Source organism: Cinclus cinclus, chromosome Z (genome assembly GCF_963662255.1).
Source record: "Cinclus cinclus chromosome Z, bCinCin1.1, whole genome shotgun sequence".
NCBI lineage: Eukaryota > Metazoa > Chordata > Aves > Passeriformes > Cinclidae > Cinclus > Cinclus cinclus.
Window position 1 is genome coordinate 60,279,641 of NC_085084.1, and position 144,179 is coordinate 60,423,819.

General features: G+C 39.7%; 5 protein-coding genes across 6 annotated transcripts in view; 2 read left to right on the forward strand and 3 right to left on the reverse strand.

The window, feature by feature from the left end:
* ENC1 (ectodermal-neural cortex 1) overlaps nucleotides 1-1,472 on the reverse strand; it is a 1,770-nt gene extending 298 nt beyond the window's left edge. Inside the window, exon 1 of the mRNA XM_062513391.1 lies at nucleotides 1-1,472. This exon is cut by the window's left edge and continues 298 nt beyond it. Within this exon, the coding sequence (XP_062369375.1) occupies nucleotides 1-1,472 (1,472 nt within the window).
* A 32,478-nt stretch (nucleotides 1,473-33,950) lies between these two features.
* On the forward strand, nucleotides 33,951-50,851 carry HEXB (hexosaminidase subunit beta). Its single transcript, XM_062512919.1, has 14 exons — nucleotides 33,951-34,243; nucleotides 34,337-34,494; nucleotides 37,826-37,891; nucleotides 38,662-38,708; nucleotides 38,902-39,012; nucleotides 41,576-41,677; nucleotides 43,234-43,363; nucleotides 44,035-44,215; nucleotides 45,225-45,311; nucleotides 45,888-45,960; nucleotides 46,594-46,768; nucleotides 47,561-47,651; nucleotides 47,866-47,970; nucleotides 50,721-50,851. Exons 1-14 carry the CDS (start codon nucleotides 33,951-33,953, stop codon nucleotides 50,782-50,784), a joined length of 1,683 nt encoding a protein of 560 aa, XP_062368903.1. The 3' UTR covers nucleotides 50,785-50,851.
* Nucleotides 50,852-50,879: 28 nt separating this feature from the next.
* Nucleotides 50,880-69,115, reverse strand: GFM2 (GTP dependent ribosome recycling factor mitochondrial 2). The gene is made up of 22 exons (XM_062512837.1): nucleotides 68,875-69,115; nucleotides 68,578-68,663; nucleotides 68,190-68,279; nucleotides 67,576-67,660; nucleotides 66,536-66,581; nucleotides 65,478-65,575; nucleotides 64,291-64,416; nucleotides 63,806-63,894; nucleotides 61,404-61,492; nucleotides 61,099-61,159; nucleotides 60,817-61,002; nucleotides 58,969-59,049; nucleotides 58,134-58,282; nucleotides 57,488-57,628; nucleotides 57,312-57,411; nucleotides 56,597-56,786; nucleotides 55,358-55,434; nucleotides 54,705-54,843; nucleotides 54,401-54,586; nucleotides 52,808-52,923; nucleotides 52,389-52,571; nucleotides 50,880-51,930 (listed from the first exon to the last, which is right to left on the reverse strand). The coding sequence occupies exons 3-22, from the start codon at nucleotides 68,262-68,264 to the stop codon at nucleotides 51,802-51,804; spliced, it is 2,346 nt and encodes a 781-aa protein (XP_062368821.1). The 5' UTR covers nucleotides 68,265-68,279; nucleotides 68,578-68,663; nucleotides 68,875-69,115; the 3' UTR covers nucleotides 50,880-51,801.
* A 306-nt stretch (nucleotides 69,116-69,421) lies between these two features.
* Nucleotides 69,422-75,041, forward strand: NSA2 (NSA2 ribosome biogenesis factor). Of its 2 annotated transcripts, XM_062512838.1 has the most exons (6): nucleotides 69,422-69,453; nucleotides 69,661-69,848; nucleotides 71,463-71,613; nucleotides 71,961-72,140; nucleotides 73,197-73,389; nucleotides 74,767-75,041. In XM_062512838.1, the coding sequence occupies exons 1-6, from the start codon at nucleotides 69,451-69,453 to the stop codon at nucleotides 74,832-74,834; spliced, it is 783 nt and encodes a 260-aa protein (XP_062368822.1). In that variant the 5' UTR covers nucleotides 69,422-69,450; the 3' UTR covers nucleotides 74,835-75,041. The 2 variants fall into 2 exon arrangements, with proteins under 2 accessions (XP_062368822.1, XP_062368823.1); XM_062512839.1 differs by lacking the exon at nucleotides 73,197-73,389.
* Nucleotides 75,042-84,266: 9,225 nt separating this feature from the next.
* On the reverse strand, nucleotides 84,267-103,806 carry FAM169A (family with sequence similarity 169 member A). Its single transcript, XM_062513615.1, has 12 exons — nucleotides 103,672-103,806; nucleotides 102,128-102,227; nucleotides 100,954-101,039; nucleotides 99,448-99,619; nucleotides 97,821-98,000; nucleotides 96,295-96,423; nucleotides 92,248-92,357; nucleotides 89,919-89,973; nucleotides 89,424-89,562; nucleotides 86,629-86,794; nucleotides 85,532-85,738; nucleotides 84,267-84,800 (listed from the first exon to the last, which is right to left on the reverse strand). The coding sequence occupies exons 1-12, from the start codon at nucleotides 103,804-103,806 to the stop codon at nucleotides 84,267-84,269; spliced, it is 2,013 nt and encodes a 670-aa protein (XP_062369599.1).
* Between the last annotated feature and the right edge of the window lie 40,373 nt (nucleotides 103,807-144,179).

The window sequence follows — 144,179 nt, forward strand, 5'->3', positions numbered from 1 at the left end:
CCCAGAACAGCTGCAGCCGTGTAGCGCCAGGGCTGGGGGCAGGTGGCTGGTACTGTCCATCTGTTTTCACACTGATCGTAGCACTGGACTTTGGGCAGCTTGTCATGGCTAACACTGGTACCACCAAAAGCAAACAGCTTCAGCTTTGCACTGACTACAGCTGCATTGCTTACTCCCTCTCGCAGTGGGGCAACCATGGTCCATTTGTTGGTCACAGGGTCATACTGTTCTACTTGCTTTAAGGATACTGAAGGGGAAGCTGGAAGGCACCCAGTTGCTGCAGTGTGCCCTCCTACTACATACAAACAGTGCTTGAGTTCAGCAGAGCCATGGCCAAACCTAGCAACCAGCATGGGAGCGGCCTTTGACCACTCCTCGTGAAGGGTGTCATACACCCACACGTCTTTGGAGACTCCATTTTCTGATCCTCGCCCCCCAGTGATATACACTTTGCAGCCTATGGCACAAGCACTGAACTCTTTCCGTGGGCTTGGAATGTCAGCCTTAGGAATTATCTCCTTTGCCTTCTGATCCACCAAATACAGCTTGTCACACATAAAGGTTTGGCCACCCAAAAGAAAAAGTGAATGGCCAGTTTTTCGGGGTCTGGCACACAAGCTGGTGACCACTCCATCATTCTGTAAGATCTTCAACTTGCATCTTATTGATTCTTCTACAATCTCCTTGCTTTTCCTTTGCTTGGTGATAAGCTCTTCCATGGCCACATTCTCCATAAGGTATATGGCTGGCAGGAGGGCCAATCTCACAGTCTGCAGGAGCTCTGGCAGGTAACAGTGGCGCTTACTCAGATCATAGTTAACCCAGTTGATAGCTGACTCATACACCAGCCTTTCATCTTCAGTTTCTAATTCTTCGCTGGAAAGGAGTTGCACTACCATGTCTTTTGGCAGTTGGAGGAAGTCTTCACTTTTACTGATACTCTGGAAGTTGCTAAGGCACATCCTCCAAGAGAGTTCATACAGCTTGGTACACTGATGAGCATCCGACAGCAGCAGCATACCAAGACAGTTGGTGGGATGAAGGTTTTTCTCCAGAAATTCTGCACAAGCATCCCGAATGTCCTGAAACTCCAGCATGTCACCAGCCTCCAGCAGTGACTCTGCATTTTCTTCATTGATGATAACTCTGGAGGAATATGCATAGTCCAGAAGAAGCTCCAGGACTTCTGGGTGAATAGAATTGTGAAAATTGACTTCACTGTCCTGGCTCTCTTTCAATCCTCCACTGAACATTGCTTCGAAGTAGCGGCTGCAAGCAGCTAGAACTGCTCTGTGGCAGGGGAAAGACCTGTTTCCAGCATGGAGAAGTACATCTGTAAAGAGACGCTGCTGACGCAGGAGGTTTAGGTGAGTAAGGACGCTATCAGCATAGGATGACTTGTGGAACAAGTATATGTTTATGGAGCCAGTACTGGCCCTAGACTTGCGATTTTCATGCATGCTGACCGACATTTTCTTTCACACCTATAAGCAAAGAAAACATTTAATATAAATAAAAGTCAATCATTATTAGTTTTACATATCAAAAACTATGTCTATTATTTACCATAGGATGGGGGAGAAAAAGCCTTAATTTACAGCTGAGTGGACAGAGAATTACATCTACCTTTGGCATGCGTTTATTTTTTTGTAAGCTGAGATTCATAAATGACATAGTCTAAATTTGTTGCCCAAGAGCAGGTTTCTCTTGGGAAACCTGATCTCCAACTTTCATAGCCATACAGTAAGCAAGTAAGTTAGAGAAAGAAAATTAATCAGGACTGATTTTCTCACCCTTCCCCAACCTAGACCAGCTGATTCATTACATACAAACACATGCACACGCTTGAAACATTCTCCTGTACTGAATCATAGCAGGAAGAGCTACCAGACAGAATACCTAAGGAATGCCAAAAGCTGCATAGGGAACAAAAACCTACTAATCCCATTAGGAAGTTTCCCTTTGGTATAGTGATTCCATATGCAACAGCACAAAATGAGAAAAAAAATGTTTAAAATAAAACCCTGGTATCAACCATACATTTAGACTTGTGTAACGATAAAAAAAATATTATTAGTGCATTCTACAGAGTCCATCTTTATTCCACAGAATTCAGTGTCTGCTTGCTATAGTGATATAGCATATACATAGGCAGGGTCAGCCAAAAAAACACGTTTTGACTACCATCAAAAGTCACTGAGACACTGCCTCTGAAGCCACCTGGAGAGTCAGGTCCAGAGAACTTAAGCCATTAGTTCATTCTGAAGTTTTGAGGAGGCATAAAACAGAAGACATCTCCTATCCGGCCCTATTCGTAACTAACAAAACACTACTCAGATCCTGTTTAGAGGTGAATGTTAGTGTTACCTGCCATGATATGCAAGTCTGTGTAACTAGAGTACAGGGTAAGGGAGAAATATTGTCAGTGATATAAAGCCAATGGCCAAAAAGCCACAGCACAAATAGCAGGAGATGAAACATGCAGAACTCAGTGGAAGCTGTGGCTGGTACTGTAATAATCTCACTTCTCTCTCTTCAAACTGCAGAGAAAACTCAGCAAAAACCAAGAAAAACTTGACTAATTACTATGCTATTTGCATGTCCAGAGTACCTTTTACTGCACCTTCAAATAAAGAACTGGCCAAAAGAACTACCTGGAAAGCATGCAATGTCCTAAGTCAGAGCATGACCTGGGGCCACTTGTGAGGGTTTTTAATGTGGATATACTTTGCTCTCACACAGACATTTTCATATACTTGAGCATCTTTAAGCAGGAAAGAACTGCAGAATTTCATTCCCACACTTCATGCTTCAATACAAGAACTTTACAAGCCTCAAAAACAGCATTTTTAATACATGTATTTTTCTATATTCGTATGACCAGAAACATTGACAAAATCAAAACCACATGTTTAATCTGGACAGCAGACTCCATTTCAGAGCAAGCAATCTGTGTATATGGAACATGCAACACCTGCAGTCGAACTGCAGCAGAGCCAGTACTATCCTCCTCACTATCTTTGCTAATGTAATTGATTCATCATATTGAACAACAGCAAGACTGATACACCTTTCTCTTTAATTACAGAAAAAAAGCCGTTAAACCCAACTTAAAGTAAGGAAAAGAAAGACAACTAACTGTAAAACTACCATAGCCCATTTATTTTAATATGAAATATTAACTGGGATTGAAAAGAGCAGGTAACACTGCCCAATATACAGTGCACAATCCAAATGCTTCCAAAGCAGAGGAGTCCTACATCAGAGCTACAAGGCTGAGTATCTGTCTCATTCTACCATGCAAAAGCTTAGAAAGGGATCACACCAATGCTCCCCAGACCAACCTGTTAAACACACTAGGTACAAAACAACTTAATGCAGCTGGTATGTCTTCAAAACACAAACTCTTTTACAAGGAAAATTAAATTACTTTTAAAGAAGTTGCATTGCCTGGCAAAAAGAATACCCAGATGGCATTTGAGGATCTTGAGCACTAATCTCAGTCTAAGATAACCCACTTAACCTACAGCCAAAAATAAGATACTGACCATTTACAGGTCAAAATCTCCCGGAACTGAAGGATTATAGAAAGGTTTTGGCCTGAAATACTAGTATACATGCAGCTTGAGGACACAAACAGGAAGCTGAACACTTTATTGACAATTTTTTCAAACTTTTCCAGACACTTCGCTGTTTTAAATGCTGTTATGATGCAAGCCACAGCATTCCCTGGACCTCTACAGGTAGGTTTTTCTCTCATTGAGGACTTACTCTTTCAAGGTTCCTCACCAAGGGAGCAGGTGGTGAGCTAAACACCCCATTGATCAGAGAAAACCAGTCTCTGAATATTAACACCACCCCCCACCTCCCATTCCAGTTAACTGAATGTGTGTGCAGACAACATGGTCTAGGCATGTCAGGATCTCTATGAAAACACAAGTTCTTTTCTTTGCCCCCACGTATTGGAGGAATTCAGAGTATACTGAAAACTTTCTTTCATCATGCACACAGGGTTCAGAAATAGGGCAGGTAAAGTTCACATCAGAGGCTGAAGATGCAGGCATTTAGATCTTTTACCAGGCTGTGTACTCTCATGAGCAACGCTTATTCAGCACCATTCAGAATGAGCCCATAACCACAACAAAATAGAAGCAAACATTAAAAAACCACCTTGCAGTTATGCACACAGTGGAGACTAGTGAACTACAGACCACATGCAGAGGAAGGAACAGATCACTATCTGTTACCCAAAGCCCACCCACAGCCATAGTAGCAAACATGTACTGCAAAAAAAAAAAATAAATTAAAATTTGTATAAAAACCTCTCTCAAACAGCTTCTGAATAAGGCACTAAGCAGTTCACCCTACTATAATAGAAACTTAAGTCTCCTGGTGAGTAGATTTCACATATGCTGGTCTTGAACTGTTCCTGTAAGATTGTCTTTATCATCGCAATGTCATCTATTGAGAGGAATTCAAAATATGCCAATTCACATTTAAGATAAGCTAACATATTTCCCCAAACAGAACAAAGATACATATCTATACACATCTTTTTCCTCCAGTGTGGTTCTAAGTTTGCACATGGACTAGCTGAACAAACACCCCTTAGAAGCAAGTACCATCATTCACTAACAGTCAGTGTTTCTGTAAACAGCCTTAGTCTCTGGCACCTAGGTCAATCCAGAATCCTGTAAGAATATTAAAATACAAAAATGACATCTCCAACTTCTATTTGGTGTTGGAAATTATGCAAGCCTCAAATACTTCAGGAGAGGTTATTTAAAGTCAGTGATCAAGTGCTCATCTTGAATAATATTAGCCAATTCCCTTCAGGCATTTTTTTCCTTCGAAATAGTAATTGTATGTGAAAGACAAGAAGTGGTCAGTAAATTACAGATACAGATTTTATCTAGGAATAGAGGTTGAACCAAGACTTTGATTTATAATTACACTTCAACAGGCTACTTGTCACAGCAGCCCAGTAGTAAATACTACTGTAAGACTAAATAACAGGCTCCTTGTCCTGCTTAACAGTTCTACAGCATGCAGGTGTCAGCCTAAATCAAATGAAAAATTAAGTCTTTTCAAATTACTGACACATCCCTGATGCACGCTCATTTTAATACGACTGTGTAATTACACAGTGGTCGTTGTGTTTTTCTTTAGAATCAGTAAAACAGATGAAAGAGAGGAAATCTAATCATCCCATCGACGCAACTAACACCGCTTTCAATTGCTAAATCTACACGGATGCTATCAGTGTGGCAGAGGCAAACCGTGACGCTGCCTGAAGTCTTCAAACTCTGGCTGCCTAGGACCTGCAGCGAGACAGAAAGCAGAACACGCTGCTCCTGCTAGGAATGCACTACAACTCACCACATCCAAACAAAGAAACGCAACTCTAAATTCCCCTCAGTTCGCCCCATCAAAACGCCTAAATTACTCCGTCTCTGAGAAGAAACTTGCCGAGCTTCTTCCCAGACTGATATAAAAACCAGTGCGAGAAGCTAAAATGCATTTGGTTTCCTTTACAGAGCAATAACCACGTGCTAAAGCCTGCGCCGCAGCCAGCCCAGGGAGCAGCGAGGCAGGCGCTCTCGCTCATTCCCTGTCCTGCCTCAGCCCACTGAGGGATGCTCCGGACCGCCGGGCTCCCGACCAGGAAGCTGAAGCCCACTGGGGAGGCTAGCAGCCTCCGCAACAGGAGCCGACACTTTCCAAGCGCAGCCGAGCAGAGATAGCAAACCACCGCAAATGCCCACCCTACCAGTGCCCCGCTGGTACCTGGCGCTCCGGACAGGGCGGAGGAAGGCCGGGCTTCGCCCGTACCGGGGACCAGCAAGGCAGCCCGGCTCCAGCCGGAGAAGCGCTGCCGGCAGCGTGGCGGCCGCTCTGCCCCCCAGCTCTGCCCTCCCGCCTCCCCTCCGTGCCGGGTGCTCACCGGGTCGGCGGCACCAACTTAGAGCAGCGGCTCCCGGGCGAGTCCTGGGCGATGCAGCTCCGCGCATGGGAGAGGAGCCGGGCTCTGGCGGGTCGGCGGTGCTGCGGCGAGCGAGCAGCAGCGCCGGGCGGAGCTGGTGCCGCTGGCGGGAGGCGGGTCGCGGAAGGAGGGCGGGAGGTAGGGAAGAGGGACGGAAGAAAGGGAAGGAGTAGGTGCTGCTACTGCTGGCACTCCGGCCGCAGCTCTGCCCCGGCGGCGGAGCGGAGAAGCGGTATATGGCTTGTGGGGGGGGGGCAAGGGGGGCAGGCTTTATGCAAAGCCTGTGAGTGACAGGCGGGGAGGGACAGCGGGGCGCGGGCGGCGCGCTCGCTCGCACTCTCTGTCTCGGCGGGCGGCGGGGAAGGTGCCGCGGGGATTTCGTGTCGCCCCGGACGGGGGCTGCAGAGTGGCCTCTCCTTCCTGCTCCGCCCCGCACCCGGCTAGGGCGGCGTGGGGGCCCCGCGGAGCCGGGCGGAGCAGCCACTGGCGGTACGAGCTCCTACACCGCGACCCGGGGGAGCAAGGGGTGCGCCCCGCTGCGCAGACACCGGAGTGGCTGCGCGGGATGGGGAGAGCCGAGCGAAGGGAAGGCCCGCTCCTCTTGGCGGCTCCCGTTGGGTGGCTAAGACCGAGCAAGGCAGATGGCGGGCAAGTCCTCCTCGGCGCCCTGGGAGCGGCCGGGAGGGCGCGGAGGAGCCCGGGCATGGAGGGCTGTGAGCGGCGGGCGCTGCTCCCGCCGGGGGCCCGGCGGCCACTGCGCTCTCGGGAGCCCTTCACGGAGCTGCCGCTTCACTGCTGCCCTCCCGCAGCACAAAGGGAAGCCTGGCTTTAATTGTTTCCCGATTAACAAAGTATGTGAAAAACGCCTTTTGCAAAGTATGTGGAAAAGGCCGATTTCAACAACAAACATCTAGACGTAACAACGGTGTTTGCATAATGGTAGTGTGTGGCTCTGTTCAAGAACATGAGGTACCGTACTAAACACTGCACGTATTGCTAGCTTACTATTTGCGAGTATCACTTGGAGCAATGGTATTAGTCTAAAGAGGCTTTAAGGAAGATAAGAACAATTACTCGTACCAACAGGAAGTTTCTTTTAAAATGTAATAGTTAGGAGAATTTGCTCATTCTTCATAATGAAATGTCGCCCAAACTTCTCCTTTTGAAAAAAAAAAAAATGCCCTGCAAGCAATGTGCTAACATGCAGAGGGTTATTTATATTTGTGTTGCTGGACTCCAGAATGCGCAGATTAGTGCACATTTAACATACAGCAGGACACATCTGTAATTCTAGACAGCCTGTGGGCATATGCAAGCCTGGAGAGCACATCTGAACAGGGAGCAGATTAAAGAGTAATTTGTTTCATAGATTATTTCTTTTTACAGTATTGTTTTATTACAGCATGAAGTATTGCAGGTTGCATGGTCTAAAAATGTTGCACATCTGTATGTAATAAAAAATGTTTCAAAGTTGTTTAGGTGTGAGAAGCTGTTGTAAATGGTAAACCTTGCACAAGGGGTATCACAGACACCAGTGTTCACTTGAGTCATGTACCTGTAGAGGATTTTGGATTAAATTTTGAATGTTCAGCCTTTGTTGCATATTGTATTGTCCATGTTATGGGGCCAGGTTTTTCCTTTCATCGTAACATAACCATAAAATGCCTTGATCCTATTTTCCCCCAACTAAACCTGCAGAGATTCCACCCAAATCCTGTCCATTATAGTAAATCTTCCACAGTCTGGTGTCGAAGTCAGATTAGCTCATTCTGTGCAACTAAAAACACAGTAGTATTACTTCCTACGGTGTTAGGACAAACTTTGAATGGGCATAGTTATCACTATGGGTGATAAAGCAAAATTATAGAATAATATTACCTATTTATTGCTTAGCAACATCTGAATCATAGCTGTAAGAAAAGTCAGTGAAAATGAGATCCACAGAGATGACAACATACGTGATTTATGTGGATGCCCATAGCATGCAGATTTGGGCAGTACACTGCTTGAAAAAATGGGGCAATAATCCTATAAGCAAATGACCGATGAAGTACTGATCTTCCTTTTTTTTTTTCATGAAATGAGGGACCCATTAAGATAATCAGGGCAGAATGATTGAATGAAGCTTTAAGTCATCTGTTGGGGAAACAAGTACACAGCCAGACAGATCCTTCTGTGTGTGTAAAGCAGTTGTAACTGATGAGACCAGAAAGAGAATGAGAAGAAAAAGGAACTCCATAGTCCATGCTTACAAACCACAGTGGCTGTTCTTTTGGATGTGTTCAAATGAGCTCTTACTTATGCCTAAGTGACAAAACACCCAAACACTTTCGGCACAGGAGTTAGAAGTAGATAGGGTTGTCTGAATACAGTTTATAGGACATTTAGAATAAGAGTACTTGTTTTGCTAGCATGGAAAAAACACTCAAGAAATTAACTTGGTCCAAGCAAATCTTTAGTCTGGTTTGTGTTGGTCTGAGAAATAAGTCAGATCACAGTTAAGCTCTGTTCTGGTTAAGCCAGTTTTGTAGATGGGCCAATCTGTATTTTGACATTGCTGAAAACAAAGCTGGTCTACCCTATTCCAGGACATAGTTTAACATGCCTGCTGAACTAGTTGAGACATGTTTCTCCTAGTATTAGTATGGCAGGATAGATTGGATCTTTGCAGTGTGGCTAAATATCATGATTTTATCACAAATCACAAGATAATTGGTCCTTTTCTCAAAGCCTCAGATTATAGAGTCATGTGAAATTGATAATCTCTTAGGGTTGGTTTTGTTGTTTGTTTGTTTGTTTGCTTGTTTGCTTGTAATAAGAAGTCAGAAAGAATGAGTAAATTAATATAAACCCCAAAATATTTTCACTTTAATCTCACAATTAAGTGCTGCATTTGACTCTGAAAACAATGAGGTAGGAAAATCGTCATTCAACTAAAATCCAGCTTGCTTGCTATGCAGAGAACACTACTATTTTAACTAAATTATTTCACCTTGCTCTTTATTTAAATTGGTTTGGCTTCAGTGTCGAGACAAGTTCTTGGAACATTGAATGGGTAGCAAATTTTATCATATGGGTTTATTGACACTTAAATATTTTGCAGGCATAACTATGTAGCTAGAAGATCTCCCAGATTACCCTAGTAGCAGCAGCAAGAGTTCTAACACTGGCAGAGTTGTACTGGTAAAACAATCCATTTACAGAGCAGATTATTTCACTCAGGAGATGGAAATATGTATTTTGTTTTATTTTGTTAGTATCAGCTGCATCTAAACTAGCAGGGTTTGTCAGTACAGCTATTTTGGCAAGCCTTTTAAATGCAAACAGGCAGTGTGTGCCTGCAGCACAGTCTGAGATCTCATTTTTAATGCTATTAAACAGCTGTGTCTTGGGCTTTTGCCTTGTTAGAGTCTTTTTAACCACATTATTTTGTTCAACTGCTAAATAAACAGCATGGGGTTAAATGTATTAGTGTAATTTATCTTCTTTCCTTTCTAATTTACTCTTTGAATGAATTAATTAGAATTATTTAATTAACAATGTACAATAGCAGTACCAGTGCCAGAGCTGTCCCAGGGGGATGAGGCCTGGAACACCCCTCAGTGACCCACACCTGCTTTTCTTATCATTTGCGTTTGATGTGCTTCTCCAGGCTGGCCTGCAAACAGAGATTTGCACAGAATACAATAAAGCACAATGCATTATAGGGCTTGTTCAGCCCCAGAGACATATAAAAAGTGTTTGGGGAGGTTGACATTCAGTACTTCTTGGCAGCAATTACACCAGTCTGTCCACCAGTTCTGGGGGTGAGAAATCCCTCTTTGCCTAGCTCTGCCTTTCTCATCTGTGTGTGTGTTTGTTTTCAGAAGGATTACATTCAATCAGGCTGGCCCTTAGATGTCATTCCTTCATGTCATGACAGCTCAGACCAAAAAGAAGAGAAAACACCTGCTGCTGTCTAAACCACCGGCATGAAGGGGCAAATATTGTATGTGACACATAACCGTTCCTCTCCAAAATATCAGTGTGATAAATTGTTGTGAAGTGTGAGTCCCTTGTCACTTTTAACAGTTGCCCATTTGCAGTCAATGACTTACGCTGTCATATTATAGGAAAGAGACAGGAAAAGTCAGGCCTTGTTTCCATTACATGAAGACATTTTATACAAAAGATTTTCAGAAGGATCAATTTGGGCATAAATAATGTAATAAATACGAATAATGTCTGGAGTCAGAAAGATTTCCTTTTGAAATTTCTTGATTCTTAGGAGAAACCCTTGTAAAGCATGACTACTGCATGTAGTCCAGAATCCATGCTTCCAGCAGTATGTATTTACAAAGATAAGTAGTATGGAGAAAAAAAAAATGTTTCAAGACTGTGAGGAGAAGCCACTCACTTCTCTTTTGTATGTAGTTCCTCTGCCCATCTTTTCCATTTTGTCTTGCTCTCTAATTACTCCTCAAAGTCTCTGCCATAAAAACATTTTTACCTATTCCATATTGTCTGTGTTCCTTCTTAACAAGAAAAGTGATTCCTGTTAATAGAAGGCAATGATGATGATGACCCATTTTTGAGCAGGATTGATTAGTAAGGGGTCTCAGTTATTACTGATGCACAAGCCTGTCCCAAAGATACGTAGATCAGCACAGGACTGGGAATACCACTGCAAAAGGTGAAGGGTTGCTGCCAGTTCTGCCATCACTCATGATGACATTTGGCAAAAGTTGTATGTTCATTGTCAGGAGGTTTCAGTTCCCCGTGCATATATTCTCATATACCGGCTATTCCCATCTCTTAAGCAACTCTATACTGGGTCATTTTCTTGCTTCTCTACAGGAGCTGTCTCCAGTAGTTCGACTTCCAGGCCATGCAGCGGTTTCCTTTTTCTTCTCTCTTGCTAAGTAGCAGTGGCCCCCAGTGGTGACAGCTATGCTGGCTCCTTATTTCAGGATTTAACACTGAAAAGCCTCCATGCTGTAACAACCTTGGCATAAGAACTTAGGAGTTTCCCACATCTTTCACTTCTGCAGGACCAACGGGCCAGTTTCTACTGACCAATCCTTTCCCCCCACACCGGACTGGCCAACACTGATGAGGATTTGAGGATAGGAGTCTGTATTATATTATTATTCTCTAAGATGTTTAGTATTTAAGAAGGAGCTATGTGACTTAAATGGTACAGCATGCCATCTAGGGAGACCCCTAAATGACAGAGACATTTTTTTTGTCTTTGTCTTTTATGTTAGTATTAAAAGCAGGAAGACAAAAAATTATTCATTTAAACAATTGCTTTGGCATTTTAAGGACAGGAATGCAATTCTAAATAGCTATTTTTAAATTGCTGACTAGCATTACAAGCATTACACATTGAAATGCAAGGTATTGAAGGACTTAATTGAATGTTTTTAAGGACAAAGACTTCTGACAAGGATTTTAGATGGAAATACATGTACTCTTTTGAAGGTGCAACTCATATGTCTCAAGATACAAAAAACTCCAAAACATTTTACCTCGGGGACTTGTTTCACTGCTCCAGTCATTAGATTATATTTTACCCTCAAGTCAGAATGGAATGAGTTTTTCACTTCTTCAGGCCTGCTGAGGACAAGCCATACATAGACAGATTCCAGAGAAAAAGAAGGCAATGCATAGGGGCTGAAATGCCCTCACTCTGTCTCGTACTTAGCTGAGAGGACTTGCTAGATTTATTCAGATGAATAAGAGTAAACGTGAAAAAAACTTTTTCTCTCCTGTTTCTTTTTTTTCCTGTGCTCCTTCTGTTTTTCAGCAACCAGGAGACTTTGAGTTAATATGTCCTTATGGATATATGTATAGGTAGATCAGGATCTTGGGTATAAGTCTCACCTGTCAATAGCCTATGTCTCAATCCTATTACTATCCACTGTACCAAACTAAAATTAGAGCAAACAAAGCTCCTGTAGTCATGTTTTCCATTTTCATATACCTAGATTGAAGTTTTCAGGCCATGAGGTTACGGGAAGTGGTCCATGGAACCAATGAAAACTGTAAAGTGTATATTGTTTCCAATTTTAAGAGTTTGGTGATAATAATACAGAAGAAATTAGGAAGCTTAACATGATTTGTTGGAGAACCACTGCTTTAGGGAGAAGGAGAATAGAGAATTCTCTGATTTTAGTGGATTTAGGACAGATCTGGACAAGTATTTTAAAGCCAATTTGTTTGTGTAAGTATGACTTTATTAATTTTCTTTCTCAGCAATTCACCACAAACATCTGGAACAGCATTATTAGTAGTTTTGAGGCCACATTAATTCTGGATGTTCTTAAATAGCATTTTTACAGATACTTCAGAACACTTAAGAAAGGAACACTTTAGAAGGCTCTTGGCAGAACATGAGAAGGTTAAAACAGACTCACTCACCTAGTTTTAACCTGTGAAATTTGATGATTGTGAGGACTAAGTAATCTGATTCCAAACTTTTTAACAAAATGAAATGTGTCCTATGGAGTTGGTATTTCTGTGGTTTAGATCAAACTTTTGAACATATTGCCTACAGCAGAGGTTGTTTCTCAGGCATTAAATGCACATGTAGCCTCAGTATCCTCAACAGGCTGTGTCTGTTTAATGAGAAGGACTTAAAAGGACACACACTTGTTTTAAAAGACTTGTATATATGCTTTGACACTACTGTTCTTATGTACAAAGGAAACCAGTTAATTTGATTCTGCCACCAAGCCCATGTATTATACAAAGGTTTAAAATCCTTCATGGTGGTGATTTGAATGATTTTACCTTTCTAATGACCAAGCCTTTGTAGAAGATTAATTCATTGTTGGTACAGTGTGATGAATTTAGGTCTGCAGCAAAACCTTTTCCTGAAAATAAAAGTGAGCTTTTGAGTGAAGAAGTGTCACATTATAACAGGCAAAGCCTTGCAAGTTGCACGTTTAACGGGATGAGGAAACTAGATTTCTTAGGTGAACTGTATTCCAAAAAAGGCCTATTACTTGTCTTTACCAAATGTTAATTTGGATTATTTAGTTATGGCCAAGTCAGAGGGCTTAAACTTGGAAGAAAGCGTAGCATGGGCAAAGCTTCAAAAGTCTCTTAACACAGTCAGTGTTGCATTTTCTTTAGTTATTGATTTGTGTCTTCAAAGCTGTGCCTTATTTTAGGTTAACGGAATTTAATTAGACATCTGATTGCTGCTGAAAGTAGTAAAAAGGAAGCTGTTGATGCTTTATTTGAGCTAAACATTTTCTGGCTTTTTTCCCAATCTCCAGGACATGTCTGAACATGTTTTAACTTTTCTACCTGAAGAACTACTTGGCACATCTACATATGTATATTTTGGCTTTAAGAGAAGACAGTAGTTTGGAAATACAAAAGACAGCTTCTGTCTTCTGTAACAAGTCTTGTGTGTTAAGATGTAAAAGAGGTAATACATTAAATTAGAAAGAACTTGAAGTGCATAGTTGGATGATAGCTGACTGATCACCTGTGCTTTCTTAAAGAAAACTATTAAAGGTTTCAGTTAACAAGCAATTTCCTTTTCGAATCTGCTTTCATCTATATGTGAACTTAGAATTTTGCTCAAATAGAATAACAAAGCCTAGGGACTCACCACATCCAAATAATTGGAAGAAATCTTGGATTTTCCTCAAAGGCCTAATGAAGATTAAGCTGTAGAAGCAATCTTATCCTGTGATGGCTAAAAGAATAGAAGATTTCTACTCATACATTCTCGAGACATCTCTGAAATTCACTGCTCATTGTGATAAACTGCACTTAAGTATTCTGGGTAGAAAAATATGTGGAAGCTTTGTCATTTCACAATAAACAGATGGGAGTAAAGGCTGACAGCCTTGAAACAGTGGTGTGCACACAGCAGTGGTCAAATACATGTAAATGGATTTAGTAGTTCAAAAGTAATTTCAAAGTTAACCAAAATATCTAGTGCTTGGTAGTTTGTGTCACATGCCGGTACATTTATGGTACATGTGCACACACACACACATAGAGCCTATTGTATGCACAAGCTCAGCCAGAACTTGTGTTTGTACATGCATAGTTTTCTTATTTAGAGATTAAAAAAAAAAAAAGAAATTTATGGATTACCAATTATATGAAAATTCACCAGATTTGAAACTCTGACATCAAAATTATCTCAAACAAATTTTACATGATCATTGCTCAAATGAAGATTGGAAATAACTTAAAATCTCAATAAGTATTAATAGAACTACCAGATTTTATAGCAAATGAATGCTGCATTCATATGAAAACAGAATTCTAAGTCTTAGCTAGATTATCACCTGAGCTCCTATAACTAAAGTAGTCCAGAAAAACCCTCTATTTCTCTTCTGCTCAAGTATTTTTAAAGAAGCTTTCCATTTGCTGTGGGTCTTTGAGATTCCATTCTGTTATATGGGGAAAAATCTTAGAGGTATAAAATGTCTGACAAAAATCTCAAATGGTTTCATTAAATGCCATTGATCACCCCAGATCATAGGCAGATCAAAAGAAAAAAAAAATATTTAAAACAAACCAAAAAACCCTCCAACAACTTAGAATTCTCCTTTATGATTGACACAGATATCATTTAGTTTCTATAAAATTAATAAATATAATTATTTTATGTTGCTTCTCTGAGCAATGTAGTAAAGATGTATTTCTGCAAAAAAGTTGTGTTGTCTGAGAGCAAAATAGTTTTAAATGTTCTAGACTTCCTTTATCTCATTTCCCACCAAATGGCATTAATGTGTGAACTTGCAGAACATATAGTAAGTAATGTGATTTATGTGATAATGTGGTTTAGCTTTTTCATGCTAATGCACCTCAATAAACAGACTGTGGAAATGAAAATACATTTAAAACAGGATTCCCAGCCCATCCAAATACGAAGCATAAAATTATCCGTGATCTTTAGAATAAATTTAAACAAGGAATAATCTTCAGACATCCCATCAAATTATTCCTTTTACTATAGTCTAATCCTTTTTAATTTCAACTTATCCCAATATATTCCTGTCTAAGAAATTAGCTCAAAAAAAAGCAAAAAAACCCACCAAAAAACAACAAAAATCCAGTCCATTGTTTAAGGAGCCCAAAGAAGAAGATACTTAATAATTTATTCCTTCAGCCAGGCGTAAGAAGAGGAAATCTTTTTAAACCTTCATTCTTCTTCCACTGTTAGTTACAGCACATAATACTGTGGAATTAACATCATCTTCAACTGTGTACTTGTTAGGTATAATGACTTAGACCCCACTTTCTAAACTGCAATAGTTGGTATTATCTGGGCTGAGTTCAGCAGCCATCTCTCCCCACTCTCCCTCTGGTGAGGTGGCCTGCCCAAGTCAGCACCTCTGCAGGCAGGGCAAGACATGAACATCCTCTTTGCCTGACTAGGAAACAACCATATGGCACCAGGCAAGGCAAGAGACTGCCCAAAGCTCATGAGAAAGGATGTTAAATTCACTGTTCAGTCAATCCATTATCATGAACAAATTCAGACATCTGAAAAAGGAATGAGTACATCCTGGCTTTGTTGAAGATAGACGGATGATTGGAGACATGGTCATGTCTCCCTAATTACAGAGTTAGGCAGTAATGCTTAGTGAAACAGACATGCATTTATATTACCTAGGCTCAGAAATATAAAACAATCTCCACCCTTCCGTCTTTAAATACATTCCTTTCCTTTTCTTTTTACTACTTATGGTACAATTACTTATTCTTTATAGATAAACACATCCCTAAGGAACTCATTACAATGGCATTTTTCCTATCTTTTTTGCATATGTTCTTCTTTGCACAGTTCCTGTTTTGCTCCATCTTTGCACAGTGCAATCATGTGTCTTAGCTGTTAAACTTACATTTCTCTTCAACTGCCCTCCTAGCTTAGCAGTATTTGTCCATAAAGGTAAAAGGAGCTGCAGAGAGAGAAGCTTGCCAATTGCACAGCCAAAATTATACTCAGTCACACCCTGAAAATGGACAGATTCTGGAAGGATTGCAGATTCCACCCCGATAGGTTTTGGTACCACACACTCTATCTGATCCATTTATTTCAGTAAGTCCCACAACCATGAAAAGATAAATCTGACCTGTTAATGCCTGCAGGCACAGTTATCCACTCTACCTTGATCTGAACCAACAGATTAACCCAAAGTTTCTGAAGCACATTTTTTCAACATTATTTATTTAAGACTAAAACCCAGCTCCTGTGAAGTCAGAGGGAATTTGCCAGTGAAGGTCAACGCCTCTGCTATTTTATTCTTTGGCTTGCTAAGCAGGAAGTGCCAATCATACCATATTACACAGTCATTTTACTAGGCATCCAATCATGCTTTCATGAAGTAGAGACAGGTTACCTTTGCCTTACAGGTTGCCTTTGCCTTTGCTGGCTAAAGAATTTGGGAACCTTCAGCAAGCCACCACATTGTCTATGTGTTTGTTTTCTTTGAAGACACAACTCTAAACTTCAAACCGTTCTACATTACAATAGAAATAAACCCCAAAACATTGTACTATCATGTATATATAGTATCAAACTCCTATCTTCAGGCCTATTTCCTGGCATTTTTCCCCTCTTTCAGGACCTAAGTGTTTTCCTATTTTTTTCTGAATAGCAAAGCCTATTTGTAAAACAGACACTGGAAGATTCAAAGTTATATAGTTTTGCAGAATTAGAAAAAAGAGTCAAAAAAATGTAATATATGGATCTAAAGCTCATTTTTCATCAGAAAATCAACTTGAGCTTTATAAAAATATGTAATTCAGACTTCAGATTCTTTGTCTAGAGGTGCTTATTTTTGTCTGAGGCATGTTTTTGTGTGATTATTCTTTAAAACATTAAGTTTACATATAACGAAACAAAATATTATATGCCTAATAATATTAGGCAGTCTTCTTAAAATATTGTCAGCATAGCCAATATTAGCATAGCGACTCTTGGCAGAACTTAAAGCTGCAGACAGATACGTCTTAAACTGTCTTCCCCTCTTTGTTTGCCTTTCTCCAGTTCCAGCTACAGCCAAGACAAAAAGTCACCTCCAAGCTTCTTTTAACATTCAGTGGTCCTTGGGGAGGGCAAGTAGAAATATGGCAGTACACATGCACTACTTAAGGAACACAAGATGGGAGTAACACAAGACTCGTCCACCCAGGGGGTTGCTTTAAAGCCATTTTGCACTGTCGGCATCAGTCTCAGCAGCTCTAAGCACCATGTGCCATTTGACTGCACATTCCCTCTATTTACACTGTTGACTTGAACAAAGCTGGCTTTCTAAGCACCCTTCAGCTGACCAAACAAAGTGCTGAAATTAATAATAAAAGACATTTTAGATTAGTACAGTCTAGTTTTGATACCACTTATTCACAGCAGTCCTGTGAGGAACATTTACACAAAGCATCCAGGTCATACAAATACTAAGGACCAAAAGAAGCAGGAGTTAAATAACATGATCTGTCCACTTCTGACAAATTAAACTGCAAACACAATACGCAAGCCTTAGAGCTCATTAAACAAAAGAGATTACTTGCAGATTGCCAGAAAAAAAGCAACATCTGTTACTGGGGTCTATATAAAGAAAATATTACTGTTTAACTGCAATCAAAACCATTCTGCAGCTCTTAAAATCCACAGTTCCATTTAAATGTATTGTTTGGGGGTTTTTTTTTGAAACTCAGTATTTTGTAAGCTTTTCTTTATCGCTTAAAAAAATGCTTTTCTCCAAAATATTTCCCAATAAATCTTTAAATTCTTTTCAACAGGTCTAAGCATACTGACCAGTACTGCTTACAAAAGCCTTTAGTTATATTTTGGTAGCTCTTTGGATTGTGAATCGGTGTTTAGATATATTTTCTTTGAGACTTTCAGGCTCTACACTGCACTTTTAAAATGTAAAGATAAGGGATTTGGGGAGGTGTTCATATCAATAATTTATATATTAAAGGATCAATTATTCATTTTATTAATACACAGAAAGTTTTAAATATATCAAATCTAAAGTCTTTCTTCTAAACAAAGCACTTTAAACATAAACTCCATAAATTCCATCAAATTTACTTTGCACTTACCCTTTAGAGCTTAATTAAAGTTAATTTTCAGAGCTAAGATTCCTATGATGACTAAAGTATATCGGATTATTTTCTCTATTATGGCAAAATCATAAACTGTTGACTCGAAAGGGTCTTCAAGGTCTCTAGTCTAATCTCTTGCTCAAAAGAGAGTTATTTTTGCAGTTAAATCAGGTTGCCTACAGCCCTTTTGAAAACCTCCAGACAAATTATGAAAAAATCTTCCAGAAAGGAGAATATGAACTTCCCTTGACCCACTGGTGGTGTTGCTTATACCACCCAAGATACCATTTACCATCATTGCTGAGGTCATACTGCTGATCAGGTTCAACCTGCCGTTCACCAAGAGGCCCAGTCCTTTTCTACAAAGCTGATCTGACAGCCAGTGTTCAGCTTGTACCAGTGCATGGGGGTTTTCTGCCTCAGGTGCAGGTCTTTACACTTGTTGAACTTGTTTCTGCTTGTTCCATGGTTGCAAGGTTCCATGAGTTTGTGTATCTTATTTAAGTACATTCTAACTTGACCCTCCTCTGGGCTATTACAACTGTATACAGTAGAACACAATAGAAAAGCTAGTTCTCTTGAAAGGGTAATCCAATCCAATGACAATCCAGTCCAACTGCCTGAGGACAACCAGAACTAAAAACATGTTCTTAAGGGCATAGTTCAGATGCGTCTCAAATGTTGTCACAGGCTCAGGGCATTGACCACCTCTCCACGAAGCCAAATTCAGTATTTGTTTGCCCTCTCAGTAAAGAAATGCTTCCTAATGTCCCATTTGACCCTCCCCTGGCACAGCTTCGTACCATTCCCATGCATTCTATGGGAGAAGGGAGAAGAGATGGACATCTCTCACTCCCCATGCTCCGGAAGCTGCACAGAGCAAAGAGGTCAGCTCTCAGTGTTCCTTTCCCCAAACTAGAGAAGCCCACAGTCCTTAGTGACTTCTCCCAGAACACATCTCCCAGAACTCTCAGCAGCTTTGCTGCCCTCCACGGGACACATTCAAGAACTGTCACATCCTTCTTTTCTGATTCTATGATTTTTAAATCACAGGGCCCAGAACTGCATTCAGCACTCCTGAAGAGGCTGCACCAATGCTGAATAGAACAATAATCACCTCTCTTGCACTGGCAGTGCATTATTTGATGCATCCTGGGATGCTGTTTGCCTGCCAGACTGTCAGGGCTCACTGCTAACTCACACTGAGCTGTTTGCAGCCCACATCCCTCTGCAGAGCTGCTCTCCCACCACTTCTTTTCTAATTTGTACTTGTGTCTAGCCTTATCCTGTCCCAGGTACAGAACCCAGCACTTGTTCTTGAATTTCATGCCCTTGATAATTGCCTAATACTCTATTTAGATGCCTCTGCACAGCCTCTTATCACTTTAGAGAGTCAAAAGCACCTCCCAGTTCAGTATCATCAACAGAATAATAGTGCATTCATCTCTTGCATCCAGATCACTGATAAAAAGATCAAACAGAACTGGCAGAACCTGGAAAGCTTAGCAAGAGATTCTGCTAGTAATGACTGAAATAAGTAGAGCATTAGGTATGTCAGCATCTTTCATGCCGTTCATTAGTAGATCGCCTCCCAGATTCACCACCAGGTCTCTGATTTCCCTGGTTTTCTTTTTGCTACCAATGTACCTGCAGAAGCCCTTCTTGTTGCACTTCACATGCCTTGTATGTTTCAATACAAGCAAAACATTGGTATTGCTACTTTCATCCTTGCATCCCTGTCAGGGCTTGGTCTGCCCCATTCCAGGATGGTGTCAGCGAAGTGGCTAAATAAGTAATAAAGGAACAGGAACAATTAAAGGGCTAGAAACTGAAAGGTTTAATATAAGGAGAAATAAAAAGGGGGTACAAGGACACAACATAAAACATAAATCAAAATGCCTGCTCACAGCTAACTCTAAGAAATAAAGTCCTTGCTCCCTAGAAGTCCGATGTTTGCAGGTCTATGTAGCTCCTCTAGAAGACCCTGAAATGGGGTTGATTACACACTTATGTAGACTATGATGGAATGTTCTAGAAAGGTTCCAGCCAATCACAGACTGTTGTGTCGTCTCTATTTGCATGGCCATGTCCAGTGATCCCCATAATCCTTTTCATCTCCTTTACTTCTCACCATAGCTGGACTGGGTGTTATCTGTCTTGTCTTCTCAGTGTCCAGGGTCCAATGCTGTTATCTGTTGTGTGGCTGGTTCACAGTCTGTTCCAGAGTAACATGCTACATACACCTGCCCATATGGGGTTTCTATTCTTGGTATTGTATTCTATCTCCTGCTTTTCATACGCTCCTTTCTTGTGTTTGAGCTCAGTCAGGTGGTCTCTGACCACAGTTTCCTGTGCTGCCTGTTGTATGTATTGAATATTGAAGTGATATCAATGGCCAATAAAGACTGAGTCAAAGCACATTCTGTCTACAGGGATGGAGGAATTAAAAAAATAATGTTCATATTTGGACTTTGGGAGCATTCTAATATTTTGGCTTAGAATTATTTTTTTCTGATGAAACCACTTCATGTCCCTCATATCTGAATTATACATTAAGGCTGAGAAGTGCTATCCCTCTCTGTGAGGGCTACAGACTGAATAAATCCATATGTGACAGTTTATTTGTTACTGTAATGAAAGGTTGATAGAAAGATTGGAACTTCAACGTAAGACCTTTTTCTCTACAACATGGTTTTCTTTTGCCTTCATCAATCTTGTTACTGAATGAAGCACATATATCCACTCTGTTCATCACAGACTCAAAAGTGGAAAATGAGATACAAATCCAGTGAGAATTCTAAAAAGCAGGAACTTAACATTGAACCTGAATTCAAAATGCCTAACTGGAGGGAGGATACATATGAAAAAGTAATCCAAACACAGAAATCTGTGTCTCCTGAAGCCTAAAATTATAGGGATTTAGAATAAATATAAAAAAAAGAGCTGAAAAAGTTGAGAGGAAATTATTAAAGAATTAATAAGAATTTCAGTAGAGCCAGAGCTGAATCAAGGAAGAAGCCTGGCAGTGCTGTAGGGATTGGGAAAGGTCAGTGACACACAACCAAACTGTAAGGAGGGTAAAAGCTTTAGAAATTAGGTAATACTCGAGGATAGCTTCAATATTTCTGGTCTTCACTACTACAAAAGATAATAATTAGGCAAATTATTGCAATAGTCCTTTATAAAGTTTAAAAAACTAAAACATGTTTCATAGCTGCCAAACCAGTATCCCTGCAGACTTTGGCTCCCTTTCAATATACGTTAATGGAAGGAGGGATGCACTAGTGGGGTTCTGACACTGACACCTGTCAAGGCTGGCCTTAATGCACTTGCTTTTAAACAACGTGTAACACATTTGGAAAGACACATATAGAGGATTTATGTGTTTGAGGAGATTTTGTGGAGTTAAAAGGAAAAAAAAAACAAACTAAAAAAACTGAAAGAGATTGACATTGACAGCTCTTGTACAGATAATAAACATATAAAAAGACATGGAACAAAGGATTATAGTAAATGCAGAATGCCATGTAAACAAAGCTCAATGTGCTCAACAGAAATGGCAGTAGTAAATGAAAGAAAGTTCCAAGTACAGTTTTTGAAAAAACAGTGATGTTTCAGAGTGAAAATAGTGAAAACCTTGGACAAAGAAAAGATGTAGAGGAGAGAACAGCTCAGTTACCTGCTTTTCAGAGTTCTTTGGAAATTAACAATGGCAAAAGCAAGGTGGGTATGATTCAGTGGAATCCCTTTTCCACTTGATAGAAGTTCAGTTCACCTTACTTGAAAATGTCATGCAAGACTGTAAAAATGGAGACTTTGCAGCTGGCTTTTATGCAAAGCTGTTTTCCTAATAAGAAAATGTGAAAGGCTGAAAAACAGTAATTTCATAGACCTGTAAATCTAACAGAACACAGTCCTAGAGAAGAAATAAACAGCTCTTAGATCAAAGGCTTCATAGATCACCTTCACTGGAGGAATAAGGAGAAATTTATTAGTCGCTTTTTTTTGGTTGGTTGGTTGGTTGGTTGGTTGGTTGTTTTTTTTTTTTTTTTTGGAAGCCAGCTCACAATAAGTATACAGTTTAATGTCAAATTATATCTACAGTTTTCTGACAGATTCATTTGCTTTTTGAGCAAACAAACACTGACAGTTTCTAATCAATAGGAGACAATTCCCTTTGAGAGTTATTAAAATATACCTTACATTTAAATGCAATAAAAAGCATGACTGAACATGCCTCTGTTCCTCATAACACATAAATACCACATCTGGCCCATAAAAAACATGCATTATACAAAGGTTGTATGAATGCCAGGTACTTATTATTGCATGGAACTGTTTTATCCATCTAGCCTAATTTCCAGATGTTTTATTACTTGTAGACAAGAGTATTGTCAAAACTGTTGTTGGAAGTCCATTTATTTCAAGAGGGCAAGGGACAGGAATAGCAAGTTAAGCTACAGGAAATATTTGTGATGCAGTTAATGGCAAATCATGTGACTGAATCATCAGTGCGCTCGTGTTTAGAGAGATGCACTTAAAAATTCAATTTCAGACTAAGATTTCACTTGCCTACACTTTAAATATGCATTTATTCTTCCAGCAGTAAATGGCACATAATTGTAGGTAATATTTACAAAAAACAGAGCAAGCAGCTAATGAAAATTAAATGGAAACCATTAGTACAAAAATTTCTGGTAACTGTAACCATACCCGAAAACACATCAAGCAGTTAGCTAAAAACTTTGAAGACATTGAAAACTAATATCCTTTAATTCCTCCAATTTGGAATTAGGCTGTGGGATTCTTCTTGGGTTTTGGCGATTCTTTTTGTTCATTTGTTGTTTGATTTTTTTTAATCTCTAAGGAACAGAAATATATTTTCAAATATATTTGAAATTAGAGTGACAGTTCTCAAAGAACCATATAGCTTCTGAAAAGCTTGTTTGGGTGCCTCAGAAAAGCCAGGTTTCTAGTGCAATAGTAAAAGTATGAGGTAGAGGAAGAGATGCAAAGGCATATAGGTGAGCACATAAAAGAAAGGAAAAGCAGCAGACACTATGTCATAAAAACAGTGTTTTACCAAGATGTCTGAAGGGACAGGACACAGAAGACTTCGAGCACAGCAAAGTAGAAATGAAGAATTGTAAAAATGCCATTAAAAAAGAGGTACTAACATAGGGGTTGGGCAGTAACCACTAGTTTTCCTTGTAATGAAAGTACATTTTTTTAAATGTAGGGTTTGGTTTAATGAAATACAATATATACAGAGATGTTAAAGTTACCAAGTAAAAACACATTTTTAGAATAATTGATGTATCAGTGTGACACCTCTGATTTTATCCTTGAAAATAAACAAGCAAACAAAGAAGCAACAATCTTAGAATGACTATAGCAAATACACTTCACAATCCTATTCAAAATGGCATCATAACCCCAGGGTCTTTTCTGTCCTGTAGTATTTCTTATACTGGCACTGAAAACATAAAAGTTTCTCTGCTCGATTCATTGTAAGTCCTGTTTCAAATTACATACTACTTCTCACACCATGCCTTTTTTTTTTCGGTAAGTCCCAAGTAGCAGACAGCCATTTAAAAAAAAAAAAAAAACCCAGACATTTCAGGTGAAGGGAGGCAGACCTAATAGGGTCTCAGAGAAACCTGGAGGCTACAGTCTAGTGTTGACTTCATAGTTAATGATTAGCTTGTTTACCTCTCTCCAAATTTCTAAACACCAATATTTAAAACAGGGTTACACTATACCCACTAAAAATGCTTAAAAAACCCAAGTTTTCTGAAATATGTAATGACTGGGAAAGTATAATTAATTTCAGTCCTATTAATACCCTGACCCTGTAACTTGCATTTACCTGAAACCCAACAAAGACTACAAAAATGTCCCAAGGTTTTAGACAGGGCTTAAAATATAGGAAAACATTTGTCATTCTGTCCATGAAAAATATGATGGTTGATCCACCGTCACTGATAATTCCTCAGAAGCTGAGCTAAGATGTTGATCAATAATTTACCTTACTTCTCAAAGTAAGACCTGTCCTGCTGCAGCCATAATTTCTCTTCTCTAAAGACAGCTCCAATGAGTGTCTGATTGGTTGGCAGTTCAGCAAGTCCCCTATACCAGTGAGAAAACTTGGGGCTTAGTGTACTGCAAACTACAGGACAAGGACATTTAGAGTTACAGATTTAGTAGCACATTAGCAGATTATCCTTGGTAAACATAAAGCTGGCTATTCACTTGCCTCACTGTAAATAGTCAGCTGAATGGCTTTTCAGTGTGGTTTCAGACCAAAGCCAGAAGATTTCTTACATCCCATGTATAAAGGTTTGTGTATAATGATTGAGATAGCTGTGACAAGCCTAAGGAGGTAATTAATATTTCTCACTGTCTGTATTAGCCTAATTGCCATTGCATTCCTCTTAGAAACTCTTTTTTTCTTTTATTCTAAACAGAAAGCAATCTGGATCAAGAGCATACCTGATTCCTCTTATACAATGGATTGCTCAAGAAGGACAGAGTACACAGAAATATTCTGTGCACAAACACCAGCAAGAAGAGAGAAAAAATGCACTTGTGCAATGCTGGAAGGAAAATAACCTCTACAGTCCCTGCAATGTTTCTGAGTTAGAAACATAAATGAAGTATTCCTCTTTGGATCCCTCAAAGAAAGCCTGTTTAGATAAATCTTGAGACTCTGCATAACTCCTGCTATTGAAAATAAAAACCACTCAGACTATCTGCACTGCTAAATATCCTGACACCTCTAGGGATCAAATCTGTCACTTAGAATATGTCTATAGTGTATCCAACAGAATTAAATTAAAATTGACTCATTACAGCAGTATAAACATATAACAAAAAAAAAATCAAAACAAGCAGCTTGTTACACATACCACAAGATGTACAAATGTATGCTCAAATTATTGTTTTCTCCAAAGCTAAGAACACAAAGATAATAAATACTATTAGTAGTGTATTATATGGCAGGTAGAGCTGGCCTCATCCTCACCCTTTACAGTAATGCATTCACCTGTGTTCTACTATCAGTTTTTATTGAAAGCATCTGCAAGCTCTCACTGCAACACCCTAGTGTCCAAGAGAAAGACAAGTGTTGTTAAAAACAAAACAGTATCCTCAAAGTTTTCCTCCCTGGAGATTTCTTAATGTATTGTTACCTATATTATTGTCTGAAACATAGGGTATTCCTTTCACAGTTCTCATGAAGTCCAAGGAAAAAAAGGATATAGATTTATCTTTGATTTTCTGGTCTAGAAAGTGCATCTACCTTGTATGTACTCTGGGTACTGTTTGCATACATGTTGTAATCCTAACACATGTTCTTGTTTCATTTTATAAGGACCAGTGGAAGAGTTTGTATGCACTGGCTTCTTTACTGCTCCATAAAGCATGACTCTTCTGTAACCAAAGTTCATGTTAAAAATTTAATGAGCCTAAGGAGGATAATTTATATCTCCTTCCTCCATATTCCCTCATCCATGCTATCCTGCATCAAGAAGACCGAACTTGACACTAAAAAAAAAAAAAAAAAAAAAAAAGGAGTATTTTTTTCTTAACAGACTGCATGCAGCTTGCTGCTTTTGGGGATCATAATGCTGTATGAAAATTATAAAAAAATGAGTAACCAGCTGCCAGCAGTGAACAATGCATCAAATTTAGGTTGGCAATATACTAGAACACAGCAAATCTATCTGACTTTTTGGACCTAAAGATCTCAAATGACAGAATCATAGAATGGTTTGGGCTGGAAGGGACGTCAAAGATCATCTAGTTCCACCCCCTCTGCAACAGGCAGGGACACCAACCACTAGACCAGGTTGCCCAGAGCTCAATCCAACCTGGCCTTGAACACTTCCAAGGATGAGGCATCAACAACTTATCCAGGCAACCTAGTGTCTCAGCATCTTTATAACAAAGGAATTATTTCTAATGTCTAATCTAAACCTAGCCTCTGTCATCTTACAGCTATTCCCTCTTATCCTATGCCCTTGTAAAAAGTCCCTCTCCGCCTCTCTTGAAAGGCCCCTTTATGTACTGGGTGGCATTCTAAGGTCTCCCAAGAGCCTTCTCTTTTCCAGGCTGAACAATCCCAGTTCTCTCAGTTTGTCTTCATAGAGGAGGTGTTCCTGCCTTGTGATCATCTCCATGACTCTCATCTGGACTAACTCCAACAAGCCCATGCCTTTTTTATGCTGGAGGCCCCAGCGCTCCAGGTGGGGTCTCAACAGAGCAGAGCAGAGGAGCAGAATCCCCATCCTGTTTGGATGCAGCCCAGCACATATTTGGCTTTCTGGGCTGTGAATGGCCGTGGCTGGCTCATGTCCAGCCTCTCAGCCACCAGCACCCCCAAGTCTTCTGACTCAAATCTATTATCAATCATTCTCTAATCACCCCGCCTCCTCACTGCCCCCTGGATTTGTGCTTGGGATTACAAGATGTATAACCTTGCAATGTTGAACTTAATGAGATTTACATGGACACAGCTGTCAAGACTAACAAGGTCCCTCTGGATGGCATCCCTGCCCTGCAATACAACAACTGCACCACACAACTTGGTATTGTTGGCAGCCTTGCTGAGATTGCACTAAATCCCACTGTCCATATCACCAGCAAATACTTTAAACAGGGACAGTTACAATACTAACCCCTGAGGAATTCCACACATCACTGGGTCTCCACTTGGATATTGAACCACAGGCTGCAACTTTTTGAGTGTGATCATCCAGCCAATTCTTTATCCACCAAGTGATTCACCCATTCAATCTACGTCTCCCCAGTTTAGAGACAAAGATGTCATGCAGGACAGAGTCCTTCACAACAGAAAGAGCAACACAAGCACCCCATTTTTGCAGGACCTTTTACTAACCCTTTTCTTGCTAGGTCTTACTGGCCTTGAGCCAGTTCTTCAGTAAGAACTTGATGTATGCGACTTTATAGAAAAACTGGAGCACTGAGTTTTGTTCTTTTTTTTGTTCTTTTGTTCATGTTCATATGGCACTGTTTTTTGTTCTTCTCTTTTGCTCCCCTACAAAATTTACTTCTCTTCCAGGACAACATAACTGAAGTCATAGCTTTGTTCCATGTCCAGATCAGCTTCAGTAAATCCTTCCTACCTCAGCACACAACAGTGAAGCTGTAGGATCCCTCTGTTCAGCTGCAGCAGATAGAGGCATGGCGTAGCCAGGTGACATAGAGCAGATGAACCTGGCTTAGCATATCCAAGGTGAAAAGAAGACAGTATCATTAGGTTACTGTTCCTAGAACTTTTATATCATAGAAATTTCCCACATTAATCACTGTATATTCTTCATTTAAGAATAGTGTGTAACATAGATCTACTGCAGCTTGCACTAAGCCAAAGCAACATGGCTGAAGGAATACTAGCAGGAAAGGACTTCTGCACAAAATGGATTAACAGCAACACCAGATGAGGTCAGCTTCAGTCTCACCTGGCCAAGCTCAAACACCCTATGGATGAAGCACCACAGCCTGTCCAGAGAGCTTGTTTTAGTACTGCACTGAAAAAGTTACCAACCAGCCTCTTCTGAAGTGCAGAGCACTGAAGTTAATGAGCTTTCTGTTAGCCCAATCCTTAAGTTTCTCAGAGTCTCTTTGAAGTCATGCAGGCATATCATCCTCTCTGACTAAATTGCACTGTCCATAAATTGGATATTTCATCACAACAGACCAATGGGTCTCCACTTGAAAACATTATGTGTGTTTATTTAGTGGGGACTTAGTTTTCAGAGCAAAATTAGGAGAAAGATGAAAACTTTTCTAAGGCCACAACAATTAAATTCATCCTAAGTTTAACATTTTCAGTGACAGCAAGGAAGGAGGCAGAAACAAAACAAGATCTGCTCAGGTCCTGAGAAATAATAATTTTATTTTTTGCCTCTCTAAACGTAGCTGATTTAGCTTTATTTTTTGCCACTGGAAAGTTCTAGTGTCCCTAAAGAGGACACAGACTTACCCCTGTACGTTGGGGTTCCTATTATCCTGTAATCTGTAATCACTAAACTTGAATGTTAACTACACAGAATACAAATAGTCATTAAGTAGGCATCTTATTTGCATGGATTTCTTCAGTGACAAAATGCAGTAATACTTATTTTGCTGAATAAGCACAGCATGGAGAAACTCAGCAAAAACTTATGCGCATGGAATCCTGGGATGGTTTGTAATCAACTAAAATGTACAGACGAGACTAATTGTTGTTGCCATCACGCCTGTAATTACACTTTCAGGGTGAAGTCCCACGGAATGAGACACTGATGCAGTGAGAGCATAGCACCATCTGCTGGTGAAGAGGTGGCTTCAGAAGGGAGGAAAAGAAATCTCCAACATGTAAAACTTGCAAGGGCTCTGCACCTCAGACATTGTGTGGACACTCCTAGTGTTTTGTTACTAAAAAAAAAAAGAAAAAAAGCAAAGGGAGTGTATATTAGAGGGGAGCATGGAGTAGACGATTCAGCTACCTTCCAAGTGCCTCAGCCAATGTGGAAAGGAAGATGGTGGCCAAGGACTCAGGATAAAAAGGGGGTTGTGTCCCCCAACAATTTGAGAGATCCCAGGGGAATGCCCCATGGCCTCTCCCTTCATATAAAGTTACATAAAGTGAATAAAGTTACTGGACTAGTCTGTTTCCTTTCTGGACATAAGCTTCTGGTGTTGTGATTTTTTCCACATACTTCTAATCCAGGCCAGCTCTACTATGTCCTGCTTGACAAACTGTGTCTGCAGTGATGACCACAGCACTCTGAGAAACCAGCAGTTAATGAACAGGCACAAATCATTACTCAAAAAATGGTAAAAACGTTTTACAATACTGTAAAAAAGGCTTTACTTAGCCTCTTTTTCTCCTTCTGATATCTCATTGCAATTGCTGCAGATCAAAGAACCAGTGCTGATGAAAATCCAGAGAAATATATTTGCAAGCAGCTTATCTCTGTTGGAATAGGAGGCTCCACGAGTCTGAAGCCCCCAGGTCCAGAAGCAGAGGCAGAGGCACTGCTCTAAGCCTCACTTTCATAAAATTCCCAGACAGCTGCAAGACAAAAAAGACAAATCAACAAAAGACCATGAGGAGTTTTATAGCCACACAGTAGCCTAGAACCTTTCTACATTTGGCACATGTTACCACTTTCTCCCAATATGTGTTTCACACCTTCTAGGGGTTTAGGCACTGAAGCCACAGACATCACCCAGTACTAGAATAATTCAGATTTCTTTCAATCCAAGCAACATAACTAATACTAAAAGTAGTCAGACAGTAGCACACAATGAGGCTGGCAGCCTAAACCACAATTCCTTTTACAAAAGAATGTGTGTGTTTTATAAATGCTGTGTCCACAGTTTGCTTTCTAGCCGGTTCACCTACTGACACTAATCATGCATCTGGCATGTGCATCCATTCACAAACTGTCCTTGCTATTGTTTGAAACATTTTCAGCCTGTGAGTTTCCTTGAAGTTACATCATTTAAACATCCTGTTTTCATTAGTTCTTATCCCTAATTATGTATGTCAACATCAATACCAACATTCTCAGAGAGTAGCTCACAGACAGCTCATGTATTATCTTCCATTTGGAAATTCTCTTCAGCCAACAAACATACTTAAAGTCAGTTCTAAACCCCATCATTTGAGTACTCAATGGTCACACACAGGATTTCTAGACTGTCAGGGTATCCAGCCTTGTAGATGTAATCACTGCCTGGATACCCCTGATATATAAAAGGCATCCATAGAAAGATATCTAAAAGTGGCCAGGATGAAAAAGAACACATATTTGGAAAAATGTGGACATACAATAAACATACAGAAGATTGTGTGCAAGCTAGGTTAGGAAATTACAGTGCAGCAACTCCCTGCAAGAAGCTTATTACATTCCAAACTGCAGCCCCCAATAGAAGTTTATTTCATTTCCAAACTGCAGAATCTTCACAATCTTTCCCTATACAAAATTACCGTCAGCAGCTACATGTAGTGTGAAATTATCATCCTACTTTATTCAGTCACAACACCCCCTTGTAGGCAAGACCTTCATCTGAGGTACCCCATGCCATGTACCAAGCAAGTAATCAGCTGCATGGAAAGATTCAGTCCCATCTGAAAAGGATATATGCTATTTATATGTTCTACTATTCAGATAGTGGAACAGCAGAACTTATTATGATCATGGTAAAAAACATTCACTTGTGATCTGTCAGTTTCAGGTAACTTAAGAATTTAGCTTAACTTGGCAATGCAGCAAATAAAATATCACCTGGTTTCCAAATAATGGGGAAATACTTTTTCATACTTTTCACTAACAGTGATGAATTTATTTCAAAATTTAATGGATGAACCTTTAACATGCTCCAAAAATGTATTTGTGAGACACTGATGTGCAATTCCCAGTCTGGTCTCAATTCACACCCTAGTCTACTAGGTAGTAACATTCTTATATTTTGACCAGACTACAGTGGCCACAAAATATAATTTAGTGATAGTATGTCACTGTTTACTCTATGCTGCTTTGTTGTTTCTCAAATAAGAAGTCAACAGCAGAGACTATATGGAACATTTCTTGGCACACCAGGAAACACTGCTGAGATCTCCTATCGCTGCTGTAGCCACAGAACAACTGCAAGAACTGAGAGCTACATAAAGGGAAGACCTTCATACCGTAAAAGTTACTGGTGCGTAGCCCCGTTCCACCATTTTGGTTAGCAAGGTGAACTTTTGAGATTCCTAATGTTCAAAACTGATAACGATGATGATGATTATTATTATTCCTATTTGACACAGAAACGTGTGTGGCAAAATCTGTACAATTCTGTTGTAGGAGTCAAGGTCAGCTACATTTACCATGTTTTTTTAATGTAGCAATTTTGTTCCTGTTTTCAGAAAGGATTAATCTGCAATTAAATTACACATAACATTTATCTGGTAGAACCAGGGGATTCAAGTTCCTGATCTGAATAACTCATGATTGCATTTTTCAATTTTTCCACCAAAATGCAAAATAGTACTTTAGTACTCATTCAATGGGTACGTATAACCTATAAAACCATATAAGTCTTTACAAGCCTAGATAGGAGTACATTCCTATTCTAACAGTTTACAATCTAGGCAAAATGTCAACAATAAGGAAAGATCAAAATCCATTCCTCTCAGAAGCACAACATCAAACTTACATTACAGACTGAGGATAAAGTATGATGGACTTAATTTAAGATTTTCAGTTTAATGGAGGTCTTTTTTTCTTTTTTTTTTCTTTTTATTTTTTTTTAAGAGCATTAAGCACACTGATGTCTTCTTTGATTGTGCACAATGCTGGAAACAGTTACAGTCCTAGCTCTGCAGTTTCATCATTCTGCTATGTTCGGTGGAAATCCCACTGAAATCACCCGGCCCCTGAAGAGGAAAACTACAGCCTGCAGTACAATACTCTTCAATTCTATGTATCTTGCTTATCCTCTGCTTTGAGCTTAGAACCAGTTCTAAGATGCAACATAAAACTGGGTTGCATCATAATACTTCAAACCTAAGTGTCTAAAAATGCCAATGCAGGCTTAAATTGTTTGCAGAAACCAAAGACACTACAGCACTGTTTACTTAGAAAATGAGGATAACATGTTTATGTCTGAATACTCTGCCAATAATTGTTAAATCCCAGAGGCCAAACTGAAGCAAAACTGGCAGATATATAAATATCTCAAAGATACCAAGTTTCTACAGTTTTGTCTAGTACACCAATGGGTAAAAGAAAAAGCTATATTCATGGATTTACATAAGGAAAGACTACCTGATCTCTTTATTGTTCATCAGAAAAATACCCAGAGAAGACAAAAAAATAGCAAATTTCATTTCATTATTATTTTGTGCACAGAGTAAGTATTTTAAAGAATGGTAATAATAAATAATTAGGTGAATATTTATTAGATGACTAACGAATACGTGTATTTCATTAGCATAAAACAGACTTGCTCTATAGAAGATACAGCCACTGAAAACAACTGAAAGAAAAAATTCTCAGTGTGCCTGAGAATTACCTTAGGAGTGGCCAGGCTGGTTAACACTTACCAGTAAACAGAAGATTTTGATGTATCTTACAATCCCCCCTGCAACTGCAGCTACTTATCCTTACCATCTCCTTCCCTGAGAGCTTACTGATCTCTCAGCTATGTCAAAGAAACATATGAAATAATCCATAATTTCTGAGTATGTCTAAAAAGATGAACAGAGGTAAGGCAGCAGAACAGTTTAATCAACACAGTTGAGGAGACAATCACCCCAGGCAAAGGAAAGGTAAGTAAGGTATATGTAACAGGCAGCTGGAAACTTCTGCCACAACTTGAAGAGTAGAGTGTTAAAATTGTCCCTGAGAACCCCAGAAAAGACAGCATTGCCATTTCCATGTGTCTCCTGGCATGCAGGGGCAGGAGGGTAGGCTTGCAGATGTCATGTCCTGTTGTGCCTCTTTGATATTACCTAATAAAGAATTCCTTTTACTTATGGCATTACAAGATTAAATAACATTCTGCTATGTATAGCCTGGATCAAACACTTTCCATTAAGCCTCTGCATTCCACTTCCATAGCTGGGCTGAGCAAATGGCAAAACTGGGATGTTTCGTGATGCATCCCCTTTCAGGATGGCTGACCAGCTCCTCAGTTACTCTGCAGCAGCAGAGGGCAGGTGTCAGCTCCCCCCATCATTGTTGTGGGTTTAACTGGTGCATCAGCCAAAGCAACAACAATGACACTTCAGTGTTTGCATTAACCATTCAATTAGAAGTGTCATGAAGCCTGAACTCCTCCCCCCTGTGACATCAGTCTTGAAATGCTTGATTTGCCTTCTTCACAAACACTTCAGAACAACTTTACCAAGCTTGCACTGAGATTGGCCAAAACACTGGGTTTGTTTGGTTAGAGGCTAAAATATTTCACTGCAACTCAGACTCCTACTTATTCGCTGTATAGCTTCTTACATATTCTGTAGGAAGACTGTGAAAACTAGTTTCCGCAGAGAATGAAATAATTTTGTAGTAGTAAGAGATGCAGAGTCTTTCTTTCATGAAAGTGTGGCCTGCATCACACCCTTTCCATACAGAAATTAACTTGGCCCAGCCACGCTCCCTTATTCTTTAGAGCGGTGCCATGTGCTGGATCTCATGGTGTCAGCAGATGGAAAAAGTCATGGAATATGCTGAACTAGAAGGGGCCGATCAGGATCATTGAAGTACAGCTCCTGGCTGGGAACAGGATAGTCCCAAGAATCACGTCATGTGCCTGAAAGCATTGTTCAAATACCTCTTGAAACGTGTCAGACTTGGTGCTTTGACCACTTCCCCGGATAGCCTGTCCCAGTGACCAACCACCCTCTGTGTGAAGAACCTTTTCCTGATAATAACGTGAAGTTCTCCTAACAGCTGTGTACTGTTACCTCAAGTCCTGTCACTAGTCACCCGAGTGAAGAGATCGGGACCTGGCTCTCTGCTTCCCCTCACGAGGATGTTGAAGACCACAGTGAGTTCTCCCCTCAGTGTCCCCCAGGCTGAACCCACCAAGTGACCTCAGCCGTCCCTCATACGGCCTTCCGCCCAGGCCCTTCACCATCCTCGTGGCTCTCCTTTGGACGCTAGTAGTTAACTTGTTTTAATGTGAGAAAACCCCTCAGAGGTGCGTGAAGACCCAGCAGAGCGCCCCTTACCCTGCCGGGCCCATCACCCCGCCGCACCCCCGCCAAAGGCCGCCGGCCCGGCGGAGCCGCGGGCGGGCACTGAGGCTCCCGAGCCCGCCCTGACCGGCCCCGTGGCGCAGGAGGCGGAGTCGGGCTGCCCCGGGTGTAGAACGGGCGGGCTGAGGCAGCTTCCCCACTATGGGCAGAGCCATGGGGCTGGCTGGGCTGCTGCTCGGGCTCGTCGTGGTGCCCGCCGTGCTGGTGAGCACCGGCCTCCGCCACGGCGCCCCGCGGACCGAGGCCGAGGCGGAGCCGTCCAGCTGGGAGCTGGCGGCAGACGCCGTCCCCGAGGACTCGCTGTGGCCGATGCCGCAGTGGGTCCGCACGTACCCTCGCCAGCTGCAGCTAGCGCCCAGCCGCTTCCAGCTGGTGCACGGCGCCGGCTCCTCGGCGGGGCCGGGCTGCGGGCTGCTGCAGGACGCCTTCCGCAGGTGAGCGGCGGCGGGGCCGGGGTGCTGTAGCGGCGGCCCGGGGATGGGAGCAGCCGCCTCAGGACCCCGCCGGCGCCTCTGCTTCCCCGGCAGGTATTACGAGTACATGTTCGGGCATTCCCGGCGGCGGACGCGGGGCCGCAGGCCGCTGGCTGCCCGAGGGGAGCCCGAGCTGTTCCAGCTGCAGGTGGTGATCGAGGCGGGGGACCCTGGCTGTGACAGGCACCCGCACCTCGCCTCCAGCGAGGCCTGTGAGTACCGCTCGGGGCCGCCCGCCGCGCTCCTCCTTCCCCGGCTCGGGCGGCACCGTTACGCGCTTGTTTCCCTATCACATGTCCGGTGTGGAAGTCAGCAGGTTTTTGGGTGGCTTTTTTAAGGAACTAGAAAGCAAGGGCTCTCGGAAGCGCCCAAAAACATTTCACAGCGTTGGCGACCAGAAGATAATTCTTACTCTTGATTCTGTGGTGAATCTCAGCCCACAGTGAATCATGAAGCTCGTCACGTGTCGCCTATGGTTTTTGCAGTGCAGCTATCATACAGCTCGCTTACCTGCTACTGTCCCTTCAAGCAGCTGGCATTAGGAATCAGAAATACCATAGCGTGCAATAGCCAGTTATCTTTGGTGGGATCTGTGCACAGTCAGGAGATGATCCCTTTCAGTACAGGGTATTTATTGAGTGAAGGCTGTCACTGCTTGCCCGGCTCCTAAGAAATGACTGCATTCGAATTGAAGCTACTTACACTGAGATATGTACATGGTATTTCCTGTTTTTCCAGGAAAACCAGAAAGTGCTTGTTGAACTTGTTATTCATCTTGCAGTCCTATAAATCTACTTCCTTTCTATCTATAGATAAAAGAAAGGATTTAAAATCATGTTTATATGGGATTTATTTTTCTATGTTTCTTTAGTTTTGTGACTGAAGTCCAGAGTGGAGGAATACTCTATGTAAACTACTAATGGCCAGAGAATTTCCTTAACAGAAATAAGGCTGAGCAATAATACTACTTTTTGTCTGGGCAGGCTAACACAAAAATCAACATATTCAGTTAATCTAGTCCTGTTTTGAGATAACCTGTTGTTTGGTATCCAGGATACAGATCCTTAGAAAAAAGATCCTTTTAATCTCAAGTCATACATCTGCAGCAGGATTAATTCCACCTGATTTGTGACAGAATGTTCTCATACTAAATTTACACAATCCTTTTTGGGACATACAGCCAAAGAGTTCAGTTTTTATGTGCAAGTTTTTAATACATTTCAATGCAAATGAAATGTAGCAGCAAAAATGCTAATGCTCTTAACATTGTTCTGCCAGTCAGGTTATTGCTGACTGCTTTATTTTTATTTGAACTTTGAACTGGCTTGTGAAACTTCAGATTTTAACCAAGGCTGGTTCTTGTCTTATGTCACGGAATCTGTCAGAGCATGTGATTTTTAGGTTGCATTCTTTAGAATGGGTAGTTTTTTTCCTTCTGTTTTAAGAAATAAGTTTTCTTTTACTAATAACATGTTTGTATAATGTAATAACCTGAGCTTTCCAGACTTCAGCAAATTTTAATTTTCTTTTTTAATGGACTGTCTTTTTTAGGGTACAGATTCTGAAAAATTCTGTTATTGGTGACTTGCCATGATAATAAAGATAGTATGGACCAGTCTATATAGTGACCTGTAGCAAGAGAATTGGATATGTAATCAAAGTACAGGTTATCTGCCTTTCTGCCTGCTGAGTTCTTACCACTTTGTGTAAAATGTTTCAAGTAGCTTATTGTAAAATTTTGCAAGTTCATTTAAAGTATGCTACCTGTTCAGAAAAAAAAACAACAAACAACAAAACCCTGCTATGTTGGAATTAAATCTTTGACAGCTTACTACGTTTTCCCTACAGTTTACCTGTGGAGATTGCAGTAATCTTTTAAATTCTCTTTCTTACCCCAAACTTCCAGTATGTGCTTAGGTTAACGTGGAGGCTTGAGGTACTTTCTTCATGTCACTGAATGTTTTGTTTGTTTTTTTTTTTTTTGGTAGTTTAGATAAATGTTTAACTGTGTCAATTGTAGCCAAAAATTCTTTCATACTGACATAGATGAATTAAGTTATTGTACAGTAATTGAACCCTTTGATTTTTTTCTCTGCTGTTTCAGTTGTGCAATTATTGCTTTAATGTTTGAATAATAAATCTATAGATTTATAGATGTAGTATATTTTTATGCATATATACCTATGCGATTTTTTAAAATACATAAAATATATTTGTTTCTTGTCTAAAATGTATTGAATCACCCTAAATTCAAAACCAAAATTATTTTAGCTTTTTTTCTTTTTCCCACTGGTACTTTGTACTGTACTTCAGTACTCAAACTTAAGGGAGGATTGTTACGGATTCCTTCAGGTACCATTCTTCATTTTATTTACCATACTTCATCTCAGTTCCCTCATACTGGTCAAGAGGGTGACCTGGCACCCTGTTGATGCATCAGGCACAGCATCACCAGCCAGGCAAGGGAGGGGATTGTCCTGCTCTGCTCTGCTCTGAGCTGGGGCAGCCTCACCTCCAGTGCTGGGGACACTTCTGGGTGCCACAGGGTAGGAGAGGTGTAAAGCTACTGTGGAGTGTCCAGAGGAGGGCCACAGACATGGTGCAGGGTCTGGAGGGGAAGCTGTATGAGGAGCAGCTGAGGTCACTTGGTTTGTTCAGCCTGGAGCAGAGGACACTGAGGGGAGACCTCACTGTGGTCTTCAACATCCTCTCGAGGGGAAGCAGAGAGGCAAAGTCTTGACCTCTTCATTCTCATGACCAGTGACAGGACTTGAGGTAACAGCACGAAGCTGAGTCAGGGAAGGTTTAGGCTGGATATCAGGAAGAAGGTTCTTCACCTAGGCTGTGGTTGGGCACTGGGACAGGCTCCCCAGGGAAGTAGTCACAGCACCAGCCTGACAGAGTTCAAGAGGCATTTGAACAATGCTTTCAGGCACTTGGTGTCATTCTTGGGGGTGTCCTGTGCAGGGCCAAGAGTTGGACTCAGTGATCCTGATGCATCCCTTCCAACGCAGCATATTCTGTGATTCTATATTTTTAATAGTACCATTTTTCTTTGTAATAAGACCTTAATAGTAGGCACCTGAAAATATTTATGACAAGTTATATCTCTAAAATATATGTAACCATAAACTATATAAAAGGATGGTAGAAAGAGAAGTAAACTTTTCATTATTAGGTTTGGTTTAGCTGCCCTTATCACATACGTCTTAAATACAAAAATATAATGTGTTAGATTTTAAGTCAATTGGGTTAGATTTTGCTGGAATTTTGGCTCATGTGCAATATTTTGATATTGCCCTTATTAAGCACCTTACTTCTTTTGTCTTCTTTCTGATTAGCTGTTGACTCTCAGCAGTAGTTTGCTTTGTATAGAAAAACAGATGAAAAATAATTGCATTCTCTCACCATTAAAAGCAGGATTGTTTGGAATTTAATGCACCAAGGGAGATATAGCACTTGAAGAATTGTTTTAATGCCTTTTGGCATTATCCTGTCAATTCATTCTTTCTTGAGCAATAAGCATTTTTTTCTTTTCTTTAGACCATTTAACTGTAACTGAGCCTGTGGCTGTACTGAAAGCTTCTGAGGTATGGGGTGCTTTAAGAGGTAAGCTGATGCTTTTCACTTTGAGTTATTTGTTTAGGGCATATACAAACTTCATGGCAGACCAAGAACCAGCTGATCATTGAGCCTTGCCATCATTCAGTCTTCATTGGAAGTTTAGTCAGGCCAGAAGGATACTCAGATATATATCAGTTAGACCCTTGGTCCAGATGCTCGGCATCTCAGATCCAGTGGCACACTGTGAGTACATTCTTGCTGTGCCTGATATAAGCCAGGCCAAACAAAAAGCTTTTTTAACTACAGTGTGAACAGATTATTTTCTGACTGGACCTATAAAGTGGACATGTTGAACACATCACAAAGAATAATAATCCTGACATTTCAGTCTGCTGTTCATACTGGAATGTTTAGTCTATATATTAGTTGCCTATAAATTAACAGATTTTTCATGCTGAGTTAGAAACGTCACCAGTAAAGGAAATTACAGGAATAGATATACATCAAGACCAGAAATTCCCACCTTCCTCTCAGTAACTTTCTTGCTATTTGGGGATCATTCTACTACAGCTGAGTGGTAGCACAAGTATTTAGTATCTGTTCATAATAGAGAATTTGAATGGTTCTCTCCAGAATTTTTTTAATGGTGGTGCTTGAGCAATTAAGGAAACTGTGCTAAAAAGAAAAACTCAGCTACAAAGCATTCTTTCTAGCTATGTGAATGCCTGTAAATAGCTGAGGTGTTGTTTGTAACTAAAATTTCAAGGGCAAGTACTGAATTGTAATTGAGATCCCTTTCTTGGATATTTTTCCAGGTCTGGAAACCTTCAGCCAGTTGGTTCATGAAGATGACTATGGAAGCGTAAGTATGGCTATTAACTAAGTCCACTGTCTGGTAACCGGGTGCTTCTCTAGAAAGAGCAAACCTACCCGTTTCATTCAGCAACATTTCAGTTTGTTACATATTTCCAATAATAACTTTCAGAAAAAGTATTTCCTGTTTGAAATTATGAATATGAAAATAAAATTCTAATTTTTAAATTTTGTTCTCATAGTTTCTCGTCAATGAATCTGAAATCAATGACTTCCCAAGATTTGCTCATAGAGGAGTCTTATTGGATACTTCAAGGCATTATTTACCATTGAAATCTATTCTTACAAACCTGGTAGGTATGCAGTTTTGTATCATTAATAATGAAGGCTTTTTATTGTTGTGTTTTGGCGCCTGAAGTAAGAAGCAACTAGAGCTGGTATGAAAGAAGAACCCATATCCTCTGTCTGACTTTAAAAGGACAGAGTGAACTTTGCTAAGCAAAGGTCTGAACATAGACTGAAATGAACATAGAGAGGAAATAAATTGGCAGACACAATGATTATTGAATCTGTAAAGGGACTAGTGTTTGTGGTATCTCGGATTCTTTGTATTTTCTGCTTAGGCATTGTTTCTTGGAAGCATGTTTTGATACATCTGACTGTCATCAAGCAATACAAGGGATGCTTTGCAAATTCTAGCTTCAGTGCCAGTGATTTCAGGAAAACTCCAGTCTTTTGAAGCAGACTTTCGTAGTCCAGCAGCAGGCTTTTGTGGTCCTTCTTTAAGCTGCTAAGTGCAAGCCAGTAATTAAGTATTACAGAGTAAGGGAGGAAATTTGAAATGTTCACTAGAAGCTACTGAAAAATAAGCCCAGACTAACCAATAAAACCAAACAAAATTTCCTCCAAAAAGCTTAAGCAGGCACATTAAGAATTAATGTCCTCCACACCTGGTGGAAAGATGATGTATTTGTGTAAGCTTAGCAGCTAAAGCTGGGGTTTTTGCTGTTCTGCACTCCCCATTTTTTTTGCTGAAGTCCTTGTAGGAGGGATTATTTAGTTAGTTGAAGTGGAGGAACAGGCAGTTTCCTGTCTTGTCTCTGTCTTGCTTCTCCAAGATGAAATATTTGAAAGTTCCCCTCCATGTTGCAGGACTTTGAAAAACAGGTTTAAGATTGGCAAAGAGTGCAGATAAAAACAGTCTTTAATTTCTGAGGTCATCCTTGAACTATGAACTTGACTATACTCAGAACTTGTCCTTTTGGTATTTACCACTTGTTTTCACATTCAAGATCAGTGCCTGTTCAGCAAGTAATGCTTGTGTAGTGTTATATTTGCCACAGAGGGTGCTTCAAAGTCTCAAATATTTGTTTCACTATTTTTTGTCTTGTTTAAAAGAGATGTCCAAAGAGACTTGCTTTTCTAATTATTTTTGTGTTTCTGTAGCTGCTGCTATTCTGCTTCCTAAATTGCATGTCTACCTCTAATACATTATCAGAGCTGTAGTTCATGTTGTTTGCTGGTTTAAGAACAAGTATGCCTCTTTTCCCACCTCTGTGCCTGCTTGAATCCAGACTAATAAAAAGCATCAGTAATCTCTCATGTGTGGTGATTAGATACTTAGGGCAGCAGTTCAAGTACATTTCTTGTTTGTGTTCAACTGCTGCACTGTATGTCCAGGAAGGGCATTGTCCTTGAGGAAGGAATAGGTGAACTGAAGGTCTAGATACAATTTTCTATGTAGAAGGATGGTATTTGCTAGAAATGCATAAAGACATGGCAGTGTAAACTTCTGCAGTTTCATGAAACAGATGAGATAAATCTGAGGAATGGACAAGATATAAACCTTCCTTTGTATTTGGTGGGAGTTCCTGAAGAGATTTTATCAGATCTTTAAATGCACCGTGGTGGGGGGGGGGGGGGGGGGGAGAGGGGGGAGAAGGGGATAAAAAAATAAGAAAAGGAGGGGTGGGCGACAAAACAATTGTATTGTGGCAAGGGATTGGGAGCAGCTATGTTGTAGTCAATCATGAACCATGTAAACACTTACTTGGTCTGCTCACAGCACACCCTTCTAGTGACTAAAAAGCCAGCATAACTCAAGATATGTGTTTAACTCTCCAACTCATAATTCTAAAATAAATGTGTTAACATTGATTTTGATTGTCTTCAGTATCAAAAAGGGAAGTACTGACATTGTCATGAAAGAAACCATAAGAGAAACACTGTCTGTTTCAGGGAAAATGCATAGTTTATTCTGCAATTTGAAGTGGGTTCTGCAGAAGTCACTAGCAAGAAGGAATGTACTATGTAGTAGGAAAACCTCATGTTGTTCTATTTTTGAGTTCAAGGTATTTAGTTATAAAAGTGTAAGCTTTTCTGTAAGCTGAAATAAGTGATGGTGCACAGAGAATTACTCACAGAACCATCTGTGTCGGAAGGGACCCAGAAGGATCAAGTGCAGCTCTTAAATGAGTGGCCCATATGGGGGTCAAACCTGCAACTTTGGTGTTAGTAGCACCATGCTGTAAGCACCTGAGCTAGTCTCAGGGTACATGTTCTGAAGTGGAAGAAATTCTTAAGTGTTTATAGCAGTTCATACTACACAGGCTGGTAGAAGGGGGGTCAGATTAAGAGTTTGTTGACAGTAGTGATGAAAATAGATTGCAGAGGGATAGAGCAGTAGAGGATTTTGCTTCTAGGTATGTGCTAGGATTTAGTGAAACACTGAATACTTTTTTGGTTTGTTGGTGGAGGGATTTTTATTGGTTTTTTGGGTGGTTTGGTTGAGTGTTTTCTTTATTTTTTAGTTGTTGCTCTGTGCATCCAGGACATGCTGGGATAAGACCACTTTTTTGCATAGATTTTCTATGAGAATAAAGTTTTAACTAGACTCTATTGCATTATCTGTTACAGGATGCCATGGCTTTTAATAAGTTCAATGTTCTCCACTGGCATATAGTAGATGATCAGTCCTTCCCTTACCAGAGCATTTATTTCCCTGAATTAAGTGATAAGGTGAGTGAACATCATTGGAGCAGGGTGGAAGGGCAGAAATCCTGCACATATTTCACGAAAATAAAATGTGTAATTTACCAATGCTTGAGTACATCTGCTATGGCTGATGGTAAAACAGTACCATGGGACCAGTAAAACCAGCATGTCCACATTTAGGATCATGCCTGAGTTTCTTTGTGGACCATTTTTAAGTCTTCTTTTAGATATGTGGTAAATTACTACCTTTACTCTTCTGTGCAAATTTTATGAATGATCCTCAGTCTTTGCAGGCCTTCAAACACTAATGGTATGCAAGTAAGCAGTGAACACTGCTTGAACACTGGATTTCTGTTGATGGTTTTAACTGGTTGACTTCTGCCATTCAAACAAATGTAAGAGATTTTCCTGCCAGCTCTTGGCACCACTGTAATAGTACTTTTGCCCTGTCTGATACCAAGTTAGCTTTACAAAACACACCATGTAAGAGATCCAAAAGTGGAAGGTTATTTCCTGAAACAAATACAGTGGAATGTGTCTCTTTATTCCTAGATGCATAGTAAGCTTTGTTATATTAGTGAAAGCCATCATGAGGTTCTTGCTCAGTCAGGTGCAGTATGTGCCAAATCAAATGTAGTTAAGTAGTTAAGAATAGTTAAGTGGACTAAGCCTAAGTACAAGATTTGTGATTCTGTTTTAAAATGCTTGCTAGTACCTGACCCTCATGAAAATTATGTTGGCCACGCTTGAGCAGATGCTATGAAGAATTTTATAATTCAGAAATTGTAGATATTGTACAGTGCAAATTATTTTGTTTAGTAAACACAAACTCTAGTAGAGTTCTGTCATATATCCCACTGACAGCTAAAGAGAGGGAGATGGTCTTTGTCTCAACAAGCTTCTCTTTGAAAGGTTTCTTGTATACTGTTTCCTTTTTTAAGTACCTCAGCTGTGGAAACCATTTTCAGATAAACAGAAGCTTAAGCTGCTATCAATCATAAGGAGTCATTATAAATTCTTACATAATTTGGCTATTTGGCAAGCATCTGTTTCACCAAACTTTAATAACCTGGGTCATTGTCACATTTGTTGGCTGTGTGAGATCAAATTTAGTGTCACAAAATAAATGTGTCTTGGTGCTAAATTGGTCACTGTATCAAAATTAAGAAGCAGAGATGTCAGAACTTCTTTCTGACTTGGCAGAATTTTTCCATTAGTCTTGTATGTTAGGTAGCGAGAACCCTATGTTTCAGAGCTAATGGGCAAAAATAACTTGCCTCCGTACAGTATCTTTCAAAATCCTGAAGGAAAAGAAACTAGCTTTTCTGCCTTTTTCAGTAATTGTGAGCTAAGGAGGAATGGAAGGTCTTCTTGAGGAGATTTGTCTCAGTGTTGTGAGTTTCTTGTTTTGGTGTGCTTTTCCTTCCTCTCCACAAGTTAAGTGAAAAGTTCTGTCTGTGCAGTTGATAAACCACAGCCAACTTGTAAAACTGCTTGCCAGTCTAAGTTAAACTACTTCTGTCCAAAATTTTGTGATCTGCTGGTATAGTGTGTTGTCTCTAAATGTTAATATTTTACAGGGGGCATACTCCTCTAATCTCATCTATACTCCTACTGATGTTCGTCTGGTGATTGAGTATGCCCGGTTAAGAGGCATCAGAGTTATCCCAGAGTTTGACACACCAGGACATACACAGTCTTGGGGGAAAGGTATGCCCAAGAAACTATTAATTGTTAAGAGATTGTGGTAAGTAGTAGCAGGAAAATTAATTTTTTAAGAAGTAACCAATAAAGTGCTTTGGAAGGCCCTCGATAAGAGGTAAGGAAAAGGCACTAATTGATGTCATGACCTTTACCGGTTACAGGAAATAAAATGAATTAAGAAAGTTGACATGTTCTATGCTAGATGACTGGGTACTGATATGTTCTGCTTTAGAATTCATTCTACCTTGAGCTATGTAACTCACACTGGCTTAGGCATTAAAAAGCAGAGTAATAAAAAGTGAAAAGAAGCCTCTGAAGCACACTCATGATGTTTGGCTTTCTTCAAACTGGCTTCCTTCTGATATTCATTAAAGCTTTTTTTTTTTTTTTTTGTTCAGGTAGTTATCCAAGTACTGTTTTCCAGGTATTGTGACATGTTACATATAGTAGTGTGTGTTAAAATCACAGATCTGAAAGTCAGAGTCCCAGCTGCCAGTTAGAGGGTTCTTCAACCTTTTACAAGTGGTCTTATTTCATCCTGCCTCTATTTGATTATACTTAAAATAGGTGAGCACTTAGGTCATTAATGTTTATAGTATGACTAACTGCTTCTTTGTGCTAGCAAAGTTAGCATTGCAACGTGAAATTGTATATCATCTATTAATTGTTTTTATTAGGTCAAAAAGATCTTCTCACTCCTTGTTACAATGGAGGACAGCCAACTGGGTCCTTTGGACCTGTAAATCCTGTTTGGAATACAACTTATGACTTCATGGCTAAGTTCTTTAAAGAGATCAGCAGTGTATTTCCAGATGAATTCATTCATTTGGGAGGAGATGAAGTGGACTTCAGTTGTTGGTATGGTGACAATTCAAGGAACAAGTATCTAGTGCCTCCTAAACCTGTCCACCTCCATCAGTTATGGAACTCAGTTGCATAAGACCGTTTTCACTGCATAACCAAAAGATCTCCCCTCCTACCTCTGTAACTATTTACAGGGAGATCATTTGTCATCCTCAAAAAATCAACCTATCTGCAGAATTTTGCTCTGACTCGTAGTTTCATAAATATTCAGGTATTCTAAAGAATTTCTTTAGGAAAATTACCCTGGCAGGACATAGAACTAGTATGTTAGAAAAGTACTAAATAAGAAAACTAACATTTAAATGGTTTATGTTAAAGTAGATATTTACATTGAGTTCTGCCCACCAGAAAATCTGGTAACAGTAAGAATTACCAAATAAATTAATGTGTGCTTGTATTAGAAGTGCAGCATGTATTAATCATGTTCCTAATTCTGTTGTGGATGTTGAATATTTTGGTGCTGCAGAGACTAATAATAAAAAATTTGGAGCATTTTAATTAGTATTCAAATTGATCTAGTTAGTATTTCTATGTTCTCTTTAAAGATAAAATCCAAACACTCAGGACATGATTTAATTTTTATAGAGAAGTAAAACCTCTTGGAAATGCTTCAACACAAAAATGTTGGTTTGTTTTCAGTCGTAGAAACAAAATGGTCAAGTTCTCAGACTGCTGATAACCTTGGCACAAAGTGGCTGAGATACCAAGAACCCCAATGCTCTTGAGAGTTTGAGGGCAACCTGCTAGAGACTGCTTCAGAACAGTGGCTCCAGCAAATTTACCAGAGAATTATGTCTATTGGCTCTATTTCAAATCAGGAGGAAACTCTTTCAAAATACCTAAGTCATGTTAGCCTGCTGCTTCTGCTCTGCAATGTGTTCCAGGATGTGGCATGCCTAAGGCAAAATCAGTGTGCTGTGCATAGGTAGAAATGATTGGGAAATCTGGTTTAAAACGTAACAAAAATAATTTTTTTAAACTTGTTTTCTTGTTATTATTTAAGGAAATCTAACCCTGAAGTGAAAGAGTTCATGAAGAAGCAAGGTTTCGGCACTGACTATGCTAAACTGGAGTCTTACTATGTTCAGAAGTATGTTGTTTTTTTAATTCTTACCCAGTTTTTCACAGCCATTGTTTGAGGGTGGTGTTGAAGTACAGCTACAGAAACTGACTTAGTTATCTACATTATTTTGAAAAATTGCCACATATTTGGGACTGGCTTTATTTTATATACCAGGTCTGAAGTTCATAGCTTTCAAACGTGGGGCACAGCACAGATATGTAAGCTAGTTTTACACACACTGTGAACATATTGGGTCTCCTAAACCAGGTATCTGCAGTAGTGTCGGCACACAGGGTAGGGAGGAAGTTTTTGCAGACATTTCTATCTCTCCTTAAATAACATAGATTTAGTCACCCTATTTGAGTTGCTGGTAGTTCTGAACATCAGTTTGTGTTAATATACGTGCACATTGTTCTACATGGTAGAACATGCTCTGCAAGACAGAGCACTGAAGGCCAAAACCAGAATAACCTGCTTTTTCTTGGTCCCCTATGCTTTGGTGGGGAAGGTCTGATGTGCCTTGTGATAGAAAATGCTGCTGCTTTTGAGTGCTTGTACTTATCTCATTGAGTTCACAAACCTGATCTTATTCCTAAATTCTAGCATTTTGGACATTGTTTCCTCCTACAACAAAGGACAAATGGTCTGGCAAGAAGTGTTTGATCACAAAGCGCAGGTAAGATGGGAAAATCAGTAAGGTACTCTTGCATAGCAGCACGATACTGTGTGAGGCTTCCAAAGCAGACTATTAAATAGATCTGGCTTTGTGTCTTAGGAGTTAAAGCAAGACTGCTGACATTATTAAGTTTCTCCATATGTGGGTAATTTCAGTCCTTCGAAATTACCATCTGCTGAATGTGTAATAGGTGAAATAGGAACACCAGCATTGAAGTGCTTTTTAAAGGTGAACACAGCTAATATAATATGGTTTAAAACATCAGAGTAAAGGGTAGATGAGTTTCTATGAGTTTTTTTTTTCCTCATGTAACTGTGTGTCTGGTCTTGTAACACCAAATGCTCAGCTTTTATGAGCTGGTCAGATATGTGGTGCATGTAGGAATCCTCTTAGAGCATTAACAGTCTAAAGTATAACCTAAATTTCACTCTAGTTGAGTGTTTAAAACCAGTGAAGAGCTAATCAGCTTTTGACTTCGGGGGGAGGGATTACAAAAGGTAGTTTCCAAAATATTCCTCTTCAAAACAAAATTGAGGGTTTTGAAATCATGATCCTTTTCCTTGATAATAGCTGGATTGCCACTGATGTTTTTGCATTAAGTTGGTTAGTTTATTTTGTCTTTTCCTCTTTTAGCTGAAGCCAGACACCGTAGTTCAAGTGTGGATGGCAAATAACTACGCTCATGAACTAAGCAGTGTCACTGGAGCTGGGTTCACTGCTGTCCTGTCAGCACCCTGGTACTTAGACTACATTAGTTATGGGCAAGACTGGAAGAAATACTACAGTGTTGAACCACTTAACTTCCCTGGTTTGTTACTATTTTTATATGCATGTTCTGTGCATGAAACTCCTTGGTTTATAGTACAGCGAAAATGGAAAGAATAGGGCTGTTCAGAGTGGCCATTCCATCACTGTGATTATAGTATCATAAAAGGAATTATGGTCAGCTAGAACTCTGGAAAACTCTTAAATTAAAAAAAAAAAAAAAGGAACTTTGCATTTCTCACAGAGAAATTCCTCACAGTTTTACCTTCCTCAAGCATGTGATACTGGTGTTTGCTTAAGATCGAATGTTGGACTAGGTGGGCAGATGCTTTTGGAGCAGAGCTGTGCAAAATGGCTGTTCGCAGACACTGAATTTATGTTACTTCTTGAGCATTAAACTAGTCTAAAAAAAAAGACACGTTCTCTCCCTGTATCTAAAGTTGATTATGCATTCCATGGGGCTTTCATTTTGTGCAAGGGAGTTCTCAGAGCTCATTAAGGAGAATACCTGACTAAGTAATTTTTTCAAAGAATGCTTTGCATGTGATAGAATTAACAGTTTCCATCAGGATTTAAATCTCTGAGGAATGTCAAAAAGCTGAGGAATCTCTTCAGACAGTAAAAGGTAAAATCCTTTCTGACATAGCAGTGAAATGGCTTCTCTGGGCAAATGGCTTGGTGGTTTTCACATTCGTTAACAAGACTACCAAAACCTAAGTTAATGTTTAGGATAGTTATTTTATATGAAAACAACAGAATATCAGTCCTGTCTGATTGTTGATATATGCCCACCTTCTCGACAGAGAGAAATGCTGACTTTCTGCTTTGAATTCAGGATCTGAAAAACAGAAGAAACTTCTAATAGGTGGAGAAGCCTGCCTGTGGGGGGAATTTGTGGATGCAACTAACCTGACGCCAAGATTATGGTATGGACTGTTTTATCATCAGATTTTAAAAAGCCAGCTAAAAGAAGCATTAATTGGTCCCACAGGACTGTATGCTAGTGGTAACAGTGAATCCAAGCAGCTATGTAAATTAATGTTTCTGTGTATTAAAGTATTACACAGACCTGGTACTAAAAAAAATTATCCATTCTTGGTTATAGACCATACCTACTCTAAACTTAGTATACCTTTACAGGCCTCGAGCAAGTGCTGTTGGGGAAAGACTCTGGAGTAGCAGCAATGTGACCAACTTGCAGGATGCCTACAAAAGGCTAACTAATCATCGATGTCGCATGCTCCGGTAAGATTTAGTAGCTACTGTGTGTCTTGGTTCTCAAGTTTTATAACCAACAGAATAAAGATACAGGCATAAACTGCTGCCCTGAAGGTGAAGGGAGAAGAGCTAGCAGTTTAACTTGACTGTAAATGCAATCCCATTTGGTTGTTGTCCATCCACAGAAGAGGAAGCGGGATGCATTAAGACAGTAGGACTGGATAGTTTTGCAACTAAAATTTTCAGAACTCACTTTTTTCAGTGAAATACTAGGATTCATCTGTGTTTCTCTTTCCTGTAAAGGAAAAACAAACACCATGATTGACTTATTTCAGACAAAAATTATGTTAAAGGGTATGTGGGAGGAGTGCAATGACAGAATGAAGAGCAGACATTAAAAAAAAGGTAGTTTTATTTATTTATTGTGAATAATAATTAAAGACCTGCTGCAGGTAATCAGTTGGAGCTGTTAGCATGAGTTGGGTTTGGGCAAGCTATTCTTGCACATATTGCCTTACTTTAGGGGCTGAAAATGGTGGATAAGCAGTCCATGACAAATTTTAATTCATTTATGAACTGGCATTGTTTACAGTAGTTATAACAGGCTCTTCTCCCAGTTCTTTGCTAAAAAGTATCTAGATAAGTTACTGGTTATTTCTTGCTATTGTTATTTTTTTGCAGTTGCAGATATGAGTGATTTCTAGGTTTTAAGTCCAAGTTTGAATTAACTTCTGAAGTATTGAGTCAGAGAGCTGAACAGTTGAACTGCAGCAAACATGAAACATACCGTTTTGTTTTCTACAGAAGTTTACAACAATTCATGGAAAATCTCAACTCTGTGTGACAGTAGTTCAAGGTAGATACAAATAAATTTTTTAAAGAACAGGATACAACAGCAGTTATAGGTAGCACTTGGAACTCAGGCTCTCTGCTCATGTTCATGAAGATGTCTTAGCATGTTTATCTGCTGGAATCACTTTAGAGAATACAGTATATGTTTAGCTTACTGTCACTCTTTTATCAAGAGTGACTGAAGGACTTGTAAGTTTTGACTTGGTTGGGTTATTTCAAGCTGGCTTAAAATAATGATGTAGGAAAATAGCTGTATGTAAGTTGCGCTATCACCCTCAGTCATGAGAAAAATAGAAACATTGAGAGTTGACAAAATATGTTAAAAACAAGATTAAAGATATTTCAAAACTTATGTACTATTACTTAGCAGGGTGGTGCATCTCTTGCTGGGGCTCAGTAAAACACTGCTACAACTGAACAGTTAAGTGTACAGTGGCTGTACCACTAGGATTAGGGTTTTACAGTGAACTATGCTGTTCCTCGACCTGGTTGACTCCACTGCTGCATCTGCATCTTCTTTCTTAACTCTAGTACTTGTATTACTGTGTAGGGAGCTAGTGCACATGACAGCAGCTGCTCTGGTGATGCTGGCATGAGACACTTAAGGTCTACTCCGTGTACTTGTTGCACATATTTAGCAAAAGAAAGCAGTCAAAGGAAAAACTGTTTTGCTGGTTTAGGATGAACAATTCGTTAGAAAGTAACTACCTGAATAAAAAGATACGTTGTCCTGAAATGGTTCTTTTTATACAGGCTTTGAACCAGAAAAACACTAGAGAAACCATTTCCTTTCCACTGATGAAATGAACATTCCGTGGAGCTGCAGTTGTTGCATTTCATGTACATAGGACTTCCTCAAAGACCTGACCTAGTATCAGGCTGCTGTAGTCTTAGCATGTACACAGGGACTGTGTTCCTACTGTTTTTATTCATCGCATGTGCGCAGACTGTGGCAGTTGTACAAGGGGCTTTTCCAAGAGAACAAACAACTCTGTCTTGCTTTGCAGCTGGTTACCAGGGAGCAAGGGGAATGGGTAGGTAGCACACTGTAACAGCTACATCCTGGTAACTGGAAGAACAGTAATTCTGCCTACTGAAGATCGAGGCCACTGCTCCTGACATAGCACCATGAATGCAGTAGGAACTATTCAGATCTAAACTCAGCTTCTTCTAGGATACAGCAGCCCAGATTACAGAGAAATGGTGATGGGAGGAAGGAAACAAGAAGATGGACATATATTCCAGAGATGTAGACACCAAGCCTTGTTATATAAGAGTGTGTCTTGCTTAGGGGCAGCAATCATTCAGCTGATCTATTATTTCAGTTTCTTCCACTGCACCACTTTTAAACATTAGCAGCAGTAGTATCTCTATCCTAAACATTTCAGAAATGGAATGTTGTTTACAACTACCTTAATTCTGAAACAGGTTTTTTATACTATCTTACTGCACTATCATAAGCCAGAGGGGTTGGTTTGTTTTTCATGCCACATGAGAACAGAATAATTTATGACAGTGTAAGCTGAAAGAAACCCTGAGTCCTCCCCCCAGAACAATGAAAATTATGGAATTAGAACTGCATTTGAAGTAAACATTGAGGTTGGGAGAGGGGAGAATGTGTAAACGCCAGTTGATTCATATTTGCCTTTCTTATAACTTCATTAAAAGCAGATTTTGTGGAACATCAAATTTAATTTAAGCTTTTAAACATGTCTGCTAATAGCTTGGTGCCTCTGATTGAAACAGAGGTTCAATCAAAAGTAGAATAGGGCCCTTTTTCACTCCCTAAACAGGCCATCTATTGTTTCTTGGGAATAATTTTGTTTATATAGTTATTAAAATAGATTTCCAGTATCTCTCTTCCTGCCTACACAAGCAGCCAGTTGTTTGATTATAGGCATACTCATTCTGCTTTATTTTAACAGCCGTGGCATAGCAGCCGAACCAGTGTTTGTTGGATACTGCACCCATGAAGCAAGAGGGCTCTAACTGCTGCAAAGACTTCTTGTCAACAGCCTGAAGTGCCTCTGGGGTATGAATATGTGCACGTGGTTTCATATCTGAATCAAGACTTAAAATTTTCACTTTTAAAATAAATTTATTTGACAGCCTTGTTGGAGTAAAAATGATTGGTTTTAACCTTTCAAAAACAGAGATTCTTCACTGTGAAATCATGAAACTTAATACCAGAGAGTTATTAATTCCAGTCTCCTCAAACACTCTTTAGTTTGAAAAAAAATAAAGCTAAGAAGCTATTTAAATTAGGAGCAAACTATCACTTTTATTTCAAAGTATCACTTGTCACTTTTCTAGGTAAGCAGATAATTGCAACCCATAGCAAATCAGAACCATTACAGCTTAATTCACTAGTTCCTAAATGTAAACAAACAAATCATTGCTCAACATACTGCAGGGTGGTAGGTAGGAATTACTGTCCTGGAAAAACTGCCTTTTTGGTTTTGTTTTTTTGCACAGATCTTACTTGATTTGCAGAAGTATCCATTTCACTAACTTGCTAAACTCAGGGAGAAATTACACCCAGTCCTGATCTGTGGTTCATAACTGGTTCCTACCACAAAAATACCTGTAAGTCATACAGTGTAAAGTGCTTATTAACCATATCTTTTATACACCTGAAAATAAGATACAGAGTGCCAAAACTGGAAAGTTATTTCAGTGATAGACAAAAATTTCACAAACTTTATTTACTAGATTATGAAAACAGTCCCTGTGGCACATGAAGGTGGACTGGGTGGTCATTTATGTGAAGATGATTTGCATCTGCAAAGCAACAATTTGTGACTGCATCCCTGCTTTGCAATCACCAGGTTATGCCAGCAGAGCAGAGTCTCTTGAACCTTCCTCCATGGACAGTTACAAGCAGTCTGTTCATACAGCTGCTAACTCATTATTTGCCATCACCAGTTGGTCCTAGATGAACACACTGGTGTACATACGGAATATTTAACAGGAGGATAGGAAAATACTGTTCCTGGAGAGTAAATATCACACTAACCCCATCCTTCTCTGAAGAAGTGCACTTTGCTCTTGAGTGCTTAGGGCTTGGTAACTGGCAAGCTCCAATGTGAACGTTGCTGAGCCCGATGTTAGAGAACGCAAAACTGTTGAGTAGCCCTGGACAAAATGGAGAATGCACATCACTCAAGTTAGGATAAGGGGAAGGTAAGTTAGCATTGAAAGCTTAGACCACAGAGAGAGAGAAAAATAGTGTCAGAAGTATACTGCAGTGTTCTAGCAAGTTAACTTTCCAATCCTACTGTATTAGAATTGCAATACATGCATGAGTCAATAATAATCTTTTTTAAAAACTGTTCTCCATAAAACCTATTTTAGTAGCATTTACTACTTCTATAACTTACAGCTGAATACATGCTGTTTTAGCAATCTGGATTGGGCATAAAAAAGCTACTCAATTTGTAGGCACTTCCTTCGGACCTTAAATAATTAAAATAAAATTTTAAAAATCTATTCTAAATTTACTTATCCCTAATAAAGGAAAAGTAAACTGAATCCAAGTATTTTAAAGCTTATAAAAAAAGATCAGTTTTACCATTGGTAAGGTAATCACATACCAGCATTTCTGCTAGTGGAACAGCAGCGACCACGACTCTGTTATCTTGACGAGACTGAATTTCCTGAATATTACCTCTCCGCTGTGCAAGATCAGCAAGTGCTGCACTGAGATGATCTTCACTTACTGTGATTTCTAGGTTCATCAGGGGCTCCAGTATTTGTATACCAGCTTTTTTCAAAGCCTACAGGGAAAGAAAGGAAGTTACAATGATGTATTCTTATGGGCTTTTTCAAATAAAACTTACATAAGTACTTACATCACTGAAACTGACTCAAATTCTGAATTTGCAAAAGCTATCTATTCCCCACCAAGGACATTACAAGGGCATGCAAAGAGGAACAATGACCAGATATCGATATACATTTGTTTTCCCAGCAGTAGATACTGTGTTTACAGCAGCTTACAGTTTCACTGTACCTTCTGCATGCAACGGGAGACACAGGCTGATACCATTGTGTGTGAGGTATCTGGGTGCACTGTCAGTGATTGCACAGTCACATCTATATCTTGAACTGGGAATCCAAGCAGAGGCCCTGGGCAGGGCCATGGAGAAGAGATAAAAGGAGAAAAAAGGTTTTTTGTTTTTCAAGAAATTATTAAGACACAGGCAAAAGTTTTTCAGAATTAACTTAAATTTTCTCACTTTCCTTTTTGTTCTTTCCTTCCCTGTCCTCCCCCCAGGGGTGTGGCTACTGGTCTTGTTCCCCATTTTGAGGTTTTGTCATTACCTTACTTTGCCAAAAGAGACAGAGGAAGAACAAAAGAAATGCACACTCGTACTTTCTTATTCTCTTTATCAAAATCACAGATAATTTTCAGAACCAGTAGCTCCAGAATATACTCATCCAGACAACCACTACCAAAAAGTTACGTTTAAATACATTGTATTATCTAAAATTAGTCTCTTGAACAAGACAGGATTGAAAAAGTAAGGAAAACTTTTGTTTTTAACCAGAAGCCATAATATCCTCTGTTTTTTCCTTCTGAACACAATATAATCACAGCAATGCCTGATACTAACACATAACCAAAACTCTAGTGGTAATTCAATTCCATAAAGGATAAACTAGCATTCTAGGAGATTACCTCCCTCCAACTCAGGACTCTCAACCAGACCAAACTCTATTAAATAGACTAGATGTGGGGCCTGAACCATCTAAGAAAAAACCCCCACTGTTTATAACAGAGAACATGGCCAGGTACTTTAATTTTTTTTAAAGTACTTAATGGCATCAATTTTAGGCTGGAGACAGCATGGTTCTGAAGTTTCTTCAAGAAGCATAAAGAAAACACATGGTTAAGATATTCCACAGCCAAAGATGGGAGTTGTTTTTGAATTCCACAAAACAACTTTGAAAAATAACTTCATGCTGGTTCTTAAAGTGAAATTCTCCTTTGTTAAACCTATTGATTTTACTGTAAGGCAGTTTTTTGCCCACAAGTTAAGACTTCCTATTTTTAATCAAAAGTCAAGGACACTTTCAGTCCTTCAGAAAACACAGACCTTACAATTAGGTAAAGCTTTTTCCTGAAGCCCCATGGATTTAGCATATTTGAAAATCAAAAAAATGCATTAGTAACAGTAACAGAGTGTAATACATGCTGGCTTATGATACCATTTTTGTTATATCACTATGCTTTACATGATGTCATCAAGTAAATGCCTTATCTCTTATATCATATACATACATATATATTTAAAAAAATATATATATAAATTAAAAAAAAAAAAAAATAATTCCAAGCTTGCTGTTGAGTGACTGAGAAGACATCAATCTTAAAAGCAAAGCAAAGGAATGCTGACTTCCATTCCTGGTATACAGAAAAAGGTGTTTGGCAATTTTTGTAGCTGAAGACATTTTGTAATTTTCCTTTGTACCTTACATATATGTTAGTCATACATATATGTACTATCTTTTAGTTTTCAAGCTACCAAGCAGTTTTTCCTTCTAGAAAATTGCTTCTTACAAAAATATTAGACCAGTAAAGCTAACATAGCATTTCCTTTACCTTGAATGCATGAATTTGTGATTCCATTTTCTATAGCTCCTTGGAGTTCTTTGGGCAGTACTTCACTGACATTCTCAGCATAGCTGATAATGGGTTTTGTTGTTGTTCCTTCTCCTGATCTGGGTCTCACCTCTACCTCTGCAGTTACACAGTGTCGTTTATCACCTACTGTTTTGTCCAATATATCTGCAGGGGGAGGAAAAAATAATACACAAAATTCATCTGAAAGTTACTCATATATTGTTTAAAGTAAATCAAGCTACAAAACCAGAAACAAGATGTTCCTTCCACTCACTCATTTTACCTTTAGCTTGGGCAGCATTTAGGATGGTTTCTCGGTATGCTATTTGAAGCGGTCCCAAATAAGTTTCAATTCCATATTCACGTTTGATTCGGTCATGAATGATTTCTATGTGTAGTTCTCCCATGCCACAGAGGATAGTCTGGTGAGAAGATATAAGAGAGAAGTGGAAAAACATACAAAACTCATGTTTTGATGCAAATTCTTTAAGCAAGGACTTGCATGTTTCAAATTGTCTCTTACAAATGCTTCTAATTCTAATGGCCACAATACTTCAAATTCTAAGGACCCTAGAGAAACACATGGATTAAAGTCATCACATATAAACATAATTTAAGTGAGAGTTGTTACCAGTACTGTGCTTGCCATAAAAAAGATAATCTTACCTAACCTTAAAGACTACATAATTCAAATATTTTTAAATATAGAATTGTCAAAAACATGAGCATGTGTTGATTTCCTCTGCTCTGTAAAGCACAATTGTCCATTGTACAGGTATATGTACAGGACCTTGCATGTGTATCATAGGAACGTTCAGGGATTCCTTTTTATTAAAGAAAATCTCAATATGCACGTATCTCTAATGAAATCACTAAAGTGTGGTCTTGATGTTTTAAAATAATGTTGTAAGATGAGCAACAGAAGATTCATCTTACTTGTCCTGTGTCAGGATCTGGCTTCACTTTTAAACTTGGATCTTCACGCTGAAGGCAGTTCAATGCATTATCCAAGTCTGTATAGAAATATCAAATAATATGCCTGAAGTGAATGCAATAATTTGAAGATCAGAGTAAGTGCCTAAATACCACTTTCCTCAAAACAATCAAAAGGATCCTAGAGGAGCATAGATTTTGGCAAAGCTAGGTCCAATTACAAATAACCAGCAACTTTGGATTTTATCCCACAAATTAACTGTGCTACAGAGTGCTTGAATTTAATTAATGTACATACTATTCTCAGAGTGTTGTTTTGTGCTTCCATGAAGAGAGACTGGAACCTACAAATTATTCACTAAGTCAGTGAATAACTGGTAAGAAAAACATCAATTGTTACATGATTTACTTAAGTATTTCAAGATGAGCTTGACATTAAATGGTCCAAACAAAAATGTACTTAGTTTTTTTATACAGTCTTTTGGGGTTTTTTTCTGATTTTCCCATTATCTTAACAGTTGTGGAAAGAAGCAGAATGATGAACCAAAGAGTCAAGACTGCATTCATCATACCTTACAGTCTTTGGGGGGAAAAAAGCAAAAAAACAAAAGCAAACTAAAACATCCAAACATCACAAAATCAGTAACACCTTATAACCCAGTGGCTCAGCCTGCAGACATGTTGCTGCTTTCTACCTTATGCCATTCTTTCACAGTACACTGGCACTTAGCCCTCCTCCTCTTCACCCCCAAACAAGCTCAGCTTTGTTAGAACAAAGACACAGAATTCTAAAAGTATTTCCAAAAAGTTTCCAAATTTAATTTCCAAAATTACCAAGATATCTGATACAGGTGCAGTTGGGAAAGACAGTAAGATTACTCCAACTAGATAGAGAGAAGTCTTGGTATATTATAGAGTAAAACTTCAAGTGCCAACTGAAAAAAACCACAAAACAAAACACTTCAAGATTATTTGTACTTGGGACACTGTGTACAGCCCACCACAGCAGCAAAACCCACCTCCATCCTTCTATTTCTAAGTGAAGAACTACTACTTTTCTAGACACAAGAACTAGAAAAGTAGTAGTACCACTACTGCTTGACCCAGTAATAGCAAAGGATATGGGCAATCAGAATCTGAAGTATACCATCAGTATAAAAAAAACACCAGAAAGAACCATAGTAGATCACTGGCCATTAAGTTTGTCCAACTCACTCATCCATCTAGGTAGCTGCCTTGTACCTTGTTGTCTGGCCATTGAAGGTGGTTCGATGGTACAGAAGAAGACAGGCTCAGGGATCTCAACACCAGCCAGCAGAAGACTGTCTGTGCCACTCAGAGACCTCTTCTTTTCCCCAGCATCTCTTCCAGCTCGGCGTGCTGCAGCAATGGCTGAAGCCTTGGATGACACAATGGTATCTCCTGTGGCACTCTACAGATCAACACAGAAGTTACGTAAAAAAACCACAAAACCCCAAACTCAAAATGTATGCCAAAGCTGGTTACATTTTAGAAAACCTGCAAATGAGATTCATGCAGTATTCAGACAGTAAGAAGTTATTAAACTGTTAGAAGTAAGCATTAAACACATTTGTTTGATCTTGAAACTGTTGCTTTTGGATAACTGATTTGGAACATCATTCCCCCTCCCCACAGGAAGTCTCTGTGACATTACACTGTATTTTAAGAGTTGCAGTACTAACACAAGCTCAAACCCTAACAAAATACACCTTCAACTTCCAGTACTTTCCAATCAGTGCTGCAGTTTCCAGGTCAATTACTGATATTTGTACACTGTGGTATTTAATTTTCGGAGGAAGTACATCTAAATGTACTGCAAATAAAGCAAGTTTACATATGTCACCATAATCAAGAGCACATCTGAGATAGAGTATCACAGAAGTAGAAAGCACACTAGTGCAACAAGCTCCTTTACAATATCAGTATTTTTCATTACCTGTTTTAACCCAACAGTCAGGGCAATGTTGCCAGGCATTAGTGATGGTATTTCAATTTGCTGATCAGCAAAAGGCAGGAGCAGCCGGCTCATTCTCTCTCTGAAAATTAAATTCTCTGTTACTCAGGACTTTAGCACTCCAATGCTACATTGAACCACACTTCTATCTTACTCACGTGCAACTTTTGTTAATATTATATACAGCTGACTGAGGTTTCAATGAACCTGAGTAAACACGAACAAAAACTAGTGGTCCACGACATTTATCATGAAGAACTTTGAATGCCAGGGCACACAGGTCATCCTTGTACCACTGTCTGCAAAATAAAAAGACCAACAAAAAGCATACTTCTAAGACAAATCCACTCATACTCACATTTACCTAAATTTTTACTCATTTAAGAGGTGGTATGTTTCTTACTGCAATGTTAATGGAGGCAGATTTTCAAAAACTGTAATTTGTACCAGAAAATAATAATCTATAAACAGTTCCAGCTCTAATAGGACATATATGATTCAGACAATACCAAACAGGATTCTAAGATCACATTTATGTAAAATGAGAATGTCCACAGATTAAAAAAAGAACTTAAGAACTTCAAAGTGCAAATTTGACAACTGGAGATAAAAGCATTCAATTCCAGTAGAACTGACCAAAGCAGGTTCAGTACTCAAGTATACTTTTCTGTCCACACATCTACTATTATTTAATACATAAAGAGGGTAATTAAAGAATAGGAATGCTTTGTTAATATATTTAATTTTCTTCTTTTATGTTTTCCTACTGATTTTTCCTGAATCTCCTTTTTCACCTGTACTTACAGAAACTCATATGAACGCTCATTAGGTGCAGGCAAGTACAGAGTAATAGCATCCAGTAATGGCTGCACCCCTTTGTTCTTCAGTGCACTGCCACAGAGGACAGGGACAGCCTTCTGAGCTAGCGTGATTCTGCGGATAGCAGAATGCAACTGCAAAAAAGGAATTATTTTCTGTTAATGAATGATTTACAATTTAGCCTTAAGTTGCACTCCAGCTATCAGATGCTGCTAACCAATCCCCAGAAAGCTAAAAAGTATGTTTGTAAATACAGCATCACTCATCCAAACTCTTTCACTGCTTTCACAAGCTCCAAACCATACACCCAAGCATTTCAATGCTAAAACAGAAGACACTGGTTTTAAGATTTCTAAACTTTTCATACAGATCTGCTGCCATTCTTGTTATAACAGTCCTTTTAATTCAGTATGTTGTAACTCACAGCTTTCAACATGGAGCATCTAAAGATCTAACCATTTAAAAATAGCTGAGATGCTATTTTTGTCACAAACTGAGTCTACCTAAAACTTCCATTCACCTTTCCCTAAACTCTTTTGCAGCAGTAACTTTCAAAACAAAAAAAAAGAAAACCCCATCTTCCTGAATAAATGTACCCAACTTTCAAAATTATGCCTGGCATGCCTAAGAATCACAGTGCATCTTTCCTACTAATTCCTACTAAGTCTGAATATATTCTGTTCTAAATTCACATTATTACATAAGATGGTGTGATTTCTTTTAATTGAAAAATCTGCAAAAACCTAATTGGCATGTGTGAAAAGAATAACCCAAACCCTTGCAATAAGAGGCAGTAAACACTTGTAAATATAAAAGATACCTTGTCAGCTGGTATTAAGTCAAAATTTTCACTATTTTCTCCTAGAACCAGTTCAGCAAATTCATCATCCAGATCTGCAACCTTCAACAAAACAGTTCTTTATTATTTGGCATCCAGCATTTTCACAGAAAATTTACAGATCTTATTTACTTAGGACATAAAACTTCACAGAGCAGGAACAAAGACTTTAAAGACATCACTGATTATAAACGGTTATCAAATAAAATTATGGCGATGAAGGCTTCAAGAAAGGATAGGGAAAAAATAAACACTTAAAAAGCTGCTGTCAAGCAAAACATCAGTGGGAGAGAGAATGCTTGTAATTCTCACTGAAATGGGAAAAAGCCTCCAGCCATACAGTGACAGCCATGAACAGTTTAACTCATGTACTTCAGTCCTGCAAACATGGTGAAGTCTGAAGTAAGCAGCATGTAGTCTTTGCAAGCTAACAAACACTGAGCTGGAAAAAACAGAAAAGCATCAGGGCATTTTGGCCTTCATGTCAAGAGTTTGTTGGTCCAAAAGCATGTCTCTGTTTTCAAGTTGTACCAGTTAGCCTGACATGTAACTTAACTCCTGAAACACCTCATGTGCATCCCTGCACTGGCACAGACTTAGGACATCCAAGCAGAGGAAAGCACTTTGCCCCCTCCTACTGGCTACAACACCAATTGGCCAAATTCTGAAATAAACCCTTGATAAGCAATAAGAAGTCTTACCGAGTTAATAGTTAAAAACATGAGAGATAAAGGAAATAGTTCATTTAACTATGTGAAAGTAAAGTGTGAAAAAGGGCCAGTATTCAAAACGCTACATTTTACAGGGTTTCTGATAAGGAATATTAACAGCCTAGAAAGAATTTTAAAAAATATTTTACAAAAACAAGGTTATCTCAATTATCACACTACTGATCCGCCCCTTCCTCTTTCAGGAAGGGCTCAGAAAACAAAAGGGAAAAAAACCCCAGCTGTTCTTACAAACGTTTCTATGTGACAATATATTTTTTAAGATAAAAGGCCGTGTATTAACACTGCCATTTAAAACCTACTACATTTTAAAACCAGATTGTGTATATGTTCTACTGAACTCAGGGTAATATAAAACAAATCTCTCAAATTTCAAAGGAAATGGAAACCTAGCATCATCTGTTTATGAACTTGCACGTTATTCAAACTTGTGTGGAGGATTGAGCTGCTTCTAACACAGTATTTAGTGCCATTTTGACCAGGCTACAACATCCCATTCAGCTTCTAGCTGTCATTTCAGAAGAGCATGGATACACTTCAGAAGAGCAGGTTTCAAGTCACATCTGTCAGGTTTCATGTGAATGTACCAAATATATTTTGGCATCTAGGACAGTAGACACTGTCTGTTTTTAGCTTCCCCAGCACAAAAGAGACTGAAAAATTGTGGGAACTCCATTGGAAAGCCATTAATGGGGCTGGATAGTGGCTGGAGGCCCAAAGAGATGGGTTTTTCTGGTTTGGAGAGGCTAAAGCAGGATGCAAATACTGTCTCTTAGTGTTTGAAATAGTGGTAATGGGCCTGCTTCAGGGAAAACAGATTCTCCTCAGAGGTACACAAGGAAAGCACCAGCATGGTTGTTTCAGCTTGCAACATGGACATAAAGGAATTATGATCAAGCACTGGAACAGACTGCCTACAGAGAATCATCATCCTTTGACTTGAAAACTCAACAAGCCTGAACAAGTAGACCTAATGCTGAAGTCATCCCTGCTTTAAGCAGGTCACTTAACCAGACACCTCCAGAAGTCCCTTTCAGACTATTTTTCCTACTGCTTTAAGTAATGGTTTTAAATATATTATGCATTTACTTTAGAACTTTACTTGTTCTATTAAGGTATTTCTTGCATCCTGGACTTCTCGGAATAGGTTTGGATCATCAGTCTCCAGCAGCAGCTTTCGCTCAAACTTTCTGCCATCATCCAAATCAGAAGCAGGTTTCCAAATTATTTGCTCCTTAGTCACAACATCAACCAGTCCTCTGAAGGTCTTGGCTTCCCCAATGGGCAACTGCAAATAGAACAGACTTCAGACAACTGCAAAAAAAAATTAAGAAAGGAGTTCTATTAAAAAGGAGGGAAACAACCATTTAGTTTCTAAGCTTACCTGTAATAGTAAAGGTTTTGTCTTCAACTTTTGTTTGATGCTTTCAACAGCATATGTAAAACTACAGAAAAAGAACAGATACTAAGTTAAACAAAATTTGATACTACATATGATGTTAGTAACACAGGCTCACCATTCGCTATTTACTGCAAAAATTACTCCTAGAATTACAAAAAAAAATATGCATTTGCATAACCAAAGAAGTGTTGAGTATTAACATAATTGGGTTGCTCTATGCTTAACAGGAAAATGCTAGACATTCTCTTACAAGCTTGTCACAGTGATTAAAATAACTGCCTAAATACCTTGCCCTGTTTTTGTCCATCTTGTTTAAAAAGCAAATTCGTGGTATCTGGTGCTTGTCTGCTTGTCTCCAGACTGTCAGAGTCTGTGCCTAAAGCAAAAGACAAAATGGAAACATTAGTGTCAACAGCTGAACTATAAGCTCCCCAACTGAAGGTCACTGAAGATCAGAGCTCTGAGTAAGAAGGGAACTGTGCTGTGTATTGTGACAATCCCATATCCCAGCATCACAGATGAACTCCACAAACAGCTTTGTGTTTTCTTGTCTCTCAGCTGTTATCATTCCCTTTCCTTCACTAAGGGCATGCAGGCACAGTGGCAAGGGAATGTGAAGAGAAACTAAGCATTACGGGTGGCACCTGTGGGGGAAACTCCGTAATGTAGTGACTTTATGCTTTATTGCCAAATTACTTAGGCACACACAGGCAAACACTTCTGCAGCTATGCATACAACACTAAAAACTACTGTAGTTTTATAGTAATTTGTGTACTGCTGAGCCATTTATCATAAGTATTTTTATTTGAAAATTAAAGCAGGTATATAGAAAAATTGGTTCAGATTCAGTAATAGCCTCTTCCCACTACATGGAATAATGCAAGAATATGCTATAGAGTTTTAGAAAAAAACAAGCAGATCTAATTGTTTTGTTGTTGAGGGTGGAGGCTATTACTCAGTTCAGGTTCATATTTAATGGCATCTAAATCTTTTCCAGTAGCAAGTCAAATAATGTGACTTACAGTGATTAAGAGTTCGCTCATTCCTCATCCAGGAAAAAGGTATGTCCCTTGCAAGACGGATTCCACAAGTAACTTTTCTACAGAACTGAACTACTGAAACATCACATGCTATAAAAAGTCCAGTTATAGCTTGCCTCCATCTTTTCTGCACTTTGTTAAAGTGTTAAGGCCACTGCGCAGGGAGAAAACCTGCCTGAAAATTACCTATTTTCTACACGAAACCTGAAAATGAGAAATTGACAGATATTTATTTCATTCAATGTGTGGAGCTAGTCAGAAGCATTCACCTCAATCAACATTTGTAAAAGACAATTTGTAAAAGAAAAAACAAACCTCCCAAACTTATAATGGTAATCACACTTATTTGCTGCTTATTACCATGGAAATTCCAGTGCACTGCAGGATTTAAAGTAAAATGCTCAGCTTCCTGAAGCTGAATTTTGGTAAAAGCATTGAGAGAGATAATACAGAGAAAAATCTCTGTGCATTATTTCAGCCTGATTTACTAAGTCATTAAATGCTGTGGGAAAATAACTGGGAGTGACTGGAGGTAAAATCAGAGAAAATTGGGGAAGTGCTTTCACCCTCTAACAGAATTTATAACTGTGGAAATTACAGGGTGAAAAGCAGTTGCTACTCCCCAGATAAGATGTGGTCAGCATGCCCGATTTCTCACACACAATACATGCTGAGGGGGACTTAATAGAGGCTGGAGCAGAGTGGAGACACCATGTCCAGGCTCTGCTGAAATCTGTGCAAGAAAGGGAACTCAGTGGTACCTTGTAGCTGGTAAGTCACATAGCAGCTGTCAACCGAGGGAGAAAAAATAAGATTTCTTGCTGTTGAACCATGAACCGTGGCAAGATCACAGACATATACTTCCATCATACTTCACTTAAAGGTGACCTCAGAAGTAACACTGGTATTACCCACCTACAACCACCCCTCAATGAACACGATGCATGACTACAGTCACTCAAGCTCCATCTAAATACAAAAACAGTATACAACCAAATTTAAAATGGGGAGAAGTCAGAGACTTCTGGGAACTTCAGCGATCAGTCAACAGGCTGAACTTTTCTTGATTCCTACAGCGACATCTATTGGGTAAGAACTGTACTCTATCCATGCTGAATGACTACATCAAGCTAGCTTTGGTTAAGGACAATTTTGAAGACAATTTTGCAGCCAGATCCTATCATCAGAAGTCCTCAAACCTCAACCTGTCCCACTTTTGAATTAAATTAATAAGGAATGTTATTCCATAAACTGTTGAGTCCTTTAAGGGTGCTAACAGTTGCTGGCAGCAGGTAACATACTGTGCTGTGGAGGCCCAGGGTCTCTCTTATGCTGTTGGCATGTGTCCCTGAATCTTTCCTGAAGCACCAACAGACCAATTAAGCACCCCTCAGAAGGGTGTCCTTCTGTTTGCATATGACCCTGAACAAGGTAGTTGAACCACACTCTGATCCAACGGACTGTTCAGTGAAGGGTCCTTGGGTCCCCATAACAGGGCACTGATAGACTGAAATGGGCACAAGGGTCTCATCCTTCCTGGGGAACTGACAGATTAATAAAGCACGAAGAGTCTGAGAAAATCTCTCCCCTTTCCCATGACGAGACTGCACACAGACACACAAAAAAAAAATCAAATGGTTGATTTTACCTCAACACCAGCTGAAGCATCAAATACTGCTACTGCTCCATCCAGGACTCTCAAACAACGCTCAACTTCCACTGTAAAGTCCACATGGCCTAAAAAACAATCTTCCTTTTATACTGTCATAATTCAAACAGGCAACATCAACAGGTCATTACACATTTAAATATTTTTTTTTCTTTCAAGTAATGTCAAAACAACTTTTTCTTTACTTGCAGGGAAATACATCTATGAAATAAACAAGATTATTATAATGCAATCCTAGAACTGAGAACAATTTAATGTGGAAACAGCTGAGCTCACTTTATATAAGCTAGATTTGGAATCAGCTAACAATAATTTTTCAAAGCTGAACAGAGCTTAGTACGGGCATTTTTACCAATGCAATTAAACCAATTAAATTTTGCACCATATTTAAGACAAAGACACTCTGTGACAGTCCACCACACCATCTCTCCCATAATACTATGAGTACAACTAAAGAGCAATACCTGGGGTGTCAATCAGATTGATTCTGTAGTCCTTCCAGTCAAATGTAACAGCAGCAGACTGAATGGTAATACCACGTTCTCGCTCTTGTGCCATAAAATCTGTCACCGTGTCTCCATCATCAACATCTGCAAACAGGAAGCAGGACTGGATAATCAATTCAAAATCTGAAATTGTCTTTGAATACAGATGTCAAGAGAGAGTTGGAAATAGTCCCTTTTACATATATATATATATATATATATATATATATACACACACACACACATATATATATATACACATATATATATATATATATATGTATAAGCTATGAAAATTAGCCTTTTAAAGACATTATAATGCCAGTAATTTACCCAGGCTCCCTTTCCTAGGAATAAATGCCCTCCAAGCCAGAGAAAAGCAATTACAACAACCTTTTTGCTGTCCTTAATCCTAGTAACACCAGGAGCATCTTAAAAACTAAACGAAGTCCAAAATCCTGAACAAACTGTAGCTTTTAAAAACCCGTCTGCACTCACTATGTGGAATATGAAATTCTGAAATTTGGTAATTAAAAGGTAATTAAATCAAAAGTAAAGTATAAACAAACAAACCAACAGGTAAGAGGTTGGGTTTTGCTTACTTTTTAATAACAAGAGAAGCCATTCACATTTTTAAACTAGCAGGAACCCAAGTTCAACTGCTTCACAAGCCTAACATCATCTATCAGTCATATACAGTAGAGAACAGGGCATAAAATTTAAAAAGTCATAAAGAAACACTAACAGAGGCTGCTGTGACCATTTCAATCTTGAAAAATTCTATTAAATTTGGTGTAGCAAGGAATTCTTCCTGTGCCATGGCTTTCAAAAGAAGCGGATACTTTTTGTTCCTCTGGTTTCTTCACAGGTCAAAAGAGAACTCAACAAACTGTTCTATCAGAATGGCCAATGAGCAACCAGTAAAATAAGGAGATTCTCTAATTAAATGTTAAACAAAACATAACGTGCTGAAAGTAAAAGAAAAATACCAACCTATGATATTTGAAAGAAAAAAATAATTTAAAAGCATGAAAATTCAATTAAACTGCAGCACAACTTTGGAACAACTGCCTCCTACCTGAGGTATTCAACCAGCAACTGCACTGCATGTAATTGTACACTATTAAATTTCTTAAACCTACTGAAATACAAAAAGTATTTCTAACCTCCAAGCGTTCTTATATATCCAGAATAATACAGCATTCTCTCTGTTGTTGTAGTTTTGCCTGCATCAATGTGGGCCATAATGCCAATGTTTCGGATTCTGCATAAAGTGAAGACATTATAGTTAGTGCAGTAATTTCTTAATCCAGTGATAGCTCTCATTAGCATAAATAGTTAATATTCCCTGAGAATAGCACAGCAGATTAATAGCATTGTTCCTCAGCTGCATATTTGATACGGTGTACATTCTAACACTGAAGAATGTCAGTATTGATATGATGGATTTTCTTCAAAGCAGTAGCACTGAACAGTGTTGCAAAAGGTTTACAAGCTCCTTCTTGGGGTCATGCTCCCATCTGCCCTCCCAACAAACAGAAGCAGCCCCTCCCCTCTCTTGTCCATCCCAATCCCTGACACCTGGTGTCCCAAACAACCTACTGCATATATACCCTTTATGCCCCAAATACAGAACACCCATGAAGCTGTCCTTGATCTGGTTCAGCCTACTCTTCCTTCCCAAAGTACCTCACCAGTAGCTCCAGAACTGCTTCACTTGCTCTGTGCAGCATAGGCTTGCGATCAGCACCATGTTCACCAGTAATGCTGGCTTGACTTCACCCTCAGGGACACCCTACCCTCAGCAGCCACCCAAGGGAACTTCAGCCCTAAGGCACATTTTGGTCCCTAATTGCCTAGCCCTCATCTAACATGTCAGAGTGCTCCCATGAACACAAAGCACACAGTCCTGCCCACTGCAGCTGCCTAGTTGCCTTGAAGAAGTTCCCTGGAAGACATCCTCCCCCCTTCTTCAGCTCCCAGCAACACCACGGATTTACATCTTCCCTAACAGCCTGCTTTTGGTTATGATGGTGCAAGCAAGAGACAACACGGGACCACTGTGCCACCAGCAAGCACTCTATATTGAAAGGGTAAAGGTAAGCAAGTACTAACTTTATATTCAACATGCGTATCAGACAGGCATGGCAACAACCTACAATTCTTTATCACATCATCTGCTCTGACCTAAGTTACATCCCAACAGCAAACTAGCTTAAAGTACCTGGATATATGAGGATTAATGACAGAATGCAGAGACTTAACATCTCCTGGAAACAGACAAAATGAAACAACTTTTCAGACAGTATCCAATGTAGAAACATATTTAAGAAAATTCCTAAAAAACTTACTTAATTTAAAAGATTCAAAGCCACAAGTCATGACAATCTGTAACCTCTACCACCTCAAATTTTTAAAGACATGTACTTAATTTTAAATAAACCTCTCCCCACCACAAAAAATGAGAAACACTTGAAAAAACAGCTGTAATTTAGAAACAACAGGAAAAAGCCAACACAAGAAAGTATCTTCTTATTCTGCAGAAGCATACCTCAGGTCAAGACAACCGTAATGCTGACATTCATCTGAACTGGTGATTAGATAATAAATTTGAAAAGGTATTTCTCCTTTAAGCCTTACAGCTATACAGTGTAATTCTCTGGGATAAAAGGCAAGCTGACCTGTGTTGAGAAAATATGGGACTAGGAAGTCTTAAATGCTATTTTCTTGCAATATATATTCTTTTTCACACATTTCAGCTGGAAAATAAGGTGTCAAGGTAACTTTTTAATGAAACTAACCCAAATTCAGTTACTCAAGCTTCTGAAGTTTTATTTCAGGAACACTCATAGTACTTTAGTTCATCTTTGATTGGCCACACAGACTTCAACAATATTTAAGCTAACATTCCTTCACCACCTACAGATCATCTATCTGATCAGAAACACATTAAAGTAGCATCTTACAGAAACCCTTAATTAGGGGTTCCAGCACACTTCACAACTGACCTGACTTTTTATAACACATACCTTTGCTTATTATTGTTTTCTAAAGGTTTTACACTGTGAATCTACTGAGAAAAGAGCAGCAACACAAAACCCTTCAGTCCCTGAGCTGTTTAAGTACTATTTATGTTTCATTCACCAAATTATATAAAGAATGATCAAAAGAATACAATAAAGTATACAGAAATAGAAAGTAATTTTTATTCTCACTCAATTTTAAATTAATCCTTACTATAGAGAAAACAACATAAACTTATACCTGGTGGAGAACTGTAGTTTCTCAGACTGCAGTTTTGCTGTGGCACAGTCATGACTCTCATTTTTGTATTTCTGAAACACATGTACTTGAAAGAAAAAAGAATAATATAGAATATTTATTGTTACAACTAGCTGTTTTGTAGTTTCATTTTTGGCAGTTGTAAAAAAATAAACTAAAAAAAAAATCTACAGGAACAGATATTGTTGTCAGGCTGTCAGGTATTTATATAACATCAAAACACTATGTAAAAGCAGATGCTTGAAGATGATGCCCACACTGAGGTTTGAACCAAATTTGATCCAAATATTTGGGATATTCCGTAAAAATCTGTGGCAGCATCAAAATATATTTCAATAGCAAAAATGTTTAAATACATCCAATTATTTGTGTAAGTAATTTAACAATGACAAGTTAAGCAGTCAAAAATTTTACAAATTCAATTTCCAATTCTGAAGTCCCATTCCAACCTGAAAATATGCATTGTCCAGAGGCCAACTGTTAAAGAAAAAATATCCCAAACAAAAACCGGCACCCTAGTTAAAAAAGTTTCCTCAGAAAAACCCAAGTGTTTCCCTTGCTCACAGAGGAAGTATCAAAATTGGGGGAAAGCTTACCTTATTGTACAAACTTGATGTCTTCAACACATTTACTGAAAATCTCCCCATAATTCTCAACATTCTGGCTCCCATCTCTAAAGCTGTTCCCTGGCAAGGTAAGTAAACATTATACAAAACATTTATGATAGGAAACCACCTAACTATATTCCTTTGACACAACTTAATGACAAGATTTCATTCTCTTTGATGGGAAAGCAGATTAAAAATTTCCAGGTTATTGCTCTGCAAGTTAAATCAGTGTCAGATCTATAATAATAATGTCATTAAGCCTTAACAATGCGGCATAAATGCATGTCCATAAACGCTAAAAACATTTCTCATGGAAATAATATATTTCTCAAGGAAACATTAAAGCAGAATAATGAAAATCAGAGTTTACACTCACTTTCAGATAAGCTCCAGAGCGTCTGGTAAGCAAAGTGCAAACAGCTTTTCTAGTCTTGAAGAAGAAAGGATTGCAGGGCAAAGTACCTATTTAGGTCAGAAACAACAGAAAATATTAAGTACTATGACCTTATAAGCATAGCCAAAAGTGTCCGCAACAAAAACCCCAAGTGCAGCGTCAAAAGCACTCCTAGATGACTGCTGGTTATTTGAGGAGACGCCACTGTCCAGCTCCCGTGACTTTATGCTTCGTAGTAGTTTCACAGTGAAGGGTAAGCGGCTCAGCGCACACTCTCACCTCCATTCCCTCATCTCGCGAGCCGCTCGTCTCCTGACGGTGCCGGGGCACTTCGCTGACCGGGGGAGCGGGACGGGCGCGGTGCCTTCACGCTGCCCGTGACGAGTCCCCAAGCCGATCTCCGGTGGCTCTCTGAAAAGCGACACTGCCGTCTTCGCCAGGTTACGAACCTCTGGGGCGTTTCGGTGCCGGCTCCGGGCCAGCTTCTGCCCCCCGGACCTCCTACACGGCCTAGCTCCGGACCGCGCAGGCCCTGCCCCTGTCCGCACAGCCGCCGGAAGGCAACCTGCTTTTTCCTTCCCCCGCTAAAGCCCTGCTTTTCCCCTCTCTCCCGCGTTCCGCTCTCCCGCCACAACCTGACAGATTGAGCAGCAAAAAGCGCCTCTTCGGCCTCGCTCGTCCCGTCTGTCCCCCTCTCTCTGGGCTCGTCAAGCGCTGCGCAAAGCCCTCGGAAGGTGCGGACCGCCGCCTCTCTGCCGGGGGGAACCAAAGCGGCACGGAGGAGCGTTTCCAGCCAGGGCCGTTTCCCAGGAGGCCCGCCCTTTCCGCCGCGGAGGAGGCCGCGGGCGTGCCGACATGGTGGGAGCTGGGGACACGGGACGCGCGGCCGGGGCGGCGGGATGCAAGCGGCTGTGCAGGGGAGGGACGGAGAGGCTGCGGGAGGCCGGGTGGACCCCGCAGTGAGGATGCCGTCGTCGGGCCGCCGCCTCCCCGCGTGTGGCGGAGGCGCCGTCCCCGCCCCGCTGGCGCCCGTGCCCGCTGACCGCGCTGCCTTTGTACCCACAGCCGCAGAACGAGCACATCGAGCTCCACCGCAAACGCTATGGCTACCGGCTGGACTACCACGAGAAGCGGAGGAAGAAGGAGGGCCGAGAGGCGCACGAGCGGTCCCGCAAGGCCAAGAAGATGATCGGGCTGAAGGCGAAGCTGTACCATAAACAGCGGCATGCCGAGAAGATACAGATGAAAAAGACGTGAGTGTCCGCCTCCTGTCTGATACCGTTCCGTCATCCTGCCTCTTGAAGGATGAGACGAGACGTTGATATTGTTAAAAGACCTCACCATTGCTTGGGTCACGGTCTTAAACAGCGATCAGGCTGCAGAAGGGAGAGGGGATTTTGCCGCAGCAAACAAATTTCAGAGTTCCTCTCTTTTAAATGGGTGCTAACAATTCCCCTGATAGAAGTACTCCCTCAGAGAAGTGTTGATGAGCAGTAACCGTGACAAAGCGTAATCATGAAAAAAAAAGTGAATGCCTTTCCTGGGAGCTTTTATATCAGCTGCTGTGTTAGTGCAGCAAGAGGCATCACACATTTTTTAATGGTAAATAGAAAATAAAAAGTAGCATATGCAGTATTTAAGCAGAAGGTCTGTTATCTTCAAGGATAAACAGTAGTGTCAATCATAGACAAATAAAAGCATTTTTCTGTAAATTTTATCTGTTATCCAGAACTTGAAAACAAAGCTGTTAATAATGTCTGAAAACTAGGCAAGAAAATAGTTCTCCATAGTATAAGGCCTATATAGAGCAGGTATTTGTTTATTTGACGCTGGGAGTGAGGGGGATAGCTCCACCACAAACTCACTTATCCATTCTTTGCACAGTACTAGTTTTTATATTTTCTTACTTAATGTGCATATTATACTTTCCCATCCTTCAAACTGCAACATATTTTCTAATTATGTTATTATGTAAGCCCTTGTAGCACGTGCATAGTTTCTGCCCGAGGTAGTCATCAGCCTCCTAATGGCTGTTTTTGATGAAGGCTCATAAATCGTCCTCGGGCTGGGCTTGAACTTTTCATCCCTGCTTCCTGTGGATGCTCTATAAGATTGTCTGCTCAAATTGCCAGTGCTTAGCTTTTTGCAGTTAGCTTGTTCTACTAAATTTGATGATTTCTAAAACGTGCTTCATTTACATATCCTGTTGCAAAGTAACTACTTATTTCTGTATAGCTCCAGCTTTTTGCATAGCTGAATCATTACGGTTTTTTGCCTAGGTATCATTAACAGTCTCATTAATAGCCAATGAACTTCATACCTATCCCCTGCGTTGTATTTGCTGGTTTCAAAGTGTAGATAGCAGTTTTCCGTTGCTACTTTTAAAGATAATGGGTTTATTAACTCATTATTAGTTTGTGGGTCTTTTCTTTTCCCCATTAAATGACCTCAAAATTAACAAAACTTGGCTCCTTTTACAAACACACACTCCTCACATATGTAAGCATTGCCATCAAATATCAGAAGAGGAGTAGAATATTATTTTTTGTCAGCAGAGAGGAAGGCTACCATTTCTCAAAGTGCTTGGCTGTTTGCTTTAGGTCACTCAGAAGTTCCTTAAACAGGTACATGTCTTTCTTGTGTTCCTGTCGTGGTAGGAAGTGACAAGATTAAGTGAAGTCAGTAGTTTACTAACTTGAAAATTATTTAGTGTAGTGTTATTCCTTAAATATAAACAAATAATGTTTCACAAATACGTCATAAAGAAAAATTTAAGCAGGCATAGGCTAAGTTGAAACGGTGTATCTAAAAATAAGTCGTGTTTCTTGTGCTGTTAATATTTGTTTTCTTTTTTTTTTTTTTTGTAGCATTAAAATGCATGAGAAAAGAAATACAAAGCAGAAGAGTGATGAAAAAACACCCAAAGGAGCTGTACCAGCATACCTGCTGGACAGAGAGGGCCAGTCCCGGGCCAAGGTCCTGTCTAACATGATCAAACAAAAAAGAAAAGAAAAAGCTGTAAGTAAATGTATCAGAGTTCAGATACCTGAAATTACATGTAATTATGACCACTTTGTATTGCTGATGCTCAGGTTACCTAACAGTCTTCAAGGAAAAGACTAATTAAAACATGAAACCTTGAGTAACTGAACAGTTTAGGACAATGTGAGCATATGCAGTATCTTGATCTTGGTTTTTGAAACTTTTAAGTGTGAATTAAAGCAAGTGGGCTATGGGTTGCATAACAACTATGGTCTACCCCTGTGCTTTACAGAAACTTGATTTTATGCTTTGGTTTTTCCCCTGTCATTTAACTATGTGACATGTAAGAATATTGAACTTTTTTTATTTTACCCCCCTTCCAGGGGAAGTGGGAGGTTCCTGTGCCAAAGGTCCGTGCACAAGGAGAAACAGAAGTTTTAAAGGTGATTCGTACAGGAAAGAGAAAGAAGAAGGCATGGAAGAGGATGGTTACAAAAGTTTGTTTTGTTGGAGATGGCTTTACTAGGAAGCCTCCTAAGTACGAGCGATTCATTCGACCAATGGTAATGTTTTAGAGCCTTAAAGAACGTTTAAGTAATAATTCTTTTGATTTACTGCTTTGATTTTCTGTGGTAAAGAAGCTTTCTTGTATGATAATACACTTGATCATTACTCATGTAGAACATTCTTGTTAGTTCCCTTGCAAAAATATAAACCTCTAATAGCAAGGGGGTAGGGAGATGCCTCTGCAGTCCCAGTCTATGTGAAATACCTGCTATACTCCTGTAACTCAGATGATGCCAGTAGGTGAAAGCTATGAGCTCTCAAGTTAACATGGGAAAATCTTTATCAAGGGTACTTTGCATAGCTTTTAAGGATGGAGGTGTCTTTTTCAAGGTGCTATGATTCTCTGAACTGCAGAAGCCCACTCTGGGCTTCAGAATTCCATCCTTTTTGGCTTAAGTAAGCTTGAAGCACAGTTGTGGCTGTATGCAGGGGAAAAGCTGTGCCTCCAGCCTGACCTTTAATTACACAGCTGCAGGAGCAGTGCCTGGGTTCTATCAGCCTGGCAGCCCACAGGCAGAAAAGCTGCATTCAGTGAGATAGTGTTGTTTTTATATAAATACCTATTCCTGTTCCCTTACAGGAATTAACAATTGCTGTGCAGGCTGCCTGTTGAATTGTGCCTCACTACTAGTTTGATGGTCTTACACAGCAGCCTAGGAAGGATTTTTTTGACACAGAAAAATTTATGGTGCATAATGGTAAAGTACCCTCTATGAAGTGCAGGTCACAAGATAAAAAGTGGTATACGAGATGAGTATTTAGTATTTTGCCATACTTTCTTCATGGAACAGAAATTGTCCAAGGCAACAAGTGTTATTGTTGGGCTACTACTAAAAACTGACATCCTGAAAACATAAAAAAGAAAACATGGAAAGCTTTATCTTGTCACTGGCAATCTATAATAGGCAGATGGCATTCTGTATTCCAAGTTGATTCATTCTTCCCGGTCTCTCTAAACATAAGGATGGGGACATAATTATCAAAGTGTTTAACTAGATCAGTTGTGAGAGCTTAAAGCAAATATTAACTCAATTTAACACTTTATGCAACAGGGCTTACGTTTCAAGAAGGCACATGTGACACACCCTGAACTTAAAGCTACTTTTTGCCTACCTATCCTTGGTGTGAAAAAGAATCCATCATCTCCTTTGTATACACAACTGGGAGTGATTACTAAGGGTACTGTCATTGAGGTGAACGTGAGTGAGCTTGGCCTTGTCACACAAGGGGGCAAAGTTATCTGGGGTAAGTAAGTTTAACTAGTTACACTGTAGAACTACTTCTTAAAGGTTTTAGTCCTCATTGCATCATCCTCTCATCCTCTAGTCATAACTGATCCATTGTTTAAAGTTAGGTTTGATCTGTAGCAGAAGCAGCTAATAGCAGCTCTAAAAATACAAGCTTTAAGTGTTGCACTTTGCATTCACACTTCCAAAATCAAGTTAGATGAAGTTCAGAATGAGGACTCAGCTTGCTTGCCTGTTTATCATATTCAGCAATGTGAATCATGAACAGTTGAATTACATTTGCAGTGGAATTTCTGTGTAGGAGCCTCATCAATGGATTCTGCACCTGGGGTGGTGCAGCCATGGTTGTGTGTATGGACTGGGTGGGGTGGAAATAGGCTGGAAAGCAGTGCCTTGGAAAGGAACTTGGGGCCCTGGTCAATGGCAAGTTGCACACGAGCCAGCAGTGCCCTGGCAGCCAGGAGGGCCACCTGTGTTCTGGGGGCATCAGGGACAGCATCACCAGCCAGGCAAGGGAGGGGATTGTCCTGCTCTGCTCTGCTCTGAGCTGGGGCAGCCTCACCTCCAGTGCTGGGGACACTTCTGGGTGCCACAGGGTAGGAGAGGTGTAAAGCTACTGTGGAGTGTCCAGAGGAGGGCCACAGACATGGTGCAGGGTCTGGAGGGGAAGCTGTATGAGGAGCAGCTGAGGTCACTTGGTTTGTTCAGCCTGGAGCAGAGGACACTGAGGGGAGACCTCACTGTGGTCTTCAACATCCTCTCGAGGGGAAGCAGAGAGGCAAAGTCTTGACCTCTTCATTCTCATGACCAGTGACAGGACTTGAGGTAACAGCACGAAGCTGAGTCAGGGAAGGTTTAGGCTGGATATCAGGAAGAAGGTTCTTCACCTAGGCTGTGGTTGGGCACTGGGACAGGCTCCCCAGGGAAGTGGTCACAGCACCAGCCTGACAGAGTTCAAGAGGCATTTGAACAATGCTTTCAGGCACTTGGTGTCACTCTTGGGGGTGTCCTGTGCAGGGCCAAGAGTTGGACTCAGTGATCCTGATGCATCCCTTCCAACGCAGCATATTCTGTGGTCTTCATAGGACCAGATTGACTTCATTTAATAGAGAGGTTCACTTGGACAGTAGGAAACATAAGATTTTTTTTTTTAATCCTCTCAGAACTCTAAATGATCCATTTATAAAAAAGAGCTTGAATATAACATTTTAAGAACGTAAGTTCACATCTCAGTATAAGGTAGATTTAGATTTCAGAATGCATTTGATTTCCTGTACTTTAGAGGCTTGTTGATTGAATTTCCAAACATAGAAACATTTGATCCATATGAATTACTTCCAGATTTTGTACACATGTAATTCTCTTTTCTTTCTAGGGAAGTACGCCCAAGTAACTAACAATCCAGAAAATGATGGCTGTATTAATGCAATTCTACTTGTTTAAATTGGATGCCAAGCCTTGGATATGGGCACCTACGCAATAAGTGGACTTTATCCAAAATTTACAGAATCTTTGGAACCTTCAGCTATTCCAAAATAGTGGCCCCACAAACTGATGAGGAACTTCAGCCAGAAACACCGCTCATATTTTTATATTTATGTTTGCTCATCTGAATATTGTCCAAATAAAGAGATTTAATTTTTATGCTTTGCTCATGTGTTATGGATTTGATTTATACCTTCTTGATGTTTTTACAGTAGCAGTTTCCTTGCTTAGGTATGTTGTACCTAATTCAGGTTACATTCCCATAGGGGAAATATCCCATATGGGAAATACAGACACTGTCTCAGTGTCCTGCTTTAATAATTAAAGTTACAGAAGAGCATGCTAACTTGTATTTGACTTCTGGAAAAGCAGAAGAGCTAGGAGGCTGCAGCTGGACTCTTACTGCAGACTGACCTTAGAAATTAAGCACCAAGTTTGATATTTGTCCCTGCAGAATCATGGGCTTGGGAGCACATGGGCAGCAGTAGGGGATGTGTTTTGCAAACAAGAGTTTAAAATTGCTTAAAAATTACTGGCGAGGGCACCAGGAAAAAACAGATTTAATATTAAGCAACAGCACAAGGTTCATTGGCACCATTTTCTCTACTTCTACAAGACAGTTAAGGCACACTAAGGAAAAAGCAACACAAAAAACAAACAAGAAACAAAATTGAGTAAAAACAGAAATTACGTGTGTGTGTGTGTGTGTGTGTGTGTGTGTGTGTGCGCATGCACACGCACGCACTTAGGTGTGTGTGACAGAATGCCAGAAAGGGCAAGGATGAAAAGGAAAACAGCCTAAAAGCCCAATAGCACTCAAACTTGACCATACTTAACTTAAACTTTACTCATAACTTAACAGTTTAGCAGGACTTAACCTAACATTACTTCACAACTTAGCAAATTAAAACACTTGACAACATTTAACTTAGCTTATGTCTTTACATGACAGGCCCAATGTAGTTAGACATCTAAGATACTTAAAACATCTTCGAAAGCAGCATTTCCCCCAGATTTGCTGTAGCATATGCACACATAGGTGCACACACGAAGAATCAGTGCAAGGTACCTGTGAAACATTCCCCTCAAAGGCTGTGAAATGCCTGCTCTGGATGCAGGGTATCCTCATTCAGCAATCCTGTGAATACAGCAAACAAGAGTTAGCTGCCTCTGAGAGGCCCTGCTCGCTGGTTGCAGCCTGCTGCAGCTCAGGAGAGCTCTGGAATTCTTGTTTTTGACCTCTGTTGGCGGGTCGCAAGGGAGTGGGCTTCACTTGTCACAATGTTTCATCCTGGCCACAGTTTGGGTCAGCACTTTCTTTGAAAGATATAACAGGAGTCAGGCAAGAGAAACAAACAAAAAAAAAGGCTGTTCCTTACCAAAGAAGAGCTTGTTATCAGTGGAGAGTTCCTGATAAGCCCAAGAGGGTCTGAGCCCCGGGGCTGTTCAGTCACAACTGAGGCCAAACAAGCACTTGTCAGATCTCAGTGCTGCCTGGAAAAGGAGTGTGGATGATCCACCACAGAGCAGGGTGAAAGATAACCAGAAGGGCAGCTGTTCTCCACCTGCCCCCTTACCTCATGCCTTTCTCCCCTTTGTTTCCACGACTGCGTTATTGGAATGAACGAATGTAGAAGAGTCTAGTACCATAGTTTCAAGCAAGAGAACAGTTTCAGAAGTTTAAATGTATGAATTTAAAAGGGCTTAAAGATGAGAACTTTGAAAATGGTCCACTAGTCCTGATACTACAACTATTTGTGGTGGTTTTAAGAAATATTGAAGAGAAAATAAAGGTTACAAGCCTCAGCTGATCAATGTATATTTCGTTTGCATTCTCGAAATAAAAGACTCAAAGGCTACTTTTAAACTGGAAGCTTTCAGCACTGCTATATATAATTGAATTGGTAATCTTCCAGTCATGGCTTTAGTGGTAAACAGAAGTATTTTATCACTATAAATAACCACACTCAGCACTTTATATTCTTACTCTTAAGTAGTGCTTCACTTACAACCAATGACCTTTTAGCACAAATTACGAGCTAAGCCCTAATAAATTTCCTCCAGTTCATGCAGGCAGCAGTAACCTACAGCAACCTGATAGCATTCAACCATTTCTAGTTTAAACTGGATTTTCTTTAAATAGAATTTCCTATATTCCAGGTATTGTCCAGCTGGGCACCACTGAGTCTTAATGCATCTTTATATCCTGCAGTGATACATGGCTTCTGCCTCCTCCACAGGCTGCTCTGTGATCTCATTAGGTATTTGCCCTGATTAATGATTCCTACACAGTTAAACTCCCCTTGAGCTTACCAGAAATACTCCACAAACAGGAAGTTCTGATGCCTAACTAAGGAGGGGCACAAGAGATAATCAGCCATCCCCAAGAGTCTTCAAACATTACTTCCCTGACCCATATTATTAGCATTATTATTATTATTATTATTATTACTTGTCTTTTGAAGAATTCCAGTAATTAGAGCCAGGATGAAGATCAAATGATGTCTAAAGTCAATCAACTTGCAATCCTATAAACAATGATCCTAAATGAGGTCCTTTTAACCCTCCTGGGCTTAAAGCCCACAGTGGGCTTTTCTGAGTGGAACACTTCCCACAGCTCACCAACTCAAGAGTTTGTGATACTCAGGGGACCAGTGCTAAAAGTTGATGATGGTCCTGGGCTGATGGCTCCTCCCCACACTACTTAAGGCTCAACCTTCACTCCTTCAGAAATGCAAAGGCATTCAGTATGAGTATTTCACTGAACTCAAGGGAAATTTCAGCAGTCATTTTTATCTTTGTATATACACAGACGGAAATTTCAGCAGTCATTTTTATCTTTGTACATACACAGACCCACGTATCTGTGAATTGATTTAAACACCCTGTGGCAAGTATAAGCGCTGCCATCTCAGATCTATAATTAAATTATTGTTGATTCTATTGAATCTTTTCATAAATGTTAAACTAGCCAATGATTGAGTGGTTTACAGACAAACTGATGAAGTCCAGAACTAAGACTGGACTCAGTTATGCTCTGTCAGGAGTTTGGAAAGGTGTGGTGTCCCATCTGTAGAGAGAAGGAAGCATCCAAGGTTTTGTGCTGGTTTTACCTTGAAGACACCTGGCAGGAGGGCACACTAGGAAGTTTTCCTCCAAGAGAACTTCCTCTGTGAATTGATGGGACCAGTTGGAGGCTGGTTTAGTTGTTGACAGCCTGAGAATCCAATTGGAAAAGTCAGCTCACTCTGTGAATCACATTTGAAGCAAGTAAACCCCGGGAAAGCTCTCATTCATTTCCATCCTCTCACAAGGTAACACCGACCTGGCCCAGGTCCCTCTCCTGTGGGGCCAGGCAGGGCTGGGCTCGGGAGGCTGCCGGGCCCCGTTTCCAACCAGGAGCCCCGATAACCAAAAGAAGCCGAGCCCATTGCTGAGATCCTGGCCCTTTTCCCGGTGTGTCCGTGGCTCGGGGGGCCCTGCCCTGCCCTGCCCCGGCTCGGAGCAGCCCTGGGGTGGCCGAGCCCGCCCGGCCGCCCTCACGGGCTGGGGGGAGGCAGCCGGGCCCGGTTCGGGAGAGCCCCCAGGGCTTTGTGTGCTGGGCAGGGCAGAGGGAGAACCCCCGGGCTGCGGCTGGAGCTGGGGGCGGGCAGCGCCGGGGGAAAGCCATGGACACACGGCCTTGGCACCCATTTCTCCTCTGCGTGCACTTTGCAGTTTCCATCCGGCCCCCCCAGCACGGCCTGGGCACCCTGAGATCCTGACACAGCTCCGGCATGGCCTGGCATAGCCCCTGCAACTTCTGGGTGAGATTTTAACTTTTCCAGTGCTCAGATAGGATTGACAGACTTTCCATCCTTCCTTGGGTGAGAGGGAGAAGAACAGAAAGGATACACCAAAGTCAATGAAGGAAAAGCGAAGTTTCTAGATGGAAGGAGAATGAGGAGATGCCATGAAGGTTGGCTGAAAAATCTTTTTGTAAGTTATAGGAGTGGACTGTACTTCACAAAAAAATTCCTTTAAACCATGAATAAAAAAGATGGTGGGGGGCGTGGGGTCGTGGAGTGTTAGGAAGATCCTTTGCCCGGAGGGAAAAAGGGGATCTCTGTTCCTGGGAATGAACAGAGATAAAAGAGCTGAAGAGAACTTTTGCCTTTGAGTAGCTCATCCTTAAAAGTAATACCCTGTGACTTTGACATGGCCTACAGGCAGTTTCAAGAAGACTGTGAAAGTGGGAGGAGTTTCATGATAGCAGATCCCGGGCAGCTGTTATTCATGAAAAAAGTGGAGTCAGTGGAGTCAGGAGAGAACTGATTATTTCCTCTCTTGAAAAAAAAAAATCCTTATAGCTTGAAAAAAGAAACTCCTCTCCTTAAAGTGAACTGAAAAGATTATTTAAGTAAGGAAGTGACTGAAGTGTCTCTGTATGTTGTTAAGGTATGAAAAAGAGGAAAGAGGAAATAGTCTGAAAAATCTATTCTGAATTTATTATTATTTTTCTTTGTGTAATTAATGAAGTTTTTTCTTTCTCCCCTGTTAAGTTTTGAACCTGCTTTGCTTTTACTCCTAATTCTATTTCACAACAAAAGGTAAATAAATATATTTAAAATTGGCAAACCAAAACTATAACACATTCATAGGTGATTGTGGTCAAACAGAATGACAAAAGTCAGATCTTCCAAATTCCATACTTAGCATGGAAATTGGTATGTTAGTCCCTGATCTAGACACACCAGTGGAGTTGGATAAAGGGTAAGGTGAAAAGGAAGAGAGATGAGGGAGGGGAAAAAGGAATAGGTAGGAAAGGAGATGAAAAAGGGGAGGAAAAAGGAAAAGTTGATCCTGCTGATGGGGTATCCAGCTCCTGGGGCACATGTGTACCTGACCTTCATGGAGTCATAGGGATACCTCAACCCCATTCCTGTGCCTGCTCTGTACTGTGTTGTGCTTTATTTCAGAAGGCAGAACAAGGATGTTTGGCTCTGGAGAAGTGCTGCCTTACCTTTGTATGCCCCATCTCAATCCTGCTCGTGCTCAGTGTCTACTTACCAACAAACCTTTTCTGTGCTTCTACAGAAGTAAGGGGGCCCTCTTTGAACCTCATGACTCAGCAGGTCTCCCTCACCCTTCTGCATTCTCCATCTCTGTAAACAATTTTAGATTGATCCTAATTCAGTTTTCCTTTGTAAGCTTCATCTCTCTATTAAGTAATAGAGCAAATCTAGCCCTCTGGCTTTTTAAAGTCATGCTTTTGTGAATTTATATTAAACTTTCTTTTGCTAATACCTTTGACAGTGAATCAATAAGCAAACTAAACCACTTGTGACATACACTCCCCTTCCACCAAGTACATGTACACAAAGTTAAGACCCATCTGAGCTTTCTTTTCTCCAGGAAGAAAAATTGCAGCTCCAGCTCTTCTATCATGGATGCTTCAGACTACATTCATAACTCCTAAGTTTATATCATCTTGCAAAACTGATATAAACAGCAGAATGCATGCCATAACATTCAGAAGAGCCTATTCTGCTGCTTTTTAAAAATAAAATCTGATGCATAAGCTAAAGGAAATTATCCTAATTGATGAAAGGTTTTTTAATTAATAATCTTTGATTTTTTTAAAACCTCTCTTGTAGCAGACAGGTTGTAAAACGATGGTTCCAGTGAATTGAACCACTTTAAAATGTGACTCCTATACAGCAGAAAGTACTCAAATATTAAAAACCAAGCAAAAAATAATCACAAAATAAACGTTTATTACTACTTCAAAACATTTTGAAAGCAGCCAAGACAGTACTGGAAAAAAAAGAGGAAAAATTAACACAGTAACAAGACTAAGGTACAATACTACGCAATATCAATACATCTTTCATAAGATTTATAAACAGGGTATCACTAGTTTAGAAAACATCTAACACATTTGTGGAAATAAATTTAAAGTGTATCCCCATAGTAATATTTTAAAACAGTCACTTAGAAGAAGGAAGCTGAAACTCAGGCCAATTTGCTGCTAATAGTGTCAATGACATTGTAAATGATCAATTTGATTACTGACACAAATGAAATGGTACAAAAAAGCAGCAAGGTCGAACATAATTTGAAATAAGTTAAAGCGCCTTTGAAATAAGATGTATACATTTTCATGTGAAGGACTATGAAACAGGAGATCAGCAAACAAGAATTCTGCATTAAATTAAAACTGACCAAGAGAGAATATGGGTGAAGTGGTACAAGACAGACATTTGAACAAATACTAGATTCAAGTACAAAACCATTTACCATTTAAGTGCAAGGCTGAAGCCACAAATTAATGTTCTTTATACTCTATTCCTAGACTAAATAAAGCTCAAAAATAATACTGCCTGTTTTCACTGTACACACATAGTTCCACAGCATGTTGTAATAACATTTGGTACAAATTTGTATAAAGTTGATGTTTAAGTAATTTGCTGCTGGTGCAATAGGATCTTTAAAATTGTTTAAGAGTTTGATGTTAATAAGACAGGTAATAGTCCCCAAGATAAAACACTCCAGTCAATACAGTTGTCAAGTATGTTCCCTTACATACATGTCACAGAATTAATAAGTTTATTGAACTACTGTTCCTGTGGGACAATCAGTACAGCAATAAAAACCATTACTTAACGTCAGTATTTTGATTTTGCTATTTTGCATTTACTGGAGAAAGATTGATACCAAAGAAGTTGTAGAAATAAAATGTGTCCTTTGGTTCGAAGTACTGCTGCGATCACTGTTAGGACAGTGTCCATTTTTCAAGACTGTACTGGCATTGGAATTGCTAATTGCACCACAACTGCCCACATTCTGTTTGTATAAGTTTGTTCACCAACTATTATCCCAGGCACCCCAGATTTAAAGAGATATCTACTCAAGGGTAGATACTCAAGGGTACTTTTAACATGTGAATTTATGTTCGGTATTTGTAAAGAGATCAGAAATTTTATTTTTCTCAGTAGAAATCAAAACTATCCTAATATCATAATCTCATAATATTTATGTATTTACTCTGCAAATGTCTCAAAAGAAAGATACTAACTGAAATAATTCCAACTTTGCCATGAAAAGTAAAAGCCAGGTGAGTGAAATCTTATGAACAGTTTTCCAATCTCACTGGGAATATAACTGATAAACACACATACCAAAAATCCACCTAGAGGTAATTGAAATTACTTATAAGCAAAAGAATCCTTAACTTTTTCAAAGTGGATATATTTGTATCAATTGGAGGGCTTAGAATATTAATCATCAGTAAAGCTTGCCCTAAAAATGGAAGATGAGTTGTAGTATACTGTATACAACCGCTCTATTTTAGGCCACACATCCTCAAAAATCCCCAGTTCTTAGCAATGCAATAGATGTGTTTTCTAGCCATTTCTTTTTTTAAAACTATTAATCTCAGCAGTAAAAGAGAAGCCATACAGAAAATAACAACAGGTTTGTCTTATAGGCTTTATATAAAAAGCTTTTCGCATTTTAAAAATGCTTAAGGTTCACTTGAATACATTTACACACATGAAAGATCTTGAATATTCATCAGTTATGGGGTTCATAATGAGTATCTGTATGTACATTGATAAGTTACTATAGCTACATGCAACAGTTCAAGAAACCCAGATTTAACTCAGTAATCTCATACCTCCTAAATCTGAAGTTCAGGTAACACACTTTTTTTTACATGCCCTTTTCTTTTCTGTAAGTTCTTTGTAACAGATAAAAAAAAGGAGCATGGTACTTCATCACCTAAAAAAAATAGTATGAATGTATCTTACGTAGTTAAAATATCTTATAAAGAGAGTTAAATTGTATAAGCATAAAAATCCAAAACCCAAATTCTTACATTATCTCCATAAAGGGATAAAAGTTAAGACAGCATTGCAACTATTCAAGTGAACCTTGTAGCTCTGTTTTTGAGACACTGTGAAAAGACTAGTTCACACATCATGCACTTTGGAAAAGGCATACGCAGGATAAGAAGTGGTGTAAATTCCTGTCCTCAGAATCATCATTCTTTTATTTCTGAGTTTGTAGCCCATTACAAAAGGAGCTGCATTTATTGGAAAGAAACACATAGCAAACTAAGGCTAATTTAGGTATATGTGACAAGTTAAATACATGGTTTACCAAGAGAACCTCAGAAAGGAAACAAGCATGAAAAGTCTGGGTTTATTATTCCTATCTGCATACAGCAAAGTGTGGTTGCTGCTTTTAAGAAAAGTCATCAGCTGGGAAGGTATCATCCCAGGAATTACACTCAAGTTAGAAAACAAAAGTAGGAATCAGTAGTATTTGCAAGGTATCACCCACTAACTCCTAAAGGCATAGAAGTTTGGCAAACAAGCATTTGCTGAAATACCCACTAATACACTAATGAATATCACAACCACCTGAAATGTCAGTGCTCACAGGAGTCACACCTGGAAGACACAACATTTTAATAGTTACCCCACATCACCAGCCAAGTATCTGGAAAACACAAAGAACCACTTCCACTCAGACCAAAACAAGATCAAGAGTAGTCATATCTTTTTCCTGCAAAGGCAACAAGTAATCAGCCATCCACTCAACACATGCAAGTAGTTAGGAAAGGCAGTTCAAATGATTCCACATGGAGGCTTCATTCCATATACTCTGGAAAAACTTGGGCTTACCAAAACACCCGCTTAGGAAGCTACAAACAGTTTACTGGCTAGGCATCTCTTAATCTTTGCTCAAGAAATCCATCCATTATCAGGCAGTGCTGTGGCAGACACTGCACTGCTTTCTACTGACTCAGCTGTTTCAAGTGATTCTCATGAAAGACAAGTGCTGCTCACATTGCGTTCATCTACTCAGCTACACCTTCTAGCACATTTTGAGACTTAGAATGGAGAATTTTGCATTCTTTTAATCTCTTAAGCCTGTGGGAAGGGAACAAGAAACAATGGGGGATTTCTCTTTTTCTGATTTTCTCCACAGTAGAGAACACAAAGTTATTTAAAAAAAAATTATCTCAACTGATGTCCAGTGACATGGAAGTCTATAGCAATTTAAGGGACCTTGACAGAGTCAGGATTTCACGCTGCATTTTTCTTCCATGATTACCACCTCAAATACACAAACCATTCTCTTTGATAGCACAACTGTATTTATTCAACATCTATCCCTCATGAAGGGAGGAGACTGACTATTACTTTCTATAAATAAATTCAGTTTCTAGTGGTTAAGTTCAAAAAGCAAACAGACCAAAACTTGAGGAAAGGTGATGAACCCAAGAGGAAATACAACCCAGAATTTTAAACATGTGTCCTGTGCCAGATATGGTACAGTTACATCCAAATGTTTTACACAAAATAACCTTGTTATAAACAGATAAATTATCCCTATTTGATTTTAAGCAGGCTTTCCTTTTTTCTTGGGTGGACCTTTGTAGCCTTTAGCCTTTCTTCGCAAGTTTCTCCGATCAACAATGGGCACTTCAATTTCTGCTTCCTCAGAGCTGCTGTCAGCAGCCCGCTCTGCCACTGTCTGCATGTAGTGATCCATCTGCTCCGTAGCCTCTTCTGAGGGCTCTTCCAACTGGTTCTTCTGTGCTTCCTGTCCAGAAGGCTGCTGAAAAGAAACACCCTCAAGTTCAGCCATTACCAAAGAGCTCTGACTCAAGGCAGCAGGGGCCTCTTGTGAGTTGTGCCCTGCCTCCTCATTTTGATCTTCTAATGAGGAAGGTAAGTTTTCAGAAACAGATTCTTTTGCTGCTTCAGTTACCATAGAGTTGGGCAGGCCATTGCCAGAAGGCTCTTCCTTTGATGCTGAAGCAGTTGTGTTCTCAGTGCTGGCCTTTTCAGATTCTTGCTGTTCTTCACTGCCCTCCTTCTCTACCGATGGAACTTCCGCAGTCAGCATCTCTGAATCATTTTCATTTAAAACCTGTGGGTTGAGGGTGCCAAATCAAAAGGACAATTAGTTACAGGTAAAAGGCACTGAACAACTACTACCCCTAGCTAGCAACCTCAGAGGATAGTTCAGCATTCAGCAGGTTTTTAATTCTATACGCATAATTTGACAAAACAGTCCTCTTTTTTGCAAAAGATTATTTTGTGACCTGCATTTCATATCTGGAGTTGCTCTCTGATTTTCAAATTGTTCAAAAGAGTTGAGTAATTTGAGGTACCAAAAAAGCACTCTGATATTAATCCTAAGAGAAAAAATTATTTTAGACAAATACAATTATTGTTTTGCTAGCATATAATAACTTCTTTTTGCACTATAAACAAAAATCCAGTAAAACCTGTGTTCTGAAAGCAAGTCATTGTAGCAGTATTAATTACCTAATTCTTAATACACCTCATCATGTGTTTTTTTTTTACTCCTACCAACCAGTATTTTAGTGAGAAACAGCAGTTTCATGACTGTCAAAGCAAACTTCTGCAAACATATCTTTCTTTTGGGTATCACATGCATATAGGTCCTACTTCTGCACATTGAAACAGAAATGGTAGTGTATTCTTCTTATGGATTTACATCATCTGACCTAATAATTGCTTCTCCCAATAATTTCATGCAATGTTAGAGGCTACTTTCTGTGACTTAGCAAAATAAAAAAGTCCCTGTAAGTTTTGAAGTAAAAATGATTTCACATTTTATTTCAGCTCTCTCACCTTTTCTGATTCAGCATTTTCTGGAGGTTTTGCTGGAGCATCGAGGGTTAATGGAACAAACAGTGTTACAGGTTCTTTTCCTTGATTCTCAGACAGCAATTTTGATTCACCACTTGGAACTTCATTTACTGTTTCCCCTTCAGCCATAAGTGAGGTCTTACCAGTTTCTTCTGCTACCTCACCATTAAGAGGTTCTAATGGCATTTCCTAAAAAAATAAATCACATTTGTAAGTCAAGATTTTGCCTAGCTATTGTTCCCCAGAACTAATGGGTGTACATGTGATCTAAATTTGCAGCTTGATGTGAGAAGCAGAAAGCTCAGATATCTAGAACTGTGTACTAAGAAGGCAGAACTTAATGAATGCATATTTGTTAAGTTAGCCAGAGTATTAATTGTTGTTGTCACCTGTACTAAATATATGACCATAGTGTACAGTTAGGAGCCAAGACAAGAAGTTTTTAATGCATCTCTCTTTAATGTGTGCGGCAGTCATTCCTTGAATTTAACATCTGTAAGGTGCACTGTCATCCATCAGTAAGAACATAAAACCCTGAGGGCATTGCTAAGTGCAAAGAATATTCAGAAATTTAAATTCAAGCTGTTAACAAGGTGAAGATAAAAGCTGGATTTAAAGTTGATGTTTAAATCCAACAGGCAAGTTTTAAGTGAAGAAGTAAAGAGCCAGTAAGTCACTGAAGCATACCAGCAGCTGACTTCTTAAAAAAACCTTTTTTTTTTTAAATTTTTTATGTTTTTTTTTTTTTTAATTAGCGATACTGGGTCAGATCTTGACCTTATCCCAGTTCTCAGAAATTTCTTATTAGGAGAAATCAATGAAGAAAATTAGGATGGTAGACAAGCTAGAAATTCACCTTACTGAAGATCCTATAAGCTCTATTGTTCAAAATATGTACACTGAAACGTTCCCTGAAACTAATTCTGTACTAGCCTTAACTTCTCAGATACACTTCTAATGAAGCACTAATGAAAAAATTCAAAGAGCCAAGAGTCACATGGAACAAGGTAGTAAGGACCATATTTAACAGAAACTGTATCTGTATTCCAACCTTATCTAGGACTGTCCATCCAGCTCACCTCCATCTCCCTTTGTTTCTCAGAGGGTGATACATGCATTTCCACTTCTAGTACAGGCTGCCCCTCATTTTCAACAATTATTTCCTCATCCTTCTCAACAGTATCCACCTTAGCCACTTCTAATAAGTCTTCAGAGCTTTCAGATGTGTGGGCAAGAAGTTCCGGCCTGTAGCAAGTATTAAGATATATCTTTTAGATAAATACATAATTTTGGTGATCTCAGCAGGGAAATTCTTTCATAAGCAATTATGTAGTGCATGCTTGCTATAGGAAATATGAATTAAGAAAACAAAATGCATCTAAAAATGGCTAATTCCTCATTAGGAAAGAAAAAAACAGTATTAACTAGGAAAATTGCTTAGGCAACTATAAAATTATATCTGTCTCACTTCCATTTTATGGAAAAGAAGTCTGAAATTTCTCTAAGTTTGTTATTTTAAATTCAGAAAGTAGCAATTGTTATAAATGAGTTAATGTTCCAGGGTGGAGCTATGGGTTGTTAATTAATGTGATAAAATTATTAATTGTTATAAGGTTATGAATTGTTAATTCATTGTTATGACATTTTGAATATTCATGAGTAAGTTACGACTGACAGGTTGGTGTCTCTGCAGTGTGGGTGTTGGGTTGGCTGGGGGAAGGGAACTTTCTAGATCATGACTTCGTGGGGGAGGACAACGGTGTGAACTGTGATTGGACAATGCACCAGCCTATAAGAACAAAGGACTCCAAAATGATTGGTCCAGATTACACCCCCGTATGAACCAACCAGTGACCGAGAAAGAAGCCAATCACAGTGAGGGTTGAAAAATGCACCAATCCGTGAAGGGCAAAGATACAAAGACTCCCCAGGTGCTCAGCATCTGGTCCTTCCAGGGAACTTGGTGTCCTGAGAAGCACCCTGTGCAGCACACAGTTGTTTGTCTGTCTGGTTTGCTGAGTGGGGCCTGGGCTTATCCTTAGGTTCTCACCTCCAGTGTTTTTAAATAAAACAAAGCAGACTTCTCAATTTTCTCCTTTCATTACAGTGATGCATTACAGATTTGAAAGTTACAAAGGGTTAAGAAAAGCAGCAACTTCTTTCTTCCCCCCACCCCCACTGTCAAAACAGTTTCAAATTATGGAATTATGAAAGCAACTGTATTTGTATAATCATTGAAAATACAGATAATACAAAGACCATGACTGGAAAACAATTCAAGGTCATAAACACAATGGGTGAAGAAGTTGCCATCAGCTAGAGATTACATTAGCAAACAGCTAAAGATTAAGTGCTGATGCACTGCCTCACTACTGCAGGGTGGTAACAGTAACTCAAATATTCAGTTCTCATTTTTATGATGATAAATTTAGATGAACCAAAACTATTGCAAATAAGCAAAGAAAGTGCATGCAATATATTTAGAGGAGTCTACTTTGTGATCTCATAGTAAAGGCAGTACTGGAGGATTTTATCCTACATGATAATCTTGAGATGATGAGACTCCATAGGAAAGTGAGTAACATAAGACTATTTCATTTGTTGGTGTGCATGGAAGGAGAGTACCAAACTGATGTCTTATTCCGTAATCTCCATTTAGCATTCCGCTTAGCTCTGCTTAAAAAAATTCAGTATTTTTGACATTCAGTATTCAGACATTCAGCATCAGGTTAGTCCTCTCACATACAAACTTGCCAATTATTAGTAGTAACAGCATTTCTTAAGCTGTGGCAGCATGGAACCTGTGCCATTTAACCTGTTTGTACCAGCTTAGGGCAGTACACTGGCAGTGCAGTACAGCAACACTGTATCTGTAATTCCACAGAGCAGTTTAAACACAAAAAATAGGCAGTACCTAGTTGAAGGCCTCAACTGCACAAAGATAACCCCCACAACTAATACTGTTTGAAGAAACCTCATGGAAAAAGCTTGAGTGATTTCCTTAAAAATAATCAAGTTATCCAGTTTGTCAGAAGTGGCTTTGGGGGTCGAAGTGGGTTTCTTTGGAAGAGAATGAGAGGGAGACATACACATGGAGCAGGGTGGGGTGGGCACAGTGTGCCTATGAGGGATGAAAGTGCTATTTATTTACTTAAAACAGATATTCCGAATGGAAAGCCAGTGCAAATTATTACTCCAAGCCCCATCCTGTAAGAACTGTTTGGCACACAAGTCATACTACTCTTCACACCCACATGTGATGATTGTTACACAGGTTAATATCATTTAAACTGGAAATGTTTTTGATTCTTTTCAGGATGTTAGATCAGACATGATGGTTTAAAACACTGTCTGAGCGAAGGGCTCTCCTTTTGCATGTGGGCATGGCTGCCCACAACACTTACTGCTAGCTGATAAGCAGTAACCAGCTCTCCAGCTGGACAGTTAGATATATTTTACTGCAATATATCAACCATAATAAGAAGTTGGAAAGGGATACCTCCTCAAAGACCACACAGAGTATTATGGCTACAAGTCCAATTGTATTATCTCAAGGAACTATGTTGTGAATACAAATATATTTATCATTGTACAGATTAGTTACAACAGGACACTCAGCCTTCCCTATTTTTCTATTATTTGTAGCATCTGCTGAGCTTTCACAGGTAATACATTTTGGTGCAATCACTCTTCAAATGATGTCTCACTTTTCTTTCTTCCTTTCTTGCATTGGGCTTTACTTTTAGTGATTTTAAACCAAACAGGTAAAGTAGGAAGAAAGGAGAAGAAATACCAGTTGCATACTCTGAGACACGAATGTTTGTGACTGCCCAAGCAACAAAATAAGAAATCAGTAGAAATGGGCTCCTGGTACCTGCTTTTGGACACTAGAAGAGCATTTTCCTCATCTCGTTGAGAAGCTTCAAGTACAGGTTCCTGTCTATTTTTATTTTGCCTCTGACGCTTTAAATTGCTGCTTCGTGTCCAGATGGAAACAGAAGTTACATTAGGGTCTTAGGAGAATAACAAAACAAACAAACAAACAAACAAAAAAATCAAATTAACAAATTCAGTCTAAGATCTTTATAAAACCTCCCCACCCAAAAAAGTTCTGAAAGAAATTGAGTGCCACTAAAACAGCATTTTGTTGTGGTACATATTTTTCTGAATAGTATCTTTACCAAGACTTATAACAATTTTATCTGAATTCCTCTAAAAGGTATGTGGGTTGAGTCTCAGCACCTGAGGGGAAAGCATGTTTTTACATCCATTTTTACAGATGAAAGAAGTAAAATGGAAAGCTGTAAAATAGCCTTCTAAACTATTGATCTAGACTAATTGCAATACTGATAATAAATGTTATTTTTACCTTCAGATGTGCTTGCATGGACATCTGTTGATTCTTTACCTTTTTGAGAGTCAGCCTGTGGAGCAAAAGCAAAGCTCATGTTATTCTAAATTTTTTTGAATTGACTAAAATACCTCTTTAATCCTACCTACAGTTGCATATTTCTAAAGCACTACTTCATAGTAATGATCCTATAAAAAAAAAACAGTTGCAACATTTTTAATTTATATCTAAGTCTTTTTTCTCAACAGATTTAGTATTTTTTAAAAGTTTACTTTATGTCATGGATGACTAGTTTTTCTGTGTTTTACTTCTGGTCTCAATGCAGAAGATAAGATTTGAAAGTGACCTGTCACTATAAACAATACTACCAAGATCTTTTCCTAACAGTTCTGTCTATAACAGGTGTCCATATAATTCAATTATAGGAGCCTCTTTCTGTTTGTTTGCCCTTTCTGTATAAACCCAAAGGACTACACTGAAAAGGTTGGCAAAATTTAATTGCAAAGTCTTATTTTTATACTTATATCCTATTCTATAGGTTTATTTTTATCATGGCATCCAACAGAATGTGGCAACCCATGTAAAAAGAAAAACGAAAAAAACAGAACATGAGTCATCAGTAATGCAGCTTACATGCACAGTCAGCACAAGAGGCTGCTTAGATTCCTCTCCCTAGAGCTTTTTTTGTTTCCTGTTTCTCCACACCATCCCAATTCCTTGATTTTTTTCTGCAAGTTAACCGAGGATTCAGTACTCAATACAGTAAAGTGAATATCAGCTATACACATTAAAATAAAATAATATATATAATTGGTTTTTTTAGTTGCTAGTAATAATCTGCAACAGCAACTATCAGAATCCTGGGTCCACTTTTGCAGTCTCACTTCCTGTGGAAGAAGGATGGAAAAAACTGGCCATGTCTATATTCTGCTATTTGAAGTAGTTTCAAGTGAATATTAAATACGTAAGAATTTTTAAACTAAGAACAAATTATTCTAGAAGCAAAATGCAAAATAGGGAACAAAATAGGTGAAAGGTGAAAATTAAAGTTGGGGAATGTTTTTTCATGGTTTGGGGACTGTTGGGTATTTTACTTTCTTAGGTGGTCCAACAATTTTCAAACTACTACAGAACTGCTTATAGATACTTTAGATGCCAATTTTAGAGCTGCCAGCAGTTTTACCAAGCCATGAGGAGCTGGAGCACCTTGGTACCTACTGTTTTTTACCTCTGGAAAAAGGCAAGAAGCAGGACTTGAATTCTTAACTCACAGCAACAAAAATCAAAAGAACTACTATCATTCTGCTATTTTCTCCAAGTGTATCCATACAGCTCTATAAGCAAAACATGCAAGTTTTTAGATCATTTTGCTGATATGATTATTACTGGAATCTTTCTAAAACTCAGACATAAGGCTAGAGACACTGTTACAAATGAAAGACAACTAAGAGTTATTGCTTCCAGTCATTGAGAGATTAAAAACATCACTACTTTTCTGCCAGTTTTGCTTTGGGAATCAGTAATTTTCTCAATTGGTAAAACTTGACTTAAATTCCAAATCTAAAGTTTAAATATTAATATATGAGAGTATTGATTTAGCTATTATTTCCCATTTTTAACTAAAGCACTGACTTCTATGAAAGCATGGTCATGTCAATAATAGAGACAGTCCTTAAAGCGTCCTTAATCCATGCTCCTGGTAATTGGAGCTATAAATGATTGTTAAGCACATTCTATATGGCTTCATAACACAAATGAAATAAAGGAAGAGCTTAATAATATTTAATGACCCAAATATATTCATGACGACATGTCCATGAACAGTTGTAATCTGGTTGCCTATATCAAATACATCCAAAGAAAGCTGCAGTCTTTTTGTGTGGACAGTGCATAACTCTCTGTGCAAGCTTAACATTAGCAATTGTATTGAACTGTGACATGGATATGTACCTCTAAAAACAGCCACTCTAAAGAGTTTAATCTCAGAGACAGTTGAAATACTCTCCCTAATATAATCTCTCTGCTAGTAAATGGCTCAAATTGCAGACCCTGACAGCTGCAGCACATACTCTCTACCTGCATCAGGAAACACCACCTGCCCACAAAAATAAATAAACCCAACAAAAAAGCCAAAACCAAAAACCAAACCAAAACCGAAACAAAGAAAACACCAATCCATCTTAGTCATTAGCATTGCATCACTGAGAAGGATTACATCCACATAGAAAGTAACAAAACCATTTATCTTTTATATACATTATGACAAATTCAGTTGTAATGACAATTTCTCGTAACTTTTTTCAGTAACAACACAATCAACAAAAGAGGTAACAGACTGTCCACCTACACTTAGTTGTGTTGCTACCTCAGTCCTTGGTCCACCTCCTTCAGATACTGCAGACTGATGAAAATTATCCTCTGCTTGCAAACTCTTGTTTTCCTTCTTTGAGGCCTCTGCTGTGAAGATTTTAAAACAGCAACAGAAAAAATTAGTACCTTTATATAGCAACCGTTTGTCCTGCTTTCAGATGGAATAGAGTTACTTTTTTTCTAGTAGCTCATACAGTGCTCTCTCTTGAATTTAGTGTGAGATAACACATTCATGCTTTAGTTGTGCCAAATAGGGGTTTACCTAATTCAAAGACTTTTCACTTTGTTATGCTGAGTGAGCAGGAGCACAAGAAGCTGGGGAGGAGACACAGTCAGGACAACTGACCAAAGTAATATTCCATACCACGTTGTTAAGCCCTGTCTATAAACTGGGAGGGGCTAATTACTGCACCTTGCATTCTGTATCAATTCTCTCTCTTGGGTTTTATTTTTCTGGTTTTGTTGTCTCCCTTCTCATTATGGTTATTGTTATGTTATGCTTCTGTTTAATTTGATTTCAATTATTAAACTGTTCCTGTCTCAATCCAGAGGTTTTACATTTTTTTCAGACTGTCCTCCCACCCGACTAAGGGGGAAACAAGCAGATGTGTGGCACTTAGTTGCTTGTCAAGTGTGAAGGAAAGATCTTCAAGATGACTTGCCATGTCACCCAGGCAAGTGGACCACCATGAAGAGAAAGGTGTCTGAGGGAGCTAGTTGTGCTACAGATGATTTGCTATGACCCAAAGAACATGCAGTCACATACAGATCTAGACAAAGTCCAATGGACATAACCCACATGGTAGATATTTGTATATGTGGCACACCATCATCGTACCAGCTCACTGGTATTAATGACCTGGAGAGATGAAGAAGTACCCACAGTGGATGAAGTGGTTTCCTAACTCTGGGAATACAAAGAAAATCTCTCTTCCTACCTGACTTGCCTCTCAGTTGTGAAAAAGTCCATTAAAAAAGTATGAAAAACATCTCCATGAGTTCCAGCAACAAAAAGAAGACAGGTTCTACTCCCCACCTGTACAGACAAGTATCTCAGCTATTTAGAGAGCATTCTTTTCCTCAAGAAAGAAGATAAAGACTACACACCGTAGTTTTCAAAATCCTGTGGGACCACAGAAAGGATATGAAAATATGAGTTGGAAAATCCACCTCCACCCTAGAGGCATGGGGATGTGAACCACAAGGAAAAACAATCACAAATGTGAATTCTCGGAAAATTGCTGCTCCAGTCTCCAGTAGGCAATTCCCCAGACACAGTGGAATGGCTAATCTTGTTCCCGATTCTATAGTAAAGAATTCTCATCCTTTTTTACAAGAAATGGGTGGAGAAATTTATACCCTGTACTACAGGGCCCTGCCTCCCATCAATGGGAGAAGAGGATCAGTAAAGTTCACGGGAATGTGAGGATCCAGTGGCCTAGAATGTCAAACCCACAAGAGTATAAGGCTCTAACAGACATTAGTGCCCAGTATGCCATAATGCCATCATGCTATAGAGGGGAAGAACCCATTTGTAGTTCTGGAGTGACAGGGTGATCCCACCAGCTGACTATATTGGAGACTGAGACTAGCCTGACTGGGAATGAGTGGTAAAAGAATGCCACTGTGACTGACCCAAAGACTCTGTGTATCTTTGGCATGGACTATTTCAAAAGAGGATATTTCAAGGACCCAAAAGAGTATAATTGGTTTTTCACTACAGCTGCCTTGAAGACAGTGGAAATTAGGCATCTGTCTGCCTGGCATTTTCTCTCAGAGGACCCTTCTGTTGTGTGACAAAGTGACAGACAGTGCCAGTCACTACCACAGTGGTACACCAGCAGAAAAACTGCACCAACTAGATTGTCCAGGAATCTTGAAAGTGATCCAGGACTGGCCTGAAAATATTTTGGAATATCACTAGAGGAAAAGATGACCCATTCTGAAGAGGACTCGCTGTGTAATAAATTACCAGAAAATGAGAAAAAATATGCCTTATTTACTGATTGCTGTGCCACATTGTAGGAAAGGATCAGAGATTGAGTCTCCTACAACAAGTTGCTGAAGGAGGAGGTGAATCAAGTGAGTTTGCAGAGGTGAAGGCCATTCAGCTAGCTTTAGACACTGCTGAATGAGAAAAATGGCTGATATTTTAGTTCTATACTGACTCGTATAGTGCCTAATGCCCTGTGGGGTGGTTGCAGCGATGGAAGAAGAGCAACCTCTTGGAAGAAGGATGGAGGAAGGCAACAAAAAGGTAAGGCCACCTGAGCTGCCACATTGTGATAAGATACTGCTATCTAGGTGGAGAACCTGGCTGTGAAAGTACCTTACATGGAGACTGAGGTACCCAAGGAATGGGCCACAGAGGAACATCGGAACAACCAGAAAGTGCACCAGGCTGCTAAGACTGAAGTGACTCAGGTGGATCAATATAAAGGAAAAATATTGCTAGCTTGGTGCACCCATGACACCTCAGATAATCAAGGATGAGATGCAAATTCTAGATGGACACATGAAGCAGGGGTGGACTCAACCATGGACACAATTGCAGAGATTATCCGTGAATGTGAAACATGCACTGCAATTAAACAGACCAAGTGGCTAAAGCCTCTCTAGTATGGAGAAGGACAACTGAAATAAAAATATTCAGCTGGGGAGACTAGGCATATAGACTCCAGATCACACTCCCTCAAAACTCCAAGGAAAATGTCATGTGTTTATAAAGGTGGAAGCAACCACTAGAGAGGAGAAAACACAGCGTGAACCCCATGACACCACCAGGAACAGTGGGCTTAAGAAGGAAACCTTAAGAAGATGACAGAGTGTTCCAGAAATTCCAGAATGAGACAGTGGGATTAATTTGCTAAACAACATAACAGACAAGTGGGCCAAAGACCATGGCATTGAGTGGGAATATCACACTCTCTGTCATGCATCTAGCTTCCAGAAAAACAAAATTTTAACAGACTGATGGTCCAGCCACCCACTGCTCCAGGATATGTGGGTAACAAACATTGACACACACATTTAATAAAATTCACCAGTTAAGTAAACACTAGGCAATCTGACAGTCAGTCTGACATGTCACAGTCCAAACTTATGCACATGGTAGAAAGGGATAAATTTCCTGTAGTGTACATAAATAGGCAGGGGGAAACAGTCTGGGTTATTCCTGCTTCAGAAAAAGGCAAAAAAAATTGTGGAACTGAATTTGCTCAGGTACCTGGATCCACCTACCAGGTATTGCAGGATGATGGGGAATTCCATTATAGTCCTTATGGAGATATGATTTTGAGTGAGAAAAAACAAATTGTACAATGCTGCTGTATAAAACTCCATACTGCCTCTTTCATAGATGAGTTATATGCCCATCACTGAACTGGCTACCTCACAGCACCTGTTTTCACCCTTCTGAATTTGGGGATCTGAACTTGATTGCCATTCAACTGCACTATTAAGGGTATTACAGTAAAAGTCACACAGAACAATGAAGAATTAACTTTGTGAAACCAAACAAGCGCAGTGGTGACGGAAGCAGAACTGGCTCCAGCAACAATCCAACTTCCACATCACAGAACATCATGTTTAGTATATAAACTGGGGACAGTTGCTAGAAGGGGCTGCTTGGGGGTTGGCTCAGCATCTGTTAGCAGGTAGTGAGCAACTGCACTGTGCACCACTTATCTCTCTTGGGTTTTATTTCTCTGGTTTTGTCTCCCTTTTCATTATATTTATTATATTTTATCTTATTTTAATTATTAAACTGTTCTTATCTCAACCCACATGTTCCACTTTTTTTTCAGATACCTCATCCCACTGGGGGAGGCGAGGGTGAACAAGCAGCTGCATAGTACTTAGCTTCCAGCTAGGGTTAAAACATGACAGCATTCCAAATATGATCTCACAAGTCCCAGGACAAATAGAAATCTTTCTGGTAGCTTCTACACTGTTCACAGAAGTCACTCTTGTATTTATTCAACTTTGTTACAAAGTGTCAGAAAACAACAAAAAGCATCCATACCTGCAATTCTGAGATTTTCCTTTTGCACTATAGACATAATAGACTTTCTCTGGAACCAATCTCCTCCTCCCTCCACTTGCCATAAAAGGTTTTTATCCCCAGGGTACTTCTCAAGGTACTGTTTACAAGCTGAGCAAACACAGGAAAAAACACTATATTATTTTTAAAGTTTATCTGAAATCAAATTATTTGGCAATCTACCATCATACACAAACAACAATAGAAAGAACTGTCTAACAAAATAAACAGTTTTGAAATAAACTCATACAACCGTAATAAACAATACTGCTTTACCCTTCACATCTTTCTTAATTAATACTTTCTTAATATAGGTTTAAACACTTTCCACTATTATATTAAACTGCAAACAAAGATGAATGGTATTTTCTTCTTTTCCTGGTACCCACTTGAGAATTTTGTGACTTCACTAGTCACTATTCCAACTAACTACATGACCCAGCTCAGGACAGAATGGTTCTTAAACAGAGGATGTAGTCAAGTGCTTTTTGTCATCTCACGCTGTAGTAGGCACCTGTGACAAGCACTCTCTGGGAGTGTTAACATGGTACCATTGAATGGTTATTCACTGTTCACTTCCAGAATATTTTCTGTGCTGCTGTCCTTCTGTCTCTTTTCTCTCTATACCTGCCTCAAACGTACAGGTGAAGAGGCATGTATGTTTTGACATTATTCTTTGGTAATTGCTAGAGAAACTACAATTTTTCACCTGTTTCACTGATGCACAGTTTCAGAGCACAAGATCCCCACAGTGTCATTTCTTGACTAAAAAAATGAATTGGCCATTAAATTCTGCTCAAATAATTTTCCTGGTTGAAGCCTAACAAATCAGATCTTACCAGATCCAGTGACAGACTGTGGTGTTTGGAAAAGCAGAGAACTTCTACTGGCTAAGGAGGCCAGATAAAAACATTCATAGAAGGAACCCTGGCAAATGGCCTAAGAAGGAACATGCCTTGAGAAACAGGGCAAAATCAATATTCTTCTTGTCTGAACACAGTCCCAAGAACATGGTTTCCAGAATTCATGTAATTTCCTACATGACATAGTCCTCTTAGGCTGCTAATGTGTTTTCCTTGTGGCTTCTGATATGCAAGTTAAAGCAGAGCCTAGTATGCCATAAGTTCAGAGAAAGCATTAATTAAGTGACCTCCTGAGGTTTAGGTGTGAGCAAGAAAAAGGTGCTAACAAGGCAGATACACATTAGATCCCAAACAGAAACGCCTCAGCCCATTCTACAGGCTTGGCAGGGGAAACAGGACAGTGGTAAACTTCACAGAAACAGAAAGCCAACAGAGTTCAAATAATCTAGTTTTACATAGAGGATTAAAAATTGAATCAGGAAGTATGCCATCTTAAACAAATCAGGATTTTTAGCCTTTACAAAAGTGAAGAAAATTTAACATAGAACCTGAGAATGACGCCACAAACATGGAGTTTGACAATACTAATTTTGGACACGTAAAGAAACCACAAAGAAGATCAGAAGAAAAAATTAAAGAGCTTGCCTGTAAACAGGAAGGATGACAGCGGATATCGTAGGCCAAGAGGCTCCTCAGTAAAAGAATCCACATAGTCTTCCAACATGATTAGACCAGAGTCTTTCCCACGATGTTTCTTTCTAACAAACATTGTGTCTAGCACTGGCAACTTATACTTCTGATGAACAGGATAGCTACAAACACTTCCTGAAATAATCAGAGGGAAAAAATACCCATCAGTATGGATGATGTAACTGACGCAGCATGGATTTTAGCATATTTAAATAAAGACTTTTATAAGTTATAAAAATTACAAACTATATAATAGTACATAAAGTAAGTAAAGTTATAAAAATAATTTCATCTTACACTGAAATTCTCCCATAAACAACTTATTATCCAAAATTAAACAAGCACAGAACAGATGGTCACAACACATAGGTACTTCAGTATCAGAGGATTATCCAAGGGTAGCTATGAACTCAGCAGTGAGAAAGGGATGGCATATAAGGCATTAAGACAGTCCATTAATAGCCAATTCATTCTCAGACCCTTCAGTGAATCTGTGAACTATGCCAAAGAGCTGCCCTCTTCTCTAATGAGGCCAATGCAACACAAAGCTGACTATACAACCCAATTAGTCTTTGCAATCTTGTAGTTTTTAGATCCCATGACATACTTATTTTAGGGCCACGAAAACAATCAGAGGGCTGAAGCACCTCTCCATGAGGAAAGGTGAAGAAACCTGGGGTTGTTCAGCCTGGAAAAGACAAGGTTTTGGGATGACCTAATTGTAGCCTTCCAGCACCTGAAAGGAGCCTAAAAGAGAGCTGGAGAGGGACTTTTTACAAGGTCATGTAGTGACAGGATAAGAGGCAGTGCCCTTAAGCCACAGGAGGGTAGATTTAGATTGGGAATTAGGAAGAAATTCTTTACAGTGAGGGTGGTGACAGGTTGCTTAAAGAAGGTGTGAATGTCCCATCCCTGAAAGGGAATGTTCAAACTGTGAAGCTGTGAATGCCCCATTCCATGTTCATGCCCGGCTGGATGGGGTCCTGGTCTAGCGGAAAGTGTCCTTGCCCATGGTGGAAGTTGAAACTAGATGGTTTTTAATGGTAAATGCCCATTATTTTCATTTTTCAAGCAAGGGAAACTTGAGCAGAGATGTTACATTACTTGGGTATCCTTTGGGATGTTTGAAGAGTTCCACCACTTTTCAGAACATCTGCTTACAGAGTGGTCTTTTCCACACAGGCTACTCATTTGGAGAATAAAGCATACACTCAAACATGGATGAAATTTTGAAAATGTTTTGAAAGAAAACCTTCGGCTTTTGCTAACTCAAGACACACAGTCCAATCCAACTATAAACAACTGTTCTAGAGAAGAAAAACAAAATAGCTTCAAGGAATACAAAATTTCTTACCGTTTTAATTACATTTTGTAAATGTGAAGTAATCTAAAAATTTACATTGCTAAAGGATGTAAGTATTTCAGCTAGATATTTTAAAAGCCACCTGATTGCTTATGACTGTAGGAAAATACCAACTCAATTAGGCCTGCAAGATTTATAAAGCCCACTGATAACTTGTTTGAAGAATATTGTATCTCCTCCCCTTTACCGCCCAAATCCCAAAATCCTCAAATGTTCTACCTGTAGGTTTAACGGAATAGAATCCAATAGCCTCTCCTTTTTTCCACATGATCTTAGCATAGTGGCTGCTACCATGACAGAGAAATGGGATCTCATTTCTTTCCATTTCTTGCGTTCGATAGATAATTCTATTCAGAACATAGAGAACAACTCTCTCTCCAACAGACTTCACCTGAGGAAACACAGAAAAAAACATACCAGAAGATTGGTCAGATTAATTAATACCCATGGCATGACAGACCTTGTTTAACACAGCTGCAGATCTCAAGGGAAGGCTGTAAGTGCTAAAGCAAGGTGACTCTCTGAGGTTTGTTAAAGCAAGAAGGTGCTCAGAAGCCATTGCAGTAGGTTAAGTACAAATCACAACCATAGAGAATATTCCATGTCTTCAGTGTCACCCCCAATCCAACACGTGAAATCTGGGAGAAGGGCAGTGGAGTGACAATGTTATGATCTAACTAAACTATTTTTGTGTTTAAGAAACATTCACGAAACACAACAGCAGTACATCAGCCTCAGAATTCCCAGGCTAGCAGGTAACTGGAGTCTTACAAAGGAGAAGTGATGAGCCTCAGGGTGGCAGGACTTGGCACACTCAATCACTTCTGACAGAGTGGCAGGCAACAGGACATGATGCAGAGAAAAAACTTGTTACAACAGTTTCCGTGGCATGAAATAAGGAATTCAATATCCTTTCCTCTGTCCTACAGGGATCCTTTTATATGTGAAATTTGAGTTCACTGCTATTCTACTTATTGTGAAGGAAGGAAGGAGACGTGATCTCTCCCAGTGCTTAGGCTGTTACCTCCCTTGTAGAAGATTCAGCCTTCCTGATTTTCCTACCATTAAGAAGTACATGGAAAGCCAGGCTGCATGCCAAACTCTCTACAGAAAATGTTAAAAATTGCAGAAATCAAAGACAAATGCCCATGGAACAGATTCCATGGGTACATATAAATTACACCCCTGGAAGAACATGTATCTCCAATTTTGGAAAATTAATTTCTACGCAGGATTAAATCATGGTAACAAAGGTCAACAATGAGCAGTAAAGCAGATACTAGGCAACTTACTCTTCCAAACCTCATGTACTGCCACTGCAAGCCACCAGCTCCAACTTGCTTCTGACAAACATTCCTGACAGTATTTTTGGTATACTGGTCTCCTGATAAGATCAACAGGTACTGCTATGGTACAATGCACTGTTCTACTATTCTATGTTTCAACACAACCAGATCACAATATTCTAAAGAATAAAGAAAAATATGGTAATACAGCTAACATCTAAGTTGCCTACGTATTAAGCCGCTGTACAGAAGTCATTCTTGCTCTAGACACTATCTTCACATTGAGGTTCCTTTCCCCCTTCTACCTATTCCTCTATTCCCTTGCAGCAGCCCTCTCATTTCTAAATGAAATTAATACATGTAATATCTTGCATACTATCTATTTGCCCTTATCTTGAAGTATAGAATTAACTGCTAGGTGAATGTTGGAGCGCTTTACCTGATGAAGCCCCTGTCTAGTAGGGACAGATGTTCTCACAATGTCATCAATTGACCACCACTGGTCAGCAAGATACAGGGCTACAGCTTGAAAGAAACAAGGGAAATAAAAAGTTAGTGATTCTTACCATTACAAAATAAACATATTCATTAAAGTTGCTAAATACTCATGAATAACAATGTAGCAATCACATCAGAAATCTTCTAGATGGCACTATATTAATGTAGCTCCTACTACCCTAGCACAACCAATTGGGCACTGTACACCCCACCCATATGAAATGCACCCTAGTCTAAAATCTTTTCTGATTAACTGAGACTAATAAACACTAGGAGGTTTTTGTTTGTTTTGGTTTAGGGTTCAGGATTTTTTTGTGGTCTAGTGTACACTAACTATTTTTCGGACATAAGCACTATCCTTCTCACATCTGTGTTAGATGTGCTCTAACATCTCCTTCCACTAAAAACTGCCTGTCAAGACTAACTCATACATGTATTTTACTATTAGGTGGATAATGGATATTGATATTGAAACTGTGCAAGTTTTAGGGAGTTAGATGAATGTAAAAAGGTTGATAGCCATGCGAGCAGCAGTTAGGAAGAGTGTGATCCACAGGCATTTGTGGCATATTTTCCAACCATATACATGGCATTAAATGGAAGAAGGAAATGTGGAGAACTGGAAGGAGAGGAAGAAGGAAGGAAGAAAGGGAAGAGAAAACCCACCAAAACTGTCACCTCAGCCAGAGTTATACTGGGATTTTAAGCTAAAGACAAATTTACACATGACACTGATCAATCACTGTTACTAAAGAACATTTAAATTCATGTGCAAATTAATTGATTCTAAGAATGTTCAATAAATACCTATCTGTTGGAGAGGTAAAGCATATATAAAGAGATCAAGAGACACATGCTGTACTATGGTCTAGACAAGCACTCTTTTGAATTCAATGGGTCCAGTGGTGATCTGATTAGTGTGCAAAGTTCTAGCACTTGTGTATATAAATCCACCACAAAAAAAATACAGTATGCAAACAAAAAGAACAACAAATGCACAATGGAAAAATTATGGGCTACAGTAGCATGAAATGACCAAGGGCCTGGTTACATGCATTTTTCACAAAAAAAAATAAATAAAAAGAAATACAGAGATAAAAAACTTCAAATTAAACCTGTGAGTGAGTCCCATGGTGCAAACAGTGCGAGAACTTTGTGTGTGTGCTCTTCACCATAAAGAGGAACGAAGCCCACAGATGTCAAGCTAATAGGCACCTGAAACAAGAATGTAGAATAATTGAGTAGAATCTTGCTCAAACAACAGTAGTAAAATACACAGAGAACATTTATCAAGGTAAACAAGAAGAATATTGAAAATCAAGTCCTTAACAGCTAATTGTAAAAGACAAATATCAGACTTCAGCCCTTTCTTTAGACACATCTTCCTAGAGACAAACTACATCTGAAGAGCTCAGACTCTCATGCTCTGGCAGATTTAGCTACACTAATTTGTACATCTCTCTTCTGCCAACAGTTTGCATTTGTGTGCGCAAGTGAAGAAAGGTGCGCAGGAGCCAGCATTACGTTCACTTCAACAGTCCCAACTGTGTAAGCTTTCAAAGCCAACAGAAGAATGAGGCAGTCAGTCAAGCACTGAAACAAACTGGCAAAACAAAACTGTGTTCATTAACAAGTTATAATGTGCTACAGTGGGAAGGCAAATTCAAAAGGGTTTTGTTCCTTGAAGTTACACATATGTTAGAAACTCTGAAGTTGTCTACTTGATTTTCCTCCTCAGAAAACACAAGAAATCAGTCAAATAAGCTTCTTTTAAGGATTCAAGTACCTTTGTGGAGATGCATTTTGATACTTAAATTCACATGCTTCCATTATTCAATTAACATATAATAAAAGTGAATGGTGTGGTAGAGAGATTTGCTTAACAAATTTAAGATATTATTGCCACAAATGAGGAAGTAATACAAGCAAACATTTAGGCACATAGCACTTGCATAAATGCAGGAAAGTAGTCAAGACTCTGTTTCTGCCAAAGAATTTGCAGCACCAACCTTTAGATCCCAAAGAAAATGCTCTCAGCTCACTTTTCAGTAAAGCTATTAACTGCTGGTTTTACTGGTACTAGTTCTAATACAAGCATTCATCTGGACAGAACCAACACTGACTAACTCATCACACAAGGGATAAGTGTTTAAAATGTCACAGCTATTCTCTAATAGAGCTCAATAACAGCACAGAATATTTCAGGTAAAGAAAAAAGACCCACTTTTGAAATTAGTGAAGCTTATTAATCAAAACTTGAACGCAAACATGAAGAATGCTGAACGACTGAGGAACAAAAAGAGCCAGTTATCTTAAGTAAATCATGAACCCCTTAGTGATGATAGGTTTTTGAGAATGCGTGAGGTTTGATTCGTGAGCTGAAAATTTAGGGCTACAGTCAGATTGGGTTTTTTGGGGTTTTAAAAAATTTCTTAATATATACAGATCCATTGCCTTTTAGCAGCACACAGTAACTGAAACCTAGATTTAAACCCAGTTACAGAGTGAAAAAAGTAGAGTCTAATGCACAAATTCTGAATTTGGAAAATATAAAAGCTTTGATGAAGTAATTCTGAAATTCAATAGGACTGGATATGCTAAATCTTAGATCTACAAGGACATTAAGAACACCAGTACTACTGTATTTGTTGGTTTTTACCTTGCGGTGATCTGGCAGAGAGAAGAATTCAGGGATGTTTGGATTCCCCCACCGAAGCTGAAAGAGGTAGACCTCTGCTGAGTTCTCCAAGTCCTCATGACTGGAACTGTTCAATATATCCACAGGGAATGACATGCTCTTGAGAAATAAAGCAACATTATTAGCATAGGTAGTTTGAGACATACAATGCACATGCAAATAAGACTGCTGAACACCCACACTGCTGTTCACAACAGTCCTCTATATCCATGACAGAAAAGAGAAATGCTCCAGCATCTAGGATTAATTAGGATTGTGGCCAAAAACACCCAGTCTGTAAAAGAATCAAATCTGTGCTCATAAGCAGAAAAGAGAAATTAGAGAATGAGATTAGCCTATAGGTCCCCCTAGACCTCGCTGTGGCAGGTTTCCAGTATACAAGCCCCGTGTTTGCTGCACAAATACATGCTGCTTTGAGGTGGCAGACTTAGCTCTATCTTCCTCCAAGATGATGATTTTTAATGTCACTGCGCTGGTTTTACCCTGGGGGGAGGGCACACTAGGAAGTTTTTCTCCAAGAGAACTTCCTCTGTGAATTGATGGGACCAGTTGGAGGCTGGTTTAGTTGTTGACAGCCTGAGAAACCAATTGGAAAAGTCGGTTCGCTCTGTGAATCACATTTGAAGCAAGTAAACCCCGGGAAAGCTCTCATTCATTTCCATCCTCTCACAAGGTAACACAGACCTGGCCCGGGTCCCTCTCCTGTGGAGCCAGGCAGGGCTGGGCTCGGGAGGCTGCCGGGCCCCGTTTCCAACCAGGAGCCCCGATAACCAAAAGAAGCCGAGCCCATTGCTGAGATCCTGGCCCTTTTCCCGGTGTGTCCGTGGCTCGGGGGGCCCTGCCCTGCCCCGGCTCGGAGCAGCCCTGGGGTGGCCGAGCCCGCCCGGCCGCCCTCACGGGCTGGGGGGAGGCAGCCGGGCCCGGTTCGGGAGAGCCCCCAGGGCTTTGTGTGCTGGGCAGGGCAGAGGGAGAACCCCCGGGCTGCGGCTGGAGCTGGGGGCGGGCAGCGCCGGGGGAAAGCCATGGACACACGGCCTTGGCACCCATTTCTCCTCTGCGTGCACTTTGCAGTTTCCATCCGGCCCCCCCAGCACGGCCTGGGCACCCTGAGATCCTGATACAGCTCCGGCATGGCCTGGTACAGCCCCTGCAACTTCTGGGTGAGATTTTAACTTTTCCAATGCTCAGATAGGATTGACAGACTTTCCATCCTTCCTTGGGTGAGAGGGAGAAGAACAGAAAGGATACACCAAAGTCAATGAAGGAAAAGCGAAGTTTCTAGATGGAAGGAGAATGAGGAGACGCCGTGAAGGTTGGCTGAAAAATCTTCTTGTAAGTTATAGGAGTGGACTGTACTACACTAAAGAATTCCTTTAAACCATGAAAAAAAAAGACGGTGGGGGGCGTGAAGTGTGAGGTGTTCGGAAGATCCTTTGCCCCGAGGGAAAAAGGGGATCTCTGTTCCTGGGAATGAACAGAGATAAAAGAGCTGAAGAGAACTTTTGCCTTTGAGTAGCTCATCCTTAAAAGTAATACCCTGTGACTTTTTAACATGGCCTGCAGCTCAGTTCTGAAAAGAGTAAAGTGGGAGGAAATTCATGATAGCAGATCCTGGGCAGCTGTTAATCATGAAAAAGTGGAGTCAAGAAAGAACTGGCGATTTCCTCTCTTGGTAAAAGATCCTTATAGCTAAACAAAAAGAAACTCCTCTCCCTAAAGTGAACTGAAAGAGATTATTTAAGTAAGGAATTGACTGAAGTGTCCCAGTATGTTGTTAAGCTGTAACAAAGGGGGGAAGAGGAACTGGTCTGAAAATCTGTTCTGAATTTATTATTATTATTATTCTTTGTGTTGTTAATAAAGTTTTTTCTTTATTCCCTTTTTAAGTTTTAGGCCTGCTTTACTTTTAGTTCTAATTCTATTTCACAAAAAAAGGTAAATATATTACAATTGGCAAACCTTGAACTATTACAGTCACCAGTCAAGCTATAACTGGGTGATAAACAAAAAGTAAACCCTCAGATGATAACAAGATGGAGTTAATTTGAGAGTTTGCATTTAAATGCATTTCTGTTCAGTATTTTTCTCAACAACTGGCCAGTTACTGTGCTTAACAGGTGGCTCTTTCCAAAAGCATTTCACCTGCAAAACTTACACAAGCTCATTAAAAACAAGAACCCACAACAGATTAAAGAAAGACACTTTTAAGGAGGTGACAAGACAAGACGAACACTGAAGCCAAACCATAGAGGCAATAACTCCTTAAAAGCTCTTAGATTCAAATTTTCCTTGTCAAAGCAGTGTAAAATCAAAATGAGCAAGAGCTCCTGGACTCCACTGTGTGGTCTTCAAGTAAGGCTCTTCCAGCTCTACAAAACTATACATCAAAATAGACGCCTGAGCTTCTTTCAAGCTCTAACTCAAACTTTCAGAAGCATGAATAAACACAAGTTCATGAGAACCTACTCTGGCACTCTGGAAGAGCACAGGGATCTTACTCTCTCTTGCTCAGCTCCCACAAACCCATCACAAAAGTTTCTGAACACAAAACTTTTCTTACTAGTTTTATGATTCCTAGTTTTCACTATGGAGTCTTATTTTTCAGTTTTATTTTAAATCTTAGTGTGCAATGATTTTTCCCCCTCTTTATCTTCAGTCCTCTCTATTTAATCCACCATTCATTATTCTACTGACACAAGTAAATTAAGTGCAAAACAACATTTTATTCTGACTCAAACAGTAGAAATTAAAAGTCTGCATTTTGAAAGTTTTCAAACAGCAATAATATGCTACTACTAAACTGACTGGAGAGAAGATGCTGCTCCTACCGAAGAGATTTTTTTCGCTGTCAAAATTTAATCTGGACATGACTTCAGATAGATAGATACTTCATTGGTATCTACAACTGCTGCCTTTAATGCTGCTTCTGAAAACACTAATATTTTCTATGAATGTTATTGTTCAGATATACACTTGCCTTCCTCAGAGCCATTTCCTTTCAAATTCAGGTAATTCCTTCCCGTCAGCTGTTACTTGCATTTTCTCCTGCCTTCTCACATTCCTCCTACTATTGCTCACTGACCCTATCAGGTACTTAGCTGCATCTCTTAATTTTCCACCTGTTTCTTTCCCCCTTTCAGGGCTGCCCTTTGACCTTGCTAACATCAATTCCTTTGGCTCCTGTTTGCAGGCAAACTGATTTCCAGAGCCAAAGGTGAGGTGTGTGTGCTTTTGAATGCAGCAGCAATACACAGCAGACAGAGCTGCTGTCAGGGGTGAAATTCACCCACCAACCAGCCTCCTTATCTCTAGCAGATACAGCTTGCCTGCACATAACTACAGTTCTCAAACACACCAGCAATACTACACAGACTATGCTGACATAAGCATGTTGCAAGACTAAGCAAGAAGTATAAGACCACATGATACTACTTCTACAAGAGGATGAGGCTTTGCCACCTGGTTAAATGCAATAGGCAAGGTATATTCAGCTGTAAAGGAACTGAAAAGGAAATGTATGGGTAAACCACAAAATTTAATTTTCTGTATGCTGGCAGAAAGGGTAAACTCTCTCTAGTATTTAAGAAATACCTAAGTGCTTAGATAACTTTGCTATTAACAAAGAAATTGAGCTGAGGTTTCATTATTACATGACAAACAGACAAACAAGCCACAAGCTATAAATTTAAGCCTCTAGGTAATAATTCCTGACATTTTTTCGGAATAAAATAATGAAGGACCAAAGCAGAAAACATGCAGTAAGAAATCCAGTAGAATATCTGAGTTCCAACCACCACACCACTATGAAAATAAAAGCAACAACCATATCTTTGCTTAAAAGCAAAAAGGGCTAATTAATGCATTCATTAAATTACCCTCAAAATCACTTGGACCTCTTTCCTGTTTGCTATTTAGGCTACCTAATTTCTAGTGGCACACTTTGGTGTTATTTGCTCTCAACTCAAAAGTAGTCACTTTTGACTTTTTCTTTCACAGAAAGAAAACATGTTATGCAAAAGAAAACACTACAGAGAAATTTTCCAGATGAACCAAGGAAAACCTACTCAGCACCCCTTTTAAATAACCTTTTTTATTTTTTACCATGTAGCAGATTAGACATGTAAAGTTACAAGCTGTCATACACTTGTGTGATGTATTTTGTCTCTGTGGTGAAGAGGTCAGAAATAGTTCACATTTAAGTTCACTACATCCCTATAACCAGTAATTGTTCACAAAGTTATTTAATGCTTTTATTATAACTTGATAAGTGTTGAAAGAAGAATGTTCCATGTCAGTCTACAGCAGAGCATAAGGAAGTAGTTCACAATACAAAATGCAAGAATCTCCAATTTGAAATGAAAAATAAGATACCAAAGACAAATGAAATTACTTCCAATAGTAATTAATGATGTCTCTCATTAAAACGCAGCTGGTTTGACAGTATTTTAAACAAAGTAAAAATACAGATGGCTCCCTGTCTAGCCCATCTCAAGAAAAACAGAAAAGAGAAGAAAGGCTGAACAAAACAAGCTTTTTTTGACATTAACACAATTTTGCTGCAGAGGTAGTAGGAACAGCACAGGTCTCTGCCATGCAGTCCCTCATGCCCCTTTTTGCTGCTCTAAACCCCCATGCACTGCACAACTGTAAAACTGTCAGGTCAAATCTTTGTCACACATTGCAAAACCATGCTCTGCGCATGGGTAACCATTCCAAATGCTTAGCACACAGTCAGGCTGACTGAGCACATGCAATGTAGCCCTGAGCAACCAAACTCATCATGACCATTTGTACAAAAAAGCATATTAGAAGAGTGTGTTTGGAGGGGAGGAAAGAAATTTAATCTTATTTTTCAAATGAGGCAACTTAAGCATTTAATTTTTCAAGTGAAAGAAAATAAATCTTACACTGTTCAAAAACATTTCACAAAATAATATTAATGGTTTTGTGCAATATAATCAGATGAACAATATTTGCTTTAATGTGGAATAGTACAACTTTCTCTCTTGTCAGCATTATGCAAGCTATCACGCGAGAAATGGGACGTCCTTTTTTAGGAACAGCTGCAGCACCAGAGGGTAACAGGTCAATTCATGGAATGCCAACAAAAACCACATTTAACAGGATGAGTGAACACATGAACACATGAGTGCAACACAGGTACTTCTCTATTCACAAAATCTTTATTACTCTTAGTATTAAGGTTAAGAAAAAACATGGAATAAGTGAGCAACATTGGAAATTGGTTTAATTATAAATTGTATCTACAACTCCTATTTCATCTCAGAGTGCATGAAAGACAGTAAACACAGCTTCCAGCTCACATGTGGATTTGAGCAGGAATCATTCTCTTGCAGTTCCTCAATAATGAATGACACAGAATTGCAGGAAGTTAATAACCCAAAAGCTAAGTTATTTCTTACAGTATGTCAGAGGATTTAAATACAGCTTAAAACTGGCTTTGGGTGCCTTTATCTCAGGGGAAGGGAAGTCTTAAGTGGTTAGGCTGACAGACAAGGATTTAGAGGAATTTCCAGCTGTAGCACAGACTTCATGTTAACACAGACATGTTACTTGATCTCCCTGATCTCCTCTATAAAATACAAATAATCACTACCTCAGAGAGATCAGTGTGAGAAATACTTCACTGATATAATGAGATATTTGATCAAACACTGTGTCAAAACCTGACAAGCACTGGAAATATAGTTACTTACAGAGTACATCAGCTCATTTTCCTTAAAATAGTAAAAAAAAAAAAGAAAAAAAAAATCACAAAAAATTATCCAAGGTCTTTTCAAAATAAGATAGCAACTGGGACAAATAATCATGCAGGTGAAAAATCTTCAGTTTTAAATTTGTTTTTAATAATAAATAATTATAATTTGTTGTTTGGGGTATTTTTTTTTTAAATTGTTATTTGCAGTTTAGAGAACAGGTGCCAGGCTGCTCAAGCCATGACCTGCAAAACCTTCTTGCTAAACCAGGAAAACCAACTAGGGTGCAAGCCTGCAGGATACAAATACAAGTCCAGTCCTGTGATGAAGCACATGCCTACTCAGACCTGTGAAAAAGTAAACTGCAGTAATGTCTGACCCAAGCTTTGATCTCTTTCAATGAGTCAAGTATTGGACGACCAAACTCCTCAAGTACTGCCATGCATGTCCTACAGATCATCACACACCTTAAAACATGTTCTATTTTAAAAATATAATCCATGATCCTACTGTGATCTCCCAGACTAGCTGTGAGCTACACCTAGGCTCATATAATGAGACATAAATAACAAACTAAACATATATGTCCACACATACAGCAGCTCTGGGGAAAGCCAAGCCAGGGCTGCAGCAGTCCCAGGCAATGCTCCAGGCCCAGACTGATAATGCACCAAAGCAGCAATGACCTTGATGGGAGCAACAGGAGCATCATTTCCATTTGGTTGTGTTTGCTTCCCACCTTGCAGTATTTCACCAGTTGCTGGTCTGGTGAAAGCTGTGAAACTACACAAAAGTTACAAGAAAATTTAAAATTTTTTGAAAGTAATCTTTTCAGTCTTCTGGCTTCCACCACCAAACAAAATTATCATATCTGCTACTTCTAGAACTGTTAAGCTCTCTTACCAGTTATTCCATTAACAGACAAATTACAAAAAAGTTTCTTTGCTTTTAATACCAGCTGCTACATACACACAGCATTTTCATTTTGTTTCTTCTTTATTCAACATCAAATACTTTAAACTGTGAAGTTGTTTCTAAAGAATTTTTTTTCTTATTTCTATAGAGTCTGAAATATCTAAGTTAAAAAGTTTGTAATTTTCTATTATAAAAACAAGTAAATTTTAAACCTAAGATAATCAGACATTTAAATATATTTAAGAGAGTACATGCTTGGTTTATCGTGAGTCAACATAATTGAAATACATAGAGAAAACACGTCCCATAATCACCTAATTAGACCACTATTGTAACAAAGTTTTTGAGTTTTAGAAACATCCCCGTCTCTCAAAACTCTATTAATTTTAATCTGTAAAATTATGTATATTAATTGTAGGAAGAGGAAGACATTTTACAAAAGAGATGTAAAAATTTTAAACAATAGAGGGCTCATTAAAATTTCTTGAAAACTGTACCAACTTGATACAACATCACTAATACACTGACCTGCCACATTGAATAGACAACTCAAGTCCCTCTCATTCAAATAACTACTTATTTAGTTGGGTAGGTTTTCTTGGGGTTTAAGTCATAAATTTGGGGGTAGAACAACAGATCTTTGAACCATGATCCACATGTTAGCAGTAAAGCATATCTCCCTGCAGCATAGCTTTTGTTCACATTTTTTGAGAATGTAGGCTAATAAATACAAGATCTTCACAGCTCAAGTAGATTTGCTGTGGGTGGATTTTTGTTTTTTGTTTTTTTCTGAAAAGGAAAAGTAAGGTTTGTTGTTTGGTTTCCTTTTGTTTGAAGTAACAAACTTCAAGCAACATGTATTCATACCCTGCAAAATCACAAATTGAAAGTTAAGGAAACACACAGCAGTGTCTAGAAATTGCTGTCAACATCAACTAAGATCTCTGGATTAATATGCCAGCCACATTACCCGTAATCTGCTTGAAGCATCTTATGCAACTCTGGTTTTCTACCAGACACACAAACCAAAGCTGTTGATTTGAATGCAAATAAACAAACAAAAACAATAAATCCTTTCCATTAATCAATTAGCCACATAACCTACGTTACATGTATAGCACAAAATTATGAAATCTACAAAGGATTCTATTCCACAGCAAGAATTATGGTCAGAAGTTCTAAATGCTGGGATTGAGCACTTTCTTATCAAATGAAACATGAACAAGGACAGAAAGAGGAATAGTCCCCCACATTAAAAAAAAAAAAAAGCATCTGATTTCTTTAATTAAAGGTGACAGGGTAGTATTAGGAGAAGACATGCAACTTCTCTCTCAAAACCACCTTAGGTAGGTATGATTCTTCCTCATATGCCAATTAGCCACCTGTGTAACATCACTGGCATTTTACTCAAGTGATTTAAATTAGTTATTAGACAGCTTATTTGACCAAAGACTAAGCCCTTAGGTATACAAACTACTAACCTGCTATTTCCATTTTTCTACAGTTGCACTTTTAATGAGATTATTGTCTGGTTTTTTGAAGAGCACTTCCTTCAGTAGGGAGTTTTGGAAACCAATAAGCACACAAGTGTTTCCTACAATGAAAATGTGCCAGAGATATACTACATTAAAATTCTGTATTTGAGATTGATCAAAATAGACACAATTAATAAATTTGGAAAATTGTTTTTTCTTAAATAAATCTGTTGGAGTGTGAAAAACAGGCCTCTCTGAGTTCCTCAGAGAGAGATCAAAATGCAGGGTTTGAATTAAAGCCTTAAGAGAAATTAAAATATATTAAGTCACACAGACATGAAACAGAGGTGTAAGCTTTAGTTTTAAGTAGAAATATTATTAAGTTGCATAGATATGAAGTTGAAGTATAAATCTTAGTTTTAAGTAAGTAGAAATATTTTAAGTGCCTTAAAGAGCAAAAGCCTTAGAATTTAGTGTAAAAAACAAGTTGCAGTGAGAGCTCAAAGATATAGTTCTAGACATAACAGAAGCGTAGTAAGAATATTGCTTACCTTCAGATAGAACAGATAGGCTGTATGTGCAAGTTACATGTAAAATTTCATATTATAAACTAGAACTCTAATAGGTATAGAAGAAATGCTTCAGGTTCGTGTTTTTAGCTCATTGGGTAATTTGTAAATAAAAATACATGTACTGGAGTGAGAGCTCTCTCGCTCTCTCTTCCTCCATCATCATCATCACTATCACCACATGAGAGAAGAAGACCAAGAAGACAAGAACAGAGGAAGAAAGACCAGGGAGCGTCTGCCTTTGCTCAGGACTCTGTAACAGGCTGCAGCTTCTGCTTCTAACCAGGACTCTATACCCGAAAGTTTCTAGCATGGACTTTAACACTTTGAACTCTTTGTCTTTTCAGACTAACGTGCCTTTATGATAAACAACTTTACAGCAACTAACAACTGCTCTTTTAAAGATATAAACCCATAACAATCCCTTCCTTTTCAACTACTCTGATTCAAAGTGACTATATCCATACATAAAATGAAAACCATTCTAGTTGTGTTTGAAAATGTGTCAGATAGAAAGATACAGCCAGGTGGGATTATTACTTCATTAATCTGCCTCTCTCTGATGTATATCTAGTCTTTCCACTGCTCAGCACTTACTCTTCTTTCTAATTTTCCACTTTCCTCTAACTTCCCTTCACTGCATGACAAACCTGTTAAGCGGCTAGGAAAACAACACCAAACCCCACACAGACTCCTCTAATGACCCACCTTTCCTCTCTGGTAAGTACTCTTTCTCCCTTCCATACCTTAGCAGTTTGAAGCAGTTGGTGTGCAGCTCCCCAGCTCCATCCTCAGCAACCTCCAGTTTTGCTCCTGCAGTTTAGGCCTCACACCATCTGCTCCTAAAGACCTTAATGACCTTCCTATAGCCCAGCACTTAAGAGCCCCCACAGCCTCTCTTCACAGGTGGCTGATGGGTCACCTGGGACAAACACATCCACACTACTCTTACCCCTGCTCCTCTTCTGTAATTTCCATATGTTTACCTCCTACTTCTCCATGCATCTAACAAGGCAATGCTCTGAAGATTAATTTGCTTCTTGATATCAGAACATCATCTTACTCCCACTTGGCACCCACATTTCTTGGCAATTTCTTCCATTTTCAAACCTTCATATCCTCCTCTAACATTATTCCACTGGTTTGCAAGTGCCATCTCATAAATACATCTAGTGGTTTCAGAGATAAGAACAAAAACAAAATCTCTCAAAAGCTCTTTACCATACTTAGGAAAAAAAAAATAAAAGGGACAACAAAACCCACCAAATCTGGTTAGACAGCTGGTGGACTATGAAGCCTTACACAACTAATCTAACACCACAGTGAGACTGGAATTGCAGTAAACCTATGTACGCATTTGCATCTGTTTTTAAAATGTTTAATTGCACTGTCCTATCCCCACAACTGGGGGGGACGTCAAAGCTGCACAGATTAGATTAGCCAATCACAGATATGTGTTAGTGCAGTCTAATGAGTTAATTCTCATCAGCAAAAGAACAGCAACTCTCTCTGTGGCTGCTTTGAGAATATTCCACATGGAAATTCAAGTGATGGTGTCTATGGCTGCTAACAATGAGGAGCAGGTAATTAATCTTTGCAATCACAGTCTCCATACCCAAAGAGTTACTAAAACAGTTGTCTGAACTACAACAATGCCACATGAAGTCTGGCTTTCAGAAGACAAACTGTAGGAAAATTCAATAGTTAAGCAGTATGCAATCTCTTTTTTTCTTGTTTAAATTAACTGTAGGTGGTTTTGCTGGTTTTGCCTGCTTTTTATTGTCATTTGCAGCCGGAAATCTACAACTAGGAAAACAGCATATAAATGAGAAAGCAGCAACTGCCTTGGTTTTCTGGGGGATTCAAATGAAAATGTAGAAAGGGGAATAGGAATTAACATGAGATGTTCCTGGACACAGGATTGCAAATAAACCAGGCTGCAACAAGAGATCCCTGACAGCCAATCATAAGACTTCCTCACAAACCAACAAGCACACCAAAATTGAGATGTTTCAGACTCTCACTGTATGGCCCTGTGGCCCATTTACAACAGCCTGAGGATCAAAAAGGATTCTGAAAGCAGTAAGACAGTAAATATAACACATTTGGAGCAGTTTGAATTTAAACCTCATCACAGATTAAAAATTTCTATTTTTCCCAGAAAGAGAATGGGCAGCCACCTCCAAATTCTCCAAATCTAGTACCTTGAAAATACTACAGTTATCTTCAGAAAATGACAGATGGCTAAAAATATAGCGTTTAATATAAGCAAATTCTGAATTTTACTGCTGCTTGTGCTCAGTGTCCAACTGTAGCAAGTTCTTTCATCTGCTTTGCACAAGAAATTATGAACTACAATAAGATTATGAACTTCACAAGCATATTCACAAAGTAGTTTGTGAACTTACCATAACAGTGTGGGATAACTCTAAAAGAACTAGGGACACAGATAATTAGAAAGAGTTTTACCTTGCCTTTCTCAAAGGAAAGGTGAAGAGAAAATCATATGTCAAGATTATCACACACATCAAAATCATTTTTCAAAGGCTTTTAGACAACATGCTTGGGCCACAGACAGGATAAGGATCCCAGTCTGAGACAAGTCACATTATGAAAAGATATTACAGGTTACTATCCCATGTGACAGACACCATTCTCACAAATACAGTACCAGCTGTAAGCAGCCCCATATGCCCATGCAAAAGAGCACCATTACTGCCTCAGCTTTACAAAGGCCACAAAAACTGAGTACCTCTGTCTAGCCCACAGCTGTAGTCAGCAGTGACTATGTTTATGTTTCTTATCCCATCTTCAGAAGTATGGAAAAAAGGCACATATGGACTAAAACTAGAAAATTAGAATTAACGCTATCCTCTAAAAAATAAGCAAGTAAAAAAAAAATATGAAAACATGGTATCAATACAATTAAAAAGCTAGGAAAGAGGCACCTTGTAAGCTGTTCCAGCTAGTAGGAAAAATAAAAGTCAGGAAAGTTTGGTATTTGTTCACATAGAAATCCTGTTCCCATAATAAAGGAAGAACAAAACATCAAAAAGAATATTTCATTGCCCAGAATCAGAATCAAGAATCTGTTCAAACTGACAGAATCAACTAACTTATGTCTCTCTTCCCCAGCATTCATACCTCCTTGTCATCCAAACCAGTATTTAACAAAATCCTTAGCAGATTGATTCCTGAGCAGCTCTGTGTTTGCTTTTTATTTCACTAGTTTCCTGACTGCCACAGCCTAACTGTGGATGGTTTTGTTTCCCATAATTGTCTCTGTATAGCCACTGCTGGTTTTGTTCAACCCATGAAAGCCATGCTATAAAAACCCATCCATTAATGTGCATCCACAAGGTATCACTAAACACGTTACTACAGGACTCAAGATCTATGCCTGTAAATTATAGCAAGAATATCTCTAATAGCAGAAAGGAATTCAAAATCAACCTCCTCCCTGGTGTCATCTGTCCTCATCTCTATCAGCAATCATCCTGACATTCCAAGAACTCACAAGCTTCTGTGAGCATACTGCATTTACCCTGCTTCTCACTGTGATACTGTTTGTAAGATTCAAACTTCTAAGCTATATCTTATAGTACCTAGGCTATCGTGTTACAGGTGTACTTGAATTTCTGAAAAAACAAACAAACAAACTGCTTTAAAAGCTTAAATAATTTGTCTTCTCTGGAAATGCAGACATTGCTTGATTGCCAATGATGCGTTTCGGCAAGGCAAGTAAGCTACTCATACTTCTAAACACACAACCTTACTGTACTTTGTTAAAAAAGCACACAAATAAACAAAAACCTGAAACCAACAAACAAAAAGCCCCCCAAACCAAAAAGAACTAGTATTAGTAGAACAAAGTATTAGCACTGCTGACTCATTATACTAACATTAAATCAGTCCTCAGCTTAAGACAGAGTTGCCAGCTTATTATCTCTTGCTCCTTCAAAAAAACTCCTTTCTTCAGCTTCAGACTAAATGTTGACAACATAAACTCCCAGTGTCAAGATATCAAAAAAAATATATTATTCCAACATTTTAAAGTCCTTTAAAGTTGTCTGGGCTGCACTGTAGTAACATTTACATTGCTCTTCTTAAAATCCCCCACTATTTTATCATCATCAACTCAGAAATTATTCAAATTCCCCAGTTATGGTTATTGCTGGTGTATAACTCTACAACAGCTGTTACAAGTATTACTCAACCCAGAAAACACTTCTATTTGCAGAATTTGCTGACTACAAAAGAGCTAGACAAAAGACTGGTCTTCCAGCAGCACACTTGCAAACTTAAGCACACTTCATATTTTTACACCTGGTGTTTTAGAAAAATGAAGCCATGAAGACAGCATTTCATACCATTTGAAGTTCACCAATTCTCCTTGCTGGGGAAAGGCTGATGCAGCTGCAGGCTCACAGCCACTGCCACACCAGAACTTCTGAACTGGGTGTATTCTTCTAGCACTGCCTTAGGGGCTACTGACTCTACAGAGACCACACCTTTACTGATCATTCTTTCTCTTCAGTAATCCACATAATTAAAGAAACCTATTTAAAAACCTTTATTTTACGTGTTTTGATGAAGCCTAGTCGAAAGGGTAACAGTGAATTCAATTCATCTTGATCCATAAACAATTTCTAATCATAAGCAGCAGCAAGAGATACTGGCCCTGTGAATATGGAGGTACCTTGTCCGACAGTATTCTAACATAAAATGTTAATGTACACAAAACAAAGTACAAGACAAACAGAGAAACAACTCAGATTTGAAAACAGATCAAAAATCAAAACTATTACTTTGAATAGCTGCACAACACAATTCAGTACACAATTCAGAGAAATTGGTTTTCCTAGATTTTCAATTCAAGGAATCATTTAGAACTTATAAACTTATAATTCAAAAAAGTAGTAGGTTTTCCAGTTTACTTTGAAAGCAAAGATATGTTAGTCCTGATAATTCTCATTCATTTTATTGGGATTTTAGGAAAGATTTGAAAGCTCACGACTCTTTTGGGACACGATTCTTTTATATATTTTAGCAAGCTATTTAAAAGCTTTTCTGAAATCTCAGACTCACAGGAGAACATCAACTAAATTTATCATGATTGAATAAATATATGCTGTCATATCCCATTGTTCAGGAAAAAAAATAGCAATAGCAGACAAAACTGCAAGAGTACAAGAGAATAGCTACAAAGACACAGCATATGCCATTTTGGTTATGTTCAAAACAATGCAGTAGAGAAAACACATTAGAGCAGGCTTTTCTACTCAGACTTGTTTAACCCACACTGCAACGCCTGGAAGCGTAAGTTTGAGAAGAGGGTTGAATTCTGATTAAATTATTTATTTTTAAAAATCCATTTCTATTGTGAGAAAAAGGTTTTTTGTTTTCCAACAGGTTACAGGTTGATTACCCAAGAGACACTCATTGACAAAGCAGTTCCAAAAGGAATTGCATACCTCTACCACTGCTGCCCAAAATGTTGACAGATAAAAGGACGACTATGACTTTCAGGAATGTACAGTTGGTACAACAAAGCGAATAAGTTACAACCTTGAGAGTCAGGAGTGAAGTATTTATCTGTGAGGAAACAAGAAGCTAGTATCTTGCATGGAAAAATATTTAAGGAATGCCAAGGTGAAAATAAGCCTAACTAAACATTACTTCAGCTCTAATGCCACATTTGTACTTGCAGTTTAGAAACATCATCTGTAACACCTTCAAATGATCACTACTACTTGATATTAATTGATAGTAGAAAATAGAGATTGATACCATGTCTTATCACATCTAAGAACACAGAGCAATTGAAAGGCTCCACTACTCTGACTAATCTCTCCAGCACTATAAAATCCCACGTTCAAAAATGAAAAGAAAAAAAAAAAAAGCATTAATAAGTGTCAGCCATAATACAGCAGTGAACTTCCTCCATGTTTCACTGGCAATGGCCCTGCACTGGACTAGATATGCAAGTACAACTATTCAAAACAAACTGTGCTTATACAATGTGTGAATAAGAAGAGCTTTAAGATAGTGTTGTAAAGATAATACTGGTCAAAATTAACAGACATTAAAAAATAAAAATCCCACCCACACGCATAAACCTCCACCCTTTTGATTATTAAATCAAAATTAGGTAATATTTACCTTGATATGCACACTGAAGAAATTAAGAGTATTTTCCTATTCATTTTGCAGAGTATAAAGTGCCTACTTATGTAACACTCCAAAAAGATTTCTAGATCATGCATTGCTAGAGAGATATTGTAAAAGTACAGCAGATCATCTTGAACAACAGGAAAGAAAGACACTGTAAAACATTTGATTCCGTACAAAGAAAATTACAATGAACACCAGACTGGAGAAAGAGAAAAAAGGAAAGGACTTAAAAACCTGCCTATATCAGAAGCTCAAAAAAACGGTTGAAATTGAGATGCCTGCTGACATTAATTTGAATATTGATTGTATAAACCACTCTCTGCACTATGAAAAAGGTGATTTTTTTTTTTTCAGTAGCCACCATTAAGACAAAAAACAAGAAGCTCTTTGGTATCTAAATCAAACAGAGGTTAATTAAACAAGAAAGGTACCAGTATGGTTGAGGAAACAGAGAGAAGATGTACTCAGTTCCTACAAAGTTTGATGGAGAAGGAAGACCATGATCACTCTAATCTGCCGCATTATTTTATAGGTCCTCCAGTGAGGCAGCACTAATTTTATTATAATGATCACTCTGACAAAATACTTATCCCCCATACAAACTAGTGGGCTCTATACTAGCCTGTGACCAATGGTGCAGCCCAATGCATAAAATGAGTAAGTTCAGTTTTGCAGAGCAAGAGCAGAGTTCCCTCCCTCCTGCACGTATGTACACAAAAAAGTATCAGATGAATGCTGTCTCCACACCAAAGGCTAGTTTTCTAAATTTATGATTATTAGCAACTGAAAACTCCACAGCTCAGGAGATCTTAAAGATAATTCTTTAATAATTTCCTCTGAATAGAGCATTAATACATGTATTAAACTAGTGCGTTAATACATTTTGTTTTCCATTAATGCTAGTAAAGCCTTTTGCTGTAGCTCTCAGTGCAATCCACTTTCTCTGGCTGCATCTAACACTCATAAGCAGGATAGCAGTACTACATCAGTGGACATCTTAGGCAAGATGCTTCCATATGTTTTAAGGGGAATGAATCAACCCTACCTCAAAACAAAATTCTGAAATACTTACACATCACATGTAGGAAAATAGAAGAGAGTGTGTGTGCAGCTGCGTGTGTCCACATGTATTTGCACACGTACACACAGAGCCATCTTTGTGGGAGACAGCAACTGCAGCTTTGCAATTACTGTTTCCATACATAGGTAGAGGTGAATGGATCTATAAAAGCTCTTACACGTGTGTGCGGCTAAAATACGTAAATTTCAACGCTACAACAGAAGACTCCACAAAAAAAAATGGTTGGTCCTGGACAACACGGGGGGGCCTGGGCCAGAACTCACACCGAACTCAGCATGCCGCAAGCTCCGCGAAGGCCGTGGGAAGAGCCGGGGGGGGGGGGGGGGGGGGGGGGGGGGGGGGGGGGTCGAGCGCCGCGGGGGAGCCCGGCCGGTCCCAGCGCCCGACCGAGCCTCCCCCGCCCATCGCCCGGCAGCTCGGCCGGCCCGGGCACCGCCGCACCGCGACGGCAGCGGCGGGCCCGGGCACTGCCCCGGGGGGGAGCCGCGGCGCGGGCGGGGATGCGGGCGGACACCTGGTGTCCGCGGCGGGCGAGGGGCCGGGGGCAGCGGCCAGCCCGGCCCGGCCCATCCTCCCTCCTCCCGCCGGGCTGCGCACCCCGGGCGGCCTCCGACCGCACCCCGAGTCCTGACCGGCCGGGCCCGGCTAGGCTGCGAAGATGCGGAACGCCAGAGCAGGTTACCCGCGACACCCCACCGCGCCTCACCTCAGCCTGCCACGGCGGCGCGGGGATAAATGGAGAAGGGGGCGGAGACGGCCGGGCTCCCTGACAGCACTCACGGCACACCCCCGCTCACCTCCGGCTTCGCCTGGTCCTGCTGCCCGGCGCCTGATATCATCTCCCCCGGCGGCCTCCCCGCCCCTCGCCGCTGACGCACTCCCGCTGATACGCCTGGAGCCGCCGCCGCTCGCCCCCCGCCGCCCGCCATGACGGTGCGGGGACCCCGCATCACCCCCCCGGCGGCTCCGGCTCCGCCGTGTGGTACCCGCACCCCCGCCCCGCCAGCCGCAGCGCGGTGCCTGTGCCATCCATCGCCCGCTACCTGTGCCGTGGGCAGCCTCTGGGGCAGGCGTGGTACCTGCGCCATCGCTCACCACCCCTGGGCTGGTGGCACCTGTCCTGTGGCTCTGGCGTAGAGAGGGAGTCCGGAGCTACCTCACAGATCTCTGGTACTCGCAAGAAGGAAGAAGCAGGGCCATGCACCATCTCCTGCTGGGTAGCTCACCACAAAGTTAGGGGTAAAATATCCCCTTTGCAAGAAAGGTGGCCTCTCGGACCTGGGCAGTAAGGATTGTGTCCCCATTTCCAGCAAGTGTCACCATCGACCGGCCCAAGGCCTCACCACTGCTCCTGTTACCAAACTGGGGTGCTGATTGAAATCGGTTACTGGCAGAAGCCTGTTTTACAAAACAGAAACGTTAATCCTGGTACCCCACCGCTGGCCACAGAACCTGAGTATCCACCCTCAAGAAGACCTGTATTCCAGTAAGCTGAAGAACACCAAAATCAAATGAGGGTGTTTGTGAGAGGGCAACACTTGCCCTTGTCTCTGACTGTAAAATGTATAGCTATGATGCTTTGTTCCGAGAAGGGGAAGCAGTAGGTGCACATCTGTGATAACATCCACGGGACAAAGGAGGCTGGACACGAACTGGAGTCACTGCTCAATATGGGGGAGAGCAGTAATTTCAAGGGCTTCTCAGTGTTACTTGTCAAAGACAGCTCTGTCACTCCAGGGACCAGAGGAGCAGGTATTCAGTGTATTTATAATGATTATGTGTATGTCCAAATGTATTGAGTTTGTGTGGCAAAGTTTTGGTCATGGGGAGGCTACAGGAATGAGTTCTCTGAGAAGCTGCCAGGGACTTCCCTGATGTCTGACAGAGCCCATACCAGACAACTCCAAGATGGACCTGCCACTGACCAACACCAAGCCCATCAGTGATTTCGATAGCACCTCTGGGGTCATATATTTGAGAAGGGAGAAAACAACCTGCACACCTCCAGCCCAAGAGAGAAGTGAAAACGTGAGAGAAGAAGACATAAAGCTATTAGACAGCATACAAAGAAGGGCAACTAATGAAGAGTCTTTAGGGGAAGCTTTATGAGGAGCACCTGACATCACATGGTCTGTTCAGCCTGGAGAAGAACAGACTAAGGGGAGACCTTGTTGGAGTTACAACTTCGTCATGAGGGGAAGAGGAGGCGCAGGCACTGCTCTCTGTGCTGAAGAGTGTCAGGACCTGAGGGAATGGCCTGGAGTTGTGTCAGGGGAGGTTTAGGTTGGATATTAGAAACAGGTTCTTCACCCAGGTTACACACTGGAAGAGGCTCTCCAGTGCAGTGGTCATAGCACAAAACTGACAGAGTTCAAGAAGCATTTGGACAATGCTGTCAGGTACCTAGTGTGATTCTTGGACATGGTGCTGTGCAGAGGCAGGAGTCAGACCCGATGGTCCTTGTGGGCCCCTTCCAACTTGGCATATTCTGTGATTCTGGAGAAACAGCTCTGCAGACACTGAGGACAGTGAAGAAGGAGGTGGAGGAAGTGCTGCAGGCACCAGAGCAGATGTTCCCCTGCCACCCATGGTGAAGACCTACAGGGGCTCTGCTCCTGCAGCCCATGGTGGAACATGAGATCCACTTGAAGTCTGTGGTGGATCTCACTCACACTGGAGCAAGAGGATGCCAAAGGAGGCCTGTGACTCCATGGAAAACTTATGTTGGAGCTTCTGTCACAATCTTTTGGACTTCTATCAAGATCTGTGAACCTGTGGAGAGACTAGCCCACTCTGGAGCAAGTTTTCTGCCAGGAAATCCTGGGGACAGCTCAGCCTGGGGCAATCTGTTCCTGAAGGACTGTGCCCCATGGGAGGAACTGGAGCAGTTTGTGAAGAACAGCAGCCCATGGGAAGGGATTATATTGGAGAATAGGGAGGAGTGTTTTGCTTAAGGGGGACCCCCATCCTGGAGCAGGAGAAGAGTGTGAGGAGTCCTTCCCCTGAGGACACAGCAGTAGAGACAGCATACAATGAACTGACCACAACCCCCATTCCATGTCACCCTCTGCTGCTTGGGTGGACAAGTCAGAGAAAATCAGGACTGAAGTTGAGCCTGGGGAGAAGGAATGAGTTGTGGCCAAAATGCTTCTAATATTTGGCGTTATTTCTCATTATCCTACTCTGACTGGGTTGGTAAGAAATTAAATTAGTTTTCCCCAGCTTGAATCTGTTTTGCCCATAGCAGTAATAGATGAGTGATCTCTCCCTGCCCTTAGGTCGATTCAGAAGCCTTTTGTTGTACTTTTTCTCCCCTGTTTGGCTGAGATGGGGAGAGAGATCAGCTTTGGTGGGCACCTGGCATCCAGGCATGTTCAACCCATCACACTAAAATAATGTAACTTTGCTGAAACAGATTACAAGTCAGGGGCTGGGAGGTAGCCTTGACAGAACTTTTTTTGAACGAGAGGTCATCTTAAAGCTCCATTTATGACAATCTTTGACAAAGTTCTCTTAACTAAAGAAAAAGTCAATATTTATGCTCTCCTAATTAGAGTAATACTGGTTGTATTTTACACTTGTATTTCAAAGGAGAACTTTTACTACAGTGTTATGTAGTGAAAATTACTCTGCAATATATAGTATGCAAAAATTTATGTCTTAAAGGAGTAAGATTACAAACTAAACCTGGCAGGAAATTCCTAAAATAAGTACCTCTGCTTCCTGTGTTTTCTGCTTTCACAACAAATGAACGAAAGACCCTAGAAATTGGTGGTAGTTTTCTACCTGCATTGTTACTAACAGTTTCATGGAAGGTCCAAGAATCTTTGGCCTTTTTTGGTGAAATACTTTCTGTCCATGGTTAATTACTAGGCATTTTAAAGGTGATAAGGAGACTTGGACATGCACAACGTAATTTAATAAAAGTATTTATCTTCTTATTTGCTTGGGATATGGACATGCTATTAAAATCCTCTCATAAAAACTTTTAGGAGAGGAAATGAAAGGCAGAAAAATAAATTCATGCAGAGATCCTCCAATAAATTACTGCCTTTGCAGATCACTTCCAGCATTGCTTAGAAACAGATTTGCATGTAAATTTGTTTTTAAATTATTTCTTTCATGCCAGCTCTTATATCTGGAAGAATCTCCGTGCAAACCCCACAAATGAATACATATTTTATACTGTTGTGAGGGTTACAGAGATCTTGGCAAAAGATTCATGGTTAAGACTAGTGCTGTTTCTGGTAATCATATTAATCTCACTGTGAGTTGGTGTATCCACTTCTCCTCGTTATCATGCTTATGTTGCAAATTTTTAGAAGCATGTTCAACCTTACTGCACACCAATAACATTAAGTGCAGTGGGAGACCTTATAGATTACAGTACATAGTGCTAGGATGATCCTCTGAAATATGTACAATAGATCACATACACGCACACATTCCCATATGCCATGAGGAGACTTCAGATGTCTTTCAACATTTTGGATTGCCATGGTAATTTTTATGTTGGCCATACACCATGCCATTTGTGATAATATATAGAAGAAGGTGATGCTCCCACAACTAAATAATTTTTGTCAAACCTTCTCATTAAGGAGGGAATGTACATGTGGAAGGTCTGATATCCTACCCTGTATTTTCACATCTTCTATCTCTGGTATCTTAGCACAACTGATACTTTCCAAGAGATGACAGACTGGAAGAAGCTCCAGTAAATTGTCTGGCACATCTCACCGTCAGATGTTTCTCTAGGCTGATTTTTCTTGAATCTCTGGTGAGGAAGATGCCCGCAGCTTGTCTAGGGAGAATTCCAGATTTAAAGTTTTTCCAGTAAAAGCAACTAAAAGGAAAGGTAGCAAGTTCTAATTGTGCCATAGTCATGAAGAATGTATGCTAAATGGCAAGCACACTGTGTAGCTTGCTCAATAGGAGCTTGCCAATGTAGACATTGCATGACTTGCATCTGAACATGCATTCAGCATAACTCTCTTGTCTTGTACTCCAAACATTCATTCAAGTGAAACAGGTGCTTGGAAACACAGAATCATAGTATTGTTTGGGTTGGAAAGGAGATTTAAAGATCATCAAGTTCAACTGCCTCTGCTTTGAGCAGGGACATCTTCCACTAGACCAGATTGACTAGAGCTCTGTCTACCTTGATCTGGAGAATTTTCACTTCCTGGGAAGCCTGGTCCAGTGTCTCACTAACATAATGAAATTAAAAACAAAATCAAAAAATCAATAGATACTACAGCTAATGATCATGAGACTTCTCAATAGAGAAAATAAAGAATTTAACATACAGAATACTGGCAAGAATTGTTGGCAGATATTGCTGAGTGGCTCTGATGTCTATACTCCTCCTGAAGGGCACAGGTAGGGCTAGCAGGATTTGGCAGCTAAGGAGTTAGTTCTTTATTGCTAATGACTCAGGAGTGCCTAACCCATGCAGAAAAAGGGACAACACTGCTCTTGGCAAGATTTACATAACAGACCAAAGCATAACAAAACAAGCATACAAAGCATGCAAAATCATACCTACTGACCACTTACTTCACTGTATTTCTTTCCTTTCATCCTCAGAAAATGGCAGTCTTAGGATATTATTGAATGTTGTGTAAAGAAAGAAAGGTTTTAAGAAAGAAACATCTGGAACTTCTTTTTTACTGACAAGTTCATTGAAAGCACTTCAAGCAGCTATGTCAGGTGCAAGTACCCCCCTTTCTCTTCTTTAATCTCACCCACCACCCTCCACAGCAAGAACAAATGCAACCTTGGCATTCTTTGCATGGGCATGTTCACTCCAGAAGGAATAATGTTACCTCCTCATCTTTATTCATGATATATGTCCATCCATGTGATTTTTTAGCAAAGCCTGTATGTTCCACTATGGTGGGTTGATCTTGGCTGCTGTCACATTCTCAGCAAACCACTCTACCACTCCTCCTTCTCATCTGTACAGGGAAAAGAGAATATAATGAAAGACTTGTAGGTTGAGATAAGGACAGGGAGGGATCACTCACCAATATCTGTCAAAGGACACACAGGCTCAGCTCAGGTTATTTAATTTCATTTATTGCCAAGCAGATCAGAGTTGAATAACGAGAAATAAGAACAAATCTTAAAAACACCTTTTGCCTTCCCCTCCCTTATTCCCAAGCTCAACTTCAATCCAAATTTCTCTAGCCTCTCTCCCAGAGTCTCACAGGGGAAGATGGAATGGGAGTTGCAGTCAGTCTGTCATTCATTGTCTCTGCTGCTCCTTCCTCTTCCCACTCTTCCTCTGCTCCAACATGGAGTCCCGCACCTGGGAGAACAGTCCTCCACAAATTTCTCCCCTGTTAGTCCCTCCCATGATTTGTAGTTCTTCATGTAGTTCTTCAGCATGTTCTGTTCTAGGGTCCTGCAGAGGCTGCTAGTCTATATGTGCTCTGCCTTGGACCTCCATGGGAAGCAGGGAGACAAGCGTACCTCGCCATTGTTCTCATCACAGGCTGCAGGGGCATCTCAGTTCCAGCATGTGAAGCATCTCCTCCCCCCACTTCTTCACTGTCCTCAGTGTCTGCAGAGCCTCTGACATTTTCTCACTCCTCTCTCATAGATGCTGTTAATCTTTCCTAAATACATTATGACAGAGGCACTGTGATAACAGCTAAATGCCACTGATGTTTAACTCAGCTTTGACCATTGGTGGGTGCATCTTGGAGCCAACTAGAATTGCCTCAGCCGGACGTGAGGGAAGCTTTTGCTAGCTTCTCAAAGAAGCAACCTCCTGCTACCAAATCCTAGCCACACAAACCCAATACAATCACTACCACATTACAAAGTTTATTTCTCTCTTCTTGCATTCCTGTAGTGAGGCTAGAAACATGCCCCTTCTGGTCAGCTTATTTTATATATGAAAGGATGTTTATGTCTCTTTGGAAGTTGCATTATCCAATGCATGCAATAGAAACAACAGTACCTCAATTAGCACTTCTTTTCCACTCCCAGTTTCATTGTCTGAAATCTCCATTTTCCCTCCAAGTACTCTAGTTTTGCTTTCCCAGTCTGACCTTATTTTGCCTAGCCTATATTCTCTCAAAGACTCTGTATTCTGCCTTCTGGTACGAGAACATTTTTTGAGTGATTATAACAAGTGGTACCAGGAGGTGAAATTTGTGGAGCATTTTTTAATTATTTCATTAACTTTGTCTGCACCTTCAATTTTTTGACAAAAAACTTATTATTCCCCAGTACGGAATGGACATTTATAGGTAAACCAGAAGTTCTCTAAATGAGCCAAATAGAAAGTTTTCTCCTGTAAAAAAACTGTGAAGGTGAGAATAAAATCTGGACAGCTCTTCCCTTCCTTGTGTTGAGTAGTCACATAAAGAGGTCTTCTGACCTCATGCATGGAGAACTGCATTGAAAATCACCAACAGAGACTCCCTCTTGCATCATGTTGATGTTGCAGTCAGATGTGTGGGTGATACACAGGCAAACACATCAATGTGCATGCAGTGTGCAGGCCTCTAACCAGGTCAGCTCTTTTATTCATAGCAAGAGGACATTAATAATGCAAAGACCTGTGCCTGTTTTGGACAATGCCACGTAGAATTGTTAGTGTAGAAAGTTGTCTAGGGGAGCTCCATCATAGAGCAATCCAAGAGAAGACACTTCACAAAGCCTTTAAAACATTTTTACCATTCTAAGACTGGTCAAAATTTTTTACTCAAACATGTAGGTTCATTATTTTTCTTTCACCCTCCACATCTTCCAATTAGGACTGCCTGCAGTCAGCAGCCTGGCTTCTGCAGGATGCATATGCCCTACTCCTCCACTCTCCCAGTACAAAGGTCTGATTATGCACTTAATTTGAAACTTAGCCTTGTGGCCTCTGCCCTCTTTCTGGCCCCATGACTTACTGCTCCTTCTGGCTGCAAGACTTACAGCCTCTCACAGCTTTCCTAGTGTGAAATGAAATACGGCAGGAGTCCCATCTGCTCTGTGCAGGGGAAAGTCAACAAGTCATTCAGTAGTCACAGTTCTTGGGAGTTTGAGAGGCTGTCAGCAGGGCACACATGGGAAGAAAGAGGGAAAAGACACAGAATGAAAAAATTGCATTTAAAGTAGGATGAAAAACTTGGATCTAATTTGCAATACATTTTCTAAATGTATTGAAGAGCAGAAGTGAAGAGCAGAAAGCATTAAGGTAAGCAAGGTGAATCTATCTCAGTATGTAGTGACAAATTCAGATTAGCTCAGAGGTTTAGAGCAGGGTGTTAATAACACCATGATTCAGTCCCTGTATGGGCCATTCATTTAAGACCTGGACTCGATGATGCTTGTGGGCCCCTGCCAACAGAATATTCTGTGACTCTGTGACAGGAGCAAGTCGGTCTGAAACAATTCTTCATGTGGGTTTAACTAATCTATAGTAACTACCTATGAAGATACCTTTACCCAGGTTTGAATAAGGTGACTGTAAGGGGGCTACCCTTCTCATTAAAACCAAAACCAAAAACAAAAACCAAAACAAACTACTGTGCTGTTACCCTAACTTCTGGAAGAAATACACACACTTTCCTTGCACTTAAATGATTTTTTTATAAATACCAAGACAGTTCTCCATGTGTCCCTTCAAATCCTTTCTTAGTGCATCTTTTGTTTGTGGTAGCTACAAACACCTGATAGAAGGTGGGTAGAGACAGGCAACTCATAGACTTGGCCTCTCCTTTTCAGACTGGTCACTGTTGTGTCCCTGTTGCCTCATGCTTCTTCTGTCACCCCATAAACCCCCATATTTCCTTCCTTATCATGAGACTGTCAATTCTTTAAATGAATTACCTTATCTTCTGGTCATAAATAAGATTCACTTATAATGGGAACATTTTACGGAAGAGAAGAAAAATAAAGGATGGCCTATGCCCTAAAATGTCACACACAGATTACCACAGAAAAATGGTAACTCTCAAGCCAGGATTCATCCCGTAGCTTCAACAGAACCAGAAGAACCATATGTTGTTGTGCATGTGACAGGAATGTGGCTTACACTGTGTTTTGAAGATAAAATTTTCTCCCTACCTCATCTTTTCTCTTATCTGATACGGTGGTTTTTAACATGGATAAGTTTGTGTGTGGGTTTGTGAAAAATTTTAAAGAATATTGAAGAAAAACTGAATAAAAGGTAAGTTGCTGTTATACTTAATTTCACCTACAGAAGTAGGCATTGCAATGTAGAAGTCTGCAATGTGAGAAGGAATGACAACTATTGCTCTAAGTGAGCATACTTTTAATATCAAAGAGCTGGAAAACAGCCTCAGGTTATCTATGTATATTTATTACTACAAAACATGACTTTGCTTAATTCTTAGCATTTCAGTGACCTTATCTACTTTGTCAGGAAAAAAATTCTAGTATTTTATTCTCCAAATTCGCAGCAAAAATTGCTTTTAAAATTTGCTTGCAGCTCTCCCTGTGCAGCATGTTTCTATACATTGATTCCCCCATTGCTGCAGAGGGTGTGTCTGTTCATCCTGATTCACAGGACAATGGTGACATGGCTCTCACTGCTGTGTGCCTACATTCTCTCACTCCAGAGGGAATGTCCATGTGAGAATACACAGCTTCTGCTGTGTGTTTCTGAAGTGAATGAATTCAAATTTCAAGTCTTAGTTCTTTCAGTCACTATCAACTAACATTCTGTGTGAGGAAGAGGGATACAGAGGGTGTCCTGTGGAGTTTCCTGAGAAGCAGTCTTTACAGGTAGGTAGAGCTATGGGCTCAATGATCTAGTCTTGAAGGTGACATTTGAACTCCAGTCTCAAATGTACTTTCATGTTCCATTCTCTTCAAATTACACACATCCTTCAACATTTCCAAACACAAGTTGAGATTTTCATCCTGCAAAATCAAGAGGATGAGTAAATGCAAATGTAGAATAAAATGAAACTGTTGGGTAAGTGTGATCATGTCTTACCTTAAAACACTACAATACCTGTAACCTTAATTCAGGTCTTCATTTTTAAAGGATAAACACTTAAGAAAGTTTGAATAGAGCCTCCTCACCTGGGAAAAGGCAGATCTCGACACCTGCCAAAGAAAACATTTCAAGTTTCTGAAGGAGCGATCTGCAAGGACTGTTCTTCTTTGAAGAAATTGTGATCAGGAGCCCTTAACCTCAATTTGCCTAAGGCAAAGGAATAAAATATTTTTGCTTTAAAAAAAGATAATATTTAGCGATACCTGTTCTGTAGTCAACCTTCGTCAAAACAAAACAAAACAAAACAAAACCACCAAACTCAAAACAAAGCAAAACAAAAAACCCCATCTTCTTTCTTGATTACTGGAAGCAAGTATAGATTTACTGCCTGTGTTTAGCATTCTGCTTCTTCAGAGTGAATGATGTTAAGAAATGGAGTACTTGTGAATGTTCCTGCAGGACCAAGAGCTATATTTGTGACGATTTCTGATGTTATGCTCTTTATATAAATGACAGAATGACAGCTACATTATCCAGGTAGAAAAGTAATTATTTATTGCTTTGTTTCTTTTGTACATACAGTGCTTGCTTTGCATACTAAATTGTCTTTACTTACATCTGTAAGTTTTCTCACTTGCAGCCTTCTGATTCTCCTGCATCAGAAAGAGTGGAGGAGGAGGAGGGTGACATGTGAATGACCGGTTGTGTTGGGCTCATCTGCCTGCTGTAGATAAAACATAAACCATGATGGAGATATTGGGAAGAGCATTTGGAGATTATTTAAGACTTAATTATGGTGGGTTAGGGGAGAAAGCAAGAGATCAAGATGTGTTGGGGAGGAACAAGTATGGGAAATGGAAGGATAAGAGCATAAAAGAGATAGTGACATTTAAACATGTTCATTGCTGCTCTGCTTGCTTCTCTGGCCATGCCATGTGCCTGGTCACCACACTCAGGCAGTGTTGTCTCCCCACTAAAATCCATTCCTAAGCAATTTCCTTGGTGAAGGACTGTCTGTTCTGCATGCACACATGGGTATGGATGTCTGAGTGCCAGATGCACCAATGGCCTTGTACTGTTCTCTTCTCTAGCTCATCAGGATGGATCAGGGACCATGTGTCACAGCAGTCCATCCATCCATGGTGCCTGGGAGTGGTGTGGGTGCCAGTGTGCAAGCTGGTTACTGGAGGCACTGGGAGTACAGGCCAGAAAGTAAGGTTGGGGTCAACAGAAAGACCTGTTTCTATCTGTACATGTTGGTGTGTGTCTGTGTCTGTGTGACTGTGTGGGATGGCTGGAAACAAGAGGATCCAGGTGACACTTACTTGGAGAGCCATAGTGTGCCTATGTCCATGAGTAAAGCTGCAGGCACTTGGAGCATATGTGCAGAGGTGCCAGTAACCATGTAAACCAAGGATCCAGTACCATTTAGGGAGGGTTTCCATTATTGGAGCAATCCATATTTTGTTTAAACATATAGATATGTTTCCCACCATTTAACCTGCATCCTGGTGAGCCAGAGAAGGCAGTAGAGAAGGCAACAGAGAAGGCTATTCGTGCAGTTTTTCTGAGTGGTGCATTTTTGTGTCTGACTCCATCAATATGGCCAGCCATGTGCCTATGTATATATATGTGTGAGTATTGTATATAAGTATCTGAGAGCATGGTCCTGGATGCACCTGGCAGTGTGGAGCTGCAGTGGCTCTCCCTGTGTGGGACTACCTGACATGCCCTCTCTATTACAAGGTTTTGATGTTATGTGAACGCAATCACATTGGGAAAGTTTTTATTGTGTTTATAGTAATAAAATCTCACCCCAGGCTCAAATTGGAGAGAGGTAGTTTTGCTTCTTGTTTCAAATTAAAAGAACAAGGATCCCCAGTACATAATATTTAATTGGGAAAAAATAATTCCTCATCACTTGCATTTCTGAGAGTTTCTGGCAATTTCAGAAAGGGTAAACAAATTACTGGAAATTTTGCATTAGAATATACTTCTAAGGATGCATTTGAAGTAAAGAAAGAATTGCCAGAAATTGAACTGAGCAAATAATTCCACAGCACAGTTACCAAATACTGGTATTTACATAGACAATAATTTCAAAAGGCCCAGGATGACTTGAGGAGAGTACCCTCATTTTACCTCAATCAGTTATGCTGCAATTGAAAAGTTGTTGTCCTAGTTCCACTGCAATTAAAACTCTGCTCATTAGCCCCAGTGAAAATATCTTCTATTACACCACCCCTTCTGTACTATAATGAAGGAGGAGCAGACTGCTCTGATATTGTATTCCTGTTTAATGGGACTGATACACAGTGGGATTCCCAATATCTTCCTGGTGCTACTGGAGTTGGAGGATTAAGCCACCAAGAACACAAGCAGCAGTTTAGGACAAGAGCTGTGTCCTGTTCTATCCTGCTGAAACTGTGGGCCAGAATTTAAATAGGCAAAATAAACCATTCAGACTGCTATTACAGTGGTCTAGAACAAAAAGATCCCAGCCTGTTTTTTTTGTTGGTGGTGGTGGTTTTTTTTGTTTGTTTGTTTGGTTGGTTGGTTTGTTTTGTTTTTTTTTTTGGTTGGTTGGTTTTTGGTTTGGTTTTTTTGTTTTTTTTGCTTTCTTCCCAGGGAAGATCCAGAGATAGCTAAAAAGCTTTTTTAAAGGCTGTCAAAAAAAGTTGAACTTTACTACTTCTTGTAGACTATATTATTCTGAGGACATTTTAGTTTTCTGAGATACTGCACAGAATTTACAACGAATTCAGGCATAAAACACAGTAGTTAACAATTTTAGTTTACCATTTAATTCTGCTCATCTTAAAGTCATGGTGGGCTGTCTAAAGAGACTTACTCAAGAAGATAATCAAAATTTTCTTAATTAAAGTATATTACAAATCAGATCTCTACAGCCTGATAAGTGATAAACTCTGTGATAAGTTTAAATTTAACTTGGAAAGTTCAGTGTAGACCAAAAGTAACCCTCAAATTCAAAAAGTGAAAGGTAAGTATTAATACAAAATGCCCTTGCTTAACTCCATGACCAAATATGACCTTTTTAAGTAGGTCTATGTCATGCGTAGTGACACTTTTTTTATGATTCACATTTATTTATGATTTAATGTACTGTGTTTTCAACACTACAGATTGAGATCTAAACCTAGGCTTTCAAATACATATGAATAGACCTGACATAATACCTACATACAGATTTTGTTGATTTCTGTATTTTACTAATCATTCCATCTCCTCAGCTATGCTCCCAAGAAATCCCCAGAGTTTCAGGATATGGCAATGGCTGCTGTGTGAAAGCAGGGGAAATTCCTGAGGCACAGCTCACTGGTCCCCCTCTTCTTAACAAGAGCAAACCTATCCAAGTTTGTTCACTTTTATGCTGGAGTTCACATTGTGCCTACTAGCCAGAGACTGAGTTCTGCATCTCCCAGCTGACTCCTGAAATTACCTAAAGCAGTTTGGCTGGCAGAGGGGAAGGAGCATGAAATGTAAATCTGACCAGTTTGATGACTGAAATTGTTAATGTCTTGAAAAGGCAACAAAAATCCATTATGGTCACCAGAACTAAAACCAAAATAAAACCACAATGAATTGTTAAAGCTCTCCAGGTCTGTATAGATTACTTTTCACTGTATACAGAGAACTGTGTGAGAGAGAAAGAGAAATTAAAAGTGACATAGAAAGGAGGAAATCGATTTTTTCACATTTCTTCTGCACATTGCTCCTTCCTATACTCAGCAGATGTTCTGGGTACAGGTTTGTTCAACTTGTGTTTCTCACCTGTCAGCCTTGTGGCTTCAGAGTCTGTAGATCAGCCACCACACAGAAAGCACTGTTCCCCATGTACACCACCAGCTTCACTGCTGTACCTGGATATGTTTCATAGTGCTTTCCTCTGGGGCTGCCTTTCACTACCCAAGAGACAGCTGGGCTGTTTGCCATTTGACACCAAGGGGATCATTTTTTGCACTGTTCTGAAAAGCAATCACCTTCCACCTCACTCCATTGTCACAAGTCAGAGGGAGCTCAGGGAGAGGTCTTATCTATGTCTTGCTTAGTTTCCTTAGATTAAGTTGCTAAATGCATGCAAGAAGGAAGTAGCTGCAACCTTCATTCTGCTTTTCTAACAGCTTCTCCTGTTTCAGAGCAGGCCAGTCATACATACCTTGTAACAGAAGCCAGAAACCTTAACAGAATTGCTAATCATGCTCTTCTGTTTGCTAGTCTTCTAGGGATTTCTACTGCACTGCACTGTACTCCATGCACCATCACTCACACTGAAAGACCCCTAACTGAAAAGAGACAGCCTGAGTGGCTGCTAATGGAAAATAATGGAAGAAGTTACCAATAAAAGGCAACATATTATAGTGCTTGTTATCTCCCTGAATATCTTGATGTATATTGATGGGACTAATGTCCCCGTTTCAGGTTTGTCTAAGCCTGATGTGGACACACTGCCATGAGGATGCTTGAGAAGGAGAATGACAAAAGCATCACAGAAAGACATGCAGAACTGACATTGTTAGAGGGACCATTTTGTCATCCGGGTGCAGGGCAGAAGTCACACAGGTCACTTTCTGGTACTTAACTCTTCTGCTCTGCAGCCAGTCAGCCACTGCAATTACTCTCTTACTTTTAATAAAAAATATTTATTTACTTAGTAACTATACATCTAGCCACCTAAGAAAGGGCAATTATTTATAGAAAATCTTTGGGTTGTGTATAGCAATTAGATAATGTTTCCTTTAAAAATTTTTGCTTCATCTACAGCAAAACTGAGCTCCATTCTCATATTCTGTCAGAGGACCATGTTCAATCTACTATGCATTTGTATATCGGGAAATGTAAGATTATATTCCACCACAAGTGGAACATAAAGGGTATTGCTTTTTTAGGCAGTCTATTCTTAATTCTGTAAGCCATGGTTTATTAGCTGAAGCAAGCATAACACACAAGACTGACAGCAGTGAAAGTGTTAGTTGAAATCAGGTTGATCCTGGGTTTAGTTTTGACCAGATTTAACAAAGACAGATAGTTTAGACTGAAAATTGGGAGGAAAAAAAAAAAGGGTGGACAGTGATTCGAGTGTAAAACCAAACTGCTTTTCCTGTCCCTGAGTGGAAACAAAAACAAGTTTTGTTGCAAGTCCCTTGTTTGTTTTCAGTAATGTAACATTTTGTGGAAGAGATGCAAGGGAATGGGAAGCATATAAAAGTCTTCTGTGAAAGATCAGGCTGAGTCACAGACTCAGAAGAAAAACCGGAAGAAAGATGAAGTATCAAAGAACAGACTTGAAAGATAGGTATGAGGATCAACCTATGAGATTGAGTATGAGATTCCAAATAAGTTGATACACACTTACAAAAACTGTGGTTTCCCGTAATGACTTATGGGGGAAAGAAGTTATATTGGAAATTACACAATCTCACTTATAAAAGAAGCAAAAAGCTGACTGTATTTAGTGATAGACCTTAAGACACAGAAGGATTATCTGTTTTTTTCAAGGTACTATTTTAAGGCACAGCAAAGTCCTCATGGAGATCTGTGGGACTAAATTCTTGAAACACAGCTTGGTTGATGAGTTAAAGCAAAGAAATCTAAGTGTCTTGTCCTATCGCTGCAGTCAGGCTAGGTTTCATCAAGAGAGAAAAAGTTCAGTCATGTCTCAAGCATTAAAAAATCTAGTGTTTAGTATAAGGAGAGCTCTTCAAATCAGAGCATGGGAAAAAAATGTTAAATTATAAGATAAACATAACTACAAAATAAAAGGCCATAGCTAATTATTTTACTACTAGCAAAATCACTCTATAGTGAGCAAAGTGTGCTTTTAACTAGCCCTCAATCAATGTGGTATAAATATAAAAGGCAAAATGCAATGCTTGGCAAGAACAATATAGGTAAATCTAGATTTCAATATTAAAATTCCACATGATGCCAAATATAAAATTTCTAATTTTGTTATTCAAATTATCCCCTCATGTTTAATAATTAAATGGTTGTCAGCTAATTTTCAGGAGGTTTGTATGTGTTTAATTGATAATTTATATGTGATAACTCACTGGTGTGGCAAATTTTGTCAAAGGCTTAATCTAAATCACCTGACTATCCAGTTGCTATCTACTTGCATGTGTTCAAGTGAGAAAACCTGCTGTTCTGAAGAAAAAACCTACTGTGATGAAAGGTGGGTGTGTTCATGGAGCATAATCTCACTCCTCTCTTTGGCTGCAGCTGCTGTTGTCCAGTAGTGCTTTTCCCCTTGACAAATACGTTATACCAGAGATGCTACCACCATTGCTGATGGGCTCGACCTTGGACAGTGACAGATTCACCTTGGAGCTGTCTAGAACTGGCTCTGTCAGATACAGGGAAAGCTTCTGGCAGGATATCATGTAAGTCACCCTCACAGCCTCCTGCTATAAAGTCTTGCCTTGCAAAGACAATATACTTTGATTTTTCTTTTATTTTCTTTTTATCTCTAAGAAAAAACAGGTCTCAGATGAAGGCTTCAGAGAAAATGTAAAAATAGTTTAGCTTGGGCTGCAGGCTACTATCCCAAGGGGTTTCAGCTGGCCTTCAGAGAGATGCTGACATGTCCTGGTGGTGAACATGGTGTACCCACAACTTCTACACCGACAAAATGTCCTTATGCTTGTGTCACATTTGGCTCACAGCTAACATGAAATACATGAAAAAACATGCATATGTGCTATTCAGTTATTGCTGGAGCAACAATTTTGTAGCAGTAGGGAATACTTTAACCCAGTACCAGCTAAATTGTAGTAGTTTCAGGGGAAAAAGTGCATTCAGACAACTTAGAAAAGCTAAATCATATGAGGTGTTTCCAGGAGATGGTGCTATTCTCAAGCCTTTTGCTCAAGCCTTTGCCTCTCAGGAAAAAAACTCGGAGGATTACCATCCTTCCCCTGCTAAGATCCGGGTTTATATCTTTTATAGTTAAAATTACCACGAATTGATTTGTTTCCTGAATTGCATGTTGAAGGGTCCACTGCTGAAATGCCCTCAAGAAATGCCCTGTGCCATCAGCTATGGGATGGAGGAGGCTTCTGGCACCAACATGGAAGGAATCAGTCTCCACTAGAAAGGGAGACTTAAGGGAATGAGCCTCTGGGGTTTTTTTTAGCTTTTCTTTTCCAGAATCAAACCCTTGGGTCACATTCTAAACAATAAATTTAAGACCAGATCTGTAATGTGAATCGGCCACTCAGTCTCACACATCACCTTTGCAGACAACTGCCTCCTCAGATCCCTGTTCAGCTCCCAGACAAATGCCACTGGGAGTTAATACCTTCTGCCTTCAAACTAGAAACCATAACAGACAGTGAAGAGAAGGGAGTTGCTGATAGTAGACTAAAAAGGTGATGCCAGTGTAAAAGAATGCCCCTCAAAACCTTGTCCACATCAAGCCTTCACCACCACACTGGTGGTCTTTTCTGTGCCTCTAACATAGCTCCTGGGACCAGAGTGCCCCCCCCTTTCAATGACAAATGGCTACTGCTCGAATAAGTTATAGGCTACAGAAGAGAGCTCCTATTCTCACTTTTGCCTGACAATGCTAAACCTCACATCGCCAGAAAGTGTCCTAGACACCTAGTAGTCTGTTTTTCAGGTGAAAGGCTGGTTTTGTGAGCCAAGAAAGAGTTATGAAAGAAACTAAAACTAAAGGTTAGGGAAATAAACTGAAAATTAGAGACTCAGTATCAAAATTGCACAGGAAGAATTTGGAGCCTGGATGCCCATTTCCAAAGATCCCAAAACATTTGGCTGTAGTCCTGCATCACTCTGTATCATGAAACCTAGGTAATTTTCCCCAGCTTGTCCTTCAAATCAAGGAACCTGTGTCCTGATAGAGCAAATCTGCCAGGCTCATGGGGAAGTGAGGTCAAACCTCCTGACCCAAGCCATGTAGAGCACAAAGGCCTTGCCTCATCCATTGCTCTGTATAGAAGAGCTTACATTTTACATGAAGGCCATGCAGCAGCTCTCTGGGCACACATGAGAAATGGTCTTTTTGAAAGGCTGAGTGAGGAATCTGGAGGTTTGTGAATCTTGACAAGCTTAGTCTTCATCTGCAAGATGATCAATGCAGCAGCAGGAACGAAGAGCCTCTAATGTGCCTGGGAGAAGTCCTTCAGGCATCAAAGGAATTTCAATTTGAAAATTTCAGACACTGGGAGGCTCAGATTGCAGACAAGAGAGGAGGTAGACTTTGGATAGTACTGCTTAACTCTTCTGTTCTCTCAGCAGGAGATTGTCTTTCATCAGGGAAAAGGAAAGTAACGTTTATCCTAGGGTTGTGAGACATGCTTGAATAATGTTCCAATCCTAACAATCACTGAAATGCTCAAGGGAATGAGGTGGCATAACTGGATCCAGATTCTGGGTTTGGTGGTTAACAGAGCCCCAGGAGTTTCACTTGCCAGCAGCATTCAGGCTCTGAAGGGTGAATGGTGTCTAGTCTCGCCTAAAGATAAAAAGTCACAAGCATTAATTTTGCTAAAACTATTAATTTTAAATCCACAACTATCAAGCAGCAACAACCTTTCTTCTTTTTTGTTAATAAAAGTCTGAGAAGTTTAATTCATTATTTTATTTAAATCAGGCTAAATTGTCATTTTTGGGGCTGAGATTTCACAAGGCCCAAGCATTAGGACCAAATTCTAAAATATGCACATGTAGTTCATGGGCACTCATGGCTGAACATTTCTGGAGGAAATAAACAAACAGATGGTCTGGTGTTCTCATGGTCACTTCTTTTTTCTTGTATTCACTGCATTTTTTGCTACTGCTACTTTTGAATGTGCAAGATAAATTCTTGGCCTCTGTTCCCGTAATTATAAAACCACACCAAAGACTTAAATATATTTTAGTTAAGGTGTGTAACTGTAATTTGTCTTCTTTGGTTTCTAGGTAGACATACCTTTCTGGTTTTGGTACAAGTTTAGAAAATCCTCTTTGTTCTGAGAAGATATTTAAGCATAGACCCCAGTTTTAAAATATATTTGAGGTTTGTTGGAGTTGTGATCAAATACTTCCCTGATGATTTCAGTGAAAGAATTGGGATATTTAGCTGGTTTGTGTTTTACTTAAGAGGAAAATCTGCAACAAGAAGCTAGAAACAGTGAATTAGTGTATCAATATTTTAGACCATGAAGCTGCTCTGAATTACATTTTTCAGCTTTTGGAGTATTGCATTAAGCTCTGAAAATGAGTCACTGGGGATAAAGAGTGGATCATAAGAATCCATTATGAATATATTAGCTACATTGCATTTTAGTCTTATAAAAGGATAGTTTCCCTGCTCAGCTGAAGGACTTACTTAAAAAAAGATACAGAAGCATATGTTATGTTGCTCCATGACTCCTTACACCATTTGTGCATGTGCAAACAAACTAAAGATGGCTTTGTGTAGTTTTTTCAACATGCATAAATTTATCCATGTAGTTGCTCCATTGACTTAAAAATTGCATTTGGCTGTCTATCAACAACAGAGAACTGGGTAAATGAGCAGAGCTTTTGGGGTTTTATTTTTCCGTGTTTGTATGGAGAAATCAAAGAACAAATGAGTTTGTTGTTTATTATTGATGTAGTTAGCAGATGGAAGGTATTATAGCCACCCTACATAAAGTCTGTTTATGGTACTAAGAAGTAGATTTAAAAAAAAAAATTAATTAGCATCTCTACCAAAGAACCTCTGCAAAAATGAGTATTGTATTAAAAAAAAATTATTTGCAGCAGACATATGTTATATCTTATATATAACATTCTCATGCAAGCATTACTGCTCCCGTGTTGTAAAACACAGGACAAAAGGGAAAAGCTGCACCTGCACAAACTTATCAGGTAACTCTGCACCTGGACAGTGTGGAGGTACAGGAAAGACACAGTGACTGCCTAGGTTATGGCTCCTACCTATTCCCTTCCGACTGGGAATTTTCTGACAGTTTATGCCAATTTATATATAGGTTTAATAGCTAAATAGGACTTCTGTTAAGTTTATCCATGGATGTGGAAAATATCAAGACATCTCCCCTTATGCCAGGAACTATCCTTTAGGCTAGAATGCCTTTGCAAAACTGGCCCTATTTTCACTGAAGATTCACAGAGATTCAGGTTCATCTTCCACTGAACTTCAGTATAATTAAGTTCCTTTGATATTTTCAGATTTTTCCACTGACTATGGAGATAGTTTGATAAAGTGTGATTTGCAGACAAGAACATAGATACAACAAAAAAGCTCCATTCAAGAAATCCACCACTCCTGTAACCCACGGGTAAGCTGAATAATTTGGCACATGAGTTAAATCAGAGCCAGCCAAGTTGTTAAAAAAAACAAGCTGTATTTCTATTAATCTTTATTGTGTCCTGACATCGTCCTGTTTATTAACTCCTTAAGCCAGGTTTGCACACAGAGACTCAAAACCAAACACAGACATTTTGGCTAGTGCTGTGTCTGAGCTAGCAGTCTTTTCATGGCCTAGAAGGAAGAGTACTCCCTCAAAGTCCCCTCAGTCTGCCTTGGCAGAGGTCAGTGCTTGTCCAGGTGGTGCCATCCCTTCCCCTACACCCTTTGTTCTATAGGCATGGATGCCAGCACTCTCCTAGGATGGTCAGCATTTGAATGTAATGTTAAGCAAGGGTGCAAAGGCTTCATGCAAAGCAATAGGTATTATCAGCTTGCAGTGAAATGCTGAGGTTTGGCAATCCTGACTGCACCTGAATCTTCTCAGAGCAGAGCTCCCAGGAGACCTGTGCTGCTGGCTCCAAGCTCCATAATGTATAACATTAATACAAAAAAATTGCCATAATATTATCCCTGTATCAGCTGAAGCTCCAATACAGTTTGTATCAAATCATGAAAACTATACCATGACTGGAGAAAATATAGCAGAGCACTATGGATGTTCTCTGGAGGCCAGAATCCCTGATACATGTTTGAGGACTCTCAAACCATGCTCAACAACAACAAAAAAAAAAGTCTTTTAAGAAATTCGTTGTCCTAATAGTTAATTGATGGAGATAAAACTCAGAGAAAGAAGGATCACACAGTGCTCTTCATGGATTTGTTAATTCTGTAGAGTTTTATGGAAAGATTTGGCCACTCTACATGAGCAGTTTGGTGAGTCTTAATGTATGAACTACATTTCAACAACTCTCTCTGTTCTACAGTTGCTTTACAAACATCACACATTTTCCCCATCTCTAGTCTAATGAGGCTGGGCAAAGCTTTGCTCTCATTAGGGCCAGTAATATCATGCAAGACTCACTCAAAAAGCTCCTTTCAATCTCACCTGATGAAGTTATTGCTGTATTCAGGCTGCACCTCAGGCAATGCTGCCATCTGTTCAGCTTAGGTGCTGCAGAAATGGCTTTAAGGCAGCAGGTGGTGGGGTCTGAGTGCACCAGCTCAGCCTGACATCAGGATGCAGGGAAGAGAGAGTCTCAGTGGCACTCCTGCCCTGCCAGAACATTGTCTTAGCCAGTTAAGCAAATTCAGCCCTGTGTCAAAATATCAACTATTTATTTCAATAAAAACTAAATCTGCTTTTCTAGCTGTTTCTATGTTTCATTGCTTTCATCTTTCACTGCAAGCTTGTGTGAAGGGGCACCACACAGTCTCTGGCACCTTCCAGGAAAATTAGAGCTAAACAGCTACAATTGCTTATAATTTCATAGGACACCTATTATGGGGTCATGTTTTACAGTGGAAAATATTTTTAACTGAGTTTGTTTCTGTGTGTACTCTCTAATGTAAATCAAAGCACAGGCCGGTTTATAATTTCTAGTAGAATGACAGAAATGGTAATGACTGTACTGATCTCAGAAAATGAAATAGCCACTAGGGGACAGGAGAAATCCTACTATTATGGCATAAAATAAATAATGTTTAGTATAACACAGCAAGGAGATATCAAACCGAAATACATTGTTGTATATTTTTGGACTGAGATACCTCTCATTTTGCCAGGGAACTGCCCATCAGATTTAGTTACTTGAGTGGTACAACTAAAAATTATTTGAGATACTGCAAAAATATGCAATAATGAATGCTACAAACCCTTACAAAAATAACTTGGAAAAAATAACTGCACTTAATTTTATCAGAGACAAAATTCTTTCTCACAAACCACCTCTACAGAAAGGGAAAAATTAGTGTAAATTAGTAAGTGTAAGTTAAATTAGTGTGTGAATTTTTAGACATGAGAGCTAGAGTTGGATTTGCTGAAAATAGATCAACGTTATCCAGGGAGAGTGAAAATTTTTAATAGCCTTAAACAGAATAGTCTGAAAATGTTTGTAGACAGAAGAGTTTTCAGAAGAATCATTCCTCTAAACTATTCAGTTTTCTCATGCTGGTTTTATAGGAATACACAGGCAGTCATAATCTCCTGATAAAACACTTCAACAAGTTACCTGATTCTGTGTTCAGAATTAAGATGTATTTTTATCCATAAGAGCAGAAAACCTGAAAAGGACAGAGGTTGGTAAATGCAGCCCCAAGACTTGGCTCAAGTGCAGTCAGGGGACATTGTTATCCTGTTATCTGTTATCATTCTCCATCTAATGCAAATCTGTTTACCTGATGCTGTCCAGGTCCCTTCTTCCAGAAAGGAGTTGGTTTGGGGCTGCTCAAGGCTCTTTCCAAAGAGGAAGGCTCTTTCCAAGGCTCTTTCCATGTGTTGACCAAGGTTCACACTAATTGATGAAATGTTTCATTGCTCCGTAATGAATGTTTAAACAGTGGGGGCTTTGCTAATGCATTTTGCAGCTGCATGCTAAGATCAGTGCCAAGACAATACCACAAACATAGTCTGAAACCAACAGACGATAAATAATCTATTGCTGCTCCTGTTATCAGATATTGGCTTGCAATCTAATAGCTTTTACAGTTTTCCATTAGACTTGCTGGACATTAATTTAGTCCGCATGAAGAGGTACTGTGGGAAATGGAGGAAGAGGGATGGTCTGGTCTGGACTGTTTCTCTTTTATCAAGGAAATTTAACTGCCCAGTCTGAGCAGGGGGGTCTTGAGGAAACAGTGCAGTGGAGGATGCCCACCAGGCATTATTCATACATGTCAGCAAAGAGAGTAAATAAACACAAGGCTCTTTTGCCCACTACCAGGTTCAAGACTAAAAGCATACCTGCTTCCTCCTACTTACAAGAAGAATGGTGTAAATAAATTGTGATAGGAAACAACAAGAAAAGGAATATTTAGGCCTGCTTTCTGATTTGAGGGCCCTTGACCTTTGCCATTTCAAGTTGCACAAAAATGAGGAGGTTCCACACCTCTGGGGCTTTAATTAGGACAGCGGTGAATGACCACTTTTGCTATCATTTTAAATTAATCACACTGCAAAAATTATCTGAAAATTTTTATACAGAGTTCATACTTATACTTAACCTAAATGACATCTTAAGTTTTACATGGAATATGCTAAAAAAAGATTACTTTTTCTTATAATCATAGTTGTAAAGTATGAACTTAACCCTACAAGACAGATGGTAATGAGTAGGAAATCTCTGCCAAACTCCTGATATGATGCTGATATTAAAGATGTTTTGAAGGCAGGGAACTGACAGGTGCAAGAACTGCAGCTTGGCAATTTTGACATCAGGCTGTTGGAGTGAGTCCAGAGGAGGTCACCAAGCTGATTAGAGTGATGGACCGTCTCTCCTATGAGGAAAGGCTAAAGGAATTGGGATGATTCAGCCTGGAGAAAGGAAGGGTTTGGAGGGATTTAATTGCTGCCCTCCAGTACCCTAAGGGGGCCTACAAGCAAGATGGAGCTAAACTTTTAACAGCATGGTGTGGTTTAACCCCAGCCAACTGAAACAGGTGCTCTGTAAAAGGGAAAATGGCTTCAAACAGAAAAGAAGCAGCTTTAGATTAGATATTAGGAAAGAAATTGTTTACTGTGAGGGTGATGAGGCCCTGGCACAGGTTACCCAGAGAAGCTGTGGATGGCCCAGTCCCTGGCAGTGTTCTGGCAGGATGGAGCTCTGAGCAACCCAGCCAAGTGGAAGGTGTCCCCCTGCCCCTTGGAAGGGGGGGTTGGAATTAGATGAGCTTGAAGGTGTCTAAGGTGTCTTCCAATCCAAACCATTCTATGGCTGTGGTTGTCATGGCCATCTCCCTTGCTCCAGACACAGCAACTTCCCAGTGATTTGTTATTTATAAAACCCCCACAGCTGTGTGAGAGCTGCTGCTGCAAATTTACCGTTACATATAATACAAGGCTTATGTCATTGAAATGTTTGATCTTGAAAATGAAACTTAGATGCCACAGCAACTTTGATGTTTTCACAGACGCACAAAGTGACACCAAAAACAGGGACAGATATTAATCAAGAAATACTGAAAGCAGGTAACGGTTGCTAGTTTAGAGATAGGTAGGCTCTCCAACTGAAAAAAAGTAGATGGCAAAATATTGCCAAAAAATTGCTTGGGTCAGTACTGTTTATCATTCAAAGAAATTGTATGGGGAAGATTTTTATTGTTCTAAGAGCATCCATGCAACTTGCTTTCATTGCAAT

Bases quoted from the DNA above. Each gene is read 5' to 3' on its own strand.
- HEXB (XM_062512919.1), top strand. From the start codon at position 33,951: ATGGGCAGAGCCATGGGGCTGGCTGGGCTGCTGCTCGGGCTCGTCGTG. The intron at 38,709-38,901 runs GTAAGTATGGCT...TTGTTCTCATAG, and splicing joins ATGAAGATGACTATGGAAGC to TTTCTCGTCAATGAATCTGA. The intron at 47,971-50,720 runs GTAAGATTTAGT...TTATTTTAACAG, and splicing joins CATCGATGTCGCATGCTCCG to CCGTGGCATAGCAGCCGAAC.
- GFM2 (XM_062512837.1), bottom strand. From the start codon at position 68,264: ATGGGAGCCAGAATGTTGAGAATTATGGGGAGATTTTCAGTAAATGTG. The intron at 66,582-67,575 runs GTATAAGTTTAT...GTCTGTTTCCAG, and splicing joins AAACTACAGTTCTCCACCAG to GAGATGTTAAGTCTCTGCAT. The intron at 61,493-63,805 runs GTAAAATCAACC...CTTTTGCTTTAG, and splicing joins ATGCTTCAGCTGGTGTTGAG to GCACAGACTCTGACAGTCTG.
- NSA2 (XM_062512838.1), top strand. The intron at 69,849-71,462 runs GTGAGTGTCCGC...TTTTTTTTGTAG, and splicing joins AAGATACAGATGAAAAAGAC to CATTAAAATGCATGAGAAAA. The intron at 73,390-74,766 runs GTAAGTAAGTTT...TTTTCTTTCTAG, and splicing joins AGGGGGCAAAGTTATCTGGG to GGAAGTACGCCCAAGTAACT.
- FAM169A (XM_062513615.1), bottom strand. From the start codon at position 103,806: ATGTCATTCCCTGTGGATATATTGAACAGTTCCAGTCATGAGGACTTG. The intron at 92,358-96,294 runs GTATGGATGCTT...AAATCTTCACAG, and splicing joins GGAAAATCTCAGAATTGCAG to CAGAGGCCTCAAAGAAGGAA. The intron at 84,801-85,531 runs GTGAGAGAGCTG...CTCAACCCACAG, and splicing joins AAAATGCTGAATCAGAAAAG to GTTTTAAATGAAAATGATTC.